General features: G+C 41.4%; 1 protein-coding gene across 1 annotated transcript; it reads right to left on the bottom strand.

Annotated features, from left to right (window-relative positions):
* Positions 1 to 69,739: 69,739 nt before the first annotated feature.
* TMEM260 (transmembrane protein 260) lies at positions 69,740 to 133,483 on the bottom strand. The gene is made up of 16 exons (XM_018562397.1): positions 133,328 to 133,483; positions 122,234 to 122,265; positions 117,619 to 117,770; positions 90,733 to 90,910; positions 89,323 to 89,436; positions 83,901 to 84,080; positions 82,555 to 82,595; positions 81,240 to 81,326; positions 79,455 to 79,566; positions 77,719 to 77,891; positions 76,565 to 76,736; positions 75,946 to 76,094; positions 73,719 to 73,895; positions 71,722 to 71,775; positions 71,468 to 71,558; positions 69,740 to 70,016 (listed from the first exon to the last, which is right to left on the bottom strand). The coding sequence occupies exons 1-16, from the start codon at positions 133,476 to 133,478 to the stop codon at positions 69,756 to 69,758; spliced, it is 2,124 nt and encodes a 707-aa protein (XP_018417899.1). The 5' UTR covers positions 133,479 to 133,483; the 3' UTR covers positions 69,740 to 69,755.
* Positions 133,484 to 144,179: the final 10,696 nt, after the last annotated feature.

Raw genomic sequence — 144,179 nt, 5'->3', positions numbered from 1 at the left:
AATTTTGTCTTCTTTTTTCTTGTACTCCTTTAATGCCAACATTTTTTTGCAACTGTTTACCTAAAACACTAAAAGATCCAAATCAGTCTCCGACATAGAGTGCTTACAGTCTCATGTCCCTACTCATATAATTGCACACAATCTATGGCCAAGTTTGTAATTTAATCCGCTATTGAATTACTTGGAAGAAACCTGTGAAACAGAAGAACATGCAAAATCATTGCAGACAATAGCCCTTATGAGAATTAAACCAGGACGCCAAAGCTACAAGGCCAGAAAGATCACCATTTAGCCAACATACAGCCCTTATTTTTATTATTACTTTATCTATCTTAAATGATGCAGAGAAATAAAATATTGGGACATTCGGATGGATCCGAATTTCCGAACGAAAAAATAAGAAATCTGAATGTATCTGAACTTCTGATAAGGTGTTGGATAAGCGTTGGATGCATCCAATTTTTTCTCCCCAAAAAAACGGTAATTAACTTTTGTTGTTAAACTTCAACGTTAAAAAAAAAAGAGCGTGGAATTCACTCCCAAATTGATACCATATCCTTTAGGTCTGGTGGGAATGTTAGGGATGACCCCCAATGTAAAAAAAAAAGTGTGGTGTTCCCCTCAAAAGTCATATCAGAACCTTTAGGTTCCCCCTAATATTCCTACCAGATCCTTATTCCGAGCAGCAACTTGGCAGAGTGGGAAAGGGGGGGACGAGTGAGCACCCCCCTGCACCCTATCAGGCCACATGCCCTTGATATGGGAAGGTTGCTTTGCCAGGGGGGGACTTTCTCCTTAACCCTGGCCCAGTCGTCTTTGGGCAGGGGGGCTTTTATCTGCATCTGCATATTTATATTTTGTTCAAATGTATGATTCAAATGGCAAAATTCAAATATTTCATTCTAGCCCACATAACCCCCCAAAGTTATCTTTTATATAAACTTACTTAACAATATGACAGTTTTGCTGAAAGTGGTAAAAAAAAGTTTGGGATCGCAGACAACATAAAAGGGTTTTTTTCCATCAAAGAAAGATATAAAAAATGTCCAACACGCACAGTGTAGTTTTATCTAAAAACTTGAAACGGGGCAGTAATTTTAAACCAAAAAGCTTCTTTTTTTGTCTAGATTTTAAGGAGTCCACATTTAAATATTGTTAGGCAGACAAGGGTCTTGACATGCACATACAGTATATTCATTTCATTTTTTATTGTATTTAAGGGTTTGTTCACACGAGAGCGGTTAGCTGCTGGAACGCATTGTGTCACATACTAAACTCCCCCCTGTGTTCTTGGGGTGGGAGGGGGCGTGGTGGTGCATTGAAGCCAATGGCACCGCAGCCACACCCCTTGATGCAGTGCGATAAAGCACACCAGAACGCGTGGCACATCAATCCCCGCGTTCCGATACAGCGCGGTTGGCAAAAATGCTGCATGCACTATTTTTTCCGATCACACTGGACCAGAAAGCAAACATTGATGTGCCACACGTTTCTGGTGCGGGTGATCGCATTGCGGGCGGGGGGCATGGCTACGGTGCCATTAACTTCAATGCACAGGAATGCCCCCTCCTGCCCCAAAACACAGGGAGAAGTATGCGATAGAGTGCAATCCAGCAGCTAACCGCTCGGTCAGTGGTGTGGACAGCCCTTAAATCCTGCATAGCAAAAACTCTGCATATTTTGTTATGTAACACATCTAGTGGGTGATGCTCAAAGGAAAGCTTTTAACATTTGTCTGAGATATTAAATAGTTGTTATTTTTATGTGAAGATGTGGTTTTCTGCAGATAACTGAAGCTGTGCATAGACATGTAATGGTAGTCAGACATTGAAAAACAATCTAATGATCTCCTACAGTGTCTTGACATCAGCAAACAGCCCAAAAGTTACTGGTTTTTCAGATAATCTGAATCTGAGTTATGCCTACCCGACTAATTGACTACAACCCCAATTTAGCCTTACACAAGGTATCTTCTAAGGCCGTATGTACCCCGTACACCGCCATGATCTTATCATCATATCATATCCTATCCTGGCAAAATCATAGGTATTAACATCAATGGTAAGACATTCCCTCCCATTGATACTTACCTTTATCACGTTCCCTCCCCCACCCCAAATACATTAGCTTTCCGGAAATATCCGAATACCTTCAGAAATGGTAAAGCATTCTATGTTCTTCATTTCCTCCCACAATGCAGTGCTATTTGATTCTAACCCCAATTTAGCCTTACGAGAGGTGTTCTCTGATGCCGTATGTACCCTTCACACCATCATGATCGTTATCCCATCCTGGCAAACTCTTAGGTATTTACATCTATCTAAAGTCTACTGATACCTTGAATTAAACCTGTAAACCTGTCACTTTGCCCAAAGTGGAAGGTTCTGATGGTGAAGCATCCCCTCTCATTGATAGTTACCTTTATCACATTACCCCTGACCACCACCCCCCAATGCATTTGCTTGCCGGAAAATTTTCAGTACCTTCTGAAATGATAAGGCATGGGATGTTCTTCCTCCCACAATGCAGTGCTCGACACTCAAACATCCAATCATCTGCCTAGAGTCCTGTTGGGGCACCAGGAAGATCATTACCACTCTTTGTGCTCCAACACAGACCGACATAAAACATACACAGCACTTACTATTTGGGCAGGTGAACAGGATGGTGGGGATGGTAAGTATCAGCTAGGGAAGGGAAGGGAAGGTGGGCTATCAAGAGAACCTGTCACTTTGCCTTCAGTGGACAGATTCACTTTACGTTCTTGTTCAGTAATCCCATTGAAGTATTATACAAAAGTATTTTCACAAGACTGAAATGTCTGATACTTTCACAAATAGGTTGTGCTGAACTATAAAGCAAATGTGAAATCTTAAAATGTTGTTAAAGAATGATACACTTTGTCTTTAATCCCACATATTTTTACGTAAAGCTTTTTAACTAAACTTTTGTTTTTGATTTAGCAGCTCTTTAAGACTGACCGATGGCAAATAAAAAGAAGAACGGGGCTATTGGAGATAGAACTAACTGAACAGCCCAGGACTTATGAGCTTAATTAGTATATCAGTGCGGCTATTCTTCAGCTTGTTGCCCTCAAGAAGCCTTTAGATTCCAAATGACCTCGCTCCAACAATAAGGCCCTCTTTAACCGATTAACTAATTGATACATGTGTTTTGAAGGAGTCTAATTAAATTGTTGAGTTTCACAATAGCCAGTCCATTCGGTTATTCAGCACAACTTTATCAGGCTTTCAAAGAAATGCTCAGGCGGAAAAAAAAATGTACAGACATTGTTGGAAATGCTGATGTTGTAAGGGGGCATGTTCTGAATGTGAACGAACCCAAAGTTTAGAAGGTCCACAGCTCCTTTTGTCCTCCTACAGGGATACATAGTGCATTATCAACTAGCAACTGTCTGCCACATACCCCAGAGGTTGGTTCTGTGTATGCAGTTTTGAGTAAAAATCACCAAAGTTGACCACACACACACACACACACTATGAGATATCATCATCATATGTAGTGGGAAGATGTGACATATCAGTATCCTACAGTATATAAGTTCACCCATATTTCCAGGGAATGATCAAGAACTTGCCACAAAGAATAGCTCAGAACCTTCTGAGCTATACAAAGGGACACCTAATAGACAGATAGAAAGATAGATACTCACTGGGGAATTTTTCATACTTGTCTTTTTTTTCCCCTCTAGTTTACACTCCAGAGGCAATGCGCCACCAAAGTGTAGAAAACAACTTTGGTAGTTAAATAGTACAATTATTTGTACAGAGCTCTACCAGGGCATTTGGGGAGGAATGTGCGACAGGGATTTGGTCCCAAAAGTGGGCAGTTCCATAAAATGAAAGTTGAGAGCTACAGTAAAGGTACAGAAATAGAATAGAATAGATAGATAGAGAGAGAGAGAGAGAGAGAGAGAGAGAGAGAGAGAGAGAGAGGAGCAAAAGAACATTTGTCATGATCCCCTCAGACTTAACATTAAAGATCTGTTTGTTGCTTAGATAACGCTATATTTGAATATCTATTAATCTTATTTATCAGTGTGATGACAATCTATATGAGTAACAGCCTTTACATTTCTGTATTAATCACACAAAGCAAATACCCCATAAATATTACACTTAAAGGAGAACTATGAGGTGAGTGATTTCCACTCATCCTCATAGTTAGAGCCAATGTGTGACAAAAAAGCTGTCACAGATTGGCTCTATTGATCGGTAAGTGAGCAGAAACATGCAGCCGATCCGCTCACTTCCCGATCGTCTCCTTGCAGTGAGCGGTGACTGTTGGTTATCTCTCCCCGCAGGGGCTCCCCCTCCCTCCCCAATCCTCCGGCACTGAGTGGAGGAACGAACGGGGGAGGTGGCGGGCACAGCTGGCTCTGCCTCTAGATAGGCAGAGCCCGCTGTCACTCACGCAGCTGGGTGGATCTCGACAGTATTGTCGGAATCAGTCTCGGTTGCTGCACTCTCAGTATATCGCAGGCAATAGCCCGCGATATACTGAGCTTTGGTCACGGGAGGCCGCCAGTATATGTCCTCCCATAACCCTAAAGAGAACTATGGGGAAAAACTATGGGGAAAAACACTTACCCCACAGTTAATAGATAGATAGATAGATAGATAGATAGATAGATAGATAGATAGATAGATAGATAGATAGATAGATAGATAGATAGATAGATAGATAGATAGATAGATAGATAGATAGATAGATAGTTTACCATATTTCATATTTTACTCTTTTACATTATAATGGACATTATTTTCCCCGGCATAAAAGAGTATGATGCGATCACAAGTGTTTCAGTTTCAGTCCGTCATCTGCTCCTCCGCAGCACTAAAAGTAACATGACAATTAAAAACCACTTAACTGAACTGGTAACAAAAGAAAGTTGTGTTAGCTTTTATAGCGAGTCAGTAACCTCATTTACAGAGAGAACCATTGTCTCTGCAAGAGTCAGTCAAACTCCAATAGTATAGTGTTGTTTCCAGACCAGTGCATCAACTGAACGGCGAGCTGCTTGCTTCCTCTGCCATAGTGGGCGAGGGTGAGACACGGGACAAGGGGACATCTCATTAAACTAGTAGCATCAATTATGCAGTTGTACTTACTAATGAGATCCTGTCACCAGTGACAATGACAGTTTATACACTGGAAAATTAACGTATCTCTATTAAAATGGAGGTCAAGATTTGTAGGCGTGTTAGACTGTTCTATTTGGAACCTATCACCACAATTTCCACCTAGTTCAACCTTTATGGCAGAACAACACCATAATCAATTTGGTAAACTGAATGTTATACCCACCAGGGTCCTTTTTGTGTGAAAAAGGATTTGGGAATTTAAATATTTAAAGCTGAACTCCAAGCACATATCAAAGGCACACATCCATGAATTTTACTTGGTGTTAGCTTCTTGCAGATCAATGTATAACAGAGGTAAGATTGGGAGAGGGAAAAGCAGCACAAGGAGCAATAAGTTGCACTGTAGCAAGAAACATGCTGATAGCAGGAGAGAGCAGAATGATAGAGCTACAAACTCATGATTGTGATGCTTTCTGTGTCTCTCATTCTTAAAACCTCTATGTTTAGCGTTAAATTTGCTGTAGACCAGTGCATGTCTGTGGCTGGAGTTTGCCTACCCCCTGGTCAACTGTGTAAAGTGGAAATACCCTATAATAAAGGTCACTTACAGTATGCAATGCAGTGCTTCGATTTATTAATACGGTACAAAAATGTAATAATGTGCATTTATTTATGACAACCAATCAGATTTCAGCTTTCACAAGTTTGTTTTAAAAAGTCTACTTCTTTAGTGTTCCACTAAAGGCAGTACCATGTATCTTAAAATATGTATCTTCAATCTTTTTTTCAGCGGAATCTGTGGCCACCAAGCAAAGCCTCGTTAGCCGAGCAAGCCACCGAGACCTGCTTTTCTATGCCCAAACCCTCATTAAATCAACTTTTTCCCTAAATGACTGTTTAGTTGTTCCTTCGTCCCCATATTGTGATTGGACAAGTTATGGGACAAAAGGGCCATGTGTCATTCTTGTGTCTGCCCTGTCAGTGTTAATAACTCACTGGCATTTTATACCCGTGCACAAAATGAGCGCAAACAACATTGTTCTCCCTTTTGAACAGACACTCCCTTCTGGGTGCTGTACCCGTCACAAATTAAAATTTGAACCATTCAAAAACAGGCAAGCCAATTTTTATTTAAAACACATCGGTTTATTCTGGTTTTTGCCTGTGAGGCTTGATATTCACAAGCCTACTGGCAAACTTTTAAATTTTACAACAAAAATTAAAAATGAAAAATATATTTTTATGGTCATCAATACAGAATGTATTTACATAGAAGGTTTTTTCATAATTCTAACTACTGATTTATGTTATTGCCGCTAGAGCCACTAGGCAGAGTTTTCATCTCCCAGAAATTTTAAAGATCAGAAAATGTTGTTGAAATTTCACCATTTTGTTAAACTACAATTAAGTTAATGGGAAGGCAAAATGTGGCCTTTACTGGTTTTTAAGAGTACAATGGGCTTTAAGTGACCGCTGAAGACTACAGACAGGGCCATCCCTATAATGTGGCCTCATTGGGCATCTTTTTGGTCACATGGGGGGGGCAGCAGGCAGAGCCTGTCACCCTCTTTCCAGCCAGAGCTTCCCAAGTTGCTAGGGCCAGGCGGGGAGAAGTGCAAGGGCCATGCACGTCTCCCTGTCCAGCTCTTAGCAACCTGGGAAGCTCTGGTCGGTATCTCGCCCAGCTCCTGGCAACCAGTGATGTCAGTGAGCTGGGCAGGACGCCAGCCAGAGCTGGGTGGTGTACCACCAGGACAGCCGGCCAGAGCGCCAGTGCATCTCCAGCAACCTATCAATCAGTCTCCGGCCCCTGGAATGTGACCATCAGCACCCCATCACCAACCACTGGCTCAGGTGGCGATTATGCTAGAGACACCCCTGGCTAGAGAAGCTTCTTTCAACTGTCGCTCTTGTGCCAAAAATAAGCCCCTCATTAGCCGCATAATATTACCTTTTTTTGACAAAAAGAAAAAACAAACAGTAAGTCAAAAAATGTAATAAAAAATATTAAAGGGACAGTTCACTAGTGACAATCAAATACACCAAAAAAATAAAGGAGAAGAACACAAGTACAAAGAACACTACGTGAAATGTACTACACAATCCCTAAATACACAAAAAATAAAAGGAGAACATAAAAGAAAGAATACTATATGAAATGTACTAAACTACCCTAAATAGACAAAAAATAAAAGGAGAACACAAATACAAAGAACACTATGGGGTCTATTCACGAAGCAGCCGAAGGAGCATGTTCGGCCGACCCGAAGCCACCCGATGTATGGCTAATTTCAGCCGATATACAGCTGAAATCAGACGTACCAGCCTGAAGTGAATAGCCAAACAGCGTTCGGCCCACTTCACTTCAGGTCGGTCTTTCACTCGGCTGCCTACGGCAGTTTAGTGAACAGACCCCTATATGTGTACTAAACTACCCTAAATACACAAATAATAAAAGGTGAAGAACACAAATACAAATAACACTATATGTGTACTAAACTATATGCCAGGTGAAACTTTTATAAATGACTCCCATACAGTAAAAAAAAGTGTTAAAGAGGTCAAACCATTGATGACTGTCTGCTTGGGCCAAATGGCTGCACAGTTGGTACCAGTGGGTGACAGGTTGGGCCCCAAGGATCTGCATTGTTTAATACACACCTATCAGCATCTTGAGGCTTCTTCTAGCTGATACCTAAACACAGCCCTATTGGGAGGTTACATGCTTTCTGTCAAAAGGTGCCAGTTAGTGGCTCTGTCTGAATACATATGCTTCTGTATGAGAGACAGCACATGTTCCCCCAAAGCAGTTATGTTCAGGTGTCTCAACCGAATATAGTCCAGATCTACCAATAGGTAAATATTACACCATTTTGCTTATCACAGTACTTGATAGTAAATTGTGGGGCAGGTATAAAAGGTTAGAGTTAAACAGAGTTTAGATCCTCTTTAGAAGCACAAGCAAAACTAGAGAAAAGTGAACAAGAGATTGATTTAAACACATGTTGCTCCTTGTCTAAGATCATAAGATTTCATGTTCTGCTTCATTTATCCTAATCAGCAGAGATGTATTAAAACCAATTAAGAAATTCCTCACATTTCTCAACTTTTCACCTGCTATTTCATTGATACAATTAAAAGCTTATCATAAGACTCTCATTTGTATGAGATGAAGTACAGAGTACATGCAGTGTCAATGCCTGTCACCTCTTGATGCTTGAAAAATACGCTAAAGACTGCCAGTGATATTCATTTCCACTGTCCTTAAATACTACTGGGCGCCTATGTGCAGACAACCCACAAAATGCAAGTTTTATTTTCTTCTGTGACTCATCAAAATAGAATAAAAAGTTTATGGAGCAGAAACATAGTACTTAGCTGTTAAAGTGACACTAAACTCAGGTGTTAAATCTTAAAAATGCATTCAAGTACCTTAGCTATTAACACAAATGTATCTTATTTGTGTATCACTCGGATGTAGATCCTCAAATCATCTCTGAATTGGTGCTGACACTGTCCTTCCTTTTGGAGTGTGGCTACTTTTGTTCCCCATGGTCCCTGTGTGTGTTGTAAAGTAGTCACCACATGATGGGCTACAATCTCAACTTTAGTTTACTAATTTGTAGGGATGCACCGAAACCGGTTTTTCGGTATCGAGTGCGAGTACCGATATTTTGCTGTTGGTACTCACCGATACCGAGTACCAATACTGGTGCTTCCGCTGGCATGGAGTGGCTTCCCTAGCAACCTGGAAGCCGGGCAGCGGGTAGTGACACGTCGCCCGGCTTCCTGATTTCCCGGGAAGCCGGTTCCATCTTTGGCTGACTCGATGCTGATGGCCGGGAAGCCGGCTTCCCAGCTAATTAGCATGGAGCCAGCTTCACAGCCTATCAGAAAGCTGGGAGGCGGATCATTACTCGCCGCATGACTTCCGGATTGCCAGGTAAGCCGGCTCCATGTTCCCCTACAGCACTACGGCACTGCTAAGTTCTGGTATCAGGGAAGGTATCGGAGCATTTGGGCGAGTATGAGTACTCACCAAATACTCGGTATCGGCACTGATATTGATACTAGTATCAGTATCGTGCATCCCTACTAATTTGTATTAAGATTGTGGTCTTATCTGGTGGCCCATGTGTTGAAACGCCAACACATTGCTGCTACCCGGCTGCAGAAGGTGTTCCATATATGTGAACGACCTGCTTTTCCCAATGCACTCTATGGTTCCTCTCGCCTGCTCATATGTCCTGTAGTAAGCACGGCGCTGATCAGACAGCTATGGATCTAATTGCTCATGCTGTATATATTCCTGTGTGGGCAGACAGCTGTATAAACTGTTATAAATGGTTATTTAAGCCTCCGTTTTTTTTGCATATATCTACTGCTAGCAAGCAGTAGATATATGCAAAAACAATAAAATAAAAAAACACTTTAAAGCAGTTTACCCCGTCTTCGCCGCGCGCTCCCGTCAGAAAATCTGAAAATTCTCGGGTGGCCGCTAACCATCATGGGGTGGACGCATGCACAGTTCAGATTTTCAGCCAGGAGACGAGGAGAGACACTAGGTAATGGTGTGCACCCGCATGCAGACACCGTGGGACAGGAAGTGCCAGCAAGCACAGAGGAGGCGCTGGATCTGAGACTTGCAGCAGCGCTGGAGAGACAGATGAAACCGACAGGAAAGAAGAAGAAGATCGGATTAAGAGACATCATTTAAGGTAAGTGCTTTAATTAACATTGGGGGGAGGGAAAAATATTTTTTACTTTAATGTCACTTTAAGCTGGCCATACACTGTTCTATTTTTTTTTGTTTAACCTGCAGGCTGAGCAAAAAAAAAAGATAGAACAGATTCCTCAATCAATGCTTGCAAGGGTTGATCAAGGAATCTCCTATTGTTTCCTATGTATTCTGACAGCGGCCTGATTGGCTGCCGGTTCTTTTCATCCGAAGATTTTCTAACCGGCTCCTTCGATCAGCTGATCGAGGGATGCCAGCCAAAAGGGTGCCAGTAGTGGCATCCACTGTGCAAATTTCAGCCACTTCCTGAAGGACCGGCTGAAATTCGCATAATGCATGGCCAGTTTTACTGAAATAAAAAGTGGGTGCCTCAAACTGATATCCTTGTGCTTGGACTAGTTGCAGGTAATATTCCTGCATAGTTAAAAAATAACAGAGCATAGAGTCCACTGGATAGTGCAATAAATCCCTTTATGTAGAACAAAAACCATGGAAATCCTAGTTATGCATTTCAGGCCCCTTCTTTTTAAAACGTTTGTTTTTATGCTTTCATTCAAAAGTGATTTAGTAAGCTATCCAGCAAGCTCTGTGCTGTCGTGTTACAATACAAATGCTATAGTTTCATTTGTGCAGTATACATACATGAGTGTGTTGCACAGGTAGTAACATATACACATACAAACATATAGTTGTATTGTACAATGACAGGGGCTGATGGAGTCATACATACAATAACAGTGAACAGCTGCTTTATTTCCCCTTAGTGGAGACATGCACATGGCAATTTGTACATACATGTATGCCTGCTTTGTGCAATAGAGGGAAAATGGTCAAAGACGGATTGGGCAGGGCTTAGTTCCGGGATTAACATGAGACAGTGGGTAATTATTGAGTGGCATTGCCTCAGCACTGATTAATATCTGCAAGGTTTTTCCTTTCTTCAGAGGAAAGCATTGATAAAGATGAAGCATGCTGCTCAATGTCCTCTATGCAGCATAGAAAAACAACACATTTCAATCTAACAGGATCAGATCCCTCTTTGATCACAATCTGTTACCTAGATGTCTCCTCAAATTAATCAGTCCTCCTGTTTGTTTAGCTGCAGCCAGTTTGTACTTTGAAATTAATAAATGTACAGAGAGCCACGCAATACATAATTACATTGTACACTTTAATCTCTACATAATAATACGTTTGACCTTAGTCTTCAGGTTTAGCTATAGTTGTTGCAATGCGGCTCCCGTTAAACAGTTCATCTTGATTGATTATGTAACAGTCATGCCACTATAATCTGCACCAGAAGCAGAACAACTACTGATTACAATGATTTCAAAGAGTATGTCTGTCACCTGAAAATGAGATATGGCGGCCAAATGAGGCATTGTGAGCACTAGCACTTATTTATCAATGGGTCTCGAAGAAAAATGAAGGCCATATCGTGAAATTGGAAGGTGAGACATTTACTTGTTCCTAGCTAACTTGTCTGAAATTACTGGGGCATTCCACATTTCAGACTGAACATACCTCATCCCTTACCCCCAAATCACCCACATTGCTCACTGAACATACTGCATGCCATACCTTCTCCCCAACTCGCCCACATTCCTCACTGAACATACCATATGCCATCCCTTCTCCCCAACTTGTCCACATTCCTCACTGAACATGTCACATACCATCCCTTCCCCCCAGCTTGCCCACATCCCCTCACTGAACATTTCACATGCTATCCCTTCCGCCAACTTACCCACATTCCTCACTGAACATGTCATATGCTTCCCCACACTGCAAGGGTTAAGTGCTCATTTTGTTTAAGGGAAAACAATTTTTCAGTTTTTTTATCAGTTTTTTTATTTACCTGATCCTCGGTCCCTCCAACTCATTCCAGGCTGCTAAACTGGTCCCTGCAGCCTCTTCTCCCCTTCCCTCCGGCGGTCTAAGGCGGTCTAAGGATCAATGACATTATCACGCCTTATGCAGTACCATTGGCCTGCATTAGACATGACGCCGCCGAAGGACATTCCAACATCCGGAGTAGAGGGGGTGAAAAAGTGAGCACTGAACACCATGGGAGCTGGGATCAGGTAAGTAAAACAGCTTTATTTGAGTCCCCTGCAAAAAATTGAGAACTAAACACTTGCAGCACTGGGGTAGCCCAACTGCAAGGGTACGTTTTTTCTTTGCCTAGAGATGGGCTTTAAAGAACAACACATGGAGAAATGTATGTGCGTGTATTGCAGAGATGTGCCAAATGTTTTTTTTTTCTATTTTGCCTTGACATTCACTTTAATTAAATGCGTTAATTGCTCAGAGAACTTTCATTACACAGGCCAAAGGTGAAATCTCTAAAAGGGTTTGTCTCTGGATCTCGTGGATTTTTTTTTTTTTCCAGCATGGCTTGACACAGCATTCTTGTCAAAGGTCTCTGTATCCAATGGAATCACTAATAATCATCAAGTGGTGTATTGGGTGTGAAGTACATTCAAGTAATGTCAAGCTTCTGTGAGAAAAGGTGCCTAAGTTCACCCACGGTGGCGGCGAAAGCGCTGAAAATAGCAACCGGCAATGAAGAGGGTTGCACAGCCGCGTGTGTGAAAAGTGTTTGGAAGGCTGGTGAAGGATACAAATGCTTTATTGTCTTCTTTTGTTTACTTTATGTTCATTGTAGACTGAAAAGGAGATGAGGCCTTCCGTGTTTTTTCCCGCCTGAGGCATAATTTTCTCAAGTGCTCAGAATAAACAAAGAAACCAGCCCCCAGTCAGTCATGTCTTTAATTTTCACTGTCGTTCTATGAGAGTGAATTTACTAAGGGGTCTATTCACGAAGCAGCCGAAGGATCTAGCCGTAGCTTTGGCCTATCCTTCGACTAGCTTCGGCCCCAGGACCGCTTCGGTTCAGTAGAACCGAAGGGCTGCTGTACGGGCTATTCACAATATGCCTCAGGCGGTAACATCTAAAACATCCCATTTTTTGGACATTTTTGTAACGCCGCCGGAATACGTTCTCCTGTGTCAGCGGCGGCTTCCTTGCGTTCCACCGTGGAACGCGGAAGCCGTTAGGGGTTACTCATGACGCGGCGGCTGCGTTCCACGCTGGAACGCGGAAGTCGTGCAAAACGAACCGTGCCTCCTCCCCTCGCCCAGGCACTATTTAAGAGCGTCAGAGAGGCAACATGGCGTTCCGAAATTGTGGTTTGAACGCCTGTTGCCTCCTGAACCTGCTACATGTGCCAAAGAAGCCCTTGGACCTGCGACCACCCCGCTGTGCATTGGATTCTCTCAGCTCTGCACACTCGTCGATGCAACCACCTAGGGATTAACCGCAAGTTGCTCCCATTGGAGCTCATCTCACTGCCTTACAAACCCTCACTGTTGAATGGACTGTCTTTGATTTGGTGTTAACCACTACCTGGGATTCCTTTACAAACCCTCAATTATCAGCTAATTAGTGTCTTTTGCCAGTACTCAGGTTATGAAGTAATAACCGTCGTTTGATACCATACCTTTTTGCTTTGGCTGTGATGATTGTGTCTCAAACTCGCCGTTCAGATTGTGAGTGACGCCTGAGACCCAACCCTGAGTAGCCTTGTTGCATAACTAACCCTCCGCAGTTGTGATCCTAAACAATTGAACTTCACGTAGGCGTGACAATTTTAAATGTATTCTTGGCATATTTCCCCTGGGGTCAGCCTGGACCAAATGGTATTAGATAGAGGCTCCCAGACGCCCGGAAAGGATCTGCTATCTGTTTTTGATTTTTTATTCTGATATCGGAGCCGCTGGCCACCGTCAGAATAAAAAAAAAAAGAAAAGACAGCATAGAGAACAATAGCTACATTGCTATTGGCTATTTGAATTTGCAATAGCCAATAGCAAACTCGCTATTGCACCCGCCCTCTACTGCTGTCAATCTGGAGAGGTGGGTCTGAAGTTCTCCTTCAAGTCCTCCTCTGCTGATTGACAGCAGCAGAGGGCGGTTGCAATAGCCAGCTTGTTATTGGCTATTGCAAATTTAAATAGCCAATAGCAATCTAGCTATTCATTCCTATGCTGGGTTTTTCTTTTCTTTTTTTTTTTAGTCTGGTGGCTGCAGTTGTCAAAATACTAAAAAAAAAAGCCAGCAGATAGCATAGGAAGCATTAGCTTCTTTGCTATCTGCCATCCTTTCAGGGGGATGCTCTCCCCCACTCCCCCCCCCCCAAATAGGGGGGGGGTTGACAAAGGGCACCTCCCTGAACTGAGAAGGGCGCCTCCCTGAAATTACATTTTTCAGGTTGGGATCCCTGCATTGGGCCAGGCTTCAGTATCTTGCTAGTTGGCCTCGCTGGCTGTCCAAACACCTGAACAATCTGATTGGATGCAGGCATTGTTCAGGTAGTTAACGTAGGTGGAGGAATCTGTTGCACTTTTTCCATCTGACCATAGCCTTATAAGGCTATATTGTTATGCTATACTGTTTTTTTGTTTTTCCCTTCTTGTTCTCTTAGAAATGTTTGATAGACTATGTATTTGTTGTGGTGCTGCCCTTACTACCGTGCAGCTAACAAGGCAATTTTTATTGCTCCTTTTTTCTTCATTTGCTTTAATAATCTTTCTGAAATTCTGAAATACTTGTATTGGATTTTCTTCTTTGCTTGTCTTGACAAACGGAATTTTCTTTTTTTTTTCACTGTTCTTTGTTATTATACTATGTTCTTTCTTTTAACTTTAATAAAATGTTAACAATATATTTACATTTTGCTTTGGGGGTTAGATACGCTTTAAAGCAGATCTAAACCTGGACTGGGTGTTATTTAATTTGCTAGTTTGCTGAAGCTCCGAATATCGTTTTTGCAGATTCTGTTGGGTTAACGTCTGATAGATTCTCATTTATCCTGATTTACCAATTATGTGGGCCTTCAAATAAACTTGCTTTTTTAAAATTATTATTATTCATTTACATCATGGAGAGAGGTTCTTGAGTACCCAATTTGGGCAGGGACATATGAAACTCTCCAAGATGGAAAGTAATAGAGTTTGGTGTTATGGAAGGAATATCTCCTTTTGGAATATCCAAGGTATATAAGAAGCCAGGGTCTGGTTTAGACTGGCAGGCTCCAGACCAGTAACCTTAAAATTTAACTTTAGGGTGCAGTGACCCTTTAATAAAACAGCACTAAAGTCATAGACAAATAGAAGGTTGTTCTACAAACAGAGGAAAGAAAAGTTTATTTGTCGCCCATAAAACCCACCAGGTTACTGTCTCTTGTCCAGAATGGAGAAATAAACAGGATTTTTTTTTCATGTTTCCATTCCATAGATATGTGGCGTAATTTCTACATATCACCTTATACCAGAGTTTCTCAATATTTTTTTCAGTCACAGCACCCTTTAAAAGTATGCAAAATCTTTTTGCATCCCAGATAAGGGTCTGGTATGGACTTTAGGGGGGCTCCTGATTTAATGAGTTCCCCTATTAAACTAGGAGTCCCCTTCAAAAGCTAGGAGACCCCTTCAAAAACTAGGAGACCCCTTTTCTCACTGCGATCCCCCCATTCACATGAGACTTCCCCCTTTACATCAGGAGCCCCATAAGCTACCCCTGGGAAAGCCAGAAGGCACCCCAGGGTGCCACAGCACCCTGGTTGAGAAAGGCTGCCTTATACTGCCATACAAGAAAGTACAATATGAAAATATTTAAGTGTGCAACAGTTAAGAAGGTGTGCAAATCTAACAAAAATAAAATAATTGGTATATTTTTTAATGTGCTTTTTTTCAATGTAAACAAACAAATAAGGAAGGGGGTGTAAAAGTACAGTTTGCAGAAAATATACTGTATATATTTAGGAAACAGGAGGAAACAGACCTAATATTTATCAGACACTTGCCGTCCATCTGTTGAAGCTAGATCCAGAAGGATTTTCTGTTAATCCTTCAGACCCATCTGCAGGGGGCTGGTACCACTGACCAGAAATCTAGACTAGATGAGGTTTATTTAATTTAGGAAATAAATGCCACAGAGGTTACTGGAAATCACTGGGAGAAAGGACCAGACAGTTTATTGCACGGCTCTGTAACAAACTTGCGGCCTTCTTTCGTTAATGTTTTGTCAACAGTTTCCTTATAATGACAACAGTTCATGGGTAAAATTAAATAGAACTATCCCCTGAATAATCAGTTTCTAAAAAAATTAACACAGATTTTTTTTTTTGGTTTGTTTACCTGAAATTGTGTTACATAACTTTTATGTTTTACCTGTTTTCTATATCATAAAACACAGGTATAGCTCAGAAATATTAAAAAGACTTTAGTTCCCCTACAATATCAAATTGCAAGATCCCCCCCCGTCTCTATTTATACATTAGCCAAGTGTTGTAACGACCCGTGGTAAACAACTGCTAAAATAAAGGAAATTACAGAATTATATGCATTCATAATAATAATAATTAATACATAATAAATACATATTGATAGGATTACAGATTCATTCTTAAACAAAAGTGTGAAATATATAAATAATTGAACCAATGTGTATTAATTATGTATTATTATTATTAGTATTATTATTATTTATGCATATTTACACAAATAAATATAGAAATATAGGTTACCCGAATGAAGAGATAAACTCCGACTGGGTGCTTGCATGTAGTAGGCTCTGACCACCACTAATTCCATATGATTTAGGTATGCCGTATGAGTTTAGTGTGAAATTATTCATACTGACATAAAAAAAGTGTACAAGTACATAGCTAACTACACATAAATGTCCCATACAGATAGGTGCGCAGATACATAGCTAATACAGGAACAGTACATTTTTGTGTTATATTTACACCTGTACATCTTTTTTACGGTGCGCTCATATGCACTTACCTGTGTCCCTCTATACTTTTCTGTATAGTGAATTCATGTGTACTTATAAGTGTAACTGTGCACTTTCTGTATGGTGAGCAGATGTGTACTCACCTGTGTACCTTTACACATTTCTGTATGGTGAGTTCATGTGTACTTACACCTTTTGGTATAATGGAGTCAATAAATTCACACCGAACTTGCAAATCAGTTGGGTGATAATTGGGAGGTATTCCTAATATTTATATATACTGTGTGTGTATGTATATATATATATATACTGTATATATATACACACACAGACACACACACACATATATACAGTATATATTGTCCCCACTCCACTATGTTGTACTGTGTGCTGCACATTCTCTGCTCTATGCCTGGAGATTCTTTTGTGTTGTGAAGAAAAAGAGCCTGGCCAGGAAACTTCTGGAGCAGCAGTTATGGTCTCCCAGTGAGCTATACAGAAAAGATCTCAGAGGAGAGAGGACAGGTGAGTGTAAGAATAGTAATCCTTCAAATACAGTGGTACCCCAGTTCACGAACGCTTCTGTTTGCGAACAATTTGGTTTGCGTACAGGAATTACAGCAAAATTTTGCTTCTGTTCGCGAACTCCACATCGGGTGACGAACACAAGCGCAGCCATCTTCCCTGCTCTGACATTGGTCGTGGCTTCCTCTAGTCGAGATTGCGGTCTGATCACAGTTTGATGCGGTTCCCGACCAATTTGGTTCGCGACCAGAATCGTGGAACAAATTACGTTCGTGGTACCACTGTATATTCCCTGAACTAAAGTGATACTATGTGATTATATACCACCAAAAGAAAGCTCTATCTGTCCCCAAAAAATGTTACCATGAATTGCAAGGCCGATTGTCTGGTCATGCAGACTGGTGACATTTTTGACTGACTGATGAGACACCCTAAAATTTTGCAAGCCCTGCACACAATAAAATAAAATGCAAACAATAATTAAAAATTAACTGCATAAATTGCATATTTTAGGACAAGCGTTTTTAATTCCATCAGCCATTTCTGTCTCATATCTAAATCCTACATATAACTATACACAAAACCCTGACTCTATGGAAGGAATGCACAGAGTGCAGAGGTCCGAAGTAACTAACGCACAGAGTGCAGGGGTAAGATGTAAGCAACGCACAGAGTGCAGGGGTAAGATGTGAGCAACGTGCAGAGGGCAAAAGTAAGTAACGCGCAGAGGGCAAAAGTAAGTAACGCGCAGAGGGCAAAAGTAAGTAATGCGCAGAGGTCAGAATTAATGAACGCGCAGCGGGCAGAAGTAAGTAACGTGCAGAGGGCAGAAGTAAGGAACGCACAGAGAGCAGAAAGAAGCACACAGTTCAGTAGTAAAGAACGCACTAAATCCTGCTTTCCTATCACACAGTATGGGGTGGCATGGCATGCATTATATGTGACAGCACAGAAGCATTTAGAACCATTTTCTCACTGGTATCGGGCAGCTGGATTTTTTAAATAGAACATTTTTAGCAGCAGATGTAAACAATGAGGGCCCATTCACACTATAAAGAGTGCGTTCCAATGCATTCAGTCTCTGGAACGCAACTCGGTCAGATCACTTTGTTTTGGGGTGGAGGGGGCGTGACGGTACATTGAAGTGAATAGCACCGTCGCCACGCCGCCGGCCTGCAGTGCGATCGCCAGCACCCAAACACGTGGCAAATTAGTGTCTGCATTCCGGTCCAGTGCGATCTGCAAAAAAGTATTTTTGCATATTGCACTGGACCAATGCGCAAGCACTAATATTCCATGCGTTTGGGTGCAGGCGATCGCGTGGCGGGGTGGTGGCTGTGGTGCTATTGACTTAATGGCACCGCCACACCCCCTCCCATCCCAAAACAAAGTGAGCTGGCCGGCAAAACGCACTGAAACGCACTCTTTATAGTGTGACTCGGCCATGACAACAGTATTTTTTTTAAAAGGATGATTTTTTTTTTGTAGCATGCATTTTCCGTTTTTGAAGAGGGGTGCTTCACTTACCTGATCTCAATGCACCTGCTGCTCCTGATCGAGGGGTTAACTCCCTGTGTCTCAGACCTTTCTTACCCTCTGATGGTATCAGCCTCCTCCTTGCTCTTCTCCAAATCCGATGCCACGGCTGGATGCTGGAGGAGCTGGAGCCTCTGCATGTCGATGGAACCGGGCCCGGGCTCTCTCATCTCTCAGGGAAGGAAGGAAGTGGCGCTGCTGGCACCCCATTCTCCCCACGAGGCCAGCAGTGTCAGATGGGGAGGGGCGAGGATTTGCGGAGGCCGCGGGCACCCCATCCTCCCCGCGATGCCCACAGCGTCAGATGGGGGGAGGGGCGGGGATTGTGCGGAGGCCGCGGGCGCCCCATTTTCCCCACGATTCCCGCAGTGTCAGATAGGGGAGGGGCGGGGATTGTGCGGAGGCCCTGGCGCCCGATTTTCCCCGCAAGAAAATTGCAGCTCCCCTCTGCCCAGGGACAGACTCGCCAGAGTCAGGTGCGGTGAATCTGCAAAAGTGAGTTAGGCGGCCGCGAGGCCCTCGTGAGCGCGAGGCCTTCGGCGACCGCCTAACTCGCCTAATTAGAGAGCCGCCTCTGGTAACTATGTATACTAAACCCGAGAGTTAAATCTTAAAAATGTATTCAAGTACCTTACCTGTTAATGAAAATGTATCTTATTTGTGCATCACTCGGCTGTAGATCCTCAAATCATCTCTGAATTGGTGCTGACACTGTCCTTCCTTCTGTCCCTGTGTGTGTTGTAGAGTAGTCACGGCTCCAAATTCATTCCTGTGATGGACTACAATCTCAGGTTTAGTTTACTAATTTTATTGAGATTGTAGTCCATTAGGGGAGTCACCTTGAAGCAGTGGCTATTTTACAACACACACAGGGACCATGGGGAACAAAAGTAGCCACCCTCCAGAAGGAAGGACAGTGTCAGCACCAATTCAGAGATGATTTGAGGATCTACAGCTGAGTGGTACACAAATAAGATACATTTTTATTAATAATTAGTGTACTTGAATGCATTTTAAGATTTAAATCCTGAGTTTAGTGTCACTGAAAGTTTGCAACACTACTGTTAGCTAACCACATAACTCAGGTACCAGAATATCAGATCATGAGTGGAAAACTTACAGTCAGTAGAGTAGGCTGTTCTTAGGCAGAGCTGTGGAAGTGGGGAGGACCGAGGCTAAAACTAGTCACAGAAAAGGAACAGATTTAAATTAAGGCAAATGATCTCAGAGAATCCCAGATGACAAGCTGAAGTCAGAATCAGGAAATGTAATTAGGATATGGTAACAGAATATTGCAAAGGATAAGAAAGAATGTTTTGCTCAGGTACTGTCCCAGGACACTGAGCAGAATGTATCTGATCCTTACTAAATCTGGAGACAAGTCAGCACTGTGTCTTTTATATTTCCATAAAGGGCCAGCAGGTGGCGCAAATGCATGCCTTAGTACATGGTACCAAGCCCCCAAAAGAAAATTCCATCATGGGTTTGGCTTGCATTCTCTTTGGTGGCTTCCTCATCTTAAGAGAATAAAAAACACCATCTTTTCTGAGACCGGTTGTAAAGGGCTGTTTGATCTCCTGTCAACCACAGACGTAGCAATTGTAGCCTGATCACACAACAGTGACCTAACCTTTGTACATGGCAGTCTACATCGAACAAATAGCCATGTAGAAAAATATGTATCACATTTATTTTAACCATCTTCAGTATTCATAACCATCTGAAACTTTGACTCAGATTGCATTATAAAGAATGTTATTAAATGGGCCATCAAGCCAGAAACGAAATTTGAATTTGGAATAAACATCAGTTGGTTAAATAACACAAATGGCTTCTTCCATTTCTCTATTTCCAATTCTGTCCTTTAAATGAACTGTCCCAAAAAAGGTCTTGTAAAGGAAAGGGGTTCACTCTCATTCCTCCTGCTTCTTGAGTATCGATCTCTGGGTCTTCTGCTGGGCTCACTGGTTACTCCTCGACAACACTACAGGACACAATAGTGATGAATATATGGGTGGTAGAAACCACTGAGCACAGCGAGAGACAATAAGATTGAGACTTCCTGAAGTGTTGGTTTCGGAAGTGTCTTCAGGTGGCAACTATTTCTCAATGGAGCAGTGATCAGTAGCTTACACTGCCCCTGTGTGGAAGTCCATGAGACCTCATTCTTCTCTGCTGCAGTAAAGTAACGCTCATGATTGGACAGTGCAAGGAGAAGCATCATCTCTCTATCACTCTGCTCTATCATTCTAACAGCATGCCCCTTGTTAGCAAATAACATTGCAGCACAACTAATTAGATACTTGTGCTGCTTCTCCATCTCCTAGTCTGAGCTCTACTGTAAAATCAAAATCAGGTACTTATACAGTTTGCACTAAAAAATATATATACCCTGTTTCCCCGAAAATAAGACCTACCCCAAAAATGAGACCTAGTACTTTTTTTGGGAATTGCTAAAGTATAAGACCTACCCCGAAAAAAAGACCTAGTTGTGACCATTCCCAGGGCCGGTGGTGGCATAAGGGGGAACTTGAAGAGCTGCAGGAGAGAATTAGCGGTGCCAATGAAGCCAGCGCTAGAGGAAGTGAGGCGGCAGCGGAGGGAGCAGAGCCGCATAAGCCGATGCTTTCTCTATAGCGCCGGCTCGTGTCACAGGCGGAGTGATACCAAATGCACTCCGCCTGTGAGGAATCAATAGTGAAAGTGCGTTTCGCTCATTCTGGCCAGCGATTGGTTACCAAATTGCTCTTGGAAAGGTACGGTACCCCTGATTGCCCTGATCACCCTATTCTTAACTTTGCCATTTTGGATGATTTAAATTTGGATTTGCGTTAACTTTGGATTGTTATACATTAAAAAAATAAGACCTACCCCGAAAATAAGACCTAGTGCATTTTTTTGAGCCAAAAAAAATATTAGACAGTGTCTTATTTTCGGGGAAACACAGTATTTAAAGCTAAACTCTGGCCTCCCCCTCCCACCACCCTCCCTATTACTAATAGATGGCAAAGAAAAAAACTACCTAAATATGTGGCATTCCAGTCCTGAGTCTCCTCTCTTCTTCTGTGATATAAACACTTCCCATTGGCTGTCTGGTGGTGGGGTCCTCTCAGGATCCAGAAGAGGAGTCTCAGTGGTTACACCAGCAAAACAGGACCTTAGGAGACCGGCCAGTGTGGGCATGTCTGAATCGCTAAATTATTGGTCCCCCCTGCACCCAGAAAAAACACTAATGAGGGACTGGGACGGCATACGTAGGTGAATAACACTTGCTTTACAAGGTGAAAAAAACCCACTGAATTGGTAAGGGAGGGTGTGGAAGAGGATAGGTTAAGTTGTGACTAGAGATGTGCTTTAATGTTGTATTATTGAATAGAGAGTTGCATTAATTTGTGTCTTCTATATAGGAGTTCAGCTTTAAGATGTAAGCATCACTAGGGTTTATCAATCCAGCTGTTCCCTGTGAGTTGTTTCAGAAAGAGAGAAGCATTGGAGCAGGTCAGCCCCGTTGTCTGTGGGCTTGGAGGAATGTGTGATCAGAGGGAAAGGCAGCAGCTTAGGCGATCTGATGAAGTAGCATGTTTGCCTGCGTGTAAAGCAAACACTTTCATGTCAAATCAAATGTAACTTTGCCGAGATAACATTTGCTGTTAGCTCTCTTTGATTTTTCCCTTTGATGATGGTCCTTTTAGTTGACGGAGAAGTGGCAGCTGATTGACAGGTACTGTGACACATCCCACAAACACTCCAAGGAAGAGTGGACCATGCATTCATTTTTACCCAAGCATTGAAGCGTGTTCTACATTAGGTAGGGTGCACAGGGGCCCGTTTTTAAGACCATACACTGTCTTTTCTTCAGCGCCAACAAATAAACAAATGTTTGCCGTTCATAATCTTCTCCATATTTGCTTTTCATGCATCTGATTGCCATGGCAACCTTCTGGCCAGATGCAGGTGTTTTTTATCCAAGGTGCCTGCCAACAATGGTCAAGCTTGAGAAGCCTTCTCGGGTTTGAGTGAGTAAAATATTTCTAATTTCTACATAACTATTCCCACGTGGATATAGTTAATTTGAGAACAGTACACAAAGTAAATGTATCTATTCTGGACCATCTGAGCATATTGGAAAATATGTATTTCATTGGTAAGGTGGATTCAAACACTTATACAAATAGCATGAGGCCTTTTTTTTATTAAACGTAATCCTTATTGGTCACAGCAATGTTTTTTTAAATAATTTTTCTTTAATACAAAAGGAGAATTGAAAGAAAATTGTGATTGAATGCAGACATCAGGCTAGTCCTGAGATGAGGTTTTGTGATTTTGTCTCAGGCGGTATGATGTAAGACCCTCAGTCGCATCCTTAGGGCCTGTGTTTCTATTTTACTGCAAGCATGCCTTTGTGGAGCATTTTGAAGGGATCTGTGGTTGGCAACGTAATGGCAACAAATCACTTCCATATGCTAAGAAAGGTAACCCACCCAATCTGACCCCTCCTTGCCATGTGTCCTGGGCTTACTTGTCCCCCCTGGGTGCCCAGGATCTCCATACTCGGTGTCAGGGTGGAACATCCATTCACTGATCTCCCCTTACATAGTATGAACCCGAAATTGCTCAGCTCTCAGTGCTTCCAGGTTCAGGTCTGTCAATCGCCTGTTGCTCTAGCTGGGGAAGAAGCTGATGGAGCACAGAACCCTGAAAGATCATCATCCCCTTCTGGAAGCAATAAAATGAAGTTAAAAAAATGTAAAAAAAAATTAAGTTTAATCAAATAAAAAAAAAAAAAACCCAGTTCCCACACACATGCGTGTCAGACATGCACACGTATGAGAATGATGAGTGCACCACCCATATCAGGTGCCAACAGTACAAACTGATGAGCTGAAGGCTTTTAAAGAGTTGCCCATGGACAATTCTGGGTACCATAGCTTTTCATCGTTTTATATGAGCACATCATTTAGAGGCTTCACATGTTTGGTGTTAATATTTGGGCTTTAAATCTTCTGACAGTTTCTTATACCACTTGGGAACTCTATTGTTAAGATATGTATGCTTGAGTTTCTAGGTCTGCACAATGTCAAAGCGCAATGAAAACCAGACAAGCAAAAGGTGCTAGTTAAAATATTTATTATGAACAGTGTCTACAGGAAACAAGCAGAATCATAAACCGGAACAAGCCAGAGTCAGGACCCTGAGTGGGTAGTCGCCGTAATATATATATATACCGTATATATATAGTGAGTGGGGTGACATCATCACTCAGAGACTCTCTCAGATAATGCTCTCCTGTCTGGCCTTAAGAGGGAGCCTGGGAGTAGTGAGCAGCATTACATAGTCTGCTCAGACAAAGAAGGAAACAGGTGAGTAAAATGGCAGCCAAGCCAGAATGCTGCAAACCAGTAAAGTCAGGGTGGAACCCTGACACACAACTGCTGTGTGCGATTTTGAGGGGTCCCTTTTGTATCTTTTATAATTTTTACCTTTTTGGTAATATAACAGGAGGAGCTGAAATAGGAAAGTAGGAAGTTACACAATGATGACATCAGATCACACCACCCTCCTAAGACCGCCCCCCTCTAGTGTTTCACCATGTACGGGCTTGAGCACAGAAATGGAGAAGCTGGAACAGGAATAGGTGGGTGGGTTACTTAAAACTCCTAGGTGGAAAGCCGAAAATTACAGCAGGAAGACCTTGCTGTTAGAACACAAATTAAATTTAAGAAACCAGGAACTGGCCCACAAGGTTTCATCCACTAATAAAATATAACTTTTGGGTGGACCGATCCTTTAATCAAAAACCGAAGTTTTATTAAAAATTGATGTAACATATTTTATAACTACATAGCCCATTTTGTAATATAATGGTAAGTAAAATGTCCTTTCCATGGCAATCTACAAGTAGCCACGAGTTTCTGTAAAAGACTAAAAATAAAATGGCATCTTCATTGAGAACTTGGCAACATGGTAACTGGTAGACTGCCTCTTCCAGAAATCCTCCTAGAGCTTGCAGTTAAATTAGAGCCAGTCTGTTGCATGCTGTAATTAAATAAGACATTTCTGGTAATGCCATTAGGTTAACTGCAATAACAATTACAGGGGTACATTGTTTCTTTTTCACTACACTGGGACCTAACATTTGGTTATAGTAAAGGTCAATCCTTCTCAGCACATATTTTAAAAGAATTTAACAGTATTTAATGAGCATTTCCTCACCTCTACATCTACAATGCAAAAGCAGGTAAGTAGCTGCAATAAAGTTTACTAAAATCCATGCAAATTATAGAACTCGCCAAAAAGAGATGGTTTTTTATTTCAGAGTTGTTACGGTTGAAAAAAGACACAGGTCCAAAAACAGCCAAAATAAGTTTCAGTTTAAAGCTTGACAGTTTTGTTGGAAATTGGAATATAAGACAAAAAAAGGAGAGAAACAGTTCAAACGCTTTGTTATATTATGGAGATTAGTGCAATTGCATTGGGTCAATACATCACAGCAATAATAGAGGCGTTGATTCAGGGGCTTAGAGGATTTTGTGTTTGTTGTTAGAGATTCACAAATGAATGAGCTCATGGCTGGGGGTCTTCTGATCCTCTCTCAATCTTTGTCATATCGGATACCTTTAGATAAGCACTCAAAATAAACCACAGTATGAGCAGGAGCAAGATCTGGCCAATGTTGGGAACACTGTGGCTTTGCTATTATAGCCTTACATGACAAAGGGAAATAAGGACAACGCAATATACTATGAAGATGAGATGAAGATCTCATTTAGCGTATTCAGAAGTTAGTTAAAAGTGATATGCAAAGTACAGTAACTCATAGTAACTGCCCACACTTCAGTTTACTGGCTATTTGGTTGACCGATAGCTATTATTTCAACTTGTTATCTGGTCTTTACACCCCCTTAAAGTCACTCTGTCATTGAAATAGTCCCACAGCAGAGTCACCTGAAGAAGATGCTTACCTGTCCTTCTGCCTATGCCGCTGAACGTTGCTCTGACAAGAAGGAATGGTCCCCCAATGTCTGTTTGCAAACCAACATATTCAGGAGTTTTAATCTCCTGCGTGCCCAGCAGAGCAATGGTTCCTCATACTTTGCTAGATGACTAAAGTGTGCGCGTCAGAAAAGTATAAGGAGAAGACATGCGCGTGCACCAATATGCAGGACAAAGGTCATCCCCAGCCAGTTACATGTACGCAAACATATGCGGGATCTAATTCATGTAGTCAGGCTAATTCCCACGAGCAAGCTAATCACGTTGCTCAAATTTGTGGGTGTGCAAGTGAACGAATGCACACAGGCGCAAGCACACAGACACGCATGGATGCGCACAAGTAATTCCAGACTTGGCATCAGAAGGCCTATTTAACGCTTTCTCTGCCAAGCCCTGTGTAAGCCTTTTGACCTCAGCTGGCCACACCATTTTTGCAATTTTTCACCTTTTTTTTATTTTCAACTGCTGCTTTTACAGTTTGTAAAAGACCCCCAAACTATACATTTCCTAAAAGCACAGGACCAGTACAATAAAAGATGGTACTACTAATTTTATAGGTCCTAAGATAACTGCGCAAATGTTTATAAAATCAATATTAAACAAATAAAAATACAAATTTAAATCGATAAAAGCACACTAAAATCAGTATCAGTGCCTCTTCCGACTAAATCTTAGGCTAGGTTCACACCTAAGCGATTTATCATGCGGATTTAGCCGCACGATATCGTACAAAACAAAGAAAACAGAGGGAGTTTAATTTCAATGACAGATGACAGCTAGCCATGTACAGGGGACCGTCAGGGGGACCCTTCTGTTATAAGTTCATGGTTGCTAAAGTGACCAAGAGCTTATAGCAGAAGGGTGAAAGCCAATGACAAGGGCCAGCTGCAAATAGTTGTGTTCCGCCATATGCCTTATGTCGGTAGCAGGGAAAGGGTTAAAGGACAATGCTAAGCTATGAAGTTTTTGGATGGTTTTCAGGTGTTAACCTGTGATCTGATCCTGAACCTTCGTAATTTTGTGCCCGATAAAGGGGACCCTGCGCGGCCCAAAAAGTGCTTGTATTGAGTGTCAAGTTAAGTAAAGCTAAAGACAGGGTTAAATATAAATTTCATAAGTAAGCCTGCATAGTTGTAATAATTAAACAAAACCCATAACGGTTCCGGGGTCTCCACAAACACTGCAACCATTACATAGGGTCCAGCTCTGCTTGTCAGACTTTTTAGTTTTTTCATTGTTATAGGCAATTCAAGGATTGTTGGAGCACCCAGGACTGGTCTGAAGCAAGGAACTATGGCAGTCAGTGAATGAGCTAGCACGCTGGACTCCACCTCTAATGGAAATAATAGATTAGGAAGAAATTATCCTTTATTTTTTTTCTCATCATGATAAGTTGTGATCAGTCTGCCCATCTCATAATACGTATTTGGAGTGACTTGAGGATATGCCAATTTAATCTTAATGTCAATTCATTTATGAGAACTTAGCTGCAGAAATGGATTTTTAAAAGTTGTTTAATATTTACTTGGAAGTGCTGGGCTAATATTACATACTGCCATTGGGCATAAGCCAGATGCTCCTTTACTGCAGAAAGCGCTTAACCCCTGCCTCAAATTAAACTCTCAATATTAAGTTTTAATCAGTGAGAGTCATTTCAGTGTTTTATATTATGTTGTTTAAATAAGTCTAAGTGACAATGCATTTAAATGCTGTTTTAATTCCACGTCAAATAAAGGTTTCTTGGCTCCTCTAATATTTCCTAAATGTATTTGAGACTCTCTTTTCAAAATAGTAGAAAATATTAAAAACAATCTAGTTGGATAGCTCAGCGCATTTTCCATGCCCTATATTCACTTAAAATCTGACTGCAACTCAAGTTGTCTCAAAAATATAGATATGACATAGGATAAAAGAATATACATCGTCATCTCAAAAGGTTAAACATGAATTCACATGTTTCAGCAGACAACAGACTTTTTATATAATATTATTCACAATAGGGGCATCGCCATAAGAACCACAAGCCTAAGAGAGAAGTTTTCACATTCTAGCCCATAGACTAGTGTTCTAGTCCCTCACTGTTAATGGAAGTAATTAGGTTCTGCCCACAGTTAGGACTTGATATGGGAAGAAATGAAGCTTACTAAACAAGTATTTGATTAAAGCTCTTCTCCTTTAGGCTCCATTCACACACACAGCGGTAGCGATTTACGCAGGTTTTTCGTGCAAAAAAAATGTGCAGAACGGAATCGCACAAACTTTAACATACATGTGGATTCTGCACATTTGTGACTATTACTATAGTCGGAACATGCGAAATCTGGCCATAAAATCATGCTTGTACCATTTTGCAGGATGCGCGGTTTCCTATCGTGAGGCTGCCGCAAAAGTCTGAACAATGCAAATTGCAATGCATTCTTTTTTTATGTTTAGAGCAGTTCCGCGCATATTCATACGGCCGAATACGGGCCAAAAACTGCTCATGTGTGAATGGAGCCTTACTGTCCTATCCAGGCTGGAGTTGGGTCCATGCCAGCCTGGGCTCAAAAGAACCAAATCCAGGTATCTTGTGATGTCACTGGATTAGCACCAGTGGCCTTATATGCCAGGTCTCATCAGCAAGTGGGGAACTCTGTCTCTGCAATTCCCGGGTCTGAACAAACTAGGCTGTGCATGAATGGAAAACACTCTACATGCAGAGCCAGACCATGCACAAGGCAACCTAAGCAGGGTCCTAGACACTAGTGCATGTCCAGTGGTCTCAGCTACAACCCTCATGCTCCTGCAGGGGGGATATTGAAGGGGATCAAAGCTATACACGTGCAAGGAAGGAAGTACTTGTGTCTATAGGGGTGGCCTATGAAAGTACAGACACTGAAGCTGGGGCAACTTCTTCATGCCTTAATCTATCCATCTCTACAAAACACAAAAATTCCCCAGCCCCAACCTGCCAGCCAGCCTGCAACCAAACAAGTAGCCCTGTCAACAGTATGCGTTAAAATCAGAGGTTTTAGTTGCACAAACTTTTGGCCAAAAATATGTAGAAGCCACACTGCCGCGCCAAGGCACCTCTGCAAAGTGTGGTCCTAACTCTATGTATCTGAGTCTCCAAGTGTGAGCATATTAATGAAGTCGATAGATTGCATGCAGGTGTACCTGGAGGTAGCCTACTCCTCCTAATAAGGTGCAGGGACGCACTGGGGGCCCAGCAACCAAAAATGCACGCTGGGACCCCAGTGCATCCCCCTAACCAAAAATAGTCAAACTAGAATAAAGTGGTACATGCATGAATCCATAACCAGCCTTTATAGCAGGGAGCACAATGGGAAGGCTTACAACAATACAAAACTTAATCTATCCATCTCTGCCTACAATGTAGGAGCCCAGTGCCACTATAAATTGTTTACAACAAAATTGTTTAAAACAAAGATATTTCCTTAAAAGTATAGTTCTGTAAGAAACATAAGTTACATTTCCCATGCTAATGGTCCTACCTTCGAACGGTTGGTTATAACCTTGTCAACAAGCACATTTATACCTAACAGCTATGTTAAATACATTGTTAATGAGATGTATTATCTTGAGGAGGTTGATTTTATATATATATTTTTTAGCAGGTTGACTCCTGTGTTGAGGGAATATGTATCTACCCTAGTCCTGTGCTTTCTTTCTCTGACACCATTCTGCAAAGTGGTTGACCAATTGCCTTGCTCCGCATCATCGCTTACAGGAAGACACTCCCTTAGTCATGTTCTTATTGGTCTAGTCTTCACTACAAAGACAAGAGGTCCTACAGGCCAAGGAACCTACTCAACTAAAGTAGACATTTCCGACTGCAGATAAACTGTATAGGGGCCTATTGCAACTGCACCATAGACCTACTGTAAAATTAGAAATGTATGTGCTCTTTCCAACTATATTGTTTATCTGGCATTTAAACTCATATGTGAAAGTAACACATGAGTTTAGAGGACGAGACTCAGCATGTAATCACTTATTACATTGTACTAATCACATAATTGCACGGTCAGTTACAAGGCAATTGTGGAATTATATTTTCATTAAAATGTATCCATCTCCATAATTATTTATGATCACATGCAAATTAGTCCACAGTTCTATTTAACCTTACTGTGGAATTAAGAATTAAGAAGCTAAAATTATATGAACAATCTGAGGCTTGTATCTTGAAGGGATTTGGCGGGACTAAAATTTACAGGGGAAAAAACGCAAGGAAACACGGACTGAAATAATTTTCTGGTCAGTGGATGGTATTGATACAACAGTCAACAAGAGAAATACTTTTCCAAAGTCCACCCCACCTCCAACCTTGGATGAGGTCCTCTGGTATTCATTTTTTTTTTACAGCTATTTCTAACAAGCTAATGCAGCAAGCTTGTTCAGTAGGTGCACCCAGTTAACAAATAATATATACATATGCCCGGAAGTGGTACCTTGCTCTCTCTCTTTCTCTCTTCATTTACATATAGTCATAGAAACACTGGGGACAGCCAGTTTACCAAGAAAAAGGGTTCAATGTGCCCATAGGAAGCTGGTGCAATCTAGGGCATTTACGCCTCTGTTGTCACCATTCTTTCTAGAGGAGGAAGTTGTCTTAACAAGGCTCTCAGGACTCTTCCAAACCTTGGTGAAGCAGCTTTAATTTAAAAAGTTCTGCATGTAAACCCAACAATAAAAATGAATATATTGCAGCTTAGCAGTCCTTAGATCCAGTGGCTGCATTAGTTTTCTTTTTTTCAAGCTGTTTCTCCTATAATTTTACCTGATTATTCTGCCAGCAACATACTTCCTGTCCTAGCATAATAGCGCTCACTCACTCTTCTTTATCAGGACAAAAAAAGATTCTCCATAACATAAAGGGAGTAGCTCTATGGAGTCCACAAAGATAGCATAGAACAATGTACCTAAAACAGTGCAGCACATGCAGAGAGCACAGAATGTTATCAGTTCACTAGATTTCTGGCAAGATCAACAGGTATTTTCTTTAAAGTTATAAAACCGGTATAGCAAAACGCTTTTAATAATATATTTAACAGATCAGAAGGGACCAAATGGTAGGGGTCCATTGTTAGAATTAACATACACATTAAGGTCCAAGCTAGGATATGTTTTTATGATGTATGTTTTTTCTTTTTTTGCTGTGGACAAGCTGCTTATATTATATCTGACACTGGACGTGACCAATCTGAGCCCAAAACTGCTGTATGTACTCTTGCTTTGCTACCTGTGCATATAAACCCATATTTGAGGCTGCCATCATTGTAAAAAAATATATATATATATATATATATATATTACCCATGATGGAAAAAATCACTAAGTATATTTTTTTCTACTAAAAAAAAATCTGCAAAAAAAAGCCTTAGAAACCTGAACCCTAAAGAATATATTTTGTTTTTCAGTTTTCAGTTTATTTGACTTCTTTTACAATGTCTCTTTAACATTTTATCAATGTTCTACATGGAACACACCATTTATAGATAAATTACAGTACTGGGAGCAAACACAGTCATCTTAAAATACATTTCTTCCATTTAAATGACTTCTAACATATAATTCTAGCAGGCAACTGTATATTAAGACTCAGTATTATGTAGATATGTTCTGAATATAGTCATACTCGTTAATTATTGAACATGGGGACACTTTTGAAAACTCTGTGCTACATTTCATTTCTACAAGTCGATATTTTAGCCTAAATTAGACCTTACTCAATCACTGGTTTCAACCACCTACATTAGAGACCTATTGAAAAAAGGAAGTTAAATGGTTTTGACTTTTGCCTTTTCATTACCTGAACATAAGGTGACTCCACCTATTGAATTAAAGTACGAGTACTTTTTCTCTGCTGAATATTCTCCTGCAGGATTATTAACTCAGATCAGAAAGATAACTGCAGAGAACATGCACATATATCATTATATAAACTCCTTTCCATTATTTTCTCATTAAGTAATTATGGGAGGCATTCTGGGTTAATAGACCCTTAATTAGTCCCTGGTTGAAATACAGAATAAATTGCATATGTTTCTATTGTAACTTTCTGCAGAATATATATGTGTTTTTTTTATATAATTTTTTTTCTGAAAAGTCCTATAATTATGAGTGTGGCTGCATGGGAATCCTGTGGATTTGTTCCTCACTACATAAGCGTAATGGTACACAAAGTGCACTTAACATGAACTACAATTACTGCGTAAACCTGTGTAGCAACTGTGCCAGTTAGTCTGCAAGTTTTAGAAGCACTAAAACTGCTTTTGGAAAGGAGGAAATAAAACTATAAAACTCTATTCTTGTTTATATTTTGAAGGTACAATGAAACTGCTGCTGGATTTGACAGGTCATTGGGTAAAATGTTACATTTAAAGAGGGTTTATCCATTTAATTTGCTAAAGCATTGTGTACATGTTGCACCTCAGTGGTGATGATCTCCTCCAGCCTTTTCCAGCCACTAACTGTCTACATGCATACATGCTCTACGTCATTGTTCAGCCTCGGTGCAGGAATCTTTTAAATGGAGGGAAGTCAAATGTGTCAGAGAAGTAAGTAAGCACCTGTACAAGGTGAGTTCATTGACAAAAATGAATTACAATATAGAAACACGGTTTTGGTTTAACTCTTTCAGGACCAGAGCTCACTGATGCTTAGATGTCAAAGTTTAAATTTAGCAGTGTCAGCATTTACTGGTTAATTTAACAATACCTCTATAACTAGTTTGCACAACAAAGTTGGTTTTGCGTGTTTTAAGGACAATACAGCTTTTATTTGGTACACTGTTTCTTTTTTAATTCTTTATTTATTATAGACAAAAGAAAAACAATACACAGAGTATACAACCAATACAAATCTGACAGACCGTGTTCAGAATAATGTCATGTTCTCAGAACCAAAATTATTCTCAACCAAACAAATACAAAACAGATAAGGCTGATAAGGGTTTTTTTTTTGCCAGTGTGTGTTTGAGCTTTCTTTATGTCCCTTTTTAAAAAAGAGACAACAAAAGGTCACATTCTTAGTATACTGTTGTAATAAAACCATGTTCTGCTTTTTATTGCAGGCTGTTAGATGCACAACAATATTGGTTCAGGCTGTTAAAGGCACAACAATATTGGTGTGGGGGGGGGGGGTACATTTATTTAAATAACTTTTTTTGTTTTAATACTGTAATTGCATCTGATTAACACAGTTGTAGGCCTCATTCACAAGGGGTGCGATTAGGTGCTTTCATATGCATTTAAAATGTTTTCTCTAAACACATTTATATACATCTAATGATTTCCAATGGATCCATTTAAACCTTGCATTTAGATTTTTTTTAGATGCAGTCAGTTTAGCAAATAAAAAATAAAAGTCAAGTGTGTCCAGGAAACAATTTTAGCTTCTATATGCATCAAAAAGCATGTAAATGCAAGGCACGTCTACTTGCTGAAATCTCATTGGCTACTCCAATGAACTGTTTCAATGGACAAAGGACAGATGCATCTAAACACATGTGCATGTAAACGTGTGTGAATGTGTGTCGTGTTAAAGGAGAACTATGGGGTTAAGGCTTTTCCCCATAGTTCTCCTTAGGGTAACGGGAGGACGCAAAGTAGCGTCCTCCCGTCACCCTAGGCTCAGTATACCGCGAGCTGCTGCTCGCGGTATACTGAGACGCTGAAGCGGATCCCGACAATTATGCCGCGATCCACCCAGCTGCGTGACTGACAGCTTGCTCTGCCTATCTAGGAATCCCTGCAGGAAGCCGTGACTGACAGTCACCGCTCTCTACAAGGACATGATCGAGAGGTGAGCGAATGTCGGTACGTGTTCGCTCGCCTCCCGATCTACTGAGCCGACCTGTGACAGTCTCATTTTCACAGGTCGGCTAGAACGATGAGGTGAGTTAAAAGCACTCACCTCATAGTTCTCCTTTAAGCATCTAAAAGCAAAAACAAAGCATCTAGCCTGACAGATTTTGCTGACAGATCTCTGCATAAAAACACACATGAGCAGTGTGAATGAGGCCTTAAGCAGATGGCACTGCAGATGCCCTTGCAACCTAAATGTGGCAGTGTTTATCTGTAGATGAAAGCTTTTATTTTTTTAAAAAAACCTCCAGCCTGCATGTGATCACTATGTCAAGCTTACATGAATGGGAACCGTGCTGATTGGTTCTTGATTGTCAGCGTAGACCCAAGCTATCAGTGACAACTAAGTTTGAGAGCCACCGGCCACACAAAGCGTTGGCTTCTGGTTCTCAAATAGTGGTTGTCTAAAATATAGAATGGAGCATCGTGTGGGGATTGTCCATGATTGCGTTGGCTTGCCCATGATGAAATCCTATTTGAGAACATTGGGGGCAACATATAAATACATACAGGAATATAACAGGAATAAAGATACTTGTGTTTCACTTAAAATACCATTTTTGATTTTCATATCATGAGATATGTGATGCTAATATAGTATTGCATGGATTCTTATAAGCAGGAAGATGGAGTCCAGGTTTGGGCACCACATTGCAAAAAAAAGAACACATCAGTTTTGGAAAGGGTACAGGGGTTGGCAACTATATTAATTAAATGGTTTGAAAATCTTAATTACAAAAGATTAGAACATTTTGCTTTGTTCAGCTTTCAGAAAAGATGATTTAGTGGTGACTGTATCTAAACCCAAAAATAAAAATGTAATATATTACAGCTTACCAGATTGAGCTTACCTCAACAGGTATTGTCTATACTTGCTAAAAATGTATGAAATTGAATGCAGCCACCACATCTAAGGGCTAGTAAGCTACAATATATTACATTTTTGTTTTTGGGTTTTGATACTAGTTTATTAATGTGTTCAAATATACCTAAGGTCAGTATACAGATTTAAATGTACTTTACTATCCAAAAGGGTATACAAAGAACTACAGGGGACAGAGCTATGCATTGAAGAGGTGATTTTCAGGTTAGGAAGGGGATCTTTAAAGTAAGAGTGTTGAAAGCTGAACTCCCCTGGGCACAAAAACTTTCATTCAAAAATATTCCTCAATATCCAGGAAGGATATTCATTTATTTTCCTTTAGAACCTCAGAAATGACATTGTAAAAGTAATGGGGATGAGCCGAACACCCCCGTGTTCGGTTCTAATTCGAACTTTCGAACATGGAAAAAGTTCTAATTCGAACTTAGAACTCAATGCAAGTCTATGGGGGTAGAACTCAGAAAATTAAATGTCCCCATTTTGAAGCCTTATATGCAATTTATTGGACATAAAAAGTGTATGGGGATCCGGGTACTGCCCTGGGGGACATGTATCAATGAAAAAAACACTTTAAAAAAATAAAAATTTTAAAGGAGCAGTGATTTAACATCACTTAAAATGAAACATTAAAAATGAAAAATTCCTTTATATATGGTGCCTGGGGGGGTCCCCTTTTACTGACCGTAAAATGGCGCATCTGTATGATGTATAGAACCTGCTGAAGCAAAAATTACATTCATTTACAATTATCCTCTGCTAACATGAATGGGTTAAATGATCCCTAGTACAGGGCTACATACAGATCATTTAATCCATTCATGTTATTATGTATTGTCTGCACTGTATTAGCAGTATATACAGTATATACTGCTAATACTGTGCAAACAATACATAATTGCTTAATAAATCCCTCACTCACTGTGTGTGCCGGAGAGAGCAGGGACGAGTCAGCGGCAGATGGCAGTGCTGGACCAGTGGGAGGAGCTCCAGGTGGGGTCCGAATTTAGCAGGCTTAGAGGTGCCTGCCCGCTAAATTAGAACCACACCTGGAGCTCCTCTCGCCTGACCAGCGCGCCGCTGACTCATCCCTGCTCCTGACTGGCCGCTGCAGGGTTTTTTTTCTTACTTACCTCGCCGAGCGTCACTGCTGCTCCGGTGGGCGGCGCTCCGAGCGGGGTCATCTGGCAGTCATCTGGTAAGTAAGAAGAAAAAAAACAAAAACATAGCGCAAGCTTCCGCGCTAGGCTTCGGGGCATTTTGACAAGTACAAGTACTTGTCAAAATGCCCTGTATCGGGCCCGATTCCGATGCTAGCATCGGTATCGGGACATCCCTAATAGATATATATATATATCTATACAGAAGTCTATTATAACTCTCTATAACTCTGATATAACTATCTATAACTCTCTATCAATCTGCTGTAACTAACTATACTAGAACCCTCTCTCTCTCTATCTCCTACAACACACTACATAGGGCCGCGGTGTCAGCAGCCTTATATAGTGTGCTGCAGGGACTTAGCTGTGAGACATGATTGGGCAGAGTCATCGTGACTTTGCCCAATCATGGCTCTATATTTGTACTGAGCCCTGATTGGCACAGTCTTGCACCTGACCTTCGGTCAGGTGCAAGACTGTAGCCAAATACCGTTTCGGAAGGCGCAGTGCATTGTGGGATGTTCCACGGTCGAACAGACCGCTGACATCCCGTAATGTTCGGCGTTAAGCAAATGCTAGAACAGGCTATGTTAGGGTCGAACATGCAGCCCATCCCTAATAGTGACATCATCACTGTGCGGGAGGAACCCACCAGATCAACTCACCATAGGCTGCCTGCAGAAAACTAGAGAAGGGGCAGATACATGACCAGTCACCCTGTGCACAGAGAGAGAGAGAGAGCAGTAGTGAACATTTTTATTACAGGAAGCTCCTGCACAGAGGTAAAGTTTCACACTGGATTATTGAACAGATCTGGAAAAAAATACATAAAGGACACCAAGATTAAAATAAGAATATAACTGACTCTTGCATTTAGTGCAGGAGGTTGTGTTGGAATGTACAATATAAATCTAGATAATTTTCATGTAATCAAACGTTAATAATACTAAAGTCAAGAGAAGATATTGTGATCCAGGGAGTTGAGCCAACTGACCCTGGGTGTTAATGAGTTTTTTTCTCATCCAGTAAAACAAAATGTAGTCCATTTGCCTTCCTAAGGGATTCAGGTTTTTTTCAACCTTATTAGCTATATAACCATGCAAAAATTGGACGGCCTACTGAATGACAAGAGTGGACTTGAGTTTCTGTCTTAAGGCAATATCAATCTGAGGGATGCCATTTTTACTTTCTTTTTTGCTGTTTATTGGCATTACCAAGGAATTGTAAAACAGAAAAGCACTCTTGTTTTAAATGTGGAGTAAACAGATTATGGCAGCACTTTGCTAATCTTCAACTGCAAAACCTGCATCTTTCCCCAGAGGCTATGCACTACCCTTTATACATACAGTGTATCTTATACCGCAGATTACACCTCCAGGACCAATAAGGGAATTTTTGGATACATTTTCTGAATACACAAGTGAGTTCAGCATAGAGTATAGATTTGTAAAACTAGTAGCTAGGACTTTAAGGTCCGTTTTCTAAAGATAAAATAATCAGGGGAATATGGAGCAGGTAATGGTTAAAAACACAGTCAGGGCATTTTTGTTGGCTGTGTACTATTGGGACAATCTCCCTTAAAATCTTGTACCAGGGTTACAAAAGGGAGTAAGAAGAAGTCTCTCCAAAGTGGACAATTGTCACCAGAACCACTATTGTCACTAGAAGATCTTTTCACTCACCTCATGTTCTCCAGACAGCTGCCAGATTTTGGATTTTCCATCACTTTTTGCCTTAGTGCCAGTGGTCATCATGACAAATAGGGTGAATCTACCCAGCAAGGGACACAGACATGCATGGGGGCACAGTTTATCTGATTGAACATTCAGACTAAAGTGTCCAATAAGGAATAAGACACTGCCATAAGTGACTGCTCCGAAGACTCATTCACTTTTTTGTGTAAATGTAAGCTTAGGCTATTCAGATCTGCAAATAACAGACTTTTTAACAGCGGGAATAACATGGATGAAAACAACAATTAAGTATGTTTAGGAATTTTTTTAAATTTTGTAGTAATATTTTATGTCAAGCTGAATAGTTCAAATCAGAATCAGTAAAGATAAAGAAAAGGACAAATATGTAGAGATCTTCACTGTATGGCTCTCCTCAGTGCCACACAACCTTTGCTGGAAAAAAGTCCCAGCTGGACTATGAATCCACTGGGCATGTTCGCTCAGCCTATTCATCATTATGGATGGTCCATACATGTCTGGAGGCCTGAGACCCCCTTGAGTGCTTGGTAGGTTGACATATCTCCAGAACAGGGCTGAGTAAGTAGTTGACTATGGGGCTTACACTGAGCGGTGTGGGGAAAAGCTTTGAAGGACAACTTTACTAAAAGCGAAGTTGTCCTTGCAGTGGCCTTTACAACGGCCCAGGTGTTATCTTAGTAGGCTATTTCCTTAGACACAGAAGTTGCTTGGAAAGCAAATGTTAAGAACTGCCATTTCAATTAGGAGTTAAATCGGGTCTAGAAATTCAAGTGGTATTAAGTACAAATTGGGCGTGCTTGAATTTAAAATACTGGAAGTAATTAGGACAATGTTTTCTTGGATCAAATGTTTTTTTTTTTTAACTTGTAATTTTGGCAGTACATATATAAAAAACTTCTCTGTGTAAGAAATCATTCATATTGAAAAACAGCTGCATGCCAACAAAATCTCTTAAGAGCTAAGAGATAAAAGCATTATTAAACACATACAAAGGCAACGAAAGCATTCTCATTAGGTTACAAACAAAACTGCCATTCAGCCATATTGTAAGGCTCAGAAAGCTAGCATAGGAGCTATTTCTCAATGTAAACTTGACGTGCCCTTTTCTTAGGAAAAAGAAATGAAAATATGCAAGTAAAGACAATGCAAACGCCCGCCTGTTTTAATTCACATCACACTTCCACTAGCTCACTGACTGGAATGCAATAAGAACTCTTCTCTGTGTGAAAGTAATTTCAGAAAGTAATCTAGTTTATGGAAATCAAAGGCATCAAAACATTAAAAAACACTGTTTCCCTATAAGTGCTTTGCTTCAAATATTTGACATGGAAATTTGTATAATCCCTCTGGGCCTCATGGGCTTTGGCAGTGTTAACATCTTTTGAAATGAATTTTACAAATGTTTATTGGGAATGCCAGCGGCACTAATAATCGCAGCATCTGACGGGATGGATGGTAAAAGATGCAGATCAGAGATGTTTAAGAAGGGTTCACAAGTCGGAATGTGTGACTGAATATTACAATAGGGAACTGGGATTTGTTTCATCAATAGGCTGTGTTGAGGACAATACAGATTAATCATAATGTTTTGCTTCTCTACAGGTCTCTAGAGTAATAAACTGGACACTTAAAGGGACAGTAAATGCAATATGGCCAGTGTGGTAGCAACAGGATAATGCATAGGTACTGTATCAGCAGTTTTTAACAGGGGACACAGTTAGACACATCAGACTTTCCCCATCTTCCTTATACGATGTGGCATTCAGCCAATTGCAGTGGCTGTTGCTTGATCACAAACCAACAGGAATAATCAGAGGTGAATATAGGAATAATATGTCTGCAAGGAGAACTGCAACACATTTAAAGGGGCAGTCCACCATAAAAAATTTTTTACTTATACGCAATATGGGCAAAAGTATGTGAACACCCCTCAAAGTGATTTAATTCAGTAGGCCCAGTATGCCGCTGTGCTAAGTAGGGCCCATTCAGAGAACACCTAGTATTTTTTTATCAATGAATACAAGGCATTCTCTGATTGGGTAAGGGATGGACCATGGCCAATAAGAGAATGTCTTGTATTCATTGATAAATATACTAGCCATTCTCCGAATGGTCGCTGTCCTGAGTAACCCCCTGCATTTTCACAACAGAGCGGAAGTCACTCAGCACAGTAGTATACTGGACCCAGAAGATTTCTGTTGAGCAATGTAGTAGCTACCATAGTGTTTGACAGGATTGACGTAGACCCTCCAGCTATAAAATATGCATGCTTACATTGGGCCAAGCTGGAACAAAGTAAGTATACATAAAAATGTATAGCTGGATTTCAGCTTTATTTAGCTGTTATAAGTGACTACACTTTGTGTGTTTTTCTTGTGCTTATTGAAAGGTCTATTTGTTCATGAATTAAAATACAGTCATGTAACCAAGCTGAGATAATGTGCTACAAATATTTGTGATAATTAATTGATCATTTGTAATTAGCTATGATTAGATAATTAATTCATGTATACAGTGTCAAAGCAACACTTCCATTTGAGGTAACTTGCCAATCAGTGCATTGGAATTGGACTATAGAAATATTTCAAAATCCCACAGTCCAGTTACTGCTAATCTCTGTTGGATTCTTTCAGACTGGGAAGACTTCTACAGATTGCCTTCTATCAGTTTTCAGTAATATGGTGAACAAACGAGGGTGTGGTGTTTATTATAGGTAAGGTTATTTTGAAACTGATGGTATGTTTTTTGTTTAATCTGTTTCCTGTACTGCATTAATAGTAAGGAATCCTTTGGACACCTATGCCAGGTTAATCGGTAGGGCATGGCATTGTTTAAAGGAGAACTATGGGGAGGGTGAAATGCACTCATCCCCATAGTTAGAGCCAACGTGTGACACTGCAGCTGTGATACTTCAGCTCTATAGATCGAAAACTGAGCAATCACAAACCGATGATCATTTAGTACATGATCTTGTCCCAGCAGAGAGTGGTGACTGTCAGCTTTTACTCCCTACAGGGATTCCCCCCTCCCCTCTCAGTTCCTCCACCACTGACTGAAGGAACAGTCAGAGGAGGGTGCGGGCACTGCTAGCTCTGCCTCTAGAGAGGCAGAGCCAGCTGTCAGTCAGGTAAGGGGGTGGATCCCAACAATATTGTCTGGATCCTTCCCAGCTGCAGTGGGGCTTTGCGCTGTCAGCATAAAGTGGGCAATAGCTCGCTATTTGCTGAGTTTTGGGTCACAGGAGGACATTAGTAAATGTCCTCCTGTGACCCAAAAGAAAACTAATGCTAAAAAAGGTTTGGCCATAGTTCTCTTTTAAAAAGTTCTATTAAAATTGTTTATATATCACAAAAAGACAGGAAAATATAGGCAGGTTGTGTATTGGAAAATGGCAAATAGTATCACAGGATCGGATTTGTAAATTACCAATGGGAAGGATTTTTTGATGACCCTAATGATAGTCCAACTAGACACTTCATCAGTGACAACATTTTCGAAGGAGACAGGGTGACACAGGAGGATGATACCCTCCACATCAATCCAAGAAATCAAAGGAATGGCAAGAGTCTACATGTAAAGCTCACTGCAATTTAATTTATACTGTGAGACAAAATCACCTTTTGGTCATCCTTTGATTTTAAGAATTTCTAATTATCCATTCATCTCTTTTAGGGATCTTTTACCCTATGACACTGACTGCAACCATTTATTTATGCAGTACAGGTGAAACTCGAATAATTAAAATATTGTGCAAAGTTCATTTATTTCACTAATGCAACTTAAAAGGTGAAACTAATATATGAGATAGACTCACTACATGCAAAGCAAGATAATTCAAGCCGTGATTTGTCATAATTGTGATGATTATGGCTTACAGCTCATGAAAACCCCAAGAACCCCAAATCAACAACCTCAAAAAAGTAGATTATTACATGCAATCAATAAAACAATAAAACAAGGATTGTACATAGAACAATATCGGACCTCTGAAAAGTACAAGCATGCGTATGTACTCAGTACCTGGTTTGGGCCCCTTTTGCAGCACTTACTGCAATTACTTTTGCACGATATTCTAATTATTCGAGTTTCACCTGTAGACAGCCAGAGCTTCATCTAAGCCTGTATAGTACTTAAAGAGAACTGAGATGACAGACAATTCATAGATGCTTTCTACAGGTCACAATTATTTCTAACCATCATTCTCATTCCGATGGTTAGTCCTGTATCACCCACAATAGCACAGCCAAACAAACAGGCTGATTGCCAATAACACCAAGCAAAGCATTTCACAATCACGAGATGAATGAGCCAGAAAGCCAAAGCCTTCTCTTTACCTTACTTCACAAGTCAGTTTTGGGTGGATTTATCCTTTAGGTCATATGCACTCAGTCGAAAACTGACTCTTTGTTTTTCAATTGAAGGACTTTTTAAAAATGTGTGGTGTGTTTATTGACATTTACTTGTAAAACTAGTTTTAACCCTCATGCAAAAGGCATCTGGGTGCCCCCTTTGTAAAAGGGGTACCTGGATGCAAAGAAGCTCCCTGCCTGCAGACCCCACAACCACCGGCCAGGGTTTTGGGGAAGAGGCGCTTGTCCCCATTGGTATATGGGGCACCCTCCCAATGCCACGGGCACATGGCCTGGTATGGCACAGGGAGGGGGGGACACTCGATCACCCCACCCCCTTTCCTGCCCTGCCAGGCCTTTGTTCAGATCATAAGTCTGGTAGGAATTTTAGGGGGACCCCACATTTTTCCCCCATTTTTTGGGGTGGGGTTCCCCATAAAATTCCTACCACACCTAAAGGTTCAATTGGGGGGGACTTTTTTTTCTTCTGTGGACTGTCTAATGTAAATTCTTACATGCTACCGCTAACGATAATTATTTTTTAAGTTGATGCTTAACACAATTAAACTTATTTCGGGAAAGAAATTTGGATGCATACGAAATTTTTAGTATCGGAAATTTGCATCCGTTATTTCTGTCACTCAGAGATTTGTATGCATCCGAATGTACGAATTTCCGAAATTTTGCCAGAATGACGAATCTTTCCAAAACGAATCGCACATGTCTAGTGAGGATATGTGCCATTTACCAACTAGAATTCCAACTTTCTAGTATAATTACTGGATATTGACAGCTCACTAAATGACTCGGCAAGTGGGAGGTTATGTTTTCCAGCTTTTCATGTTGCCTCTCCATACACAGCCTACTCATGCAATAACCAGTGGCGTCACAAGGGCGGTGCGGCCTGCAACCGGGTAACACCATTGGAGGGGTGACACCAAAATGACTGACAGGTCAGTAATTTTGGCAGGTATCACCAAGATGACCGCAAATGCGCGATGATGTCTCCCGGTATCTGCTCCGGGTGCCACCCGGCCTCGGGACGCCCCTGGCATTAACATCACCATTTTTATCCTATCACCAAGCAAGCAAGGGGACAAAGGAAGCTTTAGTCCTGACTCTTGAACGAGAGAAAACTAAAGAGAATTTCCTAACTGGGCAGTGTACATGTGGGCAAAACACAAAAATGACCAAACAATTGCAAATCCTTTGACCAGTAAACGGGTTACCATACCGTATAAGCATTTTACCTGCGGCTGCATATTGAGCTTTTTGCATTTTCTTTTCATATACATTTAACCTACAATACGGTTGCTTCTTCAGTGATTAGTCAACAGGTACTCACACTGCAGCCTTGCCCTCATGGTGTCCGTATCTTCGTATCCTTCTACGCACAGCACCGTTTTTTGCCAAGGAGCTTACTAAAAAATAGGATTGTAAATGACAAAATAAGACAGTGACAGAAATAGCCTGACAGAAAAAGACAAAACGCACGTATAGCACACTCCAGGTTGTGACCCTTCTCCTGAGAGGGAAAAATCCTCAAAAGGATTTTTTTGGCTCCCGCTGGGCATTTTAATTGCGGTCAAATACATTAGCCAGAATAAGATAACAGCCAGCGACTCACTATTTATCTATCTCCTCTTTTATGGCCCGAAAGACTGAAACAAAATAAACATCAATACCTAATGAGAACAGAGCGCCATATAACCTATGCTTTAGGATTATTCCTGAAACCGCTGCGCACAAAATAACAAAAACAAAAGCATGACGAATGTGACATTCACAAAAGTAAATGAAGGAATAAATATAGGTGGGTTTGATGTAAGTGATGGAGGTGGTGGCACATGTGTGGGAAAGGCTATGTAGTCCTTGCCATAAATGTGTCTCCTTGCATGCCAGCCCAACACATTAACATGGAGGTTTTACAAAGGAACAATGTGTTGTCATAATGAGAATCGTAAAATCCCATCACTTTTGACACTGACATATCAGCTTAAGGATTAGCTTTACATTTAAAAAGGCTTCAAATTGCTCAACGATAAATATCAGATGAATAAAAAATATCAGATTGATAAAAACTGATCCACGATGCCTGACACATATATTTTATTTATTCCGGTTTATAGTTCATAGGCTGTAGAGGGAATGTCGCCTCTTTGGAAGGAGGCACAAAGTTGTGGAAGCTCAGGTCAGATTTTCACTGGGTGAAACCTGTAATTTATCATTTATAAAAGTGCCAATCCGCAAGGGGGTAGATAGCATCATGTTAGTTGTTTCCCCCTTAAATAAGCTTACAATGGAATGTCCCTACAGCAGTCAAGTCAATATCAGTCCAACAGACTCCAAGACACATTTCAATAAAAAATGATTAGTCTACCAGTGTGTTTTTGGATCTTTGGGAGAGAGACTCCAAAAAAATGGAGAACAGAAAAAGTGTGACACAGAATATATCCAGGGCTGGCCTTTGGGGTGTGCGGCCGACACAGCTCGCTATGACACAAGCTGCAGGCAGGGCCGGATTCTCCACAAGGCCACAGAGGACATGGCCTAGGGACGGCAGGGAGTATGGGGGGGCACAGCCTGCAGCTTCTCCTCGAATCCCCGCTGCTCTCACCTGCCTATATGGGCTGAGGCAGCAGGGATCCATAGAGAAATTGAGCGCGGAAGCTGCTGCGGGGTCAAAGGAGGGAGCACGGTCATCAGGATGGACAATAGGGGAGAAGATTGCAGAGTCGCCGGCTGTCAAATCCAAGATGACCAAGCGGCTCTCTGCGTGGCCCCTAGTGGCACCTGTCACTTTCAGGATGGCTCAGCGGAGGATCGGTAAATATGTGTAATATTTACACACACACATATTATACAGGTGCAACAGGGTGTTCTGTTTTTTGTTTTGACTTTTCTTGATGCACTTACTTGAAAAAAGGATCTGCATGACATTCTGACACTTTATTTGTATAGACTCTAATTTAGTTTGATATTTATTGTATACCACTTGTTTGCCTACTGTTGTTTTATTTAATAAGAATACTTATATTGTGCTTACAGGTTTAATACCTTTGAATAAAAGTTTTATTGTTATCATACTTTTTAATCTGTTTCTTTGGGGCTTAACAAAATGGGAGGCTTTAAATGGTGCAGATATTGGAGAAATGGGTGTGGCCACTGAGGGGAGTGGTCACTGAGGGGTGTGGTCCCTGAAGGGCACTGTAAGGCTTTCTCGCACAGGGCACCAAAAAGCCTAAGGCCGGCCCTGCTCATGTCTGTGAAGTTGCAAGACACCCCAAATAGGATCAGGCAACCGGACCACATAGATTGCGGGGTATAGAATTGTCCTAGCGCAGAAATAGATCACACTCAATGCTGGTGAGGGCAGGGAGGTCTTCAATATAGAAGGGAAATTGATTTTCGAAGGTTTTATGCATCAAAGATTTATTTATCACAGGACATAAATCTTACACCATCTATGTGTTTTGTAATTAATGAATATATAATATGAGAATATCGTCATCATTGTTTTATATACTCATTATTTACAATTTTCGATTCTCCATTTTTTATTATGTTTACTTTGTAAAGTGTCTTTTCTATACAGACGCCTCTGCAGACCTGTTTATAGATTGTGGCAGGGAACCGGAGCATCCAGTGAATCCTCACAAAAACATGGAGAGCATATACACTGAGTGGCCAGATTATTATGACCACCCCATCAGTACTTCGTTGGGCCATGAGATGACTCCACGAGATGACTTTGTTGGGCCGCCTCGTGACTCCACGAGATGTTGAAAGGTGATGCGAGGAATCTGACACTGCACTGTTGCCCTTCTGTTGTCTTGTACCAGTCTTGCCACTCTCCGTTCTGCCCTAACATTGACTAGTCGCTGATGGCCACAATTCGCACGTTCAGACCCAGATTTTCGTCTGACAGTCCAGTCTTTAAACGCTTTAACAATATCTGCTCTTGAACATTTAGCGAATTCTGCTGTTTTGCTGATACTCGCGCCATGCCTCCGAGCGCCAACAATCATTCCACGTTCAAAGGCTGTTAAATCGCGTTGTTTACCCATATCTTCAGAAACAAATCACTTCCACTGTCGTGGTAAACAACCTGCTTCCCTATTTATAATGGTCTGGCCCTCTAGCAACTTCAGCGCGAAATTATAGCTAATTATAGCTAATTTGCCTACAAACGTCAGGTGGTCATAATAATCTGGCCACTCAGTGTACAATCTCAATGCACACACTGGGTTGATTTAGTAAAGTAGCAGAGAGCTAGTAGTAGAGAAAGTGTTTACTGTGAGTACCCAGTCCCATGTAAGGAATATTACACAAAAAAAAATTGTTGCTTTTTTTTGCATGCGATTGGATAAATAAAGTGAACACAGCTCAGGTGAGCTCAGTGAATATTCACTTTGCAAAGACAACATGCTCTACTCCTTTTGTAAACAAACCCCAGTGTTTCTGAAACTGAATTCTGGGCACCATCACCACTAGAGTGCTCACGTCAAGAATATCTAAAGCCCAAAAAAGTTTTGTTTTTTATAAAAAGTTGGGGATGGTAAAACCGCTGTCAAGTTTTTGTATTTCATTTGTCTCTTTAGGGAGATTTACTTTCACATCCTTTAGACTCAACTGGAAAGTAAGAGGGTATCTTTCCAATGTGAGGGAAATCCCCTCTTAGGCTGGGTTCACACCTAGGCGTATCGAATATGTGCATTTGCCGCGCGTTTTTACAGCGATTCGCGGTAAAAAAACGTGCGACAACCGTTCATTTCCGAGTGCTATTTGGCTGTATCCCAATGGATACGCACGGCAAATACGCCCGAAAGAAGCTCCTGTACTTCTTTTGGCGTAAAAAACGCCCAGGTGGGAACCATGCCAAGAGAAATGTCCCTTCCAACTGGGTGGCAGCCGTAACAATCGTAATCTGAAGCAGAGACACCGACACTACAAATTTGCAAAATACGTCTATTTATTGACGTGCATCGTGGTAGAAAACAACAAACTTTTCGGAGTCACAAAGGATCCCCTTCCTCAGGTAAAACATACAGACTGAATGTTTTACCTGAGGAGGGGGATCCTCTGTGACCCCGAAACGTTTGTTGTTTTCTACCACGATGCACGTCAATAAATAGACGTATTTTGCAAATTTGGAGTGCTGCTTCAGCTTACAGAGCTGCTTCAGCTTACAGAGCGTAGGAACGTGCTGTAAAATGCCCAGGTGTGAACCAGGCCTTATTCCTGTTCTTTTGTCAAGAGAAATGTCCCTTTCAACTGTTTTGTCTACCTGTAGGGTAATCTGGGCAATTTCTCCATCTCTGGTCCCCATTTTTACTATGGGTGACTAAAAGGGTGAACATTTCCAGCAATGTGGCTAAGAGCAACAGCGTGAAACAAAGGCATGGAAAGTCAGCCATGGGGAAAAGATCAGCTGCAAGAAACCTGTAGGCAATACAAGTTAGTCCTTGTTCCTCTGCTAGACATTTACACGCACACAGCTACCAGAGTAGATGTCCTCTTTAAACGATGTACTGTAAACAAAGACATAAATTGGGGCAAGCATGGCTGTCCAGTGCAAGTATGTCTGCGGCTGGGGTCTCTAGAAGGTGGCATAAGGCCTTGTGCACACGGGCGAATTAAGAGTCATACAATGTAAATTCCATCTTTTTTCCATACCCAAGAATCTCAAGTGCATCCATAAATGGCTGTGTACAACTGTAAGCGGATACTCAACAATACTCCTGTATACCCACATATATTGTACAAATGTTTTCCCCAAATCGAGAACTTCTGCGTTCGGGGAATACGCCTGTACACCAGGTGCGCATTGGGGAGTACCAGTGTATACACGCACACAGCCATTCATGTCTAAGGGCACCTCAACACAGCACCTGAGCTTCCTGGGTGCAAAAAGAAAAGCTGTAATTCCCGTTCCACACCCCCTTACTACACCCGTGTGCATGAGGCCTAATGGTGTCAGTGAAAGGGTTACAAGGTTATGTTCATATCTCCACAGCTCCGTTACAGCAACACTGTTGCCTCCTGTTATTGCAGGTTATTTATTTATGTCTGCCAGCAAATAAATAAATAAATCAAATTTTTTTACCGCTTGAAAGAAAAGCAAACTTAAAAAGATCACATTATTGTGATAAAAAGGTAATGAATAACATAAATATAAATTAAACGCGCGTCTCAGCGGGGATTCGTCTTGCAGCGCTGTGAGTGAGATGGAACTTCAGAGAGCGCGCTCATATGAAGCCACGAGGACATTCTGCATAAGATCTGTTCATTGCAGCACATTGATCCTATCAGTCTGAGGTCAGGCTCGCTTGTAATTAGGTGTTAATTGCACACAAAATGAGAAGGTCATCAATTTATTTTCACTCAAATCAATTTTCATCTGATTAGGAATGATGCAGAGGGGAATTTAGGAAAATTACGTGCACATTACAGACCAGGACGTCTGAGGCCATTTCTGAATTGTCAGTTAATTCAGCCGTGAGCCCACAGACAGTACATAGATGGATAAATATCATGGATCTGGGTAAAAACAAACCTTAAAGACAAAATCAAATCTTTTTGCTCCTCTTTAAGATATATTTGTGAACAAAATCAGATTAACGTGAATTATCTTGGAAATAGGTGATATTGTTATTAAAAAATGGTTTCTCTTTATTGTTTATAAATACAATATATATACATGGGGCAGCCATTTCTGCTCTTTCCATTCTCCAGCTCTGCTTCTTGATTTGCAGTGCAACACATGGGGTGCCTTCTGATGCTGCTCGGTCCTAAGGAGGGGGGTTTAGGGGATTTCCAGCACTCTCCCACCCAGTTCACTAACATTACTGGTTGCCAGGAGATGGGCAGGATGCCAGCCACAGGGTCCTACTCAGTTCCTGGCAATAAGTGATGTTAGTGAACCGAGCGGGACACCGGCTTGAGCGTCCCAGGTTGCTAAGAGCTCTTAGCAACCTGGGACGCTCTGGAAAAAAAAGTGTGACCCAATGAGATACCATCTGAGGCAACTGGGCAACTAGGGATGGCCCTAGTTGTTCCTTTGCAAAAGGCAAGTCTATGAGTCAGCCGACTCACAGGAATAAATGCACTTCTCTGTGGCTCATGTTATCGCAACAGCTTTTAAGAGGGAACTAGCCACTAAAAACTTCCTCTACAAATCTGCACGTTTAATACAATAATAAAAATACGGAAGAGCAAGGTTATAAAAATGTGAAAATCCAACCACACTAACTAATGCTAATCTTAAAGTGACATTAAACCCTCAGATTTTTTTAACTTAAACCAATACTGTAATGTGTGCCTTACTGTAATCCATGGTTGTTTCCCTTCTCTTTGCTGCACGCCTTCCATACACTGCACGATTCTCGTACGATCGCGGGATTTCCCGCGATTCTCATACGAGAATCGTGCAGTGTATGGGCACCTTTAGATTGTGAGCTCCTTGAGGGCAGGGGGCTGATGTGAATGTGCAGTATGTAAAGCTCTGCATAAAAATTGTCTGGGCTATATAAATACCTGTAATAAATAAATAACAAAATAAATAATGTCTTCCTCCCCCTCTGTACATCCAACATCAATTACATTATCCAGCAATGTAGATTCATGTCAATCATGATAAGCAATGCCCAGTGATGTTGACCAACCAACTCAACGATGCTGCTTCACTACTATTCCCATTACAAATTACAGTTCTCTGGCACTACTGGAATGTAAATACAGTAGAGGGAATCCTGGGTAAAGTAATTGACCGTATATGATCATGACCATATACTTTAAAGATGCCCCTGTATATTAAAAACAACATTCAACTGTTGCATTTGCTTGATATAAAGTGAACATTTATTTTTCAGTCAACTGAAACGATTTCTACCCACTTGTGGGTTTATTTCATCCAGAAGCTTCAGAGGTGTTCATCAAACCCACCTGCAAGAACATTACACTAAACAGCCAACGTGAGCCTGGGATAGAAAGCACAGGACGTCAGTGCCACGGTGTCAGGCGCAAAGACCAAACCTGCAGCTACGAGTTACAGGAGCCCAGACAATGGAGGTTTTGTCCACTTAATGCCCAGTATGCAGCAGAGTGGAAATGCAACTTCCAATCCTAATCTACAAATTAAATTAAACTTGTTGAAAGACACACGATAAACTGGCACTTTTGTTCCTTGCAGAACAGGAAAAAAAATGAAACCACTAAATGTTTTAGCAGATTTACCAAATTTCCAATTAACTTGGGCAACATAGCAGCATGAAATCTAACACACATTTCGAGCGTATGCCTGAGCAAATAGTAAAGATTTCAAAGGGTATCTGTTGTAGCGTATCACAACACAGCATACATTTGGAAATGAATAGATTGCAGCTTTTATTTTAGCTGTTGTGGAACTAATGGGTTCAGCAGATAACAATAACAAAAGAGAAAACGTTTTACACTTGTAGTAATAAAATAAGTTGCAACAATCTGTTGCAGTACTACTATTCTAAGCACGGCAAATTAAAGAGAATAGATAATGGTTTTGAAAATAATGTCCTTTTTTATTATGGCACAAAATATAACATTCAAAAAAATAACCTTGCTTGCTTAATGTATGTTAAAACAGCCACTTGTTGTCTCCACTTAGTAGTCTCCACTCAGTAGAGCAATTGAAAGACAGGGACAGAGCGTTGTCATCCCCAATCAGGAAGTGTCTGAAAAAGGACCTTCATGGCAGGATTACCAGATGTTAATATTGTAGCACCCCCTGGGTTCTAGCGGCAGGGGGAGCTGACAATTCACCTCAGGGATGGATCCTTAGTCAGAATATGGGATGCATGAAGGGAAATTAGGCGCCAGTCACTTTAAGGAGTTTATGATGCTTTATTAAAAAAATTGCAAAAACAGGGAGAGGGTTAGGGCTGCATACATCTGAGAAACATAGAACTCCAGACTCACCAAATGCTTTCCAGTTTCACAGTGTAGACGGCCTTTAAAACAAAAAATTGCAGTGGCACTATGTTAGAGCACCATAGATGGCAGACATTTTGAGATCTTTCCTGAGTAAAACACCACCCTTCTGGTCCAAGCCCATCCTAGTTTCTCAGGTACCTCCAACAGACCAAGTTCCTACCTGGCTCTCCATCCCATAAATAATTCCAGACCTCAATTGGGTCCACTCCTGACCACCCGTAGACTTGAGGCCTGGTCAGACAGCATACATGTAATGCACCTCCCCCCAGGCAGAAGGCCCGGGGGAGAAAGAGACTCTCACATCGTCAGACACAGATATTTATGTACTCTCCCAGCATGCACCACTGGCCATGAACTCATAGTGAAGAGACACAGACATCCAGACCATTCCACTATTGGTTGTTCTGCTCTGTGGCAAGGTTATACCCAGCAGCAGGCAGAGGTGACCAAATGAGGTGACCAAATGAGGATAGACTATACAATCAGCTAGACTGAATGCAATGTCAGCAAACTAAATTTAAGTAGTCACCCCACTTAGGGTAAGATGGCTACAATATAATGAAAACTATAGATCTAAAAACAATGAAAACTTGGTGTTTGTACTAACCATAAAAACTTTTTCTTGAAGTCCATTGGGTGAGATGGCTTAAGTGATAAAAGGCAACTGATGGTTATGCTGCCTTCTACAGGAAAATGAACACTAGGCACATAGAAAACTGAAGGCCAGCCTCCTAGAGGGTACAGCCCCTCTCACCTCACACCCAGAAAGCAGTCCAGAGAAGAGATAACATATAAGGGGAGGGAGCTGCCCTCAATGGACTCCATGAAAACGGAAAATTGTATCATACTTACCGGTAATTTTCCCGTCCTGATGCCTATCTATGGCAGCATATAAGTGATAAGCTCCACACCTACAGGACAAGTTTAAATCTATAAAAGAGAGAGAACCCCACCCCTTGGGCATTCTAGTAACTAGACTCAGAAGTACAAAGGGAGGGAGTTTGCTGACATGATTAAGCACCAGGAAAGGAAATTTACAAGTAAGTATGATACAATTTTCTATTTTCCTGGTGCGTACATGGCAGCATACAAGTGATTAATAATGAGCTAACAGGGGTAGATGCAATCATTTATTGATCTACAGACAAAGAAGCTTGAAGCTAGGTTCTTCTTCCAAAGTCCCTGGGTTGACTCTATAGTGACAAAGAAAAGTTTGTGGCGAGGACCAACTTGCTGCCCAACAGATCATCTAAGTCTGAACCTTGGCTTGCGCTGCCCCAAAAGCTGCCATAGCCCTGATTGAATGAGCCCTCACCAAAGCCAGAGAATACTGACCCACTACTCCATACACTCCTCTAATTGTCTTCACTATACAGGTAGACAGACTTCCTTTCCCTTGAATTTTCCTCCCAGGATTACGAACAGGTGGTCACACTTCCTGAAACGGCTTGTCAGTCTGAGGTAAGCTTTTAAGGCTCTGGAGACATCCTGTTCGTGTATGCTGTGTTGTTTTGAGTCTGCCACAAAGGTCGTCAAAACCCATTCCCGGGCTAGATGGAATGGAGTCACAATCTTTGGAATAAAATACGGGAGTGGCCAAAGTTCCACCTTATCCGGGTAGAGGGAAATGAAAGGTTTCTCTGAGCCCAGAGCCTGAATTTCTGACACACGTCTGCCTGACTTGCTGGCCACTAGGAACACAGTTTTGTATTTGATGTCCCACTATGAACAATGTGGGACATCAAATGATGATATCCTCTTTCGGAAGATCTTGCCTGATTGCTGCCTCCAGGTTATTTGTTCAATGGGACATTGCTTTAGATACAGAAGTGAGGGTGACAGCAGGCTTACAAGTTGTCCCTGCTGTCTGATAGATCTTATGTAGATCGTGGTCGACTCTCCTATCTAGGACATCCTTAAAGAAGAAGTATGGGGTTAGGGCTTTTCCCCATAGTTCTCCTTAGGGTAACGGGAGGACACAAACTAGCGTACTCCCACCCCCCTGAGCTCAGTTTACCGCGAGCTACAGCTCGCGGTATACTGAGATGCCGCAGCTTATGCGGATCCCGACAACTATGTCTGGATCCACCCAGCTCCGTGAGTGACAGCTGGCTCTGTCTATTTAGAGGCAGAGTCAGCTGTACCCGCCCCCTCCCCCGTCCGTTCCGCCAGTCAGCGCTGGAGGATCGGAGCGCGGAGGGGGGAATCCAGTCCCTCCCCTGTCACGGCAGAGAGCCTTGACAGGATCAAGAAGTAAGCGGACGCCGGTATGTGTTCGCTCACTTCCCGATCTACTGAGCCGACCTGTGACAGTCTCATTGTCACAGGTCGGCTAGAACTATGAGGTGAGTGAAAAGCACTCACCTCATAGTTCTCCTTTAAAAGAAGCTGAACCTTCTATTGACAGTGTAACATTCTCCGCCAGGTGTACATTAGGTGCGTCCAGTACTGGTGTCAAGTGAGGACAAGTCCTCTTCAGACAGAGGGGATATAGTTTTTTTAAGTGTCCAAATACTATTGCTTGTTTGACTGCCCAAATAAATGGCTGAACCAGAGCAAAACTGACAATTGGAACACTCTTGTTCTTCACCAGAGGAGGAATCGGAAGTCCTCCCCTCCCCCCAGGCTGTTTATCCAAAGGTGGACTGGACACTTCTGTGTCAGACAATTTGGCACTGGCTGATCTGGATGAAGAGAGGCCTGAGAGGTATGGGCCAAAGTCTGTGACTGGGAAGGTTCTGGGAAACTGACCTCAAATTCAGTCAAGGATTCCTTCACAACTTCATTGAATAAAGAAGCAATTTGAGTGCTTTTCCTCTGTTGGTCTCAGGAAATATCCCCCAGACAGTTCACACAAACTATCTTGTCAGGCAGAGGAAGACCAACACAGACCCAACACTTTTTTTTCTGGGTTTAAGTGGGCATTCAGAAGAGTAAGACAGGTGGCAAATGGAAAACAATGGCATTCAATATTTTCTTGCAGAACTTCCAAGCTGCAACTAGCATCCACAGAGATAGATGCATCGACTGTGTAGAACTTAGTGAACATGTGAGCAGATGACCAGGTTACAGCCTTACAGATCTGAGACACAGATACCTGATTATTTATGTACTGCTCTAGTGGAGAGGGCTTTAACGGGAAAAGAGAGACACAACTTATAGGCCTGCCCAGTAACCGGTCAAATCCACTTAGTGGACCTGGAAGGTGAAGAACCTCTTTTAGGGCCTCTGGAAAACATACGCGGAATCTATCTACTGAAAAAAAGCAGTGACCAATAGGTAAAGGTCCCTTTCCACATTCAAAAGATGGAAAAAGATCTCAAAAGGGTGACCAGTGCCAGATACAATGAAGGTTGAACAATATCTTCATTAAGGTGAACAAAAAGAGGTTGAAAAAAACAGGCAGGGCAGACATCTAACCTTTTCATAGTCTAAGGACCCTTTCAAAGGTCCCTGAAAGGATGATAGAAAATTGACATTTTTGAAATGAACATGAATGCTTATATGAGATTTTAGTGTCTGGGTTTACATATACTTTAAAGGACAACTGTACTTTGGGGCACAGTTTTGTATTTGATGTCCCACTATGAACAATGTGGGACATCAAATGATGATATCCTCTTTCGGAAGATCTTGCCTGATTGCTGCCTCCAGGTTATTTGTTCAATGGGACATTGCTTTAGATACAGAAGTGAGAGTGACAGCAGGCTTACAAGTTGCCCCTGCTGTCTGATAGATCTTATGTAGATCGTGGTCAACTCTCCTATCTAGGACATCCTTAAAGAAGAACTATGGGGTTAGGGCTTTTCCCCATAGTTCTCCTTAGGGTAACGGGAGGACACAAACTAGCGTCCTCCCGTTACCCTAAGCTCAGTATACCGCGAGCTACAGCTCACGGTCTACTGAGACGCCACAGCCGGAGCGGATCCCGACATCGATGTCGGGATCCGCCCAGCTGCGTGAGTGACAGCTGGCTCTGCCTATTTAGAGGCAGAGCCAGCTGTACCCGCCCCCTGCCCTGTCCGTTCCGCCAGCCAGCGCTGGCGGATCAGAGCGGGGGGGGGAATGCAGCCTCTCCCCTGTCCCGGCAGAGAGCCGTGACAGGATCGTGAGGTGAGCGAACGCCGGTATGTGTTCGCTCACCTCCCGATCTACTGAGCCGGCCTGTGACAGTCTCATTGTCACAGGTCGGCTAGAACTATGAGGTGAGTGGAAATCACTCATCTCATAGTTCTCCTTTAAGCTTACATTTGAGATCAGCTTAAGATGCTTCTGACTTCCATTTGAGATACTTTGGTGGTGCTTCTGACCTCCTTCTAAGCTTCTTCAAGCTGTTTTTGCATTCCTTCCTGCGGAACTACAAGTTTAACAACAGCTTAGAGCCTCAGGATCCACCTCTGTTTTAAAATCAGAAGGTTCAAAGCCAGCCTCTGCTGCAGCCAATACACACTACAAGAGGAGCATAAAAAATATGTTAGAGAGAATTGCCAACTGGCTGGGATTTAAGGCTGGCAAGAAAACAAGTCCTCTTGCCAAAGTCAGGGTCACAAAGAGACATTTAGATGAGAGAGATGTAGGAACAACAATGAGACCTGTATACATCACTTTTATCGGCACAGGCAGGAGTAATCTGAATACAATTAATTATTTGTTTGTTGCGCTAACCTGGTGCACAGGAGTAGAATTATAAGCCACCTATTCTGTGGACCCGAACAAACAATCAGGTATTTCTCTGAAAAAATATTTAATTACCTGTTTGACGCAAACTATATTAACCTTTTCATGCTTGGAGCTTTCTTTCACCTTAGCCATCAGTCCTAAGAAGATTGTGTAATGGAATTGTTTATATATGCATAGGATACTATATGTGATGAAATGACAATGGTTTTTTTGCATATTCTTTGGGTTAGTTCACACCATATGCAGTGCGTTCTGGTCCGATTCTGGCCGGAACGCACTGCATAGCATTGTGGCAGGCTCACTTTTTTGCCAGGCTGGAGGGGGCGTGGCGGGCCATTGAAGTGAATGGCACCTTAGCCATGCCCTCCGGCCGCAATGCGATCACCCGCATGGGATCGCAAGGCACGTTGTGCCTGCAATGCGGTCCGGTGTGCTGCAATCAAAATGCTGCAAGCACGATCTTCACCAAACATAAAGTTATTATTAAATCCAGCCATCAGCACAATATGATGCCTGCCTGATTATCACCCACCTCTAACATACTTCACCCCTCCGGGCTTAGTTGTCTAAGCCCAGAGGGGTGAAATGCGTTAGAGTGGGGGATCATCAGATGGGAATCACATTGGGCTGATGGCTGGATTGTAATTTTTTTTTTTGTCTGCAGTAAAGTTTAGACATGTGCGTTTCGTTTAGTTCCGATTCACAATTCGGACGATTTTCCGAAATTCGGACATTCAGTTCTGGGAGCCTCAGCTTTAGTAAAATATGTATATGGCTCCCAGACCCGAATGGCATTCGGGAGCTCCCGTATGCAATTTGGAAATTCGGATCCCGAAAGCCATTTGGGTCTAGGAGATTCAACTTTAGTATTAATATCTGTATATGTAATGCGCCGCAGTTGTGATCCTAAACCATTCAGATGAACTCTGAATGGGTTAGGATCACAACTGCGGATAAGGAATTTCAGGGGTGTGTGGAATGCGGCAGTCAGTCTTGAATCCAAGGTTTCAGTCTCAATCAATGGCGGAGAGTTTGGGATTCGCGCATCATGTGCCGTATAAACTCAAATTAGGTAACAGGAGTAGCAGCGGAGTTATTCAAGTCATAACCCCGAGTCCTTTATAGTTGGAGCGTAAATTAAGGTGCAGAGAGTACTAGTGATAACAAGAACTTAGGATAGCAAGGCGTTCCACTGTAGTCCACTCAAAACATTAACGTCAGATATAGAATGGTAGTATGCGACAAGTAAGTCTATGTACAAAAGAGAGAGTCTAAGACCACACAGCGCACTCTCAGCAGTATATACAGTAGGAGCAGGTTATTTCTGGCAGGAGTCTTATATTGGATATCGGTATTCCCAAAACATACACAGGTCCCATGTAGATCAATGCAATGGATCAGTATTGAATGAGTCAGAGTACTTACGCTTTTGGTCTGCAGGGTCTGCAGCTCCAGGGTTCCCCTTAAGGGAGGTAGTAGAGGTCCGCCCTAGGTGTGCAGGCTGTGGGATCAGTAGATTTCCAGGTCCCTGGCGTTATTAGGGCATCAACCCCAATAGTAGAACGCCATCTTCTATTCTAGGCAGGTTTAAATAGCCCGCGGACATGACGTCACGCGATCGTGGGGCACTTCTGCGTTCCAGCCTGGAGCGCATAATACCTCCCCCAATGTGGGAGGCGGCCTGCGGTGAGTCACACGGCCGATGCGCTCCGCGCTGGAACGCACTCTGGCCGCGGATCGTACTCGGGGAACATTACAGTATATGGTTTTCTGTGGTAGTGGAATATTCATACGTAAACTAATTTCGTCCGAATATGAAACCCGAACCGAATTGAATTTCGGATCCGAATCCAGAATCCCGAAATAACTAAATATCCGAACCGAACATAATTTGTCCGCAGCTTACATGTCTAGTAAAGTATCATGCTTTCTGTATAAGCTGTGCTGTAAATAAGACATTTTAATTTATTTCAATTTATATTGAATTTGTATGATGGCCTGAGACAGAACAGCAGAAGTTAATACCCTACAGGTCCAATGTCTGTGGTTGAAACTTCATATGGAGCACTAAGGAAGCTGAGGGAGGGGTAGAGAGTGGGAGGAGTTACTGTTCTCACTCATTCTTTTGTGTGCATACACTTCAGCTTGAGCTACTGAGCTCAGTAAACAACCATCTTTTTCAAACACAGGCAAAGGAGCCCATGAAAAACATGTATAAAAGGAGCCTAAAGCCCCACCTGTTGGCTCAAAAGCAGACTACAATATATTAATATTCAACAGTTTAAATTTACATTGTTTATTTTGCTGCCTTCCTTCCTTCCTCCATCTTGTCTTGAATTGTATTGTGATTGTAATGTCCTCCTTATATTGTAAAGAGCTGCGCAAACTGTTGGCACTAAATAAATACTGTAGTACAATAATAATAATAATAATAATAATAATAACATGTCATTTTTTTAGTGCTGGCCATAATAAATAAAGAACATATGTACAAAAATAATACACATGCATGACATGGGGTAAGCCAGCTCTGGTAAAAGGTAAGAAAGAGTGTTAGGAACTAGACTGCTTTTAAAGTGTATCTCTAGTCAAAAGGTTTTTTTGTTTTTTTTTCATGTTGGACATAAAAATAAATGGTTGGAACCTCAGTGAGGTTTGTTTTTTCTTTGGGAGCTTTAACAGGAAGTCAGAGGAAATCACCTATTAGACAGATGTCACTGGAAGATTTCCCTTCAACTCCTGCTTGTGTGACAACGGTAAAATTCTGTCTTTCCTGTCACATTTTATGCCACTGGCCATGGTCACCTGCTGCTCTGTTATTAGGAGAAATAGATCAAATTGGTCATTGGGTGCATTTAGCTTCTGTAGCAGCTTGTCAATCTGAAACCATGTACTGTTTTTGTAATTAGACTGCAGCACAAAATTAGAGTACATTTATTACAGCCCTCTAGCTCAGCAGCAATAAACTAGCAATACAGAATAATTTCGTCTGACGGCTGAAATCACAGCAGATGAATACAGTGCGTCAATGTCCTTGACATACATTACACTGCTAGGTAAAGCCTGTCGCATCAAGATTAAAGTGGCCATGCAAATGGATTAAAAAAATAGAAAAGAAAAATAGTCGCCATGTAACATAAATAGGAAAGAGAAACTGGCGTACGTAACAGTGAGAAACCTCATTTTAATACAGGAAATTAAATTGTTTTTTACCAATCTTACATCCTGCTTATGGGACGGGAGCAAAGCATACAAAACCTTTTCCTCCCTACAGCCAATAATCAATACTCTGTTCTGCAGGAGAAAAAAATTACACACCGGCCTAATTATCCAGAGGAGCACGCCTGGCCAGACAAGAAAAAGGCACAGACGCAGAGGAGATGCACAAGGGCAAGAAAACCGTCTATTGGAAAGTGTCCTAGGCAGAAACTCCATTCAAGGAGCTGATAAAAAATATAAACATCTATAGGTTTTGTTATACAAGTCAGAAGATTGGTAAACTAAAGGTCGCTATAGACACTTGAGGGTGATCAAGGGTTCAGAGCTGAACCAGGCTCAGGTGTCTAAATCTTTTAGAGCTTTCCTAAATACAAGTGGTCAGTTAGTGCGGCCATTTATTTATAATGAGTGATAGGAAAGAAGTACTGAAGACATCTCCAAAGCCAGCTTGTCAGGGGAAAAGCAAAAGTGACAAGACAGGGTATTTAGGTTTTCCAATCACTTCTTCCTCCAACAAGCCTTGGCCAGCAGTATCTGTCCTATAGACTTTAGATTATCTTCTAAATGGAGCATTCTGAAACCATGGGCATTAATATGGAGCTGTCCTCCCACCCCCTTTATGGCTATAACAGTCTCAAACCTACCACCCTTCTGGGAAAGCTTTCCACAAGATTTGGAGTGTGACTATGGCAACTTGTTCTGCCCTATGTGCTACACTGTATAGACAAATGTTTATGGGCACCTGTCTATCACACCTACATGAGCATTCCAAAACCATGGGCATTTATATGGAGTTGCCCCCACCTCTTTTGTAGCTATAACAGTCTCCACCCTTTCATTCATGTGGTAAGGCTTTCCACGAGATTTGGAGTTTGACTGTGGGAAGATGTTTCCCTCTTTAAACCAAATAAGCATTTGTGAGTGTAGGTACTGATATTGGATGATTAGGTTCACTGAGCTGACCACTCAAGTTCCTCCTTAGTGATAGCTTCAAACCATTTGGGTCCCTACCATAGAAACCAAGTCTTTATACACCTGGCTTTGTGCACCTGAACTCAACAATTTGGAGGGGTGTTCACATACTTTTCCCATATGGGGTAAAATATCATATATAATTTGGGGAATTTGTGGAAATTTGTGCCCATTAAGCCAAAAGAGTTTTGTGAGGTCAGGTTTTGATGTTGGATTGGAAAGCTCTAGCATTGACTAACAGTGAGAAATGTCAGACCTCTGTAGAAAGTCAGAACTCGAGCTCTCCAATCATCAGAAAATTGATAGATTGCAAATTGATAGGTCTAACTCAACAGGAGGCATGTCACCCCTCTGCAGATAGACCACTGCTTCCTCAGATAGAACAACGATCCTTCTCTACAGTTTGCTGGCAGGGGACAGGCCTTTCTACTTGGCTTGTAGCTGCTTTGTAAAGAAAACAAACTGTAAAGGTGCCCATATACCTGCCGATTATCGTACGATAATCGCTGGTGATACCGCGATCGTACGGTAATCGGCAGGTGTATGGAAGACGGGCGACCGTTTCTACTGTACGGTCGCACGTCTTTTGTCTTCCGACCACGCTCGAAAACCGTCCGAGAGTCGTACGATTTTCGGCGGGTTAGTGGCGTGCTCGGAAGACAAATGCCAAATGGTCAGTGTGCGCAAGCGCACACTGCCCGCTCAGCATTGGAATCATCGCAAGCCCTCCCCGCCGAGGAGAGGGCTTCCGATGATTCCAAGATTCGCAAGTACGATCTGCCTGTCCAAGATGGGCAGATCGTACAAGATTTTAATTACCTTACAACCATCGCACAACGAAAGTCGTGCGATGGTTGTAAGGTGTATGGCCACCTTTAGACTTTGTACACCTTTTGTTTTGATTGCACCTGGAATATATTTAGCTGATTGAAACTGAAAATGCAGTTCAGCTTTAACAGAGAACCTTTCCTTTGAATTACTTAGCACAAATTCCCAAGTATCTATCAAGGGATGTGCTGAAATGGGAATTTCGCTTTGTGACCACTCCTGCTGCTCTGCATGTCACAGATAAATTCTGTCTGAACTAAGATAAAAAATAACCCAGAATGCATTGCAAGGTTCCAGTACTCTGCCATGCACAGGCTATGCTGTCAGCCAGCATGACGTCATAAAGGATTGAGTTAGAAACATATTTTCAACAATTTTCACCAATGTTGGTTGCTGTGCAAATTATTGTAGTTTTAATAGGGCATACCTGGAGAAAATACTGTCCCAGGCTCTCTCTCCTGTGCTGGCCAGTGGAGGCTCTCTTCTGTAATGGGTCCCAGCAGAAGATAAGGAACCAGCCAATCTGAATTCTGATCCACCCCTTCAATAGAGATCAAACGCCCAAGTGTCTGGAATGTTGGTTGTGAATGCAATACTGAAGAGAACCAGTAGCATCATTTGTGCTAGGAAATAAGATATCCACCATTTTGTTTACACTTCATTTATCCAGCTCAGCAAGACTTGACATTTGAGCATTGGTCCACTTTAAAAGTGATGCTTTCTCTTAAACTAGTTTTCAAAGGCAGATTTCAAAATATATATGTGAATGCACAATGCACAGATATATATTCTTTCTAACAGACAAACCTTATCAGTGTCTCATAAGGCACACACTCAGCATTTAACTGTTATGCCCTCTGCTGGGTACAGTACACAAGGCAAGTCCGATTATTTCCAATTAAATGCTGGCATCGTTGCACTGCATCTGCTTTAGGAATGCAAAGCATGAAAATTGTTGTAGCAGGTTTAATATTTCATGCAGCCAAAAAGTGTATATTGCTCTAAGGATTTGCCTTTGGTAATGGTTTCCTTGCCATGCATACTTGTTAAGTGGTCCTATTGAAAATCTGCTACCAAAGTCTGCGCTTGCCAAGAATGATTCCATGCTGTGCAAGAATTTTTAATTTTTCATCCTGTAGGAGTAATTACTTAGCATAATACCACTTTAAATGTATTTTACAGCGCAGATGCTAATGAAGCTATAATTCCTTAGTGACATGAGCAACAAACGCACGGCCTGATAAAACAAACAAATAGAAATACACTGTGATCAGGCAAGAAGGAAAAAAAAAAAAGTTTCATGCAAGAAAACAAACAGGACGGTGGAAATAGGAAAATGTTGAATTCTTGAATTCGGACAGCTTGGAATGAAAAGAGTCAGGTGCAGCCTGGTTACAGGGACTTGGTGAATAGGCCTGAGCCTCGCAAGGGTCGCAGGTGCTGGCGAGAGCCACAGGCACTTTCTGCAAGGTACATGGCCTCTGGGGATTTCATTAAGATCTACTTAGCGTGATTATTGTTCACAGTAATATCAGGGGAGTTCTTGTTCTTTATTAAGGTTTTCAATGTAAACATCAGGTTACACGTTTTGTTACAAGCAGGGTTGGTTAAGAAACACCGGGCTTTATATATTGTTGCGAGTTCATCAGTTTTACAGCTTAGTTAGTTGAAAGGCACGTTATTATAATTTTAAGGATTATTTTTTTATTGTATTTCCACAGTGTATTTATTTTTATATTGTTAAGAACTTCAATATTTTGTTTAATGTATTTTCTCGTTATAATTTTGGAAAACTACGATCCTTTCTGTGAAAGAAAAGATCACTTTCTTTTGTACTTTAAAGTTATACTCCAAGCAGATATGAAAGATACAAATTCATGCAGCCCCGTATGAATTAATACATAAATACATGTATTTTTTTAAAGCAAGCAGTGTAAGTTGCTGGATTTGACCTGGTATCAGCCTCTTGCAGTCCCCTGTACAGCAGAGCTAAAACTGGCAGAGGAAGAAGCACAACAAGCCACTGAGTTGTGCTGTAGTGATCATGTGCTTATAATAGACATGTTGATGAGGAGAGAGAAGTGTGACAGAGATTAGTTTATCAGTGTTCTGCTTCTCACTGTCCAGTTACAGGTTGGGGGAAGAACAAGGCCTGGTATGTTGCTGAACTGCAGCATAGAAAAGCCAGGACTTCTGTCCTGAGAGACAGGCTGTGATGTGTGGCAGGACTGAGTACATATAAGAACTGGATATATGGAAATACAAACTTTTCAGCAGATTAAACAGCTCTCAAATTGATATGCGCATGTATGCTTTGCCTTGAGTTCGGGTTTACAGAGTATTTCCACTTTTGCAGCCAGAATTGGAAAAGCACCTACTTGTTACATGTTGCTATTCACATAATTAAAAAATGCTGCTTACATTTTTTAAGTGCTTTATGCTTCAAAATCCTAGCTAGCTTACCCCCTATGTAAAAACAGGCCTGTAGCCAGGGGAATGAGACTACATGACAAGGGGAGAGAAGGGGAACTTGGACAGAAAGGGGATAAAGAAAGAAAAAGTTAAGATAGAGGGTGGGCACTTACCGGATTGGGTGACAGAGGTTGGCTAAGGGGGGCTTTGGAGGGTGGTATGCAAGGGGGAGTCCCACAGAGCCAGTTGGAGGTCATCAGACGAGAGGCAAGCATCTCTCCCACTCGCCCTGGAGTTGTCTTCGTCTGGCTGGGATTGATTCGTCATGGCGGCTGCTTGGCGGTTTGGATCCTTGAAGCGTTTCTTGGCTGTTGGTGATTTTGATAATTAATAGGCGACCCATGTTTGGTGTGGGTGTCCTCCATGTAGTGCCAAAGTGGGTCTGCCGTCAAATAATAACACCCCAGAAGTGGTGTATGGCGGCACGGGGCATCAGGTACAAAATGTGACCACAGATGCAAAGTTGTTTATGGTTCATAGTGCCTTCAAGGACCTGAAACCTGAACATGTTTATAAGGTCTGGTTATTTGTTGATATTGGTTATTTATAGATGTTATTTATACTGGTTTTTGTTAATAAAAGGCCGCTGTGGCCAGTAAACTCCATCCCATTGTGTAGTGATATTATTTGGTACAGGGGAGGATTTGAGGGTGTTTATATGAAAAGGGGTAAAGTGGAGTAAAGGGACTTTTGAGCTACCTTAGTCATGTTAAGGAGGGGGCTGTGAAAAGTTATGTTTACTATAATGAACCCTGTCTGTACTGTGCTGGCAGATTTCATTATCAGTTGTAAACTAGATTTGAACACTGTCCTAACAAAAGGGATACAAATTAGAAGCATTGCATGTTAATGAGGGGAAACTCAGTGTGTCCCCATTCTTTGTCTGGGGAAAGACTCACTTTCTTAAATGTGACTGCAAAAGTGGAAATACACTTTAGGTAACAGAGCTACCATTGATTACCTTCTTTAAATGCTAGTTACCTGGTTGTTTTGTTGACCTGCAGGCTTGAGTACTTTCCGAATCACATATCTGAAAGAATCAAAGGTTCTGCATGACACCCAAGCAACCAGCATTTGCAGAAAGAAAAGCAATGGCAGCCACTATGCTTACATAAATTAAAGGTTTCCTTTTAATTGTCAGGATTGTTTGAAGATATTTCCGTTTTGGCCACTCATTGTCATGTAGATGTAAATAGGATTCAAAACCCATCTTCCACAATGAAACTTTGCTTCCCAAACTCAATTCTGCCACTCTTTTTGTGCTGACAGTCACTGCAAAGTCTCATCCAGGAATCCATGCAGGGCAAAGGAACAAGCTTGCTTTAATGTCCCTCTCCCCTGCAGCACATACTCACTTTTTCTTTGCTGCCCCATAGCTCCATTTAGCCGGCAGCAATGTCGGGACGGAAGTCCTTTGAAGTTCCAAGCCACTCTAGTCAGAGCTCACATGGGGCTGACAACTATCTCCCCACTTTCATTGGACCATTCACCTGCACTTTCACATGAAAGGAAGGGGCATAGCTCACATGCTCCTCCATACCTGAGAGCATAAGCTATTTTCTTTGTTTCCAGCCACTGAAAGAAGGAAATGTTGGTATGTGCTGCACCTACAAATCACTCCCAGGGAAGGGTGCAGAACTAGCTCCTGCTGACTTACTTGTAACACGTTAGCTGATCATATAATTTGTATTGCAAGGATCTACCTGCACTGAAAGATCTGAAAAACATCCTGGCAAATGAGTGCAGTTTTTAGATTTGTGAGGACAATAGGTATACAATGGATAATTAATGTGCAGAACACACAAAGCGTCCCAGGCAGGCTTCAGTTGGTGCTACATGCCTGAACTGTTGTGGAAAAAGTATTCCTCTGACGGATAAATCAAAACCAAAAGTCCTGAATATTTCTCTTTCCAGAAGAAGACACTGATCCATTTGCCAATCCCATGATTAAAAACGCGTAGGCATTTGGTCATGCTAAATAGGAGAGATCATGTGACTAAATGCTTAGTCTTCTGGTCACATGATCAGCACAGGGCAGGAGCATGTAAAGTTTTTCTGCTGGAAAGTTAAGATATGGTAACAAAGATTTATGTTAAGATTTGCATATAAGGCCTCTATTATTGAACTAAGGGCTTCAAAGTGAGACATATGCCCAATTGTGCTATTGTTAATATTCATCATTTTTAAAAAGCGCTGTAGAACACAGAGGCCCTTTATGTATCGTGATGTAAGTAAATGCATTGCTATCTTTACCCTTTCAAGTTCAAGATGTAAATCAATAAACTGCAGTGGCGCTGTCTGTTTATGTCGCCTAGTTGTATTTATACTGAAATCTTTTGATCACATGACCACATTTAAGCATTCCCCCCTCCCAAAATAAAAGGGCAGGAAATAATTAAATTCACAATGGTCTCCGTACTAAGGTAGCAGCTGGTTCTCAGCTGCTGTGATAAAATACACAACAACCTGCCAGCAGGAACCTCCGTTTTCCAACCAAGAATTTTCTTTTCTTTCATTTCCCGTATCATAGGGGACATATATTTTATGCAGACCCTTTCTTAAATGGATCTAGGAAAAAAAAAAATGTACACCCCATCTGACCATCAATGCTTTTGTTTTAGGGGGAACCATATTTTTCCCTCTCCCCTGCAGGGAAGTTACTTTCAAGTCAGTGAAAGTCCCCAGCCTTTCAATGCAAGTCTTAGCCAATTAGCACTCAACAACTTCTATCCAATCTTTTTTTTTTTCTCCAAGATGAGTAGGAGCCTAATAATTTTGTGATAAAAGGGCAAAAGGCAGCCAAAGCCAAAAGGGGAATTAATGAGCTCCTCCATGTATTTGTCTTGTGAACAGCTGAACTGTTACAACTATTGACACTCATCAAAAGGTTCGACTCTGAACCTTGTCCAGACACTGCAGGCTCCACTGGCCATCTTCAAATTTAGAGAAAAGCAAGGCAAGAGCTTCGCCCTGTGTGATGCCAGAACCAACAAAGGACCACGGATCAGGTAATGAAACTTCAGCTTTCTCCCTTTTGAGATTTATTTACTGGCAGCTGACAAGGGGCAAATTCAGATCGAATTGTGCAGTCAAAGCCTTGTCAAGCCTTTAGACGCACCCTTGTCTTGAATCACCTTCACGACCGGCATTTCGTTCAAAAGCCCTTCGGCACTGGTCCTTAACAGCTTATGACATCACAAAGGATACCCGAGACAGATGCCTACATGGCATCCTGCAGCATTTTAAAAGAGAATTAGTGGTTTTAATTATGGTCGTAGAATGAAAGGGAACCATGCAAGCTCCGCAGGAGACCTTTGATCGGGTCTTTTTGCTAGCACAATGCCACGGAACTGTGACTATGCCTGGTAAGGGGCCCTTTCTTGCCGAATGACTCACTGGTGATCTATGAATGCGGACAAGCTTCTAGCCCTCCCTCTTCATTAGTGAGCATTTCTATACAGGGGTCTATACAGTTCTCGGAGTCTACAAGCTATACAATTGGAAGAAAAAGCATCCCTACAGATTCTACCTTCTACTTAGGAAATGCTGAAGGACTCGGAGTGACTTTATTCATTAAAACAGGTTGCCATTAATTAACTGTCATAAGAAAATAAAGAACAATGATTTGCATTTTCTCTTGTACGCACTCTTTAGCAAATACTCATAAAAGATGCCTGAAACAGACATTCATTCGGAAAGTAGCCTCTGAAGTCTCCTTTTACACAGCAGCAGCAGGAGCCAGCTAATTATTAGGAATAGATCAACAGGAGAACAAATGGGTTGAAGCATAAATGTGAAAATAATTAACAAAAAGCAACAAAAAAAAATATAGGATCCAGTTTATTCGGCAACATGTTTTTGCAACCAGGTTAAAGACAAAAGTGGTTTTGAGCATTAGGTAACACCAGGGGGTACCACCTAAGCAGTTAACACAGGGGCTTGTTAAAGTGTTATGTTGTTGATAGAAAGGCCTCTAATTTCATTTTACATGAACAAAAAAAAGAATCCAGTTGGTGCTGAAAATGTAATTTAATTCCCAATGTCATTACTTTTAAACATATTAATGGGCTAAACCATAAACTTGGTTCCTATAGTCTTAATGGCAGGATTCCATGCAGTATTGTGGGTCTCTATCTCTAATGGAGATTGGAGTTCCTTGTCAAATGGTACCAGGAGGACACGAGAGCGGCATTCTGCATGTCTCAGTGTTGATCAGGCATGGAGTGAAGGAGGTGCTTGTTGCCCAATACCACTTGTGTAATACAAAACAGAAGCACAGCTAGGGCATAATGAACAAGGCCTCTCATTTCCCACCAGCACTAGATGTGAGTGACATACAGATCTATGTGACAATGGTACAGGGTTTCAGTACCTGCCTAACCCATATTCATGTAAACGGGCCCCTAAATGCCAAAGAGCCCTTGTGCAGCTGCCCAAGGTCTACCACCACTGACACATTTCACCCAATCACTGACTTAGTCATAGAGACTACACCCTTAATTGGTTGAAATGTGTCAGAATGGGTGGACCCTGGGCAGGACACCAGTGATGTGGTACAAGTTCCAAAAAACTATCCCAGTGGAATTCGGTGTGCAGCCAACTTTTCTTTAGTTTGTATGGGCTAATATTGGAGTAAGGACAAGCTCCCAGTGGCAAGGCTCCTGGCTCATTCCTTTCCTGAGCCGTGGAGGAGCAGTGTTTCTTTTGTGTGGAGCAGTGTTTCTTTTGTGCGTTCTCCTTAAACTTTTTCATAGAGTTTAAACAATGTAACTTTTTAAAAACATTTTAGAAGTATAAAATAAGATATTGTTTATTTCACATGATGATAAAATATGATACATGCACAATGAGACAAGATACAAAGGAAAAACAACATTATTGATTGATATTTTTCTGTTCAAAGGATTTACTTCTACTTCAGGGGCTCATAAAAAAGAATTGAAGAAAACAGGAAGAAAATCTGGACTGTTGCTCACAGTGACAAATCACTTTTCATCTTTTATTCTCTGGAAAACTGAAGCAAGACGTTTGATAAGTCAGTATGGACTACAAATCCAAATTTGTTACTGTTTTCATAAACAGACTTGTGTACTCCAGCAAACCTTACCCCATGGCTTGTGAGTGGCTGTAGTAGAATATAGACAGATACACAGCCATTAGAGTGTAACTCTGCAAATCTGTGTATATCTTTTTTTTTAATACAACCATGGATATATGGCACAACAAACACATAAAATGAGAAAGTCAAATGGAAACCTTCTTTAAGGTGAGCATTACAATAAGAATTACTTATATAGTACTTAGTAAATACATGGTGAATTTTGGTGTATAATCATAGATTTGTTGCACATGGAGAAGAATTTGTATTATACATTTAATTACAATAATGTGGATGTACATTAGCAATAACACACATACCTGAGAAAAATGAAGGCATTACTCATTTATTAAGGTGGACCTGTAATTATGAATCAGTAAGAAAAGAGAATTGGACCTATGCCAGAGAGCTCACAATTTGGCAAGTTAGAGGGGTCCCCTCTCCTGCACTTACCCCATTTCATTGGAAGCTGCCATTTTGGAATCTGCTTGCAGTGTTTTAGCCACTGAAACATGGAGTTTTGACCCACAGTGCAGATATAATAACTCTTTGCTAGTGCCACTGCACATTATCTCACTGTCAAGAAATAGTAAACAATAGTATAGTGGTTTTTAAATAATGTCCCAGCCCCTTGATGGCAACCTGTGGTATAAAGCACTTACCTACCTTTCTATTTTAGTGATATTCACTGACTGTGTGGCCCTACCCATTACCACACAGCCTTTGCAAGCTTCTGCCCCATTCCTATAGGTGAGCCATACTCATGGCAGCCTCTAGCAGTCCCTGAGATCTCTTATATGAACTAAAGCCTGTGTGTACTAAGCCTTAGGTGGTAAAAAGTGTCTCAGCAATGGGCAAGAATAATGGGTCCATCTTCTATATAAAGGGTAACAGTCTTTTTGAACTGTCTATATTATGTGAATCTGTAATTAGTAAAGGTAGGCCTAGTTCATACGGGCTTCAGCTTGTATAAGAACAGTGTTAACAGCAAACTTTTACAAAGCATGTGCAGTGCTTAAGGTAAGCTTTGTTGAAGCTCAAAAGGACCCATGAGCTCCATTTTAGGAATGTTAAACACAGATCTTAATGGGAACCTTTAAACAGGCTACTAGCAGGCTTCAGTAAGCTTTAGATCAACTATAGGCATGTTGAAAGCCTGCTTGAAGCTTGTTTAAAGTGACAGTCAGCACTCCCATCAAGATATGCGTTTAACATTCCCAAACTGGAGCTGACAAAAATGTTGTGTTCACGATGGTCTTATTCAACCTGAAGCCTGTGTGAACTAGGCCTAACAAAATGGCTGCCTTTACTGTGCCTCAAACCGGTCACTAGAACCTAGAAACCTGATTGGCCGCACTGTGGTAAATATCGGATAAGTTCCTCAAATGACCATCTCAACCTTGCCTTAGAGAGATCCTCATTAAACTGCTAAACCCAATTTCTGCATATACTGATTTAGCACCCAAAATATAATCCTAACTGTGCTTCTGTTACATCATTTTTTTTCTCTGGAAAATCAACAGCTACAACATGGCTTCCTCCAGAGCCTGAGGTCAGTAGGTCTTCTTTAACCAGTTGACATCCGCGGTGTTAAACCCCCCTTCCCATCCAGGCCATTTTTCAGTATTCAGCGCTGCGGTACGTTAACTGACATTTATTCCGTCATGCAGCGCTGTACTGAAATGAATTTTATACCCTTTTTTGGGGACAGATAGAGCTTTCTTTTGGTGGTATTTATTCACCACTGGGGGTTTTATTTTTTTACTATATTAAGGAAAAATTACCGAAATTTTTTTACTACGGGCGGACGGCAAGAGGTTAATGTGTCATTGCAGAGGTGCATTACGTGTTTCCTTTCAGAGTTTCCTTAAGTCGCAGGAGCTCTTCTTTGAAGTATTGAACAGCATGTAATATTGCATCCCTTTGATTGTCATCTTTTGCCTTGCTGGCGTATGCAGAAAAATGTTTGATGGCATCATCCAAAAGAATTTCCGGGTTGATGTCGCGTCTCTGCTGGCGCAGCATTCGTTCGCAGGCAATGGCATAGTTTTTGTGCCAAGTGATGGGGTGATTCTCTTGTTTGTTAATAACGTCTCTGTACAGCTGAAACATGACAGAAAAGACACTTTCCTTATCTTTGCAACACTATCAATGCCATATTTCATTGTGTATGTGCTTCTCCTATCCATTAAATTCCAAACCTGCTTCAAATTCCAATAATAAAAAGGTAGAGGGAGTATAAAAACACAACAGTAATTTTAACTAGAGTGACCATTTGCAATCAGTTTCTAATCTGCATTATGCATTAACTTGTAGCCATTATTAAAAATACTTTTCCAATTACCTTAATTTTAAAGCCCAATTTAAGTCCCAAAAATTTGTAGTCAGAAGTTTTACTAACAGCTGTCATTTTCATAGACTTGCCCATAGTTTGCAGCTGCAGCAATTGTACAACCAATAGTCAGTCCAAGGGCACCAAGGGTCTGTACAACCAATAGTCGGTCCAATAGGCACCAGAGTCTGCTCAGTGAATTCTGTAATTTAACAGGCGTGTCAGACACAATCCCTCCTATCCTTTGGAATACATGTCTGTGTCAGGACACCAGTGATGAGGGGTCTGTCCATTTCCCTTCTGCACCAACATACACTGAATGGGAGATTAGCAAGCCCATTTCTGATATGAGAAAACATATTTTAAGGCATGTTTAAGCAAAATCAGTTAAAAACCATAACATACAGGTTGCAGACAAAATAGGCGTGAGTGAGGCTTCAGTTCGGCTTTCATACAGAAATCCTGGATACTTGGTGCATTGAGCCCATATAAAGGTTTACAGAAAGCCTCTTTGGGGGAGTGTAACAATGGCAGCTCCATGTCACAGCCCACTGATGTAGCCGGCCTCCTCTGAACTACATCTCTCAGTAGATTTAGTACTATTTTTATTTTCAGGGAAGGCCTGAGGTAGGGATTATGGACTTGATAGACCACAGTGTCTTTCTACTCCTTAGCAACCATAACAGAGTGTTCTCCATCACTGTATGAAGGGCATAGCTGTGACTAGTGTTACAATAGAAATGGACAATTTGGAGACCCATTTGGGTGCACCATAGTGGCTTTCAGGAGAGACTGGCCTCCAGAAGATTCAGCCAAATATACAATTAATGCACCAAAAGGTAGGCTTGTAACACAGGATATCACATAAACCAAAAAAAAATGGAAATTATTTTATGTCATCACAGAATGTAATATTTACCGTCTACTATTTATGTCTGAGTTCATCTTTAAAAATGGCAGCTAATATTTGACTAGCTCTTTTTTTTTTTCTCAAGATCAAAGATAATCTCACACAGATCTCATACATTACAACAATGTAATCCAATTTCCCTGTGTAAAAATTCCTGTATCCTATATGCTAATAAGGAATTCATCAGTGAACATGGCTACAAGCGGCAAAAATACTGGCAGAATTCAAAAACGAAAAAAATGTCTGACAGATGCAGTCAGTGTAACTGGTTACATGAAAGTGTAATCTAATTCTACGATAAATGAAGTTTACCTTGTAAGAATAATAGTAGAGTTGATTCTTGACTGCTGCAGACAAATGAGCAGACTCAGCCAGATCAAAGATAAAGAAGGCTGTTTTAACTCTGGAAAGAATACAACAATCAAAGGTGAAATCACAGATTCCTATACACCTTCCATTGAACAACAAATGCATGCTCTGTGTGCTCAACATGCTCAACATTTTCACACCTTGCTACAAAACACAGTCAGACTTCCTCATTACACTGCATGCAAAACAATCTATACCTTGCTTCCCACATCTCGCCATTGGCCACTGCTTCCCACGATAACGATTCAAACCTTATAGGAAAAAATATCTGTTATGCATAAAATTTTATATCAAATTTGTAACCTATAAACCAGTTACATAAAAAATCTGAAATTGGCTTTTTATATTAGTTTTAAACCTGCAGAATGTACAAAAAAAAAACCATACATCTTTTCACAGTCATGTTCAAGGAGGTCATCCCTTCAACTTATCAGACATCAGTAAAGCCCTGGCTGTAGATCGAACTCTGCCCCATTCCAGCCAAATTAAAGAAATGGTCTGGGATGGAAGATCTCCTTTTACCTTCTAATGTGAAATTCGATTTATGGCTTTCCAAGAAAACTTAAAGTATCACTAACAGAGGTGAATTCTTTATACACTGAGTGGCCAGATTATTATGACCACCTGACATTTGTAGGCATATTAGCTATAATTTCGCGTTGTAGCTGCTAGAGGGCCAGACCATTATAAATAGGGAAGCAGGTTGTTTACCACAACAGTAGAAGTGATTTTTTTCTGAAGATATGGTTAAACAATGCGATTTAACAGCCTTTGAACGTGGGATGATTGTTGGCGCTCAGAGCCATGGAGCGAGTATCAGCAAAACAGCAGAATTCCTTAAATGTTCAAGAGCAGCTGTTGTTAAAGTGTTTAAAGACTGGACTGTCAGCCGAAAATCTGGGTCTGAACGTGTGAATTGTGGCCGTCAGCGACTAGTCAATGTTAGGGCAGAACGGAGACTGGCAAGACTGGTACAAGACGACAGAAGGGCAACAATGCCAAGAAGAATCGCCGCAGGATTGAAGGCAAAAGGTGGCCCAACGAAGTACTGATGGGGTGGTCATAATAATCTGGCCACTCAGTGTATATGCCTACAAGACTGTATTACAGGTCACATGGCAGCATGTTTCAAAAGTGTATGTTAAAATATATCTACAATCAAACAGTTGATCTATGGCCTTCCATAAAGCCCATTAAAATATATATGCTGCAGCACCTAATTATGAATTCATTTGCACTTCTAGTTTTCTCTTTTTGTTTCTGACAAGTCCCTCAAATACCAGTTGAGCCTGAGTCCACCTAATGCAGCTTCATGTGATGAAGTGGCAACAATGCTGCACTGCTCCAGAATTCAGAGCAGAGTTGTCATTCTTAAATAAGCTGTGCCTCCTTGCACCACAGTGAGATAAATAAATATTGCAGGGGGCATGGCTATCAGTACTTTCCCTGCTGATTCACGAGCCAGTAGCCTGTCAATCAGCACCTGGCCACACCTAGACCCGCCAACTGCTTTCTGGATTGACAACATTGCCTCTGTTGATGAAATCTTCTCATCTGCAGTGTCTAGAAGGGAGCATGTGAGACACAAATGAAGGAAGATTTGCTAAGTATAGAAAGGTAAAGGAAGAGGGGAAGGATGAAGCCCAAAAAAGGAGACAATCAGTTCTGCTACAGTGCAAGGAGAATGCTGATAGAAAGAGGACAGAGTGACAGAGTGACAGAGAGATGAGCTCTGATGTTTTCTGCTTCTCTTTTCTCTATCCAGTTACAGGGCGAGGATGGGAAGAGACCTGTAAGTTTTACTGAACTGCAGCAGAGGAAAATTACGTTTCCTGCCGTGCCAGACAAAGCTGTGAGGTAAGGCAGGGCTGTGTAAATCTCAGGACTGGTTGGACAGATATACAAATCCTTTGGAAAGTACAACAGCTCCCTTACATGTATTTTATCTGTGTATTGATCTCGTTGCCTGGAGTTTAGCTTAAAAGCTATACAGTGTATTGGCCCTTACAACTACTTAAACATATTTTTTGAATGCGACTCCACTTTAACTATTTTCCATACTCTGTTGCATCAATGCCTCAGTCTCCCCCATTCTCCTAATGTACCGAAGGAAAAAAAACTTGTGAAAAAAACACCACAATAATACATCTAGTAACCACAAAACACCAAGATCTATTGCAAACATCACACATACTTTCCATACTCTTCTGTCCAGTTATACAGGTTTGTGGTGAGTACAATCCAGTCTTCTGCATTGAAAAGTGTATTTTTGGGGACAGACTTCTCACATGATCCCCATGGCCACAATGAATAGCTTTTCCTCCACGTCGGATCACCCTCATTTATTCCAATACATACAAATATTTCCCTGCTGCAAGCAGAAGAGTAAAACATTTTAGAAAACAAAATGGAAACCAAAACAGCTTTTATATATATATATATCTATCATGAAAATGGAAGACATGACAATTTTTGGACTGCGCAAGGGTTTTACCCGACCCTGTCTTACATTTCCGCCTATGCGCACTGCAAAGTCAGACATTTTGCTTTATTTGGTACAAAACGTTTGTCACATATGGTGCTGTTTCATACTAAAGCTTTCAGAGTTCTTAGCGTACCTCATATTTCAAAATACTACTATGCAGCTCAGATAGGACAAGTCTCATTCTGGCATGCAGCTCCTAACGCCCCCCATAGCTATCTCAGCAACCCAGTGACTATCAATAACTTATAGCAACCAGCTTATTGGCACTGTCCTGTTTTTAAACCCATTACAGCCCACTCCTTGAACATATTGGGACAACATCAAATATTCCAGAAGTCTAATTTCCCCCCACTCTCCCCTACTGACCATCATAGGGAACCCAACTGTTTACTACAGATCTGGCAGAAATTTTACCACTTTCAGATGTCCCCTACTTACCATCAGCAAATTGTCCATTCATTAGACATGTGCGATACGTTTCGTTACGAATCGAAATTCGTACGCATTTCCTGAAATTCTTCAATTCGAAAGCATCCGAAATCCGAATTGCAGTTTCCGAATTATATCCGAAATACGAAATTCAGTTAACGAATTTTGGATCCGTTACGAACATTCGTTATGATAAAGTTAAAAAGCAAAAATACCTTTTGTTAATATATTGGAGTTGATGGTAGTTCTTTTTTTTTATCCGAAATACGAAATTCGGATCCGAAATCCGTTAACGGAATTTCGTATTTCGGATAAAAAAAAAACTACCATCGACTCCAATATTAACAAAAGGTATTTTTGCTTTTTAAATATATCATAACGAATGTTCGTAAAGTTACGAAAATGTGACGAAATTAACGAAAATTCGTATTTAGTACGAATCCGAATTGAGTTTCGGACACGAAATACGAAATTGTGAATCCACATTCAAGAGCTCTAGCACTGTTTCGATGCTAGAAATGAATTACAAATTGTTTTTGGGATAGCGCTTAGTCCCAACCAGGATCTCCAAAGCCCTACCGTCTACCCCTCCACTTGTTTTAGAGGCTACCAAACAGAAAGCAACTTTGCCCACATCTGGATTATGGGTTCCCTCCTTCAAAATAAAAAAACCCTTTTCAAGCCTTGCTGAACAAAAAGCCATTGGATTATACCCCAAATCATTTCAATTTACTTTGGCTTATTTTTAAAGCTGCAAAAAGAATTATAGTGCATTCTTGGAAGACACCTATGCTCCCCCTATGACTATTTTTTGGAAAGCTCACTGCATGACAAAACTACTCCATAAATAAGTTTGAACTCTTTTGGTCTCCATGGATAAATGTTTTCTTTCCACCAACCTTCCGTGGAGACTTGCTGACAATGTGAAGGAATCCTAATTTGGGCCCTTCCTGTTACCCTGTAGGGGAAGGCCACTCTCCTTTATGCTATTTTTCTCCCCTGAATTTCCCTTCTTCTACTACCCCCTCCCCCCATGCCTTACATCATTCCTAATAACAGAACCCCTAACCCTCCCCTGCAATCTGTAGATAGCTCGGCCCTGGCCAACACCACCTTACTGTTCACATCTCTCGACCTAGGCCTTTGAATTTCCTATAGTGAACCCCATTGTACTCTCTTTTACCCCGCAGCCTCACAGTACAGTTTGTATAAACTACTAATTGGTTACCAGCCGGCAACTGATGAGTCAAGCCCAGGGACATGTTGCCTTTTCTAATTAGTGTAACCCATGCTTACATGCTGTGACTTTACTGGCACGATTGTAACGCTGTTATAGCAATAAAATATATTGAATGAAAAATTAAGAATACAGCTGTAATACAAACATACTGTAGGTATGAGGTGTATAACATTTGCTTGCATGAAAGCAAAAGGGCAATTTTAATTGATTATCATAACATCACGTAACTACAATGGAACCAAACGTTTAGTACACAGAAATGCTTACTGTTCATTTACTTTGAGAAAGCGGTGAAGGCTGAAAGTCATTGTTCCATCTGAAAGTTGTGTTTCAACTGGGTTCCATCGATTGCCAGGAAAATAAACATCTGGTAAGTGTTTTACAGTCTTTGGTACATACCATGCATATGTCATCATCTGTAATGAAGCAATGAAACATTAGCATACCCCAAATAATATATATACACATATACACACACACACATATATATATATATATATCCATAAATGTTATTAAAAGCTATTTTTTTTTTTTTTATAAAACAACTTGTAATTTTCAAAAAGTTCACAGTAAATGAAGGCACAGTCAGTCTATTCCCACATAAGTCTATTTTCTATAGTACAATACACATTTCCTGTCTTCCTGTCTGGTGAAAGCAGAGGTGGCACAATGATCATTTAGGAGCAGTCACACAAGGATTTTTGGACAACCCTTAAGACATGACATGTTTAATGTGATCTGACTCTTGCACAGGTTCTTAGAATAGTCTCTTCCATGAAAAGCTAAGACAGCATTGATTTAAGAGAAAAGAAGTGCACTTTAAAAAAAAAAAAAGACCTTTAGAATTTTTGTGCAAGGGCTGTAAAGGACAATTATCTCTTCTCACCTCTTGATCCACTAAGGATAGGTCAGGGCGAAGTCCTTCACAGTAATGAAGATAACGCAATGAGTTTCCTGGCAAATCGCCTCTCAGCAAAATTATGGCATTTAATGGGAACGAGGACAAAATGTTCCTGCCAAATGTGTCCACCACATAATTGCTGCTTTGGTCACAAAGGCTAAAACAAACAGATATGAGAAACAATATTATGAATGTATTTGGTTTGTTCTTTAAACTTTAAAGCAATGTCTGCTTAGTAAATTTCCATAGCCAGTACAATAGCCACTAACACAAATTCCACGTCCACTAGAAATACATGTAATTTAAATTGCGTTACATACGTCACATGTCTAACAGAATCTGACACTTCCGGGAATGTCAGAGACTCAATATTCGAGCCTGGTAGCCTACATAAAGGTGCCATACACCTATCAATTATCGATCGGAAATCATCCACAAATGGTCTTTTGTAAGATAATCGATCAGTTGATAGGAACCCAACAAATTTTTTTAAGGTACTCCTGGCTGGATTTTTTCGAATGGTGAGGCTGGAAAACTTTTTTCGGATTGTACGAAAATCGATGAATTAGTGGCAGTTTCGTACAGAAAAAAGAAATCGCATAAAATCAACATTGCACGTGTGCAAACAAAAATCTGCTCTGATGATCGACGAAATTCGGTGAGTTAGTATTGCTAACGAACAATTATCAAAATTACATTGGTCTGTGCATGATGGGGTATTTGAGCTAGAATGAAAAGAAGGTTCTTGGCAGCAGCGAAAATTCCCAATCGAAAATCTATAGGTGTATGGCCAGCCTTACACCTACCAGCTCCTTGAACATTTTAAAACTAACTTGGGTGGTGCCCAGTGGTAGAGGCAATCAGACAACTAACATTTCCAAAGCATTGGACCCACCCATCAGTAAAGGGGAAGGTCTTAATAGTTTCCTTTTCCATTTGTAAAGTGAAGAGCACCAATGGCAGTTTTCAGTTTATAAGTATACTGTGCCAAAAAGAGTTTTGCAGAGAGAATGCAGATGTCTGCTCAAGTTGCAAAACAAAGTGAAATCTGTTTCCAGAATACAGTTTCCAAAATAAACAAGTCCTACTAGATCCAGGAACATCCAGTACATGCAGAGACATCGTAACAAAAGGCTTACCTATAGTTCACACTTATCTGACGAGCAACTAGGACAACAGAGAAAATCCATTCTAAGGAGAAAATCCAGTGCTTGTTGGTCAACTTCGCAGAAAGGCTGCGTGTTAAGGAAGCTAGGCCGAGGCCCGCTAACACACACACCACAATATTGCTCTGCATCCAAAATCTCTCCACCTGTGGAAAACATTAAGAGTTGGATGCTTCAAGCTACTCTGCTTTGCACATTGAACATATAGACAGTTAGTCAGCCACTTGGCTATTCAGCAATTTTAGCTTTGTAGAGAGTAGCTATTGACAGTGACACTGGTTTTCTAGTGAACTCTCCATAGGAATAAACTAACAAAAGGTTGCCCACTTTGTAAATGGAATGGGATTAGAAAGTCCCAGCATTACAAATAACTTCTGTCTATTAATATGAAAATCTTGTGATGATTAGTGATATTGAGTACATAACACAGAGCACAACATTCAGAATGCAGCACTGTGAAGTGTATAATCTACTGCCCAGTGTACAGAAGGGAGATTCTGAAATATTAGCACAGTGTACCAGGTACTCACCAGATCCATTCATTCCAATGCACTCAGTACACCCCACCATGCACCACGTTATACTGAGACTGTACACCGATTACATCTCATACTTGACAAAAAGTTGTCATCAGTGGATCAGCAGGCTGTCGTTTGTCAGACTGCCTTGACCAGCAGTCTTTATTTTCCCTGAGCTTCTCTATGACATAAAGCTCAACCCACTTCCTGCATCACTTTCCTGTCCCTTCCATTACTGACCCTTTTCACACTAAAATGTGCCAAATGAGAAGGTGGTGGTGGGACTACCTCTCACTCCCTCTCACGTCTTGGATTTTGTGTTTAATATACAAAAAAAACCATGCACTTCAGAAATGGAGAAAGGGGACATTTAGCTCACAGTGATGCACTGGTTGTCACTAGGGCAGGAAATGAAATCTCCCCAATGGGGTTACAGGTAGCATTACAGAGACCCTGTTGCCAGACTATACATTTCTACAAAAATCTTCCCATGAGAGTGTATTTAATGTATTTTATGCAAGCCCCTCCTTGGTGTACACATCCAAAAGCTTGGAGACTTCTGCTGGGTGCCACCAGCATTGATGTGATATCAGCATCTCCGGCAGACGCAGAGTTGACACTTAAGTGATGTGCTATAGTATAGCTCTTTGCTCCTCCCCTGTCAACTACATACAAAGTTATGTAAGGAAGTAAAGGAAGGGGCAATGGAGCTGGGCCAGCACAGACAGGAATTAGGCACTCCCAGAAGTGGAGAGGGTTATGATGTCCAAGGCGGGAGGAGACTGTGCTAGAGAATTTGCTTTTCCTGGAGCAGTCAAATTTGTTAGCAAGTTCAAAAGCACATCGCAAGCAAACAAAAATCACCTATAAAAAGGAAACCACTGCAAGTAAGCATTTACAATACTTGATTGCTTTTACTTGCAATTTTTAAGTTGGTGACAGGGTGTCTTTATAAACATTTCTTCACTATCTAGAATTAAAAGTTTTGGTTGGCATTTTACTTTAGCCTGGATTAGACTGTACAAATTGTACATTACACACACACTGTATACTGACCTGCACATATATACTTTTTTTATTTAATAACTTTCATTTTGAAGAAAAACAGATACAACAAAGCAAAAGTAAAATGATATACAAAATACAAGTAGAATGTGCAAGGACATCGATACTTTTAGTTAACCGACTTACCACTCCCAGGAAGAGAGGCTTAGCAATATCTAAATTAGCCCTCCAAGAGAAAAACAAGGAATAGCCAAGCAGCATTCCGGTAAAAAGACCGACCTCTGACATGTGCGAGCTTCTGTAACAGAAATGTTCAGATACAAAGAGCAGAAGAATATTTTGCTGGGTTAGTCATTAAAAAAAAGCAGAGCAACAGAGAATTTAACTCCAATAGAGTTTCTAAAAAACAACAAAGATATTCACAGCTGTTTGGTTTAGCAGTCAGCAGCCCTTCCGAATTTTAGAAACAGACAAATTTATTAAAAGACAGAGGTAAACTGGTGAAATCTGGAAAATTGCTGATTCACCTTAAAGAAGAACTCCAGGAAAACGTTTTGTTAACTCTTGCAGTGGGGGTACCCGCGCTATTTATAACAGCTAATAACATTTTATTTATTAAACATTTATATTTATATTTTTTTATAAAATGTATATTTTTTATTTTATATTTATTAACATTTAAATGTATGCTATTTATAACAGCTAATAACAGCTAAAAACAACGGCCACTATTCCTTACTCTTGCTATTAGACCTCTCTGCTGCTTTTGACACTGTTGACCACCCGCTGCTCCTCAAAAAACTCCACTTCCACCTCAACCTAACCACTGAACCATCACATTCTCAAACAATTCATCCCCACACAGCTACCTCCTCATGTATCATTTCCCCCTCCTCTTTCAGATTGTAAGCCCTCAGGGGCAGGGCCCTCCTTACCATCCTGTCTTGAATTGTATTGTAATTGTAATGTCTTCCTTACATTGTAAAGCGCTGCGCAAACTGTTGGCGCTATATAAATACTATGTAATAATAGTAATAATAATATAGTAATAAAAATATTTATACTCCGCAAGTTATACTCAGCCGAAGCTTCAGGCCGGCCAGCTGTCACAGCATTCCCTCCAGTCTCTCTCCTCCTCTGGAGCATTGGAAACTTCCTCAGTGTCCTCACATCTAAACACAGTGCGGCATGATTTACAGGACCTTAGACTATGGCAGAAGAGGGAGAGAGAGGCTCTAGGGACCGGTCTAAGAACAAACTGGCTCACAGCATAGGGTGAGTATATCATTTTTTTCCTAGAGTTCTTCTTTTATATATTGACTGGCTTCGCCCCTATGCACTTAATTTTTTGTGTGTTTCTCAACGCACATTTCCATGTGGTTGTGCAAGTTTTCATTGTGCTCTTTCTTGAATTATATGCTCTAGGGATATGCATCTACGGAGTTGTGAGAAGATGCTGTCATATAATGTAGCTAGACCAAGAGCATGTGGCCTGTTACCAGAGGTAGGTCTCAGCATTCTCATCCACTCCAAGTGACTTCTAAGGGCCTTACAAAGCGCATGGATGGATGAATTTTCCATGATGCAACACAATGCATAAATGTGAGCCAGAACCATTGAAAACAATCAGATGCCAAGTAACCTGCATGCTGATGCATCATAACAGGCGTGTGAACATGACCTTAATGCAGATATGTGATTTGAATAGGATCACCCTATTTAAACAATTCAGGAATAATTATAATCAACTGCATTATGCTATAGTACATTTTAGAAACCTGTTGCATTAGCCAGTAAAATTGCATACATTCATTTTTCTTTAGTTGCAAAAACTGGAAAATGGATAATAAGTCAAATCTACACTTCAAATTACCATATTTTTACTAGACAGAAACAGGCCACATTGAAAACTGCTGAGACATGGCTATAAAGGAAGAATATGAAACTAATAAAGGAAATTGTTTAACCTACCTAGTTATAAAACATAATATCAGTGCTAGAGTGGCTAGGCCTGGAGCCAAGGGACTGATCTCCGTGAACATGTGACTTATTTGGAACCTGCACGAACAAAGAATGGATCACAATTTATATGGATACGTTCAGTCTATGTAAAAACTGCAAACAATACATTTAACTTCTTTGCTTTCTTTTGGTCTGCTAAATATATATCATTCAGCAGCATTTTGTTATATCTATTTGATGCAAGTGCAAAACATAACTGCCAAAAATCTTTCTGTGCGCTCTGCCTCTGTTGACTGTTACAACAGTCAAGAACTGATAATTATCAGTTAGCAGCGTTTACATTCTTCTCTGTGAACTACAGAATCCTTCTTCCCCATAACACACTTTCTATCCTCAGGTTTAGATACTCTTTTTCAATAAAGGGCATGGAGGGTAACAGAGAAGAAAGAATGGGGGACAGACATTGTCTTAGATTTATGCAGTTAGGGATACTTTATATCTGCTTGGACTTTAAAGTGAACCTTTCCTGGTCTAAATACTGCCAAAGATAACAATACTACTTAACTGTAGGCACCTTGTGACACTTGTAAGTACCAGTTTTATCCTAAAAATATATCTGCAGAGCAGAACCATGAATGCCTCACTCTTGTACCCTGCCCATACAATGCCCCTCTAGATAGGCAGAGCCAGCTGTCACTCACGCAGCTGGGTGGCTCTCGACAGCATTGTCGGGATTTGTCCCGGCTGTGGCTGTCTCAGTATACCGCGAGCTGTAGCTCGTGATATACTGAGCTTTGGGTCATGGGAGGATGCTAGTATATGTCCTCCCGTGACCCTTAAGAGAACTATGGGGAAAAACACTTACCCCATAATTCTCTTTTAGGGGTCAATATTTACCTGTAGAGAAGCTGAGGCCCTGTTTAAAGCAGGGACACTGGAACATAGGAATTGAAGAGTAACATTGGTACTTGTAGGGACCTTCAGCAATGATGTTTCCTTAGACATTGTCTATACAACATCAATTTAGCAAAATAGATTAAAAACCTTCATGACTATAAAAATAAAGTATCTGCATAAAGTGTCTACCTTCCCCACATTTTTTCTCCATGGCACTCCACTCACGTGTTAACTACAGGTAACTACAGGGATCTGAAAGATTCTAACTTGAAGCTATAGATTCAGAATACCCAAAATAACACTGCACCATAGCAATGATATATTCAAGCATTAGTTTTAGAGTAAAATTTTGCTATGGTCCATCAGTTATAAAGAATGTATACTGTATATTAGCATAACATTAAAATAGTTAAAAACCATATCTTACATCAGCATTTCTTTCATACTAGATCCTGTTTCTGATTTAGCCTGGGTAAAAAAAACACATTAAATTAATTTAGTTTATTAAAACTTACATTATGGTCTAACAGCATAAACTGCAAATACAAGCATACAATACCTTGTATTTCTGGTAATACCTCTGAAAAGCCTTTCTGACTTATTTTACTCGCTTTGAAGAGCAGCTTCACTCAACAAGTTTGTAGTCCTCTTCATGTTATTAAACCACCACTTCCATGGTGTAGCAAGAATACCTAGATTCTTGCTTATCAACTGACTTATCTTCTAGAATGTCCCAGAAACCCTGCAACCTACGCTTCTCTGTTATGCAAAAAAACAACAGATTCCATGGAATTAATGCCTGGCGCTGCTTACTCCTGCACCTCACTATCTATTACTATAATAGGTGGATTTTCTGCGAATAATGAGAAAAGGAAACAAGAAGGGACCAGGTTCTCAACCACAAAAGTGACAGTTTTCTAATACAGTGGGCCACAGGTACAATTTCATGGGAATCAAAATCATGTTCAAATTGATAGAGCACTGATATGTAATACTGGCACCACTGGATGCCTTTACATCAGCTTCTCCTAATTTGCCCAAGGAGCCCAAAATCCTAGAGCTATCACTTTGACCAGCTTGCCTGTTTGAAAGCTTGGCCTCTCCCTTCATGTGACCTACTGTTGGCCAGTGAGGCCTCCCATGACAGTGATGGGCTAATAGCGTGGTGCCGTAGGGGCAATCAAGGGCACAGATAGGCTTTTGACTGCCTCAGAGATTCAAGTTCTAGAAGATGGGGATACCAACAACATAGGTATTTATCAAGAGGGCAGCTTGCTGATGAATCCAACGATGACAATAATAACCACTCAGAAGCTGGCTTTCTTTCTTAGTCTCTTTCAAAATCCTTCTTGACTGCAATGTATTTTTAACCTATACACAGAAGAAACCCTCAACAAACACATCTACAGAATGTAGAAAATTATACAGCCAATGGGAAACAAGAAAAGAAGACATTCCAATCCCTCATTGGCTACATACCATTCTGTTTTTCTATAAGGGTTCTTACAATGCCTTATCTGTATTATATTCAGGGGTGCTTAGTAAAAAAAAAAGTACCACTGGAACAATATAAAAAAGGCACTCCTGTGCTTTAACCTGCCCTGACTATTAACCAGAGGTAGGGATTTATTTCCAACAGCTGTATTCGGCTAAATGCCAGATTGACCACTTGAGAAAGAAAATGAAAGGAATTTCTTAAGGATGAAGGAATAATATTGCAATTAAAAGTTCTTCTGAACTTTAAAGAAGGCAAAACAAGAGAGACGTTATTACCAGACTGAATGTCCCGTACTCCTCTCGAAGTAAATGAGTCAGGAGCCCTTGAATGGATGTCTGGTCTCCCCAGGTCCACCGTGCTTGATTGAAGTACGAGGAGACAATGAGGTACAAATACGGTAAGAGTCCCACGGCGAAGCATGCAGCTAACTTCAGCAAATGTTTCAAGGACAATTCCTACACAGGAAATAGTGTCTGTTAATACCAAACAGTCTTTATTACAGAACTATTCTGTAGAATTAAAATAGACAATCAATGATTTCCAAATAGAAAAGGAGGCATGTTATAGAACCCCTGTACCTAAAATAAAAATACATGCAATGACATTATTCATTCGTTTCTGTTTATATTTCACGTGCTATTTTTATGTTTTTCTCCACATTTGCTTGCTAACTTAGCTGACCATAAAAAGTGGCAGTGACGGGGTTGGAACAAACTATAATACTGCCATGGGTGCTGGACCAGTTATAGAAACAAATTAAACATATGAATAAAGAGTGACTGTTAAAAGTAAATGTGTGACTTTCTGCACAGCTGGAAATTCTGATCTAATTTTCTGTACAGTTATGGGTACTGTTATGTGTATGTAATGGCTATAGGAAGCTCATTCATATCATTTGACTTTACCATCTATAGTTATCAGATAAAAATATCGTCTTGCAATAGTGGTACTTTAAATCAAACCTCGGCTTTGCCCAGGCAGAGCAAAGCAACGGGTTCACTTTAAAGATTACCCCACCAGCCATTAATACTTATGTTTCCTTGCCGCTTGGCCCCCCCAGGAGGGAAAAAAATACCCTGTAATTCAGAATATGGGACAATGTGCCCCACTCCCCTTCCTCCCAATGCCAGCACTCGTAATTTATTCTTCTTGCTCCTGACAAGTAATTGGAGTGCTAAAAGAGTGAATGTAAGACAAGTACGAGTTACTGGTAGAGGCGCGTGGGCAAAACACGGGTTCACTTTACCTTGGGCTGTTCTTGAAACAAAGGGCATAGAAGCAGTTAGTAGTGCCAATTGAGACTGCATATGGCCAATTCCTTACTCCAGTTACTGGCAGTTAAAATGACACTGAACTTAGGAATTAAATCTTAAAAATTAATTCAGGAACCTGAACTATTACCAAAAACGTATCTTATTTGTGTATCACTCGGCTGTAGATCCTCAAAAAAAAATCTCTATATTCATGCTGACACTGTCCTTCCTTCTGGAGGGTGGCTACTTTTGTTCCCCAAGGTCCCTTTGTGTGTTGTAAGCTGGCTCCCATAATGGACTACAACCTCAATACAAATTAGTAAACCAAACATGAGATTGTAGTCCATCACGGTAGTGAGCTCGGAGCAGTGGCTACTGTACAACATACACAGGGACCATGGGGCACAAACGTAGCCACCCTCCAGAAGGAAGGACATTGTCAGCACCAATTCAGAGATGATTTGATGATCTACAGCCGAGTGATACACAAATAAGAGACATTTTTGTTAATAATTAAGGTACTTGAATGCATTTTTAAGATTTAACTCCTGAGTTTAGTATCACTTTAATAATTGAGTATGGAGGATGCTGGCCACACACATCACAATATCCTTTAGGTTTACCAAGCACTGTGTAATGTAAGGACCTAACTGACTGGATATAAAATTAGGTAGGCACACTACATAATTGCTAGCAAATCAAAATGAAATTGTATAGAGAATGAACAATCAAGACTGTATTGCACGTGGCCATCTTTAGAGAACTGTAGTGTGACCACAAAACAAGCCAGTTTGATCAAATGCTGAACAAATTATAGCTGGATTCTGATTGGTCCTTAGGGGCAAAAATCTCAATTTTTCATCTCCTCCATTTTTATGTAACCCCCCGACAGAAGAGTCTGGAAAAACATCAAATAATATTTTACACATAGATGATTTCCCAATCTGTAACTAGTCGTGGTGAATGCTGTCAAATCTCATGACTTTGGGGATTATTTAGAAATTGCTTCAAACTGATCTCTTTTGCATGGCATAGTGAGAATGTAAGTGAAGCCAATATTATTAGCGTGGGCTCCTAAGTATCATATAACCTGCATCGCCTCCTCTCAAATCATATTCACCAGATCCATAGGAGCTGCAAGACTCAGATAACCTACTCGGAAAATATTAGCACAGGGCTGATATTGCATTTTCTAGAATATCTGGTATTCATCGAAAATTATCAAAATTAGGGCAGAATTCAACATCTGTGTTACACACCTATCAGCATGCGTATGCAGAGCTGTTGCAGGATATGGTTTTACAGAAGACACTTAAAAGTATAAATTTTAAGAAATTCTATTCAAAGGAAAAATGTATAGAGCTCAAATCCACCTCTGGAAATTATGATACTGTAAAGTGATATAAAACATTAATCAACATTTAAAAAAATAATTCTACTAATACAAATCTTTACAATACTAAAAATGCTCCAAACAATGTGCCGAACAATACAAATATTGCTGAGGTGTGTCACCATTATTGTTCCATATGAAATTGGCATTCAAGTGTTTAAAGCTTTATTTTCTCATATATGTTGTTTTTTTTAATCACCCATTCAAACGGCTCCTCTTTCGGCTCTGCTCAATTTATACTTAACACCAACCAAAAATGGCCTGTAGCCTGTAAGATTTAGGAACTCTTTATAGCAGGGTAGGCAAACTCCAGCCCTCCAGCTGTGATGTAACTACAAATCACATGAGGCATTGCAAGAATCTGAAAGCCACAGGCATCAAATTGCACCACAGCTGGAGGGCTGGAGTTTGCCTACCCCTGCTTTATAGTTATTTCCTTAAAAGGAGAACTATGAGGTGAGTGATTTTTACTCAACCTCATAGTTCGAGCCGACGTGTGACAATGAAACTGTCACACGTCGGCTCAATAGATCGGGAAGTGAAAACATACCGTCGCTCACTCACTTCTCAATCATCTCCCTGCAGAGAGCCGTGACTGTTACTCACTGCTCCCTGCAGGGATTCCCCCCTCCCCGCTCCTCCAGCGCTAACAGGCGGGAACGAATGGGGGAGGGGGTGGGTACAGTTGACTCTGCCTCTAGATAGGCAGAGCCAGCTGTCACCCACGAAGCTGGGTGGATCTCGACAGTAATGTCGGGATCTATCCCAGCTGCGGCGGCCTCAGTATACCGCGAGCTGTAGCTCGCGATATACTGAGCTTTTGGTCACGGGAGAATGCTAGTATATGTCCTCCCGTGACCCTTAGGAGAACAATGGGGAAAAACACTTACCCCATAGTTCTCCTTTAACCCCCCTTTTCCCTAGCATATATTCTATTTTTCTCACTTCCTTGATGCTCTGTTCTGCTGCACGGACCAAGGATAGAAAGTCCTGTGTAAGTTAAAACCATCTTGATGGAGCTTACACAGGGCTATGGGTTCCTTTCCTGGCCCCATGTGACAGCTCTGGGCCCATCCTTAGCCACGAGCATTGTCACATAAGAAAAAGAGTGAGCCACATGCTTACTCTTACCCAGATGAGCCGGTTACTTGTTGTTGCTCTTGGCAACTCAACGGGGAGGTGGGGGATTGGAGAAAAGGTGAACTTGTGGTGGGGGGGTGATGGAGATAAATTAACATTTTACTTTGCCAGCATGGATAGGCTTATTTTAATGAGCATGGCCGTATTTCCCTAACACTTATTATCTGCTGCTCTGTTCTGCTGCACGGACCAAATATAGAAAGCCCTCAGTAAGTTTAAACCATCTTGATGGAGATTACACAGGGCTATGGCTTCCTTTTCTGGCCCAGTGCGACAGCTCTTGGCCTATCCTTAGTCACGAGCATTGTCACATGAGAAAAGTAGTGAGCCACATGCTTACTCTTACCCAGATACAGGGCCGTCTTTACCACAGGGCAAAAAGGGCAGATGCCCTGGGCCCCATAGATCACAGGGGCCCACAACAGCTGTCCCTTTCGCCCCGAACAGCAGAGAGAAAAAGAGCCGCAGTAGTGTCAGTGGGGAGACAGACCGGCCATGTGTCTGTGAGCCTCCTGCTTTGATCTCCTCCCCTGGTGCATGTCACAGAGATCAGGCACGGAGGAGAAGGAGGGGGAGGGCACAGCACAACGTGAAAGGTAAAAAAAAAATAGCAAACTATGTAATATCTTTATTAGCAAATATCTGTATTTAACTTTACATGGACAGCAAATGTTAGCACTTGCACATGTTTGGACTAGGAGCAGAACTGGAAAGAAAGAATCAGGACTGTATTGCATTGCAACCTATGCATTCATATATAGAGGCATTTGATAAAAATGCAATGCACCGTGCAGCTAGTGTTCGGGGGCATGCAATGTAAATTCACTACCGATTTTACTAATATAACCAAGTAGTGCTACATTTGTTCTATACTACTTGATAAATCATACAATAAGATTTGAATAAAAAATCTTATTGTATGATTTAACAAGTGGTTCAGAACAAATGTACCAATACATGGTTATATTAGTAAAAATTGGTATTGCATTTACATTGCATGTACCCGAACACTTGCTGCATGATGCATTACATTTTCAACATATGGATTCTACATGTACTGTAATATAGACTTATGGGTCAAAAATCTATATTGTAGAGTTCATTCTGTTGAAAATTGCTGAGTCCATTGCGTTGCAAGAGCTGAGTCCATTGCAGTGCAGAGTGCCGAGTCCATTGTATTGTTGAGTCTGTTGCGGTGCAGAGTCCTGAGTTGATTGCATTACTGCATTGAACTGTATATACAGTATATCTATATTCACACATAATTATTATTATTATTATTATTATTATTATACAGGATTTATATAGCGCCAACAGTTTGTGCAGTGCTTTACAATATAAGGAAGACATTACAATCACAATACAAATCAAGACAAAATGGTAAGGAGGGCCCTGCCCGTGAGGGCTTACAATCTAAAAGGGAGGGGAATACATATTTTTATTTTTTAGTTTCAGTGGAAGGTGATGTAGGTGGATATGGGGGGGTCTAGGTCTGGAAATTGGGGGGGCAGGTGATGGAAGTGGATGGGTTGTGGGGGCCCATCAGCAAAATTTTGCCCAGGGCCCACTGAATATTAAAGGCTGCCCTGCCCAGATGGATCAGTTACTTGTTTCTGCTCTTGGCAGCTAACAGGGAGGTGGAGGAATGGAGGAAAGGTGGGCTTGTCCTGCTGGGGTGGAGGGGAGCGGTGATAGAGATAAGTGAACATTTTACTTTGCCCGTGTGGATAGGTTCACTTTAACGAGTAAGGCTGTATATCCCAAACACTTATTCTAACAATCTCTCTAGTTCCTAAACACTATTTTTTAATGCTGACTCTACATTTTATACTGCTCAAACCCTGGTGCCTTATTATAGACTTTACAGAGCAGAAGGTTATATGAATGTGTGCATATACAAGAATGACATACCTTATGAGAGACCAGCTGAAAGAGAGCCCACAGTACTATGCACACAATGTACAGCACAATAGTGTGCTGATTACACAGGCTAATTCCGCAGCAGAAAGCGCCATACAGAGAAACCTGAAAAGAAAAAAATAATTACACGCAGCAGACGAAATTCAGTTTTTATATAAGTAAATAAAGGCTCTAGCAGCCTAGTACAAACTCTACAAAAGTAAAACAGGCTTCAAAGGTGAAGTTTTGCATTATTTTATATGACTGATTAATATCTAGTGATGACAATACTATAGATGAGAGCTCTTATTGGTAAGTGCCATTATTAATGACCTTGCTGGCCACTGGACAAGTCTTGGCATACTCTAGATCACATGTGTCAAACACAAGGGCCGCAGGCCGAATCTCTTGACCATTTCTTGTGGCCCTTGCACCTCTCTGGGAGCTTTACATTTTTAAATCAAAGCCGTCACTGTAGACAGTAAATCTCCTCCTTCCAGTGGATCCACACCGACTGCACCCGCCAAGATCAATCGGGATCCTTGGTGAGATGACACATCGCTCCTGAGACCCGGCGCAGCCTAACATAGACCCTACACAGCCCACCATTAAACCTGCACAGCCCATCATAGACCCCACAAAGTCCACCAGAGAGTCCCCACAGCCCAACAGAGAGTCCACACAGCCCAACAGAGAGTCCGCACAGCCCACCATAGACCTTGCATAGCCCACCATAAGCCCTGCAAAGCCCACCTGATAGTCCTCACAGCCCACCATAGAACCTGCACAGCCACCTGAGAGTCCGCACAGACCAACATAGACCCTGCATAGCCAACCTGAAAATACGCACAGCCACCTGAGAGTCCGCACAGCCCACCATAGACCCCAAAATAGCCCACCTTAGAACCTGCACAGCCACCTTGGAGTCTGCAAAGCCCTCCATAGAACTTGCACAGCCACCTGAGAGTCTGCACAGCCCAACATAGACCCTGTATAGCCCACCTGAGAGTACGCACAGCCCACCATAGAACCTTTACATTTATATAGTCTTACAGATACAACCAGCTGATGCAGCCCGCAAATAAATTGAGTTTGACACCCCTGCTCTAAATTGACAGTAAAGTATCACCAGAGTGGAGCAAAAGGACCTATTTACGTAAACTAATCCTTTGGTCCTTGTTCCACTTAACTGGTTACTGTGACTAGTCAATTTTTGCTTTATTGTTTTTTAAGTCAATACTAATGTGCATGGATACCTGTGTTCAACAAAAAACAATGCAACGTGACAATACCCCTTTGCATACTACTGAAATTATTTTCATTTTTGACATTATAATTTTTATTGTGCTCAACAAAACATAAATAGGTTGTTTTCTTAGACTGCCCATCACTGTGTTATTTGCCCATCTAAACAATGATTACCTTTGATCTATCTTTTGCAGTCTTCGCCTTCTTAAACTCCACTGTTAGAGTTATGAGCAGCGCCACAAACAGATTGTTTAGGCTGAAAACCTCAGCTGCAATGGACCACTGCCATGTTAGACGTGAAAATGAATATAACCCTGCAGCAAGGATTCCTGCCGCATATGAGCCAGAGAGCCTGCAAACACAGATAACAGAAAATCTCCTTTTGCTACAAAAAAAGAAAACTGTTTGTTATGCATCTTATATTATAGCTACAATCATCTCTTGCTACTAAGAGCGATCAGCTCACTGTGTAATATTTCCACAAACCGAGTCATGACAATATTAATTAAAAAAAAGTACAGAATAATGGTAAGTGAGAGCAACTGTTTAATGTGGCATTTCCCAGTGTCATGGCCCTTAAGGTAGAATAGGAAGTTCTAAGCTGTCAAGACACTTGCCGGGCTGAATGGGAACAGGGGCCACAACGAGTAACAAGACTGAAATATTAAAATAAATAGGAAGGAGGACAATGGATTCTAATGTAGGAAAGAAGGCAGATACAGTGTCACACAGAAGAAAGAGAATTCACAGAATGAATGCCTTTGTCCTACAGCTGTCCCCTGCTACCAACTCGGATATAAAACACAACTGGGGTAGGCAGCCTACAGCCATGTCTTTTTTTATGGTACTATCACTAACAGCAAGTATTGCCTTTGAGGTTCTACAAATTCCACTCTGATAGAGAAGGAACATACCGGGTGATCTAACAATGCTGGGGCAAAGGAAGTGGAACTGTTACCCATAGCAAGCAATAATATTACAGCAGGAAAATGAAACATGGAATTTGATTGGTTGCCAAGAACAATGGCTTCATTTTTGTTCCAGTTTCCATAAATGAGAACAATAATAGGCCTATGCATATTAGCGATCTGTGTCACTCAGGGCAACTAAAGCACACCAGTTAGTTTAACATTACAGATCAGAACATTCATATTAGGTAGAAGGCACCAACATATGTATTCACAGCACTATATGCCAAATGACAAATGAGTTTGATTTATAAACTATGACAGAGAAAGCAAAGGAGGCGAGGTCCCTGCTCAAACAAGCTTGCAGTCTAAAAGATGTTAGAACACAAAAGTACAAAAGGCCGCATGCAAGTGCAAGTACTAAGAACTAATTCTTGCCATATTTATGGCAGTTGTGTACGCTTTCCACCATCTTGTGATTGAAAACACAATCGCAGGGTAGAAATCTACCGTCCACAGTTTTAATGGTTTTCCAGGAATCAAATGGTTAAAACTGGAGTGGAATTAAAAATGCCTTTTGATTGGAATAGCAGCGCCCTTGATCAATTTTTACAAAAATATTTTGAGAGTAACAGAAAGGACTCAGCAATGACTTAGTATGGTTAAGAGGGTCTACTTTAACGCTCAACTGAAGTCTCACACCCTTTTAGCTCGTTATTGCCATGTACTGCATGTCATGATTTGTAAAGGGGTTGCACTGATACCGGTTTTTCGGTATCGAGTACCGATAACTTTTTTTCGGTATTCGCCGATACCGAATACCAACTTGCAAAACAAATGCTATGGCAAGACTATGAAAATGGAGGCTGTAAGAACAATGTCTATCTGGAAGCAGATCTAATTCTAAGGCTACAACTGGATTTTGAAATGTAAAAAGTGAGGTGAAGGCTAATAGGAAGGGAAGAGAAGAGAAACCCAGAACAGAGGTTGCCTCAGACATCTTTTGAAGCTGTACATGCAATGAGGTTATGAGTGAAAAGGACATTTGTAGGTCAGCGAAGTGGGCAGCACAATGTAGGCAGTATAGACAGCAAAAAGCATAATAATAATTTGTGCTAATCATCAGCTAAGAGGAACTACTACAAAGGGGCAAGATATGAGGTGGAAAGCATAGACAAGCCTTAAAGCAATTACTGTAGATTACGGTGTATGTGATTGGCAGTTATAGACAACCCCTCCAAGAATCTTTTCCTCCATGTTTGTGAAGGTGCTAAACTGAGCTATGAGCCACACTATTCCCAAGCATTAAATAAACTATAAAAAGTCTGAAGTTGCATATACCTGTGCAAAAACAATCAATCGTTTATCAACATGTCTGAGCCACTGCTTTATACTTTGAAACAGTGTTGTCTGTCTGCTATGTGTGCTCCTTCAATTGGCTATAGTCCTGTCAGATAGGTAGCCATACTGCCAAGTGAAGGAAACTCACAAAAGTAGACCGACAATGCTGCTGCTAATTAGAAGGCAAAGGCTTAGCGTTGTCAGAAAGTGTTACTAGCAAACGATTCACAATTTGCCTAAGAAACCTGTATACAGTAACAGTAAGGCATAATACCAAACATGCTGACAAATTACTTAGGTTTACATACACTTTTATGTATCTGGATTAAAGCATATGATCTTAGAATTCTGGTTATAACTAAAGTATGACTTTATTAACATCCCATGGTGTTGGTCACAGATTTAAAAATGTCTGATTCACAACAGTTATACATACACATTCTGATTTAATGACACACCTATTTTATGCCACAGTGTCCTACCAAATTAGAAAGCTCCAAACATTATATTAGGGTTCAGGATTATAGTAGACAACCTACTCAATAAATACAGCCATCTGGTTTCCTGATGTAACAGATGTCTATTAAAGTGTCTTCTACTAATTGTGTCCGGGCTGTGGACAATGGCTGCAAATTTCAGCTTAGCAGGGATTCCTCTAAAAAGAAACGGTGCATCACATATGTTTATAAAGTCATCTTGGTGGCTCAAGAATCTTTCCAAAAAGTATAATTGTAGATGTGTTGGATGCTTTTATGCATGTTTTTATTAAACATAAAGCCTTGTGGTTTAACTTTCCCAGATCACTAGACCACAATTATATTGAAACAGCTTGTATGTGTATGAGGATATAAGGGGAAAGGCAGGACATTGATACAATTAGATATACAAGGACAGAATACTGCTTCACCTTACTTTGGCATGATCCTGGGTGACTCATTCTATATTAGGTATAATCATAAATGCACATGAGCAAATCTTAACACCTAGTCTTGTGGTGAAAGCCTAAAATCTACACCTCTAGCAGTTGTTATTATTATTATTATTATTATTATACAGGATTTATATAGCACCAACAGTTTGCATAGCACTTTACAATATAAGGAAGACATTACAAGCACAATACAATTCAAGACAAGATGGTAAGGAGGGCCCTGCCCGTGAGGGCTTACAATCTAAAGCTGCCCACACACCTTACAATTTATCTGCAGATTTTCTGTGGTCAGATGGAAAAAGTGCAACAGATTGGCCCAGGTGGAGATTCCTCCAGCCACACAGTTTAGTGTAGATGGAGGAATCTTTTGCACCCTTTCCATCTGACCACAGAAAATCTGCAGATAAATTGTAAGGTGTGTGGGCAGCTATAAAAGGGAGGGAGGGGGAAGTGATACACGAGGAGGTAGCTGTGTGGGAATGAATTGTTTGAGAAAGTGATAGTTCAGTGGTTAGGTTGAAGTGGGATAGGCTTATTACTTTCTGGATGATCCGGATTCCAACTCCGCCCCTTCAACTTTAAACAGGGTCCCCATATGTGACCTAATAATCCCTCTTAAGGTGCCCATACACTGCACGATTCTCGTACGAGAATCGCGGGAAATCCCGCGATCGTACGAGAATCGTGCAGTGTATGGAAGGCGTGCGACCGTTTCTACCGTTTCTACCGTCTTCCGTCGAACCAGCAGGCTAGAAAACCCGCCGGGAATCGTACGATTCTCAGCGAGTTAGCGGCCTGCTGGTTTGACAACTGCCAAACGGGCCGTTTGCAGTCATCGCAATGATCGCAAGTACAATCTGCCTGTCCAAGATGGGAAGATTGTACGTTTTTTTAAGTACTTTACAACCCTCGCAAGACAAAAGTCTTGCGAGGGTTGTAAAGAGTATGGGCACCTTTAGCCTGCGGTGGTAGCAGTTTTTGGATAATGGGTACCTTGCGCAAACAAGAACTTTAATGCTAGCCATAGACATAGGGAACATCAGGCATTTTCAACCAAAGTCAACCATATTTCAATTGAAATGGATCAATGCTCCCTACCAGTAAAAGTCTCTATTGAAACAGTGAAACTGTAGGGCTGGTCGCAATTGACATCTGGTTAAAAATGATTGAAAATGCATGTAACTTGCTGTGTATGCACATAATTAGCCTTTAAAACACTAACTGAGATAATTAGGCTATAGAGTTGCCTTTCAATACCCTAATGAGTGTTAATAATCTCAACCGAGGTTTCGCCTGCTTCGACTTCCTCATCATCTTGGAAACCTGAAGTCAAGATTTTTCTTTTGTGATGCTGATGACAGTAGGGTCTTTTCGTGAGTCTCCAAAGTTGCTGGCAGATACATTTCTAAGTGCATCATTGGAGGAGTCTGCAGACAGTGAGACTGAATGACTGAAGTGGCTAGGTGGAGATCCACAGGAGTAATGACACTCCATGCTGATCAAGTATTACTCGATGATTTCTGACTTGGACTAATGCTTGCTCTGTGTGTGGGGTGAGTTATAACACCTACCTGCCTCCTTTGTATGGAATATAATCCTAGGAGGGTAAGAATTTTTAGGCCATAAAACAAACTAAGTCAAACTAAGTTCTCTTAAGTTTTTCACCTCTGCAAACCGATACACTGTTTAGCAAACCAGGATCCCATCTGAAGCTCACTGCAAATCAACGCATTCCAGGGTGTTTGCATGCGTTTATGATGCATTTGCATGCGTGTTGGTGCATTCCAGAGCAGAAAAAAATAGGGCATGCTGCAGTTTTTCCACATGCTCTGGAACTGAACGCTGTGGTGTGAACTAGAGCCCAAAATACATTTTTAATACATTGGATGCAGTTTTGATGTGACTGCTCTGCTTTGCATGTGCTCCGCACTTGGTGTGAACTAGCCCTTACAGTTATCATTTTTGACAAGACAAAAGTGCTGCAGGAAATATATATGGAGAACACCAAATAAGAAGAACTCAACAGATTTAAAACCTTGATCTTGTAAAGATTTGTCCCACCATATACATGACACAGTGGAATAGAAAAAAGGAGAATTAATTAGTAATGAAATAGAGACAAAAGTAGCTTCAAAATCAGGGCCACCTGGCCCTGAACCCCACATCTATGTTTTAATATGACCCTGACAGCTAAAGAATCTAAGCAGTCCATGCCCTGCTAAACTGCTGTCATTTATTGATCAAAATATTCCGTTTATCATTAGTCACAAGACATTGCTGTGCTTTTTCCAAAGCAGGTTTATTTGACCGGTGGCTGTGAGGAACATCATGTTAATGACACTTTGATAAATTATATTTCTGCATGCGAGAGGCAGCAAAAAGATTATATTTGGTGTGTTTTTGAATACCTCTCCAGCATTGTAAAAAAGTAAGAAAAAGGGGTTCCCAGATCACTATGTAATCAAGTGGAAGGACTGCCCCCCCTTGTCACCATTTTAGTTGTCTCGGGGTTCTGCCCAGGTGCAAGTGGCCAAAGAAGCATTCTCTTGTGACTCACAAAATACATAGTTACATACTGATACAGACACAGTCCCCCTGAGGGAAGCTCCTTCACTTACAACAGCCTCCACAGTCCATAGGCTGGCTCTCTCTGGTTCCTCTACACAAACTTCAGGGATCCGTTGTCCCAATTAACCCAGGCACAGCCATGAGTGTAGATTTCAGCCCTCAATATAACTTTTCTTAGGACAGAGTGAACACCCAGCATACCAACCCTCGTTGCACAAATGGAGCCCTTTAAGATGCTAAGCATCTCTCTGTTCTTCATATTGCAATCACACAACAGAAGAACGTCCAGTTAGGTTCAGGTTAAAGAACTTTTAATGTTGCTACAGAAGAGAGCAAATACAGCTGTCTTTTTAGTAAAATATACTTCCAATAACAGGGTTCATCCAATAAAGTACACAACTCTCCTTCTTAAAGGGTTACTTTGATGATCAATTAGTCTCTGATGCAGAGGAAACTGCTATAACGCATTTCCCATCTAGCTCTTTCTTTCGTAGAAAGGACATCTTCTCCCAATAGGGTACTCACAGGGTATGACGCAGTCCCAATTACTAGGCCATTCAAATCATTCTCCACCCACTTTGTGGGCCAAACTCTTCTCATAAGGCTTTACCACCTACTTTTATAGATCCTCTCACAGAAAGACCAATAGAAAGGCATGCTGCCTGGTTCCCAAAAGGTGAGAACTTTCTTTTAGCACCCCCTTACAAAACATATTAAGCACCTATTACAACTATATTACCGACAACAAGCATTGGGTGGACTGGGGACTTTAGATGTGTCTGTATGAAAAACTAATGCCCTTAAAAGGTAGACTGTGTGCATTAATTTTCAATTTGGACTATAAAGTATATGTAAAGCCCAAAATTGTCTTTTTGTTTTGATAGAGTATATTTCATGTCAAGATTCCTTTTTTTACTGTGTTCCTCTGGGGAGATTTTCCTTCACTTATAGTCTTCTAGACACAGAATAGATGAGAAGAAATATTGAAAGCAAGGGAAATTCCCTCTAGAATGCCTGTCACTGGAACAAGTGTCTCCAATGGAAGATTTACCTTCTATTGCTTTTCAGATAACAACTCATAAGTTTGGATTTATTCACCACTTTCAGTCCCAGTGATAGTGGCCATCAAGAGAGGGTGAATATTTCAAGCAGGTATACAGGAAAAAAAAACTTACTTTTGCAATGTGTCATTACTGACCCCTACTGTTAAAAATGCTACTTCCATGGCTGTCTTTCACTTGGAAAAGGTATACAAATGAGGAACTGTAGGACTTTCTGATACAACATCCAACATCTTGCTCCAGTTCAAAAGTATTGAATTTAGACACAGCCACAGCATTTTCTGAAGGCCAGCAATGGCAGCCCCCACACTTTTCCCATGAAAATATAGGGAGACAATTTAAAGTGATATTAAAGTATCTTTTTTTTACATATATCTACTGCTGGTAAGCAGTAGATATATGCAAAAACATTTTTTGTTAAATAAAAAAAAGTTACCAAACAGGTTAAAAACTTACCTAGGTCTGCACCGCTCGCTCCCAGGTGTAGAAAGCAGCTTCTTGAATGGCCGTGCTGCCGGAATTTTGCGGGCGCATGCGCAGTAGAGATCACCGGTGGGGAAAGGAGGAGAGACAGTCAATGCATGCAGCTCCGAGCGTGCAGGTCAGACAGACTCCGTAGGACAGGAAGAAACAGCAGTCTGTGCTGGATCAGAGTTGGACGCCAGCGCTGGAGGGACTGCTGAAAACTACTGGAAGGAAGATGAACGGATCAAGTGGCATCACTTAAAGTGACATTAAACCCTCAGATTTTTTAACATAAAACAATACTGTAATGTGTGCCTTACTGTAATCCATGGTTGTTTCCCTTCTCTTTGCTGCTCTTCCTTTTAAATCTGTATCTGTTCTCATGCTGGGCAGAACTTCTGTTTTGCAGCAGACTGCCTTGTCTCAGGAATGGATATATGGTGTCTGTGTGTAGGTTTGTAACCTGAGCCAGCACTACAGGAAGAGGCCCTGAGCTGCAAAGGGAAGTTCTCCCCAAGCATGAGAAGACACGAGGATTTAAAAGGAAGAGCAGCAAAGAGAAGGGGAACTACAATGGATTACAGTAAGGTACACATTACAGTGTTGGTTTATGTTAAAAAATCTGAGGGTTTAATGTCACTTTAAGTTAAGTCCTTATAGCAGCATTTGGTTGAGACTTTAATGTCACTTTAAGTACAGTTTATCACACCTCTGGGCACCAACATGAATGGCCAATGCTATAGCAATATTCAAAGCTTCACATATTAATTCAAGCTGTGCTCAAATCTTTTTTTATTTTTTTTATTTTACCACTGTCACCTATTGATCTCTGTATTGGAAAGAATAAATAACCACACCTCTCAGCTAGTATTCTAACCAAACATGAACATATGTAATATAAAAATTCAATATCTTGGAAAATATTTGTAAATAATAAAATGTTTAAAAGGAAAGATACAGCTCTCACTAAAAATATTTATTTTGAGACAGGCTTTAACCAAGTTATAGGACAGCTATTGTACATGGCCATAGTGATATATAACTGCCCCTGAGGTACAAACCAGCATGAAGCTACTCTGAGACTTTATTCTTTATTTAATGTTGTTTTTTGTGTAGTTACCAGAACGTATTAACAATAAAATGTGTTTTGTAGTTGAGGGTTTTCAGGGTTTTTTCCCTGATCTGGCCTAAAAAGTATATAAGGTAACAGCGTTTCTAAAGAGCCTGAACCTTGTGGCACTGCAAGTGGTGTTTGCCTTCAAGTCAGTTGGTGAGTTCGGGTAAAACCACTAGGAAACTGAGCCCTGACTGTAGACAGGACTTTGACATCTCTCCAAGCCAATACTAAGCCCTACCCCATCCTCTAGTGCCAAGTTCGTCCATGCTTACCAGTTAACACATGGCTCCGCCTGCTGAATTTGTATAGCCTAGGTATAATCTCAGGGCTTCACAGAGAATAATTGGAATGAACCACAAAGTACCCAATGCTTAGGCTAGCATTACTTGTGTTCTCTCATTCATCATGGTTTATCACTCAATTACCCCATCCACATACATGGAGGAATCAGCAGTATCAGCCATTGTATTCAGACAGCCACCAGCAGTTTAAATACACAAATGGTAACTGTTCGCCCAGCAATTTTGCACCTGGCTGCTTTGATTTCAAAATAAAATTTCTTTGGGCAGGGTATAGCTGACAACTCAGCAGGAATGGGCCGAAATCAGAGCAGTGCATGGCTAACTTTAGCTTAGACACTTTTTAGGTCTCATCAGGTTCACTTGAACATACTCATATGGGTCTGTTGTGCTAAATAATTGTTTAATTAATTTGCTTCATGACCACTGCAAAATGAAATTGATCTTTTCCAAAACACTGTATCCTTAAGGAGGATTACACATTATTTACACTTAGCATTTTTTTCAGTTAGAGGGGCTTGTGATCCCTGAAATTGAAACCCACCACTTTGTAAGAAGGGAAAAACACAACCCTGATTTCTCTCCAGAAAGGATCACATATGGTTGAACTGTGTTTAAACATACAATAATCAACAGTCTCCAAAGGGTTCCTGTGCAAGACCAATTTTTGTGCTCTCCATGCAACTGCCGGACAAGTAAAAACACTTATTCACTGTGTATCAATTTGCAGCTAGACAGAAGTAAGCCATGTCCAAATCTATGTGGGGGGGTCACAGCACCCATCCAACCCATTTCTAGGCTCCTAAGTTTTAGAGGACCCATGTTCAGCTGCACTGTCTGTAAAAATAGCATGTCCACCATTGCTCCCTACGCTGCTTGCATTAAAGCAGGTAGGGTATCTGTAAGACCTCACAGCGCTTCTCAGCCAGACTATGACATACGTGGGTGCATTGCAGGCTCTCCAAATACAGACACGGTCCAAATTAAATGTGAAACAAATGTTACAGCATAAAGAACTGCTGTTCAAATGAGAAACTCCTAAATACAATTTTTTCTACAATTTGGAAGAAGGAAAACATGCTAATGCATGTGTTTTTCTATTAAACTTTTAGCTGGGATTTATCAAATATAAATGCCCAGCCCTCCACAGCAATAATAGTTATGGGCTCTCCTGATGTTCTCCTCCTTACAGCCTCTATTGTGGTTGCCTGAAAAGCATACAGTGAGTAAGGTTAATTTCTCCTATAGCACTCCACTCAATGCTTAATGTGGCACTATGAATCCTCTTGAGGGCACAGCTATTAGTACTTGTATGTTTCAGATTTGGTCCTTTGCCAATATGCACTTTCTATGGCTACCCATGTGCTCGATTTTGGCCGACGAAACAAAGCCACGGTTATTAGTTACTCTATATAATAAGGTGGTTGGTCATAGACAGAATTCAAGTAGGTTTGTTCTTAACAATCTGAGCCAACACAGAATATTTATTGTAGATAAAAAAAATTGAATATAAACAATGGACTAATAATTGTAATCATTATTTGTATTAAAATTAACATATTGTCTTTATTATAAGACATTTCATACTGATATTGCACATGCTTTTGTCGACAGTTTTTTTTTAACCATTCCAGTGTGTTTATCTGTCCTACTAAATCAAGCCAATTAGTTTGTGTTTATTCAATTATATTTTGTTTGAAGGGGTTTCTGAGTGGGAAAAGCAAAGTCTTTTTTTTTGTGCCTAAAGCAGAACTCCTAGCAGGCAACTAAATGCACAATCAAAATATATATTATATTGCCAAAAGTATTGGGACACCCCTCCAAATCATTGGATTCGGGTGTTCCAATCACCTCCATTGCCACAGGTGTACAAAATCAAGCACCTAGGCATGCAGACCGCTTCTACAAACACTCACTACTGTTAACAAGTTCATCGTATGCATATGTGTACTGTAGCAAAACCTGATCCAGTCTGCTATTGCCAGCTCAGAGCCACGCTACACCCAGGAAGGATAACAATATTCTTAAAAAACCACCCAGCTGCCTGATTGACAGCTGGCTCTGCCTCCCAAGATCCAGTTGTGGCCCTCCCTTGTTTGTCCATCCAATGAGTTCTGGAGGAGCAGAGAAGGGAGGAGGGAATCCCAGGGAGCAGTGACTGAGAGTGATCAGCGCTTACATGATTGCTCAGCTCTTGGTATATAGAGAGAGCAAGGAATGGTTAAACCCCTGCCAAGTAATTGCATGCTGCCTGTGTCCAGCTGGGAAGATTTACCTTCACTTCCTGTCATGGAGACACAACAGGAAATAGGAGGATAGCTCTCCAAAGTAAGGGAAATAGGGGATTCAGGTTGTGCTTTGCAGTCTAATCGAAGCAACAAGCAGGATATAAGAACATACGCTATTTGCAGCAATGAACTTTGCTTCACTTAGATGCATTCTATTATTTAGGTGCCCTTTTCCTGAACTCTGTTAGCATAAACAGCCTACTTTGGGCTAGAAAGTGGAGCACAGTTATTTCTGATATGGGATCCCAAGAACCCTTTCATCCCTTGCGTCAGTAGGGAGCTTCCAACATCCACAGATCTTTGATCTCAATAATACGTTACATTCAGTGAATGATGTCTAAAAATAAATTCCCGTCTCTTGCTTCTTTGGTACACCTCAAAAAATACACACCGACATTGGGATAATAAACCTTACTAGAATTTAAAAGAGCTTTTATCCTAAACGGCCATATTTAATTCTTCAGGGAATAAAAACAAGAAACAAGTAAAACAGATTCAGTGCAATCAGTAGCAAGCACAGCACTACAGTATATCCTTTTTTTGTTTGGTACATACAGTATGTGAATGTGATCAGCTTAATGTGTACCTGTCATACACCTATTCAACTAAAACTGAGCACATATATTAAAAAATGCATACAAATAGGTTACCATCAGTGAAGACAGCATATTAAAATTGGAACTCAATTTCTGTTTTTCAAGCTTCCCTATTGGATGGGTTGTTGGGCAGGTGGACTCAGGTAATTTAGTCAAGATATTGAATCAGTTAGGCCTGGTTTACACCTGGGCGTTTTGTAGCGCGTTTGAATGCTCTGCAAAACGCTCAAACACCAAAAATCCCATTATTTCCTATGGGTATGGTTCACACCTGGGCGTATTACAGTCTGTATGAATGCGCTACAAAACGTCCTATGCCCAAAGAAGTACAGGAGCTTCTTTGGGGCGTTTTTGTTGCGCATTTCCATTGGGATACAGGCAAGTGGCCCTCGGAAACGCGCGTTTGTCGCACGGTTTTTTAACCGCGAATTGCGGTAAAAACACATATTCGATACGCCTAGGTGTGAACCCAGCCATAAGGTGTAGGTCCAAATGCTGTGTCATGCTATGACCTGCTTATCACAAGAGTAATCTGCTAAGGTGCAATAGTACCCAATCAAAATAAAGCATCTCAAAAGAAGCTCTTTAAAAGACTAAAGGAGTTAAAAAAGGACCTAAGCCTGCATTCGCTCACAACCCGACTAGTGGTTTACCAAAAGAAAGAAATTTAGCACCATTCCTGCTCTCCCTGGGAGGGGGAATACTACAAAGATCCCTACGATGTAGACAGAAAGTGGATGCAGAAAATCAGCAGTAAGGATGAGCAAATGTGTCTAGGTTTGGTTCGTGGGGAGTTCGTTGAACCCAATGTGAAGTCCAAAAATTGCAAACTTGAAAGTGAACCCTTTTGAAGTCTATGGAGGTAAATCTTTAAAATCAGATTTGGATATTATCAATGCTACTAGGCAAGGGATTGTTAGAAATTTGGGAGAGTGAGCTGAGTACTGCCATGGGGGATATATACCAATGCAAAAAAAAAGAAAAGAACCAGAAAATAAAGTACTACACTGCATTGTCTTAAAAGCTTAATAAAATGTGAAAAATGTGCACAAAAAAAATATATCACATTTCCCAAACACCCTCCCATCACCTAATCTCTAATTATTTAAAATATAGACTTCATGTACAGTATGTGTTTGCTAGAAATCTGCTGGCTGGAATTTGGCTGGCATCAGAATTGAAAGAGACAAGGTAGGTTTTATCTTGCAATAAAAATTGTATTATCCGAGATAATAGCCACAAATATTGTTCAGTGGCTGGACAGTATGTAAGCAGCTTGATTAGGCTGCAAAAAAAGGAAGAGATTGTCCCAGTTCAGCTGCAGAGTTACAGCTGAGCTTTCACTTGTAGTTCCACAACTATGTGCAGACCTTGCAGGCATGCAAGGCTGTGCTGTTACTTGTTGTCCTCCAGGCATGTGCTCTCTTCCTAACTTACTGTTGCACTAGTCTGACAGCTTTAGGTGCCGGCCGCCCTCTCCTGCTGATTCTTATGCAGCTTCTCAGTCAAACAGTGCTGTCAGCTGGTGGCCAACCCTATAGTTCCTCCCTCCTGCTTGCTCTAAATTTACAACAAATTTAGCTTCAACAGCCCACAGGGGGCTTGGCATCTAGCTTAGAAAAACATTGCTCGGGCTGCGCACCGTGCACTGCCCTGGGCTAATCACACACCGTTAGCTCACGCTATGTACTCCAACACACACGGACATATACCTGCTGGGAAAATATCACAAAGGCCCAATTATTGGCCATTCTATGCCTTCTGACCTAAGTACAAAGGACAGGAAGTGCATTATTTTGTAGCTAGCTACTATGGTAGTGAATGGCCGCATTCGTTTGCCATGTCTGCGAATGGGTTGTGTTTGCCATGAACCCATATTCGACTCAAACTCAAAGATCATCTCAAATCAACAGCACTGAGATTCAACAGAGCATTAGGAGAAAAAAATGTGAAAACAGTATTTGGTTTAAAAAATTTAAATCAATTATGATACAGAGTGGAATTTATCAAAACTGGAGTAGACAAAATCTGGAGCAGTTGCCCAGGGCAACCAATCAGCTTCTCTCTTCAGTCTGTTCAATTAAGATTTGAAAATGAAAGAAAGAGAGAATCTGATTGGTTGCCATGGACATCTGCTCCCGATTTTGTCTGCTGCAGTTTTGATAAATTCTCCTCATAGTTCTTTAGCAAACTCAATATCAATCAGGATTTATATCTACTTTAAAGCTGAAGTTTAATCTACTTATAGTTTGCCTTCATCATTTTAATTCTAATAATTAATATTATATAGCTATTACATACCTGTTTTGACCCAATGACGTAATCACTGAATCTCTGTGCTTCTCTGTGCTATGCAGGCATATCTTGGCTGGTGGGAAGGACCAGTAGAGTGCTGTACATAGCTTCCAGAAAACATCACAGCATCCTGCTTCAGTACTCCTTTCCCCCAGCCCTGATGCAAGCAGCATCTGGCTCTTGGAAGGAGTTATGAAAATATCAAAATGCCTTTTTGGCAGTTTGAAGCAGTGGGTGTTCTTGGGCAGACTGCTTCTGCATGTGATGCTGAGTTCTATGATTGAAAGAACTGAAATCAAATGAATGAAAGGGGTGGGCTAGGGACAGTAAGCGTGTGGAGGAAAAAGCTAGATGATGTTAGAAGTCCTACAGACAGGATATTAGGCAGGCTCTATATGACTTGATGCACCATCAAAAGCACACTGCAAGAAGTTCAAAGTCTGCAGTGAATTACAATACAGCAGAGGAGCATGTACAACTGTGAAAGACTGAAGGTAAGGGTGAAGGCTTTAATAATTCAGCCTATGCCCCTTCCACATAAGAACTGAAGCAGGAGATCTGTGCACAACGGGGACATCTATGTCCCAGGGGCGTCCCGAGACCAGGTGATACCCTGCAGTGACGTCATCGCACATGCACGGTCATCTTTGTGATGGACGCCGGCAGAGAGAGTAGGGGACGTTCACCCAGCGGGATGAGGTATGCCGCCGGGTCCCCTCCTCTCTCCTGACACTGTCGGGCTCTCGGTCCATGATCAAGTGCCCGACTTTTTAGAGGGGGTAACACCAAAATGACTTCAGTCATTTTGGTGTTGCCCCTCCAATGGTGTCACCCGGGTGCGGACCAAACCCCCCTGCACCCCCATTGTGACGTTACTGCTGTGTCCATCTAGTTCCAGGAAAAAACACAACTTACAGGACCCATATTAGGTATATGGGGAGGCTGATGTGAGCCAACATGTGTCCATTTACATCAGATTACCCCTGAACTGTCAAGATCAGGTCCCTGAAAACAGAACTCTGTTTTGTTTTCCGGACCTGAATGGACTCGTATGTAAATAGATGCACGTCCGTTTAGATCCCACTGCCCATAAACCAACATTGGGCTTCCAATCAGATCCACCTGAAAAACTGACAGGTGGACCCGTTTGGACCTCCCATCTGAAAGGGGCCGAACACAAAAGTCTTTAGGTAGTTTACTCTGTAACTGATTTCTCTGTCATTCAGCAAAAATGCCAGTTGCATTGTCTAGTGTACAGATCGCCATAAGATGAACAACCTGCAAATCTATATATAAAATATGTACATGAGTATACGACACAGCCGCTAAGTAAAACATGACATCGAAACTTACTGTCAACAAAAGACTCAGAATATACGATCACTGAAAATACACTGTAGGTTTTATTTTAACAAAAACTCTGCCATCTTTATTTTTAATCTGGATGCTTTAATTGAAATGTTCACAATGTTAAACAATTAAAAGAATGCAAAAAAAAAAAAAAAACCCTTCCAGTCTCCATACGATTTATTACCGCTATAGCATAGCAAATTCCATGCTCGCCTCTAGGTCTGATTTTTTTTTGTATATTAGTAATTAGAGGGGAGAAAAAAAAACTTTTTACGATTGCGTGCGTTTATCTCCATTACCACGATAAATAATACGCAGCACCACCAGCGAAAAACTCTGCAGGGAAGAGATTTAGTAATTTAAATGTTTTATAAGTTTTTGTAATTGAGGAAACTTTTTCTAATCTGACATTTCTTAAAACCACTTATTAGAAATTATGCAGCACAGTGGCTGTGGAAATATGAGCTCACATCACAATTATAAAGTCAGCCTGTGCAGCCCTGTCCTATTGTATGAAGTGGCATAAACCCCATGGCGGCCTATCAGCTAACTGGCAGGCAGGGGGCTGTGCTATTCAAAGGGAAAGATACAAGCTGCGGGGCAAAAACCTGGCAGCTCCCAGCTGACCCCACAATCCCCTACTGATGACAGCTCCAAGCTCCATAGCAAATTAGGCCTTCTCATATTACAATTGGAGAAGACAGATTCCATTAGCAGTATCTGAAATTGAGTGGAGAGCTGCACTGTTATCAGACTTGACTCATAAGCACCGCCATTAATCGTAGCTATGATAGCATTTATATATTTTAGCTATCTGCAGTCGCTGTGATATTCTGCTACAAAGGGTTGATGGGACTTAGGGAAGGGAACAATAGAGCTTTTCGGGAAAAGCAGAGTAAATCAAGAAAGTCTATGACTTCCGCACATTCTGAAGGGATTGCGGTTTACATAAATTTTCTCCCAATTGGAGATTGAGCTCTTCCTCATCTTACACATGGGATTTAGTTGTCACTCAATGGTAACAGCTGTGAAAAGGTGAAGCGGCCCACCGTTCAGAATATTGCCTTTGCTTTTTAAAGCAATTAACCCGTGAGCAGGAGGATACCTGGTGATATCAAAGGGATTAGGCCAGGCAGTGCGTTATTAACATTTTCTTGAACTAATTTTAACGCTGACTGCCTGTCAGAAGAGACTCCTCATTTCTAAAGAGTTTGTATACCAGTTTCTTTTTTTTTTAACTCATCAAAATGAAGTGTTGCTATCAGGAGTCTACTTTAGAATATTATGTAAATTACCCAAGCTTTTTAATGTACTCATAACAGGCTGGGTGCATTTTAATGCAGTTACGATTAAAAAAAAAAAAGAAAGAAAAAGAGATTAATTAGTTAGCATGAGCGAGAGATATGGTGTAAAATGTATCTATTTTTCTAACAGCGTTTTATTTTTTATATGAAAAAAAAGCAAATGTTTTATGTTAAACGTCAACAGTGTTTATTAGCACTTGCTTATGCTGAATAATTAAAAAAAAAAAAAAAAAGGGGAGAAGATGCCCCAGTATTTTTCAGAACTAATGTACGAAAAGCTTGCTAGTCGCGTTGCTGCGCTTATGGTAAAAAGGGAGTCATGGAACATATTCCAGCAGCTAACGACTTTTAAATCAGCAATGTTTTATGTTATTGTGTAAATTTTCCCCAACAGAGAAGTTTTGTGAGGTTTCTGTGATAAACAAAACATATTAAAAAATACTAAAAGTAAAAATAGAAAAAATTAACTCAGCTAAAAAATAATTTTACAAGACAAAAAATTTCTATTGAATTTTTTAAAGATTTACTATATACTGATTAATACTTTTTACATTTATAAAATGTAATTTGACACCTGCTCTACATAAATCACCATGATGATTATAATTACTCACAATAATAATTTTTAGCTTAACTGACGTTTTACTAAAATATCGTTTCTAACCTTTCTATTCTCAACACTCCTTTTTGAAAAGGTATAAAGTAGGTGTGCTATAATGATATATATATATATATATATATTAAATATTAAGCTATATTTTGTACAAGATGCAGCTGTGTTTTTGCTAGCCAAGTGACTCTGACACGTACATAAACGCACTCCTATTTTGTTTGTAGCTACCCTCTCTATATTTTGATACTCTTAATGCAGGAAATAGAAATCACTAAGCCCTTTTTTAAGATTGCTTATTACTTCTTGTGTGATTTGTTTTTTTTAATAAGCAAGCCGCATTTTATTTTAATATCGTACAAGTATTGTTGCAGTTCTTGTTTGTACAACTCTAGCATCTATTATAGAGGATGTCTGGATAAGGGACCTTCCTGCAATTTGAAGCAGTGTTAAGATAAGTATTTAACATTGTTAGCAAAAAATGTTTTGTAACAGCTGTGCGTATAACAGTTCTAATCAAAACTAAAATTATTCCAATTTTCTGTTTTTAAACATCCTGGTGTGTTCTGGAGGATATGGTCCACGATCCCATGTTTGAACAGAGTTAGCATTTTTTTTTTCAAAACATATCTCCCAATAAGAATTTTACACTAAACCCAACATTGCTTTTATTTATTGTTTTTCCCTTTCTCAAACTACACAGCCAAAAATAAAATAAAAAACAGCATATTATTCCTTTATATAGATCTATATATTCTAGATTGCTTTTCAGACCAGAACCCTTTACATCAGTCTCTTCCATAGCACAGCTTGCAATATTCTTTCCTGAACACTTTTGGTACCATTGTGTTTTGGGGTTCTGGAAGGACACCCATGCAAATACCCTAAGAACATACAAACTCCATGCAGTTAGAATCCCTGGTGAAATACTGGTTTCCACAATTTCATAAGCACTATAAACTGTGCTTGTCTTCAACTTAAAAATTGAAAGAATTCTACCTGAGATTAATCCTTCACTGTAATGTCTATAGCAAGCGTACCCTGCTGGTACATTTATGTTCACAGTAGAAAGGTTGCAGAGGTTAAGTTCAGGTCACAAGACAAATTAAATTGTAACAACCCAACCGACATTGTATAATGTCTTCTCGCACTCAATCAATAGGGCGCTGTTAGCACTATTACCATAGAGATGGCTTGCTCTTTACCGAGGGCTGTCTTTTGTTTGACAAGACAAATTTACCACTTGAACTGTGACGTTCCCTAAGGACATGTACTTCATCAATTATTTGTATTCTTCATACTAAAACTATTTTCATATTTAAATCGGCGGGAGGCATGGCGCTATCAATTGTTGTCAGGCTGGACAAAGGATGCGTTGCAGACAACGGCAGCTATCTGATCGGTGTACATGCATCGCTTCAGAGGAAAAAAAAAATTCTATTCTTGGTTTTTTTTCCGTGGCCAATTAAATTTTCCTCACTTCACTCTTTAGAAAAAAAAACTGATTATATTTAGATTATTTTGATTTTTTTTAAATGAATTCTTTAATTCTTTACAGGCTGACTAGTTGCACAATGATGTTAGAGTGATTTTTTTGTTGTTTTGTAAACAGAAAGCTAAAAATACATTTACTTTGTCAAATGCATTTACAGGTATTTAGAAGAGTACATTATAAACACAGTGTTTTTTTTTTTTTTTTACAGCAGACATTTGTCTATGCCCTACTTTGAGCAGCACAGAGGAATTAGATATTGTTTGTATCTTGCACGATAATCCTCTCAAATACGGGTCAGACGAAGGTTAGGAGTTTGAAAAATGTCCACATCAAAGCGAAGCAAGGTTAACAAAATCCCAGGACCATGTGATGGAGATTGTTTGCTTTTTATAAGGGTTACAGGTTCATGTAAGAAACAAAAAGAGCTAATTCATGTTTCTTTTGTTTTTTTAAGTGACTGTAAACAATGATACATCGAGTTCCATTACACTGGCTTACAAATATTCACCCAGCAGTTAAGAGTTCCCTAGTTTTATCTAATTTTGCTCATACACAGGCAGATTATCAACAGATAAAGATTAGTCAGGTGTTATCTGCCAATAACAGTCCTGTCTGTGTGCCGCTAACCCCTTTAGGAGGACAATATCTGGTTGAAGACTGAATGGTCAGGAAAGATGGTGACCACATAAACAGGCTATTCTGCTCTCATAAGATCACTTAACTTTTCTCCAGCATTATATGAGTAGTTGGCACCAATGTGAGCATATTTGTCAAGTATGGCTATCAACATGAATGGTAAGTGTGCAGCAAAAATGCAAAATTTGTGGATTATGGAATCTGAGAGGTCTTACTGTTAAAGTGCATTTATAGGCAAAACCTTTTTTTATGAGGAGTGGAAGTCTGGATTTTTGTTTGCTGCTTGATTATGCGGTCTTTATTCCTATCATGGAGACACAACAGACAGTAGGAGGAAATCTCTCCAACTTGATGGGAAATTCACCAAAATAAGTGCCTCCTTTAAAGGATTTCCCCTCATCTCCTGTGACAACTGTAAAAATGTGGGATTTCCCATGCAATTCTCTCTAGATAACAAAGGTTACCAAGAAAATGATGAGAGTAAGTCTCCCAAGTGAGGAGTCGGGTCATCACTGGCTGCCCAGTGAGTGGAAATTACGGATGCGGAAGACAGCGCAGAGAAGATGGAAGGAGAAGCGAATTAAAGGCTACAGGTATGACAGAGCTGTCATTGCTGGAGGAGAACAATCAATGACCGAAATGGGCAACTCCGACACTTCAGCTGTGGTAGACCCACAAGTCCCATGAGGCATTGCAAGACTGGGCACAAGAGTCACGAAGTAACTCTTGTGCCCATGCACTGGAATTAGGTTATTAATTTCTGGCCGGTTCAGAAGACTGGCTGGAGACATCAATCTCTAGACCCAGGAGAAGATGGCAGTGATGGTGATGAAGCAACAGAGGGAGCTAGGACCTTGCATTACTGAAGGGGAGTAATTTGAGAGGTAAATCTGCCATAATGTAAACTTATTTCAGCAGTTCAGCTCGCTTATTGATCCCTCCTCTGGAATGCCATCTGTGAGATGGGAAATGTATAATTTTCTCAATAGGTCCAGTAGGTATACAGAACACTTTCTAGAGATCAGGGAAGTCAAAGCATCACATTACTTGTTTTTAAGTGTTTCTTCTTTAGCTGGGTTGCAAATGGGTAATGTTTGAGCCAGAGCTGTAAGTGCTACAACTAAACCAACCACATCCACCTTATTAAAGCATCAGTCTTCCCAAAAGTGAGATTTTAGTTATCTGCAGATTTTCTATGGTCACATGGAAAAAGTGCAACAGATTCCTCCATCTACGCTAAACTGTGTGGATGGAAGAATCTCCCACTGGGCCAAGCTTAAGTATCTTGCTAGTCGGCCCCGCTGGCTCTCAAAATACTTGAACAATGCCTGCATCCAATCAGATTCATAATCCATAATCTCAGCTCCTATTTGCCTAGGTGGTTTGGGGTTTTCAGGCCCATGATGTGTGTTTAGTATTCCTCTTAATATAAAATAAATTCTGCAAGGACCGTTGAAAACCTTCATAATGACCACAACAACTGTGAAAACCCAAGAACTCAAGCACAGAATTATCACCAACTGAATGATATAAGAAATTGCCAATTGGTTCAAAGCTGAACTCTAGCCTTACCTTTAATCTAAAATTGCTTACTCAGATTTCTTTGCACTGTGGAAGTTTCTTACATTATACATTAGAAGTTGCAGCAAGTCATACAGAGATCGCCTCATTTGCTGGCTGGAGGACATTCAGCATTCTTTAGCACTTTTCTAACTAGTTTTACATTCCCTGGCCCACCACTTTTCATTGAATTTCAGTTCTGTCAATCATTGAGGCTCAGCATCACATGTGGGCAGGGTCATCCCTATCCTATATGCCACCTGAGACAGTGGTAGAGTTGGGGGGGGGGGCGGTGCTGCTGATAGTGCTGGGGAGGTGCTTTGCAGCAGATGAATTAGAGCCATGCTGTCAGCGGCTCTCTGTCCGGTCCTGCCCAGCTCACTAAAGTCACTGGTTGCCCAGAGCTCAGCGGGAGGCTAGCCAGCTCCCTGGCAACTGATGACGTCAGTGAGCTGGGCGGGAGGCCGGATAGTGTGCCAGGTAGCTAAGAGCTGTTAGCAACCTGGGACAATGTGGCCACCCCTCTGCCGCCTAATGAGATGCCGCCTGATGCGACCACTTCATTATAGGGATGGCCCTGCAGGCGAGTGTTTTCCAGGGCAGTCTGCTGTATGAGGAAGCTATCTGCAGCCCGTCCCACCAGCCATGATCTGGCACATGATCAGGAGACCCAGTAATGACATCACTTGGTCTAAAATAAGGTATGTAAATAAAGGATGTTATTTAAACATTTTATTAGCATGTTGATGAAGAGGGGAGAGATGAACCTAAAAAGGCAAAATATAAGCAATAATCTTTAACTCTCCAGCATGTGCAAAAACTGAAATATCATTTTTTGGGAGAACTGCCCCATTAGGTGTAAAGAATATTTAGCAATGGATGGCACAAAGAAGAGAAAAACAGTTTCATAAGTTAAGGAAACACTTCTATTGTTTTGACAGGAAGAAAATCAGCTCTTGAAGCTACTTATTAAAAATAATGCCTATTTCTCCTTTTCTATCACATAATTCTCTGGAAGAAAAGCATCCCATGTGCTCCCTCCCAGCTAAGCTGAGTTTTTGCAGTGCTGTGCCTCGGGAAGGACAGCAGGATGGTAAGTGTGATTGCACATATTTCTGGAAGTCTTTTCCGAAAATAATTCTTAATACTGTATATGTATATACAGTTGTGCTCATAAGTTTACATACCCTGGCAGAATTTATGATTTGCTGGCCATTTTTCATAGAATATGAATGATAACACGAAAACCTGTCACTCATGGGTAGTGTTTGGCTGAAGCCATTTATTATAAATCAACTGTGTTTACTCTTTTCCTATCATAATGACAACAGAAACTACCCAAATGAACCTGATCAAAAGTTTACATACCCTGGTGATTTGGGCCTGATAACATGCACACAGGTTGACACAAAGGGGTGTGAATGGCTATTAAAAGGAACCATCCTTACCTGTGTACTGTTTGCATGTAATCATTGTGTGTGTGTGTATAAAAGGCCAATGAGTTTTTGGCCTACTGACAGACCCTTGCATTCTTCATCCAGTGCTCCACTGACGTGTCTGGATTCTGAATCATGGGGAAAGCAAAAGAATTGTCAAAGGACCTACGGGAAAAGGTAGTTGAACTGTATAGAACAGGAAAGGGATATAAAAAGATATCCAAGGAATTGAGAATGCCAATCAGCAGTGTTCAAACTCTAATCAAGAAGTGGAACATGAGGGGTTCTGTTGAAACCAAACCACGGTCAGGTAGACCAACTAAACTGTCAGCCACAACTGCCAGGAAAATTGTTGGGGATGCAAAGAAAAACCCACAAATAACTTAGCTGAAATACAGGACACTCTGAAAACATGTGGTGTGGCTGTTGCAAGATGCACATTAAGGAGGAACTTGAAGAAAGATGGGCTGCATGGTCAAGTCGCCAGAAGAAAGCCATTACTATGCAAATGCCACAAAGTATCCCGCTTACAATACGCCAAACAGCATAGACACAAGTCTCACTGCTGTTTACATGCTGACGGTTTTCCCTCTCGTGTGCGGCGCTCAGCGCGGACACGAGAGGGGGGAGGGGCAGGACGTCTTAAGACGCCCTCCCGCTCTGAGCAGACGTCCATCTGGCCGTTCACAAACGGCCATGGACGTAAGGTAGTTAAAGGGGGCAACACACCGTATTGGGGTATGTAAACTTTTGATCAGGGTCATTTGAGTAGTTTCTGTTGTCATTATGATTGAAAAAGAGTAAACACAGTTGATTGACAATAAATGGCTTCAGCCAAACACTACTCATGAGTGACAGAAAGGTTTTTGTGTTATTATTGCTATTAATAGGATCATTGATGGGTGATGGCTACAGATAAACTTTAGGACCCTCACCCATTCACACAAGCAGCCATGGGCTGCGTTGCCCAACACAGTCCCAAGACCAAGGCAATTTCCCTCATGTCCTATATGCTTTCAGTTCATACCAATATACCATGCTTTTTTTGTGCAGCATGTTTTAACAAGCTGTAACACATTGCAGCACGCTACAGCGCACAATATAACATGAACTTTTTTTTAAAGAAAATAAAGCAAAGCTATGTGTTTTAACAATGCACTACAATGCACATTACAATGCATACCAGTGTATCTGCATTATGCACAGAACAACATGTAAATAGTGGTGTGAATAGTGGTGTGAACATGCCTGTGTTGTCCCCATGACTAGTCATATAATTTTACACATTTTAGAAGTTCTAGACAGCACAGGTTTAATAACTGATATATCCACTAATGTTTCATTACAATATCTGGTGTACCCCCTACTGCAAAAACCAACAGAACAAGCTAGTGATGTATAAATGCAACAAAATAGCAAAACCTAACCGGGAACATTGTGATGTATAACAAAAATACACAACATAGTATATTTTACTATTATATCCACAGGTGGTTTAATGCCCTATGCTAAATTCTCTAAAGAAGATGACTCGGGTGAAAAGCATGGTCTAGGGAAAATAATATCTATGCCTTGTGCCCTAATGTCCAATGGGATTTTGGCACAATTTAGGAACCTGTCAACTGAACACATTCTTATTTTAGTGGGTGGCCAAGTTCAGACGAAGTTTAAAACAAAAGTTCAGAAATATCTAGTGTTTATGGGTCAATAAGCACGAACATCACAGAGACAAGAAAACTGGCAGTTGTGACTGCTTGCAAGACTGGTTTGGCAGCCAAGCAAAAGCACCATCAAAGCTGTAGTCCCAATTAGTAAGATTGGCTAATGTGGCGGTAAACTAACATATCTGCAGCTTACAAATGGTTCTGCTTTATCATATACAACAAGAAATGTGCTCACATCCAACCAGATTAACATGACATTACTATCATTTAATTTCACCTTCAACTATTATTTAAAGATGCTATATAAACCTACTTGTTTGTAGAATGGAAGTTAAAGGCACTTTCCAACCATTACAAATTAAAGTAGATCTGAAAACAATCAATATCACCATAAACAAATCACATATAAGATGTAACATGGTAATGTGATCTCTAAAGCTGCTTTCAAGTTGCTGCTTTTAATAAAAGAATACCTGTTATTCGCACAGTGTAGGTCCTTTGTGTTATGGGGTGACAATTGTCTCGCAACTGTGCTCCTGTGTGGTCACCTTGTTACATGCTACCCTGGTTGCAACTACAGGCTGCTGGGGTGACACACATTGTACAGGTATGGCCGACTAGGAAGCCGGGGCAATAATGTGCAGCTCCCACTGGAGCAAGTACATGTTGACAGAAAGTGCCTGAAAGAGGAAGCAGGTGATCATCACAACTTTTCCTCCAAGTGCTATTGCTTCTACCTTGGTATCAAAATCAAAAAATACAAAACAAACAATTATTTGCTGCTTAATTCGGGTATACACGGATATATCTTCTTCATTCAACCTGTGGACTGAACAAAGAAAATATAACAGATTCTTCCATCCACGCTGTTCAGCTTCCTGCTGCTTCTATTGTATCCTGACAGCAGTCGCCAGCTGCTGTCAGACTGCCCGAACGGTATTGATGCTTGCAGCTTATTGGCTTCAAACACAGTTCGCCTGAAAAGTTTTCCAACTTGTTCCTTCAGCAAAAGCCGATCTAATAACTAACTTCTGCTGAGGGAATAGGGTCACCAACAAATCGAATTTTAACCGATTCCTGCTGAATCGGCCGAAACTCGGTGCATGTGTGTCCAACTTAAGTCTCATCAATGAAACTTTCAATCACATTTAAGAACAAATAGTGCGATGAGGAGGTTGACACATCATAGCACCCCAAGTAACAGATATCTCATTGAGGTCTGAAAAATCTTTGAAAGTACTTGGGGGTGCCTGCTTTTTATTCCTGAAATTACTTAGCTAGTATGTGGGATGGAAAGGATCATTTTAAAAGGGAAACTTTAATGGTATTGGCTCAGTTTTTTCAACTGATATTTTAATGCTATTTATTTTTGCAATGAATATTACATTTTGTTTTACAAACATTTAAACCCCAAACCAGGGCTGGCAGAGAGGTGGAGTGTGCAAGGACTCACCCACGCACTGTACATGTGTTGGTGCATTGGGCGACACCTCCTGCATTAAAAAGAAAATGCAGCCTGCTATTTTAGATCCATTGTGGTATGTTGGGAACCTCAGTTAAAAGAATATAAAAACAAATAAATATTTCATACAAAGCGATGCCATGATAAAATATGTAGGCTAAACCTGCTGGCCTCGCATTCTGCAAATGCTAATTGGCTGGCTGTCATTTTGATTCTTTGGTCTAATACTTTTTTAAGTCACTGATAGGTATAGAAAAAAAAACATTTCCTCTCATCTCTGACCTTATATGTTTGCTTTTTCCTGATCAGTATTGAACAGGCCAGCCAGGTAGCTAGCATTTTAAGAATGAGGCCAGTTATAACTAAAACATATTTCTATCATGATCTGTGTATTTTATGGCTGTGTTTTCAGGGAAAGTACTAAAGGAAGAAAAATGGGATGGGCCTAATGCCATTCTTAGCTACTATAGTAATTGTTTGTAGTATTAGTAATTAGGTTTGAATTTGGCTCTATTCTCCACAGGGCAAATGTGAGGAAATTTTTAATGCTATGGGGCGTACTCCCCACATAATCTGCCAACATACTTTGTTAAGACAGTTGGATTCAAGAGGCCCTATTAAACCTTCTGGTTACAGCAGTTTAACTCATTTTACGCAAAAGTCTAGCCGTAGAATGAATGGACCTTTGCAGAGAGGACAGTAGAGAATATTGTACTCTATGAATACAGAATAGGACCCTCCGCAGCCATTCATTCTGCGCTCTCCAAACCATTAAAGGAGAACTATGAGGTGAGTGCTTTTCACTCACCTCATGGTTCTAGCCGACCTGTGACAATGAAACTGTCACAGGTCGGCTCAGTAGATCGAGAAGTGAGCAAACACATACCGGCGTTGCTCACCTCTCGATCCTGTCACAGCTCTCCGCCGTGACAGGGGAGGGGCTGGATTCCCCCCCCCCCTCCGGGGCCTGTCCCAGGTCCCCGCCGTGCCAGGGGAGGGGCTGGATTCCCCCCTCCGATCCGCCAGCGCTGACTGGCGGATCGGACAGGGGAGGGGGCGGGTACAGCTGCCTCTGCCTCTAGATAGCCAGAGCCAGCTGTCACTCTTGCAGCTGGGCAGATCCAGATATAATTGTTGGGATCCGCTTCAGCTGCCGTGTCTCAGAATACAGCGAGCAGCAGCTCGCGGTGTACTGTGGCGTCACAGTATACCGCGAGCTGTAGCTCGCGGTATACTGAGCTTAGGGTGACAGGAGGATGCTAGTTTGTGTCCTCCTGTTACCCTGAGGAGAACTATGGGGAAAAGCCTTAACCCCCATAGTTCTCCTTTAAGCACTTCAAGCTTTTAGGATCAGCCACCGTACAGCATCCATGTCCGTGTCCATCCAACTGCATTCATATTTATGGTTAAAACAGTCTATAGCACACAGGAAGGGTGAGTTGGTGCTGCATCGTATCTCACCAGGCACAGGGGTACATTGCTACACAGACTCCCCCTACTTACTTGTGCTCAGCAGTACTTTGAGGGCATTACAGCAGACATTCTTCCTAGAAGTGAATGGTAGCTACGAATTCCACCTCAAAAAAGCGTGGCCTTGTGATGCCTTTGTGAAGATGCTTTGAGCTGACCTTATCTGTATTGATCTTAAAAGCTACAAATAATTACATTTGGTACCTGAATGTTGCACTAAACAACAGGGCTGCAGCTGCTGCTCCAAACAGACCACAAAGAAGATTAACACGATATGCTAGGGAGCCGACTGGTACCAAGACCATTGCTGCCTTAGCAAGCAGAGTAAACAGTGGGTAGCCGGGGGGATGAGCAACCTGGGGAAAAAAACAAAACAGAAAATAATAAAAATTTTAGCAAAATATACTGTAATTTAGCCCAGGTATTCATCCTGTCAAACCTGTACTATTGCATCCCTAAAGAGTCTCCATTGCCACAGCCATGTGGCAATCCCATTTATTCTTTTCTGCCACTGAGGTCCACAGGGCTGAATTTTTTAGGTAAGGTCTAGTTCCCAACTGTCCCTCAAGTGGGGGGACTATTCCTTGTTTGAAACCAAAACCCTTTGCCCTTTTCCCCCCGTTCCCCTCCCCTCTTTTTGTTCTGATGTATAGATCTCTATAAAATGTACTATTTAAATACCAAAAGTGTTACACTGTACTATTTAAATACCAAAAGTGTTACACTGCACTAAACCTTTCAGCCTGCCTCTATATTATTGCATTTGTTTTTGTAATGGCCAGTATAAAGGAAAAATTAGCAATGAAACAGCACTCGTGGGTTTAACCAATCATTTTTCCATGTGAATGCTTCAGGGTCAGGATAACTGGGGGTGTTAAAGGGATGAGTCCTTTGCCTCCATATTATGTGATTAAATGTGCCCTTCTTTCCTGTGTCATAAGGGTATATCTAGAGGTGTTTGCAGTGCACATAGACATTAAAGCTCTGTCAGGGCCTATATTAGACATGTGCACCAGCCAAAAATTCGTTTAGTTTAGTTTCGTTATGAAAAAAAAAAAATTTGTTTAGTTTCGTTTTGAAACAAAAGAAAAAAAAATTCGTTTAGTTTAGTTTCGGGTCCGAAATTAAATTAGTTACGGACGAAATTCGTTTATGGAAAAAAAAAAACCTTTAAATATTACTTGATTTGCCCTGGAATCGAACCTGCAACCTTAGCTATGGCAAGCCTGTGCTTTAACCACTACTCTATAACCTCTGTATTGTAAGCTTAGAAGCATTTGATATATATGAATGCAATATGTAGCATTTGATAGCTGAGACTGTCAAATGGGCGGAGCGAGCCGTGACATCATGGCTCACTCTGCCCATCTGTTGACAGACTGAATGTCATTTTTTTTCTTCTGGTTTTCGTCGGGTGGTCGTCTGCGGCGGGACTTTTTTTATTTCGGCGGGTCGGCGGGGGTCCTGCATCCTGATCCTGACTCTGGATTACATCGATGGAGCCATTTTTTTTTTTTTTTATTTATTAAAGGAATAGTCAAAAAATGGCTGTTTGTTTTTTTTTCAATTAAAGGATTTTGTCAAAAGTCTGGACTTTTTACTAACTATTTGATTTAACCCTTTAGTGAATGGGTAGGGGTACAAGTACCCCTTACTCATTCACATGGGGGGGGGGCATCTGGGTGCCCCCTTATTTAAAGGGGTACCCCGATGCAAATAAGCCCCCTTGCCCGCAGACCCCCACAACCACCGGGTCAGGGTTGTGGGGAAGAGGCCCTTGTCCCCATCGGCATGGGGACACCCTCCCAATGCCGAGGGCACGTGGCCTGGTAAGGCGCAGGGAGGGGGGGGGCTCTCGATCGTCCCCCCCCTTTCCTGCCCTGCCGGGCCTGTGCTCGGATCAAGGGTCTGGTAGGACTGTTAGGGGGGACCCCACGTTTTTTTCCCCCCATTTTTGGGGCTGGGGTTCCCCTTTAAAATTCCTACCAGACCTTAAGGGTCTGGTATGGATTTTGGGGGGAACCCCACGCACTTTTTTTTGTGTTATAAGGAGGGGGGGGGGCCTCCTAACATTCCTACCAGACCTAAAGGGTCTGGTATGAATTGGGGGGGAACCTCACGCTTTTTTTTTTTTCATCTTCTGCAGACTGTAAAAAAAAAAAATCATTTTGCTGCAACAGAATTCGTCCAATAACGAATTTCGTTGCGTCAAAATGACATTAGGGGGGAACAAAAATGACAGTCTGCAGAAGATGACAAAAAAAAAGCCTGAGGTTCCCCCCCAATTCATACCAGACCCTTTAAGTCTGGTAGGAATGTTAGGAGAATGCCAATTCAAAAGCAAAGGAAAAAAAAACAAAAAACTTTAAACCTGACTAGCCCTGGAATTGAACCTAGGACCTTAGCAATGGCAAGCCTGGGCTTTAACCACTACTCTATAGCCTCTGTACTGTATAGAAGTATAGATGTCTGGCTTCCTAATGTCATTTTGCTGCAACGAAATTCGTCCAATAACGAATTTCGGGAAATCGGGAATTTCGGATCCGTTTGCATTCGTCTTAGCTGTAATTCGGAATTCGGATGCATCCGGATCTCCGAATTTCCGAAAATTCGTCCAAAACGAATTTCGGAACGAACCGAATCGCACATGTCTAGCCTATATTGACGGACCTTCGGCTTGGGTCAATGGCATCAGTTTGAGATGCTTCAGAGACCATTAAGTATTCATCGACAGGTGCATTTGACCTCCTTCTGGCCTGCATTTAACCTGCTTCAGGGCTAGTTCACACCAGCCTCAGTGCGTTCCGGCCCGATTCTGGCTGAAATGCACCGGATCGCATTCCGGCCGGCTTTCTGTTTTCTAGCGGGAGGGGCTGTGGCGGTGCATTGAACTTAATGGGACTGCAGCTACACCCTCTTGCCGCAGTGCGATCAGCCGCACAGAAACGCGTGGCACATCAATGCCTGCATTCCGGTCTGGTCATAAAAACAGCATTTTTTTCTGACCGCACTAGACCGGAACGCAGGCATTGATGTTCCTGTGCGGCCGATGAAACTGCGGCAAGAGGACAATTTGTTTTACTATGGAGAGCTACCTAGAACACTAGGCCACAATAACCTTGGACTTTCCTAATAATATTTAGTTAATAAAATTACCTTTTGATTGTAATCTTTAGTAGCTGTGATTTTATAAGTCTGCAATATAGCAAACTGAGGGTGTTCTGTATGCCATTTATGTTTCTAGGAGGAAATTTAGAAAGTAATTTCTTGTTTGCTATACCAAAATCTGCACAAAGCAGGAAGTAATATTGCTGCCAGTCAATTCTGTAGGAATTACGTTTTTGGCAAGATATTTTTAAAGATTTTGCTGCTAAAAATATGAACATAATGCTTGTTTTCTTATTATAATGCAGAGACTGTGCAGGCATTAATAATCAAGGCAACACTCCCCCAATCAATTTAAGGATGTAGTAATATCAGTTTGCCCAGAAAAGGAAAAAAAGGTAAGAATCTGCAATAACTTAGAAAAAAGTACCTGCAATGTATTTTGCTAACATGGAGGGGACTTTTTTCTCAACAAAACTAGAGTTTTACTTAATTAACTTTTTTTTAACATTTGAGAAGCCAGTGTGGGTCTCCAAGGTGTAAGGATCTAAATTTTCCATTGACATCTGTGACTCCTTTGCCCCCCAATGTAAAACCTACCAACGTGACTGACAGACAGAGGAGATACTAAATCTTTCTGTAGCTACATTCCTTGCAAATCCTTACATCAATCCAAAAACTCTATAATCCTCACTGGTAAGTTTATACTACTCATTGGCTAGACCTATGTTGGGCCATATAAGCTGCAAAAACCCATAGCAAGAGCCTTCTCTACAATATACAATACAAACAATTACTATCCCCCAAATCATCTTAGCCAATTTAAATCCAGCAATTTTCGTATTTCAATCAGCACATTAGGCCCTGATGAAGGGGGGCCTAATGTAGAAACACGTTGGCTTGTTCCTTCACGTTTTTATGAGGAAATACATAAAATTTGGACTCTCAACCATAGGTTTGGTACCCTTTATCTTCCCAAACGCCTTGCTTTTTGTCCAAGGCACCTCCCAGAGGCCAATCCATTAGGGCTGCCTTTCCGAAGTCACTCCGTGTACTCTACCCAAAGTACTCTACTCTGCACTGCTAGTTCAGAAAAACTTGGGATCCAGCACCCTACATCCACACCGTCCTAAGTAAAAGTGCTTGATGTCGCTGTCATGCAGAGGAATTGCTGTATTTGTCTGCAGTTAAACTTCTTGTAAATACCTTACATCAAATATGTCTAATCATCATTGGTTATTTGATACTGTTCATTGTCCAGACATTTAATTTAGCCTATGACATATATTGTTCTTAGAATGGGAATGTCGCTCCACCAAACCACTACCATTTGTGAAGACCACACTGTCTGGAGATTAGTGCCACTTTAACAGACTTTGAGTCTTACCTAAAGGGATCATGACACCATAATTAAGTTTATTAAATAATAAAACTTATTAAAACTGTTAACCCGATTTAGTTTATTCTCCCCAGCTTATCCAAATTTTGGGTTGATAATAAGCTATGCAACTGTATATACAGTAAAATCTTTGCTTTATAATTTTGTTTAATTGGATTTAAAACGTAAAGTAAATTGTGGCATACTGTACTTATAAGTTGGTAAAACCGTGATTTGAAAATAAATTAATCTACTTTGCTCCATGCTTAATTAAACTTGCCTAATTCCTAAAACTGTTAATGAGAGCATTGATTAAACAATAAAATTAATACTTACTCCAAGCTCATATGCGGCTGTGATCAGTTCCCCTGTGAAAAAATAAATGTAAAACCAATAATTACCATTAGGGAGTGACCCTCCTCCAAAGTTCCTCAAATTCAAAGGCTTGCACTGGGATTTTGCATTAATTTGACTTGATAAAAATAAATCTAGCGAGATTTAGCAGCATGAAATTTTCTCAGAAATTCCTCCCACTTTCCATTTAGTTGAACAGAAAAGCATTTCATAAATATACCATGATGCATTATTATTTCAACGGAATGAGACTTACAAACAGAAATGTTTCCATTTAACAAAAAATGTATATGTTCACATAAATGCACACCTAAGGCTATACTGTATAAGAGGTAAACACTCAGTGATAAAAAAAAAACATTAGGCTTATGGTGACTAGTTAGGAGGAAAGTGCAGTGACCCACAACAAAAATCAAATCAAACATTTGGACAGAGTAAGGAAGGGTTTGAACCCCTTGGGAAGTTGTATTGTATCCATCACACATCTTACAGGCTTCTCCCGAGTCCATTCAGGGTACTGTAGTGAAATGGTGGAGGATGTCACCATACAATCATAGGAAAACATGGATCCTCACCAGCACACCTTGATACACTGATAATGGTCCTTTGTTCACATAAAGAAACAGGGTTCACAAGCTGACATTGCAGGACCTCACAGAATCCCTTTCTCAAAGCATTATGCGAGGTCCCTAAACATTGGCTTGTGATGTCTGTTTCTTTTTGTGAATAAAGGACAAGATTAGGGCCCGCCTTACCATCTTGTCTTGAATTGTATTGCGATTGCAATGTCTTCCTTATATTGTAAAGTGCTGCGCAAACTGTTGGCGCTATATAAATCCTGTATAATAATAATAATAATAAATTATCACTATACCAAGGTGTGCTGATATGAATAGGGTTGGAACCCCTGTTGGATTTTACTCCTATCCAGGACTCCCCTCAAAAGATTTTAATAAGTACCAGGATTTTTCTTTATTTTCTAATTATATATATATATATATATATACACATACATACATACATACATACAGGTGAAACTCGAATAATTAGAATATCGTGCAAAGTTCATTTATTTCACTAATGCAACTTAAAAGGTGAAACTAATATATGTAACATTTAAAAAAAAGAAAGAACCTGTTTCCCTTATTTCTGTTAAGATAAACATTCCGGGACAGTGTTAACAAAGCCTTTTTGTAAGGTAGACCCTTTTTTGTAAGGTAGATACCTCAAGGTGCCTCATTTTTTTTTTTCACTTTTTTTGTTAATGAAGAAACATATGCAGGTATTGAGGTGGTTAAAACATGGACCTTGGTTAAGGTGCACTAGATACATGTAATGTACAGGTCAAACACAGTGGGAAGAGGAGGAGAGGGGGCTAATGTACAGGTCACATACAGTGGTTGGATGGGGATGAAAGGATTAATGGGACACTGCTGTGATCACTCAGTTCAGTTATGGGAACAAATTAATTGCTAATTCATCAGTTCCTCTCTCCTCCCCTTCCTCCAATGTGAGAGGAAGGGGAGGGCTCACAGATGTAAACACTAAATAGTTTGCATGTGTGATTGGTCTCTCTATGACCAATCATAATGATCCCAAAATACAGAGCTATTTAGAATGGCTCTATACATAGTGTCTTTGAAACAAGCAGAGGAAGACATGGTCCACAGGCATTAACAGCAGCCTGCTGGTTATTACATTGGGCACAGGAGCAGGACGCAGAATCGTAGTCAGGGCTAACAGGAGTAAGCTACAACAAGACAGCAGAGGTTGTCAGAGTCCATGCCAAGGTCAGAGCCCATGGCAAGGTCCCAATCAAACAGGCAGCAGAGGTACCAAGTCAGCCGGTAAAAGCCAAAGTCAGGACACAAGCCAAGGTCAAAAGCAGGAAACAAGCCTACAATGAAGTCAGGAGGCAGGCTAGGTCAAACAGCGGATAGTAGAAGGGCAGATTAGGTCAGAAAAGTTGACAGCCACTCAACAACTTTCCTAGGTTGTGCTAAAGCCAGTGCCAGATGTGCTATATAAACATGCACACATGTAGATGTGCATGCAGCTGTGACTCTAAGCGATGGACTAAGGGGTGCAAAATGCGCACATGCAGATCTTTGTGTGTTGCCATGCGCTGTATTTCCAAACATTTACCTTGAAAAAGTGAAGCTGCCATGGACTAGTAGGAAACCCTAATTCCCTATGCAACACCATTTTTTTATTGAGTGATGCGATACACCAAATCCTCGGGGCTCTTTTATGTTCAATTTCTGTCCACCTCCTATCTTCAATAATAATAATGGGTATACCTGGCCCACCCCATAACCATGATTGGTCTGGTGACTGGATGATCAGGCACTCAGCAATTACTGGTGAGAGCTAGGCTTGATAATTTTCCCCATACCTAACTTTTAAGATTTTTTGGGAAGCTCTGAAGGAGTCAAGGAATCATAGTAGGGGTATGCCGTGGCAACGTTTATTGCCTGTTCTATGTCATTCATATTCGTTCATAATATTTGTACCCATTATAGGTTTACTTTCAAAGAAAACTGTAATGGACTTTGGTCAATTTTCATTTTTCTAAGGTTTACCAAGTCACAAATTGAATTTTTTAATAATTTGTCACACTTGTCTGAATTCTTTATTTTATAAATAAACAGTTAATAGTGGGTGCACCCAAGATATTTTCTTTGCCAATACTGTACATACAGAGCTGGCTAAAACTGTAACATACCCTGTTTCCCCGAAAATAAGACCTACCCTGAAAATAAGACCTAGTACTATATTTGGGAATTGCTGAAATATAAGACCTACCCCGAAAATAAGACCTAGTTGTGACCATTCCCAGGGCCGGTGGTGGCATAAGGGGGAACTTGAAGAGCCGCAGGAGAGGCAGGAGAGAATCAGTGGTGCCAACGAAGCCAGTGCTAGAGGAAGCGAGGCGGCACCGAAGGGAGCAGAGCCGCATAAGCCGATGCCTCCTCTATAGCGCCGACTCCTGTCACAGGCGGAGTGATACCAAATGCACTCCGCCTGTGAGAATCCAATAGTGAAAGTGCGCTTTGCTCATTCTGGCCAGCAATTGGTTAGCAAATTGCTCTTGGAAAGGTACGGCACCCCTGATTGCCCTGCTCACCATATTTTTGTACATGAATACATGTAGACTTCTCTACATGAATAAGAGTTGATTGTTGTACATAAAAAAAAATAAGACCTACCCCAAAAATAAGACCTAGTGTGTTTTTTTGAGCCAAATAAAATATAAGACAGTGTCTTATTTTCGGGGAAACACGGTAGTAGGTGAGGTTGAATAAAGATCAATGTCCATCCAGTTCAGTGTGTGTGCGTGTGTGTGTGTGTGTGTATCTATGTGAATATAACACTTCCCATATCCTTGTATATTTAGTGATTGAAGAAACTCATCTAGGAAGTTTCTTGAACCTAGCTACGCAAATCAGCAGATACCACTGCCTGTGGAAGGAAACTGCCAGTGCACAGTAAAAAAAACCCTTGCGCATTCCAAGATTGAACCCCCTCTCTTCACCAAGAACAGTACTGAGAACACTTGGACACAACAAGAGGTTAGAAAACAACTTGTTTCGAATATTGTTGTCCCCTTTGATGATTTTGAAGACTGCAATAAGGTCCCTTCTTAATCGCCTCCTTTCTAAGGAGAATACGTTTAATTGTTGGAAGCACTCGTTCTTTGCACCCATGTGCGTAACTTTACATATTTCAACATTAAATTGCATATGTCAATGTGTTGCCCATGCTTCAATTTTATCTAGGTCTTGTTGAAGTGCACATATCTCCCGGTTTAGAATGTACTGCCCTGCACTGTTTTGTATCGTTGGCGAAAATGGAACTATCTATCCCAAGTTCTATGTCGTTGATGAATAGGATAAACAGAATTGGTCCCAGAACCGACCCCTGGGGCACCCCACCCCTGTTTTTGCCCAATTAGAGAATGACCCATTTATTACTACCGTCTGGGTCCGTTCTTGCAGCCGGTTTTCCACCCATGTGCAAACAGTTTTCTCCAAACCGATAGACCTCAGTTTGTGAATCAAACGTTTGTGGGGTACTGTATCAAATGCTTTAGCAGATACACCACATCTACTGGTGTTCCTCTGTCTAAATTAGTACTGACCTCCTCAAAATAAAGTTAGATTGGTCTGACAAGAACGGTCCTTCATGAAGCCATGTTGGTTTCTACTTATGATACCAATTTTATTCGCAAATTCCTCAATGTAGTCCCTTATCAGGCCTTTGAATATTTTGCACACTTTTGACATTAAGCTGACTGGCCTTTAGTTACCCGTTGAACTCAGTTTCCCCTTTTTGTATATTGGTACCACATATGCTCTCTGCCAATCAGCTGGTACCGAACCAGTCATTAGAGTGTCCATAAAGATTATGTACAGTGGTCTGCTTATGACCTGGCTAAGCTCCTTGAGTACCCTCGGATGTAACCCATCAGGTCCTGGGGATTTGTTAACATTTAATCTTTCTAGCCTCTGTACCACTGTGCTCTCTGACACCCACTGAGATACGTCAAAACTTTTATTATTGTTACTGCAGCTGGTGCCCTGATCGTTACACATATCCGTCTCATCTGTAAAAACAGAAGAAAATAATTTAACGCATGTGATTTCTCCCTGTCGCTGGTAGCTAATCTTCCCTCTTTGTCTGTTATTAGGTCTACATGTTCTGTCCTTACCATTTTGCTATTTATATATTTCAAGGATTTCTTGTTTTTGTTTGACTGGAGCCAATTCACTTTCCAGCATGTCTTTGGAGAAAACTGGAGTACCTGGAGGACACCCATGCAATCACAGGGAGAAAATGCAAACTCCTTGCAGATAGTGTCCTGACCAGAATTTGAACCGGGGAACATCACTGCAAGGCGAAAGTGCTAACCAGTATGCCACTGTGCTGCCAGTCAGAACAATGCCACCCTTACAGACAGCTAAAAAGATCCCTGGATATATACAGGTACCATTAGATAACAGGTCAATTATCCAGTGCTCATCAAAGCCCCAAGCAACCTCAGGGTTCCCCTGAACCCTGGTTGAGAATGGCTGCTTCAAAAGATTAGAAATAATTTCTAGTACACAGAAAACTAGCAATAACCATTGCTTCTAGTACCAAAAAAAAGTAATTACACACAAAAAAACAAAATAAAATAGCAATTTCTTCTAGTTCAAGTTTAAAAGTGAAGCAAAAATTAAAGATCACACCAAGCCTGGTTGGAACTTGCCGTCCAGACTGCATAGTGCTGTAGGCAATAATTATCCGTCAGCCTGGGAAGTGGCTGCAGACATTTTAGACTAATGTAAGTAAACAATACACTCGCTACAATTTTCTCTAAAGACTCGTTCCAGGTAAAGTCTTTCTCTCTGTGGTAATTATGCATTATTTAAATAAGCGTAATGTTAATCATTACCTCTGAAAACACCAGAGTGGCTTGCTATTCTGTCCACTGTGAATATTGACATACTGTAATATTTTTCATTGGCAGAGCACTGTTGTTATATATTCACAAAGATCTCCAACACTTGAGTCACGCAGTATAGCCCCACTGCCCCTCCCAAAGACAAAAAAAAAACTGCTCCCTATGAATAAATCAAACAAAACAAAATGAACATGAAATCATTTTATGGATTTTTTTTTGTTGCCTTCAAGAAAAAAAAAATTTTTTTTTAGCGTTATTACAGTGGGAGACGGAACAGTTTGTTCACCAGACGTAGACTTGAATATCGGAAAATGACAAAGGCTGTCTACTCTGGGCAGTTTAATCAGTCTTGCACAACATGTGTTGGCTTATTTAACAGGGCTGTCCATCTAGAAGCAATATTTAAAAGAAAACTTGTACGGAGAGAATCAGAGGTGGCCACTGCTGGCCTTAAAGCGAACTATGGGGTAACCTTTTCCTCCCATAATTCTCTTTAGGGTCCCCTGGAGGACATATACTAACCTCCTCCTGTAACCCAAAGCTCAGTATGAAGCGGGCTATTGCCAGCTATATACTGAGAGCACGGCAGTCGGGATGGATCCCAACAACACAGTCGAGATCCACCCAGTTGGCTGATTGACAGCGGGCTCTGCCTATCTAGAGGCAGACAGCTGTGCCCGCCCCCTCCCCGTCCGTTTTCTGCAGTCAGCGTTGGAGGAACGGAGATGGGGAATTCCTGCGGGGAGCCATGACTGACAGTCACTGGTCACTGCAGGTAGATGATCAGGAAGTGAGCGAGGGACAGTATGCGTTCACTCACTTCCCGATCTATAGAGCCAGCGTGTGATAGTTTCATTGTCACGTCGGGTCTAACTATGGGGATGAGTGTAGATCACTCACCTCATAGTTCTCCTTTATCTTAGAAAAATGCTAATTGCCTGGCTGCCTCAAGGAGCTTACAATCTAATGTAAAGGCTGATTTAGACAGGAGTACCTGGAGGAAACCCACGCATGCACAGGGAGAACATGCAAACTCATGTTCTTGAATCACTGGCCTGGAAATAAGCATGCAGATCAGGTGAGGTGTTTATTCAGTCTTCCGAAGCACTGAAAGCAATAAAAGTAATTCTCTCAGCAGGTGAGCTCACCCCCCAGTCAGTCACTGTTCCGCCTCCTAGCAGATACTCAGCTCACCCTATTCCCCCTCCTAGCAGATACTCAGCAGCTCAGCTCACCCTATTCCCCCTCCTAGCAGTTACTCAGCTGCTCAGCTTAACCTGTTCCGCCTCCTAGCAGATACTCAGCAGCTCAGCTCACCCTATTCCCCCTCCTAGCAGATACTCAGCAGCTCAGCTCACCCTATTCCCCCTCCTAGCAGATACTCAGCAGCTCAGCTCACCCTATTCCCCCTCCTAGCAGTTACTCAGCTGCTCAGCATACCCTGTTCCCCCTCCTAGCAGATACTCAGCAGCTCAGCTTACCCTGTTCCACCTCCCAGTAGGGAATTCTCAGCTTAGCTCACCCAGTTCTCTCCTCCACCCGCAGTGACTCAGTAGCCGTTCAATTTTTAATGCAAACACAGATCAGGTACTCTACAAGGGGGAAGCAGGGTGGTCTGCTTCTGAGAGTATGACTTGAACGACTACAGTGCTTTTGTTGAGGAGGAAAGAAGCAAGTTGAAGATAAATTACTCCACAGTGCCTGCAGCTATAGGGATCAATGAGGGTTTCAATTCAAAGTGGATTTACTGTTTAATAAAAATGTTGCAGCTGATATTTATTTGGCAGTCACCAAATGTTTTGGTGAGTGCCAAAGTGAGTGTTTTGGTGGTGTTTTGATGAGGCAATAATGATACCTAATAAACCAAGTAATTTAATCTAACCATCAACACTAAAACTCTATTAAAGCCTTACATAGTATCATAACCATAACCTGACCATAACCTAACCCAACCCTTGAAAACCTAAATCCAACCTGAACCTGAATTCTGATCATCCCTTTTTTATTGCTAATATCAGCCCATGCATGCCTTACACCAGCCTTACATGTAGAAATGCATGGAGGTGGGCTTTACATCGTGCTGCAACATATATAAATTTATGGTTTGTGCTGGGAGCGCTCTCGAATGTGCCCCCTAACACTGTCACCTACAGCAATCTGTTTATTAACATTTTACAACATAATGCCCCATGCTTTGTTAATAGATGTCCTATAGCAGAAGCTGGCACCAATGCCCGCTGCTAGTTCTTTGACTTTGCTGTATCTGACAGCTGCTCTGTTGGATACAGCGATCAGAAACCAATCAGCATGGTTTCCAATTATGCGATTACTATAACAACCAAATCATATTGATCACATGGCTTTGTTTGCAAAAGAGCCTGCGCTTTCACAGAAACAGTAAACAGGTAATTTTGGTAAAGTGCAATGCAAACATTTAAAAAAGAGAAGTAAAGAGTAATGTCCCCAAGTCTGTGACTCAATGTCTGTGACCCAAGGTCAGCATATAGCGGGCTACCACCCACTATGTGCTGACATCACAGAGCTGCACTGCAGTCGGGAAGGATCAAAACAATTTTGTCGGGATCCACCCCGCTTGATTGACAGCTGGCTCTGCCTCTCTAGATCCAGAGCCAGCTGTGCCCGCCCCCTCCCCTGCCTGTCCCTCCAATGAGTGCTGAAGAAATGGAGAGGAGAGGGATGTATCCCTGCAGGGAGCAGTAACCGCCAGGGAGAAGACCATGAGCTAAGTGATCAGGGGTCATACGATTGCTCAGCTAACGATCAGTAAAGCCGGCATGTGATAGCCGCCGTGTCCCCCACCGGCTCTAAGCATTGGGAAGAGAATATTTTCCTCTCGCTTCTCCTTTAAGCAATTTTTATTCCACATTTGTTGTCCACTTGTCACTTTATACTAAAAACTAATTGAGCAAGATATTTATTAAAAACAATGTAACAAATAAACACTTTATAGTTTTATAAAGTAGATATAGCATTATAGTTAAAGTGACATTAAAGGATAAAAAAAATTCCCTCCCCCCCATGTTAATGTCAACACTTACCTTAAATGATGTCTCTTAATCCGATCTTCTTCTTTCCCCATGTTTTCATCTGTCCCTCCAGCGGTGCGGTGGCTCTCCGATCCAGCGCTGATTCCTCTCTGCTAGCAGGCACTTCTGATCCAGCGGTGTCTGCATGCGGGTGCACGCATCCATAGACTTACCTTGCGTCTCTGCTCGTCTCGCGGCCGAGAATCCGAACTGCGCATGTGCCCGCCCCAAGATGCTTTGCGGCCGCCGGATCAGTTTCGTTTTCTCGGACGGGAGCGCGCAGCCAAAACAAGGTAAGTGTTAAGCGCTGTTAATGCGTTTTTTAAAAAAAATACTTTTTTGCAAATATCTACTGCTTGATAGCAGTAGATATAGGCAAAAAAACGGGAGGGTTTAGAACCACTTTTCTGCCTCTAGATAGGCAGAGCCAGCTGTCACTCACGCAGCTGGGCGGATCCAGACATAATTGTCGGGATCTAATTCAGTGTCTCAGTATACCACGAGCTGTAGCTCGCGGTATACTGAGCTTAGGGTGACGGGAGGGCGCTAGTTTGTGTCCTCCCGTTACCCTAAGGAGAACTATGGGGAAAAGCCTTAACCCCATAGTTTAAGCTAAACGAAAACACACTGACGCTGCTAAATGTGGCCTGGGTGTCTAGGCTTCAATGGCCGCTGGTGTCAAAAGGGTTAAATGCATTATGTTAAGAGAGATTACAATCTAAAAGCGGATCTGACATGGAGTTCCCTATCTTCCTGCCTGAGCTTTTAGTATGTTAGACTAAGAACACCTCCTCCTTATTTTATGGTGATGAGGAGAGAGGAAGGTGTACTATAGTCTATCAGAAAAGAGTTAGTCAGAGCTGACAACACTGCTTAGATTTCAGCACAGCAAAGGCAGTGTTGTCAGCTTACAAAAGGAAGTTAGGTGTGCATTGGATTTCGGGCAGATCAAGTGGTATTTTTCTGTACTTGCAGCATTTGTAAAGGGGTAAAACATGGGAAATGTGCATGTATTGCAGATACGTACTGAAAAGGTTTTTTGTTTTTTTTTATTTTATTTTGTATAGAAATACACTTTAAGTGCCCACCCAGGCCTATTACAGCAGCCACAACCAACAGCAAATAGAAAAATCCACCCAAGACAGGGATTCAGGCAGCATCTCATTGGGTCATGTGGGGGAGCATGTGTGCCTGCTACCCTATTTCCAGCCAGAGCATTCCAGGTTGAGACACTCTGGCCGGCATCCCACCCAGCTCACCGACTGTCTGGTTCCTGGCAACCAGTGATGTCAGTGTGGAATTTCTCAAAACCAGTATTTGCATAGCCGTAGGCCCACTCTGCTGATAGGTTACTTAGGCACTGCCCCCCTCATGTGACAAGGCCGGGGTCTGCTGAAGGGGGCAATGCCTGAGTAACCTATTAGCAGACCCGGGCATTGTCACATGGGGGGCAGCGAGTAACTAAACTATTGGCAGACCCGGGCATTGTCACATGGGGGGGGGCAGTGCCTGAGTAACCATTGTGGCAGTGCCCGGATCAGGTTATTCAGACACTGCACTATAGGAGGGGGTGCCTTTTTGACACACACTAAAACATGTACTAATTAGGGATGCACCAATATATCGGCCGCCGAAACATATCGGCCGAAAATTGCACTTTTGGCAAACTGCAGAAAGTGCCATTTTCTTACCGATATAGCGGTGCATCCTATTCTCTCCTCCCCGCTGGGCGCTGCTCTGTGTCCCAGCGGGGAGGAGAGAAACTGTCACAGGCGGCCCGGTGCTGAGGGAGGAGAGCGCTGAAAGCAGCCGGCCGGCGTCTCTCCTCCCCACAACGCTCAGCCTCCTGTCACAGATCGGCAGAGTGGTGTGTGACAGCCAGTGCTGTCACAGAAGGCTAAGCTCTCCTCCCACACCGGCTTGCCTCCTGTGACAGCTGTCAGGAAGGAGAGCGATACAAACACTCAGCGATCAGTGATCGCTGAGTGTTTGTAAATAATTGAGGACAGAGTATGTTTACTAAATCCTCAATTACGAATGAATGGGAAGGGATCTACATCACCTCCTGTTCATTCATGATTGTGGTTATAGTAAACATACACTGTTCTCATGTTATGAATGAACAGGAACACTGAGTATAGAGGATTCCTGTTCATTTTTAACAGGGGCTGCAGAAAAAGAGATTTAGGATGCACCGATATATATCGGCCGAAAATTGCACTTTTGGCAAAATGCCGAAAGTACAATTTGTCTGCCGAAATAGCGGTGCATCCGTGCTTTCTCTCCTCCCCTCTGGGCGCTCTGTGTTCTCAATCTCTTTTTCTATTTTAAAAAGGAAATATTAGGGGTCTGTTTAGACCCCCAATAATTCCCCAAAGCCCTTAGAAGTAAAGTAAAAAAAAAAAATATTTTATAAAAATGAATAAATAAAAATTAAATATAAAAAAAATTAAAGTTTATAAAAAACAAATAAAAATAAAATGTTTTTTTTTTTTTAAAGTTAGAATAAAAAACATTTTCTGTTTCGCCCTGACATTTTTTTTTTCATTTCGGTGCACGTCTAGTACTAAGTATTCACCATACCTGAATCTCCACCAGGCACAGAGGGGTGTAAAGTTTTAATGTAAACTCCAAGCACACACGTGAACACAACCAGGGCCCATGTGACATGTGGACTCCCATCTTGTACTCTGGGCTCTTTAGTGACTTTCTTTACACTTTTCAGTGCCGTCATTTTCCTCGTCGTCCTCCTCCTCGCTCATACAGATCTACATAAGTTTGTGTTCTGTCTCCCAGCAAGAACAAGCAAAACTGGCTACCCTCATGTCTCTGTAAATAGGAAACAAAACATTTCAGCATCATCAGACCAAAAGGACTATTCACACATTTCTTAGAAGGGATTTTGTTACAGACACTAATTAGCTTTCGAGACATAGTGATACTAGCTTACATGGTGTTTCAGGCTGGTAGTTGCAGGACGGGGGCACATTTTATTAACTTTCAAAAATAATTAAAAGGAGTTAAGTCCCAGCATACACACTGTACTATCCTGTTATCAGCATTGTAATAGGAATACATACTAGAGTTGTTGTTGATAATGCAATCAAAGCTTAATTAAAAAATCCCTTTTATGTAGTGAGTGCTGCTTTCTGTCTACCCATCACTTTCACCAACTTCCTGGATTTCCAGTGTGCTTTACATCTCTTTCTCTGCTGCTTGATGGGCTGCAATCTCCATTTCTCAAGACTACATAACCCATCATGCATTGCTTCCAGCAAGCAATGATAATGATACATTGTTCAGATGTTGAGTTGTAGTTTGAACAGCAGGTTTTGTGAAAGTGGTGACGCAAGGAAGTACATATTCACAGGGCTGAGTGAAATTGTGTCCGGGCATTGAGGAAGTACATCCTATGGGCATCTTCAATAAATACGTTTACAAACGTATACATCGATATGGTTATTTGGAGTGCGATAGAACTTATCTTTAAGGGCCTGTTAACACGACATCCGTTTTCTGTGATGACCTGATCCGTATGCTCCTGCACCTAAAATGCATCCCAATGTATCCCTATGTGTTTTATGGGCTACAGTTCTCATGTGCGCAGTCCGTTTAGCTTACGACAAAATATTGCATGTCCCATTTTGTCCGGTCCGGAAACGGTCCGGAAACGCATGAACGCGGCAAAAACGCAACGAAAACGGAATGCAATGCAGCTAAGCAAAAAAAAAAAAATAGTATTCTTGCTCCACTTTTTATGATGTAGTACGACATACGAGTAAAGGAAAAAAATGTATCCGCGTGACCTCGCAAATCCTCATACAAACTCCAGAACTGACCCTTGGAGTCCCGGAGCCTCAAGATCAGGTGTACCCAATAACGACGTCTCCTGTGGGCTTGTTCTCTGCAGATTGCTGTAGCCAGCACCATCAACATGCCTGCAAACATGTGATACATGTCTGATCACCAGCTTTACATACACAAAGGGAAGTACTTGTTCCGAGAGGGCGGAAGTGACCTCAGAGGAAGAATCTGCATACTGACAGCCCCACGGCTTTAAAAAAAAAAAAAGAACTGTCAGCATCCAGACCGAAAACGCATCAAAAACGCATCAAAAACGCACTGCATCAGTAGCACCGCGTCTGCAGATCCGCACCTGATCAGGAGCTGATATCATGTGAACAAGCCCTAAGAGCCAGTCACAATTTGCACAATGCATGGCCAGCTTTATGGAGATGAAGCAGAGACGTGTTTGTAGTCCAAATCGGCAACGCTGCTGCTGCTCCTCCATTGATAAAGTACGGTGAGTAAGTGTTGTCACCCTAGGACAGGAAGTGTGTTAGTGGCAGAATCATTAGGTGAAAATGAAGGAAGAAGATGTTCATATGCCCACGTTAATAACACCTCCTAGACTCCAAATATGCAAATACAATCGACACCTGGTTGTGACTAACAGATTATGTGGATTGGAACAACCATATTTATTCCCAGAGAATTTTGCACAAGTCATTCTTAATTGAGAAAGCTGGTTGGATGGCCAGTGAAACGTCTTCAAGAAAAATACAGCAAGACCAGTTGCTTTGACTTATTTTTTATAAATATACCATGACCTGGATGAATGAGATCCTTCACAGACATGGCTGTGCATGGCTCTCCCAGCAGAACCACTTAATCGGAACAGGACAAGAGCGGTGATGTCACTGCCCTTGTAGCCCATTGTTTACTTCCTGCAGCCCCACAGCAGAAGGTCCATACCTCTGTACTGACCTTGGGTTGGGGGTAACCAATGCAGGAGCCTGTGCACTGCACCCGCGACACACTGATCATGGTCGCAATGCTAGGCTAGGGGTAAACAATGCAGGAATCCGTGCATTGCACCCACAACACACTGATCACAGTCGCAAATTCTGGGCTGGTGTAAACAAAGCAGGTGGCCATGCATTGCAGCCACAACACACTGATCATGGCCCCAATGCTGGGCTAGAGGTAACGCAGGAGCCCATGCAATGCACCGGCAACACACTCATTACAGCCGCAATGCTGGGTTAGGGGTAAACAATGCAGGAGCCCATGCAATGCAGTGGCGACACACATTACAGCCGCAATGCTGGGCTAGGGGTAAACAATGCAGGAGCCCATGCATTGCAACCGTAACACACTGATCACCGTCGCAATGCTCTGCAGGCTTGCATGCAAACATTTAATAATTGCACATTTTTATTTCATAAGTGTGGGTGCATTTATAACATTTCTTCAAAAGGCAGACTAGCCTATAAAAGGAGTAGTATACTTTCCTATGTTTATCCAAGAATTATTCTTCAGGTTACCCCCCTCAAAAGTTTTATACTCACCTGTCCTCGCTGTTACATGCACTCATTGAGAAAGCAGAGAACACCGGTGGAGAGGCTTGGCTTTGGAGCCGCCTGAACTGCCTGTTCCTGTGAACCAAGCCTCTCTTTCACTCGCCGCCATGGCAATAGAACAAGCTATTACATCAGCTCATTGAGAATAGAGAGGATACCGGAGGAGAGGCCTGGCTCTGCAGCTGCCTGCAAAGGCCTATTCCTGTGAACCAAGCCTCTCTTTCCTGTGTCACCATGGAGATGGAGCAAGCTATATGTTTAGCTATTGTCCATCAGTTCTGCTCCCCCCTGAGTAGAGGGTCTAAGACAGGGATGGGCTATTTCGGCCCTCCAGCTGTGCTTTAACTACAAATCGTAACATGCCTCTGCCTCTTAGATTCATGCCTGTAACTGTCAGTCTTGCAATGCTTCATGGGACTTGTAGTTCCACAACAGCTGGAGGGCCAGAGTTGCCCACCCCTGCTCCAGCACTATCCTTAATGACCAACCCTGACTAATCAACACGATGTCAAAAGTCAAGCAACTGGGAGGGTGGGCAAGGTTCTCTCTGCTGCATCTGATGAGGTGACACCAGAGAATGGCTGCACTGCTGGGAATATAGAGGAAAGTGGCCATTAGACACTTTCTTTGAGAACAGGACCACTGAAAGAACAACCTGCAAAACTCCAGTAGCAAGCGACTTGGTGCGATATCTAATGTAGGGGCTTTGCTAATCCCTACAGCCCTTAGAAATGGGATGGGACATGGGAGCAAAATATATAAACACTTACTATAAAAAAACAAAATAAACAAACAGAAAGCTTGGGCTTACCAAAAATGTCATAATAACAGGTTGAGACCTTAAAGCAGAACTACATCCTCCTCTCCTTCTAGCTGGCCATACACCTTACGATCATCGTTTGATTTCTTACATCCCGTCATCGAACCGACGTTCGATTTCCGCACGACTGCCCCATCATGTACAGACCAATGTAGATTTCGACTATCGTTCATTAGCAATACTAATTGGCCCAATTTTGTCAATTGACAGAACGGATTTTTGTTTGCGCATGTGCAGTGTTCATGTTGCAATTTTTTCCGTGCAAAAACGCCAGTAATCCATCGATTTTTAAATGTATGATTCGAAAAAAAGTTTGCCAGCCTAGTCGATCAGGGAAATTCGCACAGTTGTACAGTAATTATGATCGTTCACTTCCCATCAACTGGCCGATTATCTTATGAAAACCCGATCGTGTTCGATTTCGATTTGTATGGGCATCTTTACAGCCAAGGAAGGTGCCATCTTAGCCTCTATTTGGATTACAGTTGCCATGGTGCTGCACATATGATCAGCTTTGACACCAGCTATTTAAGGGCTTGGAAGATCAGTTGAGAGCCAAAGTATGCACACTGGCAACCTTGACTGTTGTCATACTTTCAAAGTAACTGTTTTGGGAGACATTAAATTGATGGGTCAAGTTCCTCTTTAGTTTAAAACGTGTCCCTCCACCACTATGTTAGAAGACCAGCCCCACCAGCCGAATCAGCCTAAATAGAGGCTGGAACACTTAGAGCCTTGGTTGTCAACTGATGGGTCGTGACCCAAAAGTGGGTCACCACCCTGTGTTCAGTGGGTCGCAGTTTCCACTTTTCTAGGTGAGAGGCTCCTCAGCCTCCCCCTAGAGCAGCACTGTCAGTTCTCGCGCCAAGCAGCCATTTAAAATATGCTATTCGACGGCGAGTGTCAGCTTGAGGTGGGGTGGGGTGGGATGGGGTTATGGCAGCGAGGGAGCTCCATCCATATGAGCATTGCTTATAGCTCCCTTATGTGCCCTATAGAGGTGCCTGTACCAGAGTGATGTCACATTCTGGCTCTCGGCACCTCTACAGCGCATGCTAGGGAGCTGTACAAGCAATGCACATATGAATGGAGCTCCATCGCAGCACAGCAGCCCACACTGGACCCCAGGCTAAGGATCCACTCCAGTTCTCATAAGATCGAAACACTGGGTGGATCTTAAAAAAAGAAAAATAATTTTTTTTTGAGTGTGTGTGATTGTGTCTGTGGTTATGTGTGTCTGTCAGTGTTTTTGAGGGCCCGTTCACACTAGTACAGTGCATTAAATCGCACAGTCCCTTTCTGATGTGGTAGGTGTGTTGCATTGCCATTCATTTGAATGGCACCCCAAACGCACCTCCCACCCACAATTTGATTGGCCGCACCGGAACGCGTGGTACCGCAATGCCGTGTGTTCCAGTGCAGTGTGACTTGGGTCATGACCTAATGACCAAGGACAAATGTGGGTCCTGAGGTTATACAGGTTGAGAACCACTGCTGTAGAGCATTCTATAAACTCACAATAAATATGTCCAGGCCTAGCAGAGAGAGGTACCAGAGCCAACCCACAGACAAAACTCTAGCAGCTGGAGGGACTGAGGCAGGGGTAACCAAACCTGCTGCCCCAAGGCCGGGCCTTGGTTGGGCTTGTGGGAAATCCGGCCCTGAATATATTCACTTTGGAGACTAAACACTCTTTGGATGGTGGTCGGTATCTGCTACGTTTGAAACGATTAAGAGATACATTTTGCATATAGATATTGAAATTATTTGCATATTGGCAGTGGACGTTTTTATTGTTTACAGTGGAGTGTTGTTATAGACTTAGAGCACGGCAGCTATTAGGAATATTAATTAATCCATAGCATGGATCCATTATTGATTGACAAATAGTGCAAACTTGGCGCTGTGAGGGCACCGGGATAGGCACAAAGTTGACACTAGATAGGTGCTAATTGGAGGCCTGGAGGAAGAAGGCTGCACATTTTTTTTAAATAATGTCATCCTAACTGAATGAAGATGTTTTTTTTTGTATTTTGTTATTTATGAAACATCAGAGAATAACAAAAGTATTTAGGCAGTACATATAGTAAACTGAATCGAGGTGAGACTCAATATAATATCCTGGCAGTACAAATATACAGAAGCATAAAAATAACTTCTCAAGTTTAAATAGTAATAGTATATATATGCTTTATTGCAGGGCTGTCCTGATGGTAATCGCTGCCTTGGACCAGCGAGGGGGAGGGGTTGGAGGGTGGCGGAGGTGGAGCTGCGCATGGACATCACTTGTTGTCTGGAGTTCAGCAGGACGCAAGCCAGAGTGTCCTGCTCAGCTTTAGGCAACCAATGACATTACTGAGCTGGGCAGGCAACAGGGTCACAAAGGTTAGACAGTGTTGTACACATTGCAGTGGCCACGATGCTTTGTGGATAGGTGTGCATAATGCATGGTGAAATGCTCTCTCTTGTATGACATACACCATGAGATGTAAAGTGCATAGGGCTCGTTCACACCATATACATTGGCTTGCACAGATCAGTTGTTCAAAACAATCACTTTCGGTGTGCTCAGACTGAGCACACCGAAAGTGAAAGTAAAATAAAAATGCAGCATTGTGGTGTAGACTACACCACAATGCTGCATTTTTATTTTATTTTTTTGCAACGGACCTCACACCACTGCATCTCATCACCATAGAGATGAATGAAATAATAACGTAAACAATGCCTTGAAATGTAACAACGCAAGGCACTGCTGCTCACCGCCATATACAATGGACACCAAGCCTGCACGCTAAATTGACCCATTTGGTGTGGCTGGTGTAAATGAGCCCCTACTGTTTAGAAAAAAAACTACACTATACGCTGGAACAAACTATAACACTGCCCGGGTGTTTGAAAGGTAACAGGCCTCGTTCATACAAGTAGTCTGTGGACTCTACCAGGCCCCTCTAAATAGCAATCCACGGTGCACTGCAAAAGAGCACTGTATTACCACAATCATCTTATTGCCATAGACTGCATTCTTGTTTTTCTTTCACTTTGATTGTTATGAATTGGCCCTATCCGTTAACTTTAGGTCTTATGAAGTAATCCGTAGTTCGAATATTTTGTGCAGTTTCCTCTTAATTAATTTATATGCATTAGTCACTTTTGTGGCTGGAAATTAATTTATCGAACCTGTCGCTGCCTCAGGTGTGCTTTGGTGTTGTCTTCCTGCCTGTGCTTATTACTGCAATATTACTTTCCAAGGGGAATTTTATTTCTAGGTACAGAAAACAGGCCGGGAGTCCCCGGAGGAACAGGTCCTATTTCCTATGTTAAAATCAATTTTTCTTCACCTAATTAGCAGCTTTGAAAGGAGTCATTTGGAGCACAGTATTTGTGCTTGCTTGTAATGATTCATACTATTTCTCACCTGCTTGTCTCAGGTGCATAAATTAATCTGTCCCTGAACAATGACAGTGGAGAAGAGCTTATGGCAGCCAATCAAATGCTTGCATGACTGCTGAGAAGCATAGAACTAGACAATTATATTAACGTAGATACCCCACTGCACACCTGACCAATATGTCCCCATATTCTGTTAGCGAGTGCTGTAGTAACTTGCAGATGGCGCCACATGAACACAAGGAGAACGTAAGTCTGAAGCACACTTGCAAATTTATCAGAAAATGCCTTTATTAACGTTCAAATCATCATATTCAGACTAGTAGCAACATTTCGAGACCTCACAGGCAATGTGAGGTCCAGAAACGTCTCTACTATTTCTGACATGATAATTTGAACGCCAATAGAGGCTTTTTCTGATGAAGCTGCAGCGGTGTGCTGCTGACTTCACTTCTGCTTGCCCACAGATGACACAAAGAGATTGAGTTAAGGTGCCCATACACTTTACAACCCTCGCAAGACTTTTGTCTTGCGAGGGTTGTAAAGTAATTTTAAAAACGTACGATCTGCCCATCTTGGACAGGCAGATCGTACCTGCGATCATTGCAAGCCCGCCCCCCCTGAGGGGCGGGCTTCCGATGACCGCAATGCTGAACGGCAGTGTGCGCGTGCGCACACCGGCCCGTTCGGCAGTGATCTCTCGATCATGTTAAAAACCAGCCGAAAATCGAAAAGGGGGGCGCGGCTTGCGATCATCGCAAGTACGATCTGCCTGTCCAAGATAGGCAGATCGTACGTTTTTTTTATTACCTTACAACCATCGCAAGACTTTTGTAAGGTGTGTGCCCAGCCATATACAGTGAGCACACCTGAAATAGTCTAACGAAACAGCCTGCCGTTACCATTAGTGCCGGACGGGCATTAGACTGACCCAAACTGCAACTTGAGGGCATAGCACATTAAAGTAACATTTATCACTGGTAAGGTCATACTGCCAATAAAGCTGAGTTGAGCATCCTCAAAGTGGACTGGATGACAGGCAAATTTTCCTAGGTCTGAAGGTCTTCTGGTCAATGGTGGATTTCTCAGTGTAGCCTTAATAGAACTCTTGCTTCACCTTATCACCTCACTGAACCGTATTACAATTACAAAGGAGCTATTCTAAACTTCTTGTGTTACGTTAACGCCTACTTAATCGAACCATGCTTCCATCAGTCAAGGCTCCCTTTCACTAAGGGGCTCCAGGGACCTTCATTCTGATCTCCAGACACACTGTAAAAATACTGTCACCATTCAGGGCACAGTCTCTTGAAAGACCCCCCCGACCCACTTATCTTTTCCCTCGGTCAGTGCAAACCCCATCATCTCAGTTGATGACATCCTCACATGACCGTATTTGACATTGCAAAGAACTTTCCTGGTGTAGGAACAGTAGTAAAAATTATATGTCTTAAGCTGGTCATACACATAGGGATTTCTTATGTGAAAACACTCAGTTCCCCCATCCACGCTAAACCCCTGCCAGGCTATTGAATTGTGCCATCCAACACTTGCAGCAATAGCATTGCAGTAACCTACGGCAGCCTGAAGGTGCGATGCCATTCAAATGATTCGCAACGCAGCACGCAGTACCACATGCTCGGTGTGCTGTGTCATAGTGTATGCTAAATGCACGTTACCCTGCATTTAGCACAATGCTGTAGTGTGAACAGGCCCCCAGTCATTTAGCTGGTAAGACTGTTTGTTTGTGATCTTTTTCACCCTCATATGTTCATGCTCTTTCTTCAACTTACCCATTTGTCTTCTGTTAAAAAAAACAAAAACTTTTTGCAGCTGAAAATATGTTTCCCCCCTTTCTTAAGCTACAGATGATATCTGCTTCTTCTCTGTAAGCAATGTGACCACCACTCCAACCCCCCACCCACCCCTTCCCTCGGCTCACTCTACAACTTTATCACAAGCATATGGATGGGTTTTTTTTTTGCCACGTGGCTGTAATTTTAAAATTGTATTGCTGAAAATGTGTGCTAACGTTGTAAAATTGAGCCTAATTAAGCCAGATCAGGGGCCCCCCAGTGACATTCGTTCTTGGGCACAGGTGGCTTGAGATGCCTAGGGTCATTGCTTGCTAGGATACAGGTGGCTCCTTGATGCCTGCCTAGTGTCCTTTATTGCTAGGACACAGGCAGCTCATTGACGCCTAGCATCCTTCATTGCTAGGATGCGGGTGGCTTCTTGCTGCCTAGTGTCCCTTGTTGCTAGTATGCAGCTGGCTCCTTGCTGCATAATGTCCTTCCCTGCTAGGACACAGGTGACTCCAGCAGCCTAGAAACCAATAGGGCAATCTTGCGCTCCAGCCTGCATACATGTAAACCTTAGCACAGATGTTACATGTGTACAGTGTGCGGACAAGATTTTACATGGGATCTTGCGGCATTTACGTGACCACCTAGGTTCACGATCATATGCTATATTTACTGGTCCTTCAAGGGTCTTCTGTTCTTCTTTTGGTGAATTTTGATGGCACTTGAACAAAGACCTCTGAAGTAATAGGCTGTACAGATCTTGCATACAGGAATGTGAAAACTGCTTGTGACTTTTCATATTGCTCACGGCTGGAAGTGAGAACACTGCTGGGGAGGTAATCTCTCTTCCTGGGGAACCGCTCAGTAAGCGTCTTTACAAGAACACTCCGTGTGCTGCTTTTAAACTTCTAACACTTTAGTAAATAGGTAGGTGGGATAAGCTGCATGGGGGGGGAGGAGTGACATTGTCTGTCTGGTGCCTAGGACCCCTGCTACTTTAGATATCTTTGTGTCGCCTCATCAGTTTAGATCTGCAAGAGTAACTCTTTTGTCAAGACTGAAACAACACTGGGTACCAGATGGCAATTAGGTAAAAGGGCAAAAAGTACAGTATGTGACCAAAAAAAAAAACCTGCAGTCAAATGCTGCTTTTTTTTCCAAACTGTTCATTAAAGCCTGCAGTTTTGGAAACAGTAAATTAGAGGAAAAAGACAACCGTGCTAATTGTGCCTTAATGACCCCATGTTTACGTTCATATGTTTCCTAATTTGATGTTTCAGTGTTAATTATCGTACAGAGAGTACGCTTATTTTTTCTGTGTTTGATTTTTTTTTCTCTGCTAGCTCTCATTAATACAGTCATGCTGTTTTGATTGAATATATGCAAGTTGAGAATCCACAAGCAAAAAATGTGTGCTTCTCAGAAAGCTCTGGTCTTCATTTGGGATTATGTCTGATGAAGAGGCTTCAGTACTTAAAAGTTGCCAAATAACCTTTTTCTTTCAGTTAGCCATGAAAAGGTATCGCTTATAATTCTGTCCCCAAAGTATTTACATATCAGAAAGTCAATAACTACACCCACCAATGGTTGCCCAAAACAGTTGCTTTCAAGGCATGCCAACTGTCAAGGTTGCCAGTGTGCTTATTTGAGCTCTCAATTGAACGTTCAAGCCATCAAATGGCTGCTGTCATTGCTGGTCACATGTGCAGCAACATGGCGACGGCATTTCATGGAGAGGCGAATATGGCACCTTCTTTGGTTGTAATGGATAAGAGGCAGTACTTCCACTTTGTCAAGTTTTTATTGCTGTCTGTGTCCCCCCTGGAGAGATTCAACTCTCTATTTGTACTGATGATCACCAGTGTTAATTTTGACGGCAAATTTCAATTTGGTTTTGACTAAAATGCCATTTTCGTTCGGCAGGGAGACCAATGGACCTTGCATCTTAGCCAATCCAGCTGCTGATCTGGGAACTGGGGCTTTGGTGGAGCTCCAAGGGAACCGCAAGTCCAAATAGGTAAATACAATAGAGCCTCCCATTTTCGCCACGTTTTTGT

The sequence above is a fragment of the Nanorana parkeri genome, unplaced genomic scaffold (assembly GCF_000935625.1).
Source record: "Nanorana parkeri isolate BGI_ZX_2015 unplaced genomic scaffold, ASM93562v1 scaffold20, whole genome shotgun sequence".
Lineage (NCBI taxonomy): Eukaryota > Metazoa > Chordata > Amphibia > Anura > Dicroglossidae > Nanorana > Nanorana parkeri.
The sequence above is the reverse complement of the archived record's forward strand: the minus strand, read 5'-3'. Positions and strand labels throughout refer to the sequence as shown.

Excerpts from the sequence above, each read along its gene's own strand:
- TMEM260 (XM_018562397.1), bottom strand. The coding sequence starts at position 133,478 with ATGACGGCACTGAAAAGTGTAAAGAAAGTCACTAAAGAGCCCAGAGTA. Across the intron at positions 76,095-76,564 it reads TATCCTTAGTGGATCAAGAG|ATGATGACATATGCATGGTA; the intron begins GTGAGAAGAGAT and ends GCTTCATTACAG. Across the intron at positions 71,776-73,718 it reads TGGACAGAAGAGTATGGAAA|GTTTGAATCGTTATCGTGGG; the intron begins GTATGTGTGATG and ends TTTTCCTATAAG.